Source organism: Odontesthes bonariensis, chromosome 2 (assembly GCF_027942865.1).
Source record: "Odontesthes bonariensis isolate fOdoBon6 chromosome 2, fOdoBon6.hap1, whole genome shotgun sequence".
Taxonomy (NCBI): Eukaryota; Metazoa; Chordata; class Actinopteri; order Atheriniformes; family Atherinopsidae; genus Odontesthes; species Odontesthes bonariensis.
Window position 1 is genome coordinate 25,264,189 of NC_134507.1, and position 123,895 is coordinate 25,388,083.

General features: G+C 40.3%; 5 protein-coding genes, 1 long non-coding RNA gene and 1 other non-coding gene across 13 annotated transcripts; 4 read left to right on the plus strand and 3 right to left on the minus strand.

Moving 5' to 3' along the window:
• Positions 1-8,467: 8,467 nt before the first annotated feature.
• On the plus strand, positions 8,468-10,864 carry ciao2b (cytosolic iron-sulfur assembly component 2B). The gene is made up of 5 exons (XM_075485270.1): positions 8,468-8,691; positions 9,208-9,287; positions 9,910-10,035; positions 10,183-10,228; positions 10,348-10,864. Exons 1-5 carry the CDS (start codon positions 8,565-8,567, stop codon positions 10,446-10,448), a joined length of 480 nt encoding a protein of 159 aa, XP_075341385.1. The 5' UTR covers positions 8,468-8,564; the 3' UTR covers positions 10,449-10,864.
• Positions 10,865-16,616: 5,752 nt separating this feature from the next.
• On the plus strand, positions 16,617-40,545 carry wipf1b (WAS/WASL interacting protein family, member 1b). 5 transcript variants are annotated; one of them, XM_075480479.1, is made up of 10 exons: positions 16,617-16,773; positions 23,724-23,831; positions 33,381-33,483; positions 33,757-33,886; positions 34,682-34,846; positions 34,936-35,653; positions 36,069-36,169; positions 36,335-36,559; positions 37,044-37,157; positions 38,968-40,545. In XM_075480479.1, the coding sequence occupies exons 3-10, from the start codon at positions 33,424-33,426 to the stop codon at positions 39,018-39,020; spliced, it is 1,566 nt and encodes a 521-aa protein (XP_075336594.1). In that variant the 5' UTR covers positions 16,617-16,773; positions 23,724-23,831; positions 33,381-33,423; the 3' UTR covers positions 39,021-40,545. The 5 variants fall into 5 exon arrangements, with proteins under 5 accessions (XP_075336594.1, XP_075336603.1, XP_075336598.1 ...); XM_075480488.1 differs by lacking the exon at positions 16,617-16,773 and adding an exon at positions 20,023-20,040; XM_075480483.1 differs by lacking the exon at positions 16,617-16,773 and adding an exon at positions 24,451-24,565 and having other exon boundaries at positions 23,590-23,831.
• A 977-nt stretch (positions 40,546-41,522) lies between these two features.
• trnas-cga (transfer RNA serine (anticodon CGA)) lies at positions 41,523-41,604 on the plus strand. The gene has a single exon. It is a non-coding gene; the product is annotated as a tRNA-Ser (tRNA).
• A 1,553-nt stretch (positions 41,605-43,157) lies between these two features.
• gpr155b (G protein-coupled receptor 155b) lies at positions 43,158-53,020 on the plus strand. Of its 2 annotated transcripts, none has more exons than XM_075480506.1 (20): positions 43,158-43,267; positions 43,746-43,953; positions 44,049-44,196; positions 44,304-44,433; positions 44,521-44,699; positions 44,800-44,952; positions 45,041-45,108; positions 45,603-45,774; positions 46,466-46,621; positions 47,073-47,156; positions 47,253-47,376; positions 47,465-47,549; positions 47,678-47,765; positions 47,986-48,205; positions 48,348-48,425; positions 48,753-48,907; positions 49,180-49,275; positions 49,387-49,451; positions 49,535-49,672; positions 51,387-53,020. In XM_075480506.1, the coding sequence occupies exons 2-20, from the start codon at positions 43,796-43,798 to the stop codon at positions 51,916-51,918; spliced, it is 2,829 nt and encodes a 942-aa protein (XP_075336621.1). In that variant the 5' UTR covers positions 43,158-43,267; positions 43,746-43,795; the 3' UTR covers positions 51,919-53,020. The 2 variants fall into 2 exon arrangements, with proteins under 2 accessions (XP_075336621.1, XP_075336628.1); XM_075480513.1 differs by having other exon boundaries at positions 51,329-51,472.
• Positions 53,021-53,466: 446 nt separating this feature from the next.
• LOC142397177 (transmembrane protein 41A-B-like) lies at positions 53,467-62,054 on the minus strand. The gene is made up of 5 exons (XM_075480522.1): positions 61,543-62,054; positions 57,638-57,788; positions 57,369-57,530; positions 56,939-57,077; positions 53,467-56,846 (listed from the first exon to the last, which is right to left on the minus strand). The coding sequence occupies exons 1-5, from the start codon at positions 61,680-61,682 to the stop codon at positions 56,611-56,613; spliced, it is 828 nt and encodes a 275-aa protein (XP_075336637.1). The 5' UTR covers positions 61,683-62,054; the 3' UTR covers positions 53,467-56,610.
• Positions 62,055-63,239: 1,185 nt separating this feature from the next.
• On the minus strand, positions 63,240-64,217 carry LOC142400416 (uncharacterized). Its single transcript, XR_012772930.1, has 4 exons — positions 64,128-64,217; positions 63,970-64,057; positions 63,801-63,900; positions 63,240-63,358 (listed from the first exon to the last, which is right to left on the minus strand). It is a non-coding gene; the product is annotated as an uncharacterized LOC142400416 (long non-coding RNA).
• Positions 64,218-66,675: 2,458 nt separating this feature from the next.
• bean1 (brain expressed, associated with NEDD4, 1) lies at positions 66,676-116,616 on the minus strand. Of its 2 annotated transcripts, none has more exons than XM_075480539.1 (5): positions 116,138-116,616; positions 109,007-109,111; positions 80,490-80,693; positions 80,049-80,190; positions 66,676-71,264 (listed from the first exon to the last, which is right to left on the minus strand). In XM_075480539.1, the coding sequence occupies exons 2-5, from the start codon at positions 109,029-109,031 to the stop codon at positions 70,874-70,876; spliced, it is 762 nt and encodes a 253-aa protein (XP_075336654.1). In that variant the 5' UTR covers positions 109,032-109,111; positions 116,138-116,616; the 3' UTR covers positions 66,676-70,873. The 2 variants fall into 2 exon arrangements, with proteins under 2 accessions (XP_075336654.1, XP_075336647.1); XM_075480532.1 differs by having other exon boundaries at positions 109,007-109,114.
• Positions 116,617-123,895: the final 7,279 nt, after the last annotated feature.

Genomic DNA, 123,895 nt, shown 5'->3' on the forward strand with positions numbered 1-123,895 from the left:
CATACAATGGCTTCTTGTGTTCTATCTCACACTTTCTAATTAGCTTACCAGAGGGCTCACAGGGGCACTCGCATGAAAACAGATATTTGTGTCCCATCCGGCTACATTAATATGGTATCTGGTTATTTAAATCTAACTGGAAAAATAACCAAATAAGGATACTATTTCAGATCTATGCTTGTACAAAGCAGCCAGGAGGCTACTTCAAACGTGTTTGACTGTTTTGGTTATGACTGAGTTATTTAAAGCTTGGTCCATGATAAATACAAAGTTATTTTATCAAATGCAGCTTTATTTCATGAGTTTTGGCTCATCTTCCCATGTTAATTAAAAATATATATATATATTGCAAAACTGTGTGAAGATATTAAGAAAGTATATATGCAGTGTTGTCACAGACAGTTAAAGTGTTTTTAGCTTGTTGTGTGAAAATAATTTCTTAGGAGATGGCAACAGCAGCAGTCAACCAGAGAGTGATGGTGCCAAAGTTATTCACAGGACTTTTGTAAGTTTTCTGATATATGCTTACATTTGCTTGCTTACAATGGTCAGAAACAGATAAGTCAGAATGCGTTAAGGAGGTCATTGCTACTTAATTTAATGGTCCTTCTACCGAGAACTAAAGTCAGCTATTTTGGATAAGTCTCAGCCAGATCTCTGCTTTGTGGGGCAGCTTTGAGATGGTGAGAGAATTTAATGTAAGTTGTTGTTTTTAACTGAATCAGTCACTCAGGTTTCCAAAGAGCTGGTTTCCTCTGAGCCCTGCACATGTACAGCCATGCACAGGATTTGTTTTTGTCATGCCGGAGAGGCCAAAAAAAAAGAAAAAGAAAGGTCATATGATGATGTTCTCCCAAACCATGATTTCTGACCACTATGCATCACTTTAAGACCATCAGGCACTACATCAAGCGAGTGCTGCTCAGGGCTGCATAAAGTCTGAAGCATTTCCTAATGTTTAAAAAAAAAAAGGCCCGTGCACGTCTGGATCTGGTTCTCTAATCAAAACGGCATCTTTGGAGCTGCCTGGGAGGGGGTGATTTTGCACAGACTGATTCGATTCAAGGAAGAAATGTAAAGTGGGAAAAAAAGGAATTTTTTTTCTTCCTCTGGATAAAGCCTCAGTCCAGAGTGTGTTTTTAGTGACTGTAAGGGGGTGAATGGGATTGACACCGCTGCAGCCTAAGAGTCTTAGACTAATTGGTTTTAGAGAGTTGAATTCTGGAGACAGCGCGATAACAAGCTGTGATCAACAGTATTGACGGAGCAGTGTGAGGGTTAAGGTGCAATGTAAGTCACCGATAACCCAATGCTAACATGTCACCACATCCAGTGTGGTTTTTTCTTCGTAGAACTGAGCGATACGAATCTAAAGTGAAATATGTATTAAAGCTGAAAATTAAGAACTGTTTTCCTTGACTGTTTTGAAGCTGATGTGAGGTCAATATTACACTAACGCTTCACAAGAGAATTGCTATGTTATTGACACATGTGGTGAAACACTGATGAGCTTATTTTGTGCTTCGATCTGAGGGAGAATCAATATGAAATCCTCCTTTCTCAACACTTTCATGTGTCACCACTTCGTCTGCCACTGGAACCCCCTCTCCCTCATCTCTGGAGAGTATTTTTTTGCTCATCCATCTCAGCTGACTCTTTTTTTAAAATAGACAGAATTATGGCATCTGATGCTCTTGTCTTTTTGGAAACTCTTTTCCTCAGCCGTCATTTCACTCAAAATTACCCAAATGACATACAAAAACTTGTCAAACCCCATTCATTTTTATCACTTCATTAAATTTCACACTATGACAGTGGATTCAATTCTGTCTCTTCAATTTGTTGACAATACTCTCTTTCTAGAACTTGACTGGAGTCCACCTGTGCCTATTTGAATGCATTGGACATATGAAGAAGGACACACACCAACCAATATGAGAGCTTTACATCTAACACTGTCTAAAATTGTCTTTATGTCTAAGACTATACGTCTCAAAACTTGTGTGAAGTCACAGAGCTGTGGACAGATAGGACATTTCTGGAGTTTTTCAAGTGCCCCAAAGCACAGCAGCTTCTATCGGTCCAAAATGGAAGAAACTGAGCAGGACCCGTAACAAAAGCCTTCAGTCATACCGGTAACCAACAAGCCAGTGGTCACTATGAATAAGATCCTATGTGGAGATAAAAGAACCTTGGAGCTCTCCACCAATCAGGCCTTTCTTATCCAGGAGCAGTACCCAAGTTATAAATGATAGAAATGATGCGTTATAGCGTAAAACTCACCCAAAAGTCCGACATACAGAATTCTAAACACTTGCAAGAGAAAAAAGCTCTTTATTGTTACTACAAAAAAAATGCAATTCAAAAGCAGACCTTCTCAGTTTTGTGAATCCTTCGCAAAAGAGCAGTCAGTCTGCGAAAACACATGGGAGCAGAGCCAGAGCAGAGCTGAGGCACTGATCTATATGTCCAACATCTGAAATACTCCCACAGGAAAAATAAAACCAGCTCATCATCTGTTGATGCCAGTCGGAGCTTGAGCGTCAACTGATGCTGCTCTGTATGGAAAACTTTGTATCTGTATCATCGAAGTGCCTTGAGATGGTATTTGTTATGATATGAACAAACTGAATTGAATTGAATTTTATCTACATAATGTTCATGACACTTTAAACACCACCCAACTGGATGTTTTTGGACTGTTAGATTGAAACGTGTTGTCCTTTTGGTGTAGTTTGACTGGAAGACAATAGCTTGGCAGCCATAAAGGAATATTGTTTGCCTCGGTTTGCTAGTTGCCACTTTCTACACGCTAATGACCCATTGACCCAGTAGCTATCCCTCTGAGTCGTTTCCTTCAAAAGATTAATGACTGGCTTCCCATTGGTCTTCAGAGGGATAAAAAGTCAGCTTCTATTTGTACCCTACTCTGCTCCATAAATATGGATAGATAGTTGCTATCACTGCAGAGTGGATATCTGTGGTATAAACTACTCCATCAGAACAAACTACATTAAAGGGATAGTTCGCCTCTTTTGACATGAAGCTGTATGACATCCCATACTAGCAATATCATTTATTAAATTTGACTTACCCCCCTGCTGCGTCCTGTGAGCCGAGTTCCGGATTCGTTTTGGCGTTGACGAAAGTAGTCCGGCTAGTTGGCTGGGGCTTAAAAAATAACTGAAGTCTGGAGTCCCTGGAGAGAGTTATAGAGATGACATACAAACTGTGCACAGAGGCTCCAAATACCCAGCAGATTCCAACTTTTGAACTGTAAGCAAATAACAAGCTGAGTTGTTCTTCTATACTTTCTTTTGCCTCAAGGACTTCACCCCTGACTGCTAAATAAGCACAGTCCCACAGTGTTTTTGATCTTGCTTTTCTTTTCATGGCAAAATGTGTAAGTTGCATTTGCAGTTGCATTCACAAACTATGTTCACTAACAACGATTTGCTGAGCATATGCAGTGATTCCTTTATGTTTTTGATGCATTTTTAAGCCTGATGGCCTGAAGATTTAAAACCACAAACAATTGAATTGAAATGCTTAAAGAAAGTAATACTCATGTAAATTAGGAAATGAATATGTACACTTGAAACTTGTTTCTTTGTTGATGTAGATTCTTGGTCATCCAGGTCATTGTAATCCTATGAGTTTATCCAAGCTCTTAGGGTTGAGTTTCTTTGAGCTTCATTGTGACCTCCGTGTCTCTGGGTCACACACTGAACCTGTAGTTGCTTCCAATGGCTTGGCAGTTCTGCTTCCACTGGTGTGTAGTTGGGTGCCTTAATACACATATATGTGCATTGCATCGGTGCTATAGAAGCAGCAGTAAATGTATGGATGTATGGATAGCATGGTTCCCAGTTAACATGAACAATGTATTTAAATTGCAGTTTATTTTAAAAGACTGTAATATGATAAAGCGTGGATGGCTGCTTGCTGGTCGAGTAGGATGACCACCCTCCCAGAGTCTGGTTCTGATGGAGCTTTCTTTCTGTGAAAAGAGAGTTTTTTCGTTCCACTGTCGCCTCGTGCACACTCAGGACAAGGGATTGGATCAAAGAGAAGTTTCGGTGCATTCTGTTGGTTTCCTTAGCTAGGCTACTTAGGCTAAAATTGGCTTTGTTTGTATGGATTGGACTATTTTGGAATCTTATTAATTGGATTTGATTGGATTACAAGGAATTGGATTCTAATTAGCTTGAATTGGATTGTATCTTTGAAGTGCCTTGGGATGACATTGTTGTAATTGTTGTAAGATGGATGGCTGGGTAATATGATGATAAAAAACTAAAACTTCAGAGTCATTATTGTAATTTAGATCCTATCAAAGAGGCTTTTAAAGTAGGGGCTGTGTGTTCAGTGAATGAATTGAATAGACATATCATATTGATTACTTCATAAGATAGTAAAAGACTAATTAGAAACATTAGTTTTTAGAAAATGTTCACACATTTCCATTTAGAAACGATAAACTGTAAACAAATGATCAAATCTTTGGTTATGTTAGCTCATTTTCTGAGATGTTGCTTTCATATTGTATTATGTAACTGAACTAATGCCAATCAAATTTATGAAAGATGAAAAATGTAATCGTTTTGTTAGCATTAAAGCTTTTTAAAAATGTGTTGATGGCATCAAATTCAATATTTATCTTTTAAAATGCTATAAATATTGCATGTCTTCAAATTGAATGTGTTTCTATTATTCTAAGGATGTGGTAATTACGAATCACTGCATTCTGTTTTTGTGACCTTTTACTCAACATTCCAAAAACTTTTTGGGGGGAGTTTTCCACAAATGGGCAAAGCTGACTTTAATTAGCTCAATGAGCTGATGAACATAAATGTTGTTAATGAGCCGCTGCACCTTCCTTTTCCCTGTAGCCAATTACTGTTGATCACTCTCAATGAGATGAGTGCACATCTCTAATTTGATCGGCCACAAACATTGTCCCTGCACAATCTAATCTGTAGCATTTCATTAACTCACTGTCATTCATCATTGACCTTTTTTTCCCTCAGATCTTTTGTTGCTCTGCCTCAGAAACTCTTGAGTCTCTACTCCCAACAGTTTCTCACCACAGGAGCTCTCTTGAGAGCTAACTTGCTTTGTGAAAAACCTTCCAAGATCTACTCTCAACTTTTAAATCATTGAAATACCTCATAATCCTTGGTATTTTGTAACAAATATGGCACAGGTCAAACTCTTTGTGGTCAAAAGCTTTATAAATACTGCTTCTGAACTCATTTTTAATGCGTTTTTAATGAGTTTTAACTTTTTATTTAGTTACCAAAGTAACTGAATAGAACTTTATAATAAGATAACTTGAGATAAAGGCTTAGACTTTGAAAAGTGTCTGATATCTGCACACAAGCCCAATCATCACATGAGATGGCCATGTCAGACTATGATGGGAGTCGCGGACATTATCAAAACTAGCTCCTCCAAATCCAGCTACTCAAAGGTGATATGAAAGGTTTTCAGACGCTAATTGAATACAAAATAAATCTGCCGTATCTCCATACTCCTTTGAAGCCTTATCTTTGTGAATAAATGTTAAAATGTCACACTGTGGTTTGGGAAACAATGTCTCCATAAGCCTGTATATTGCTGACCGTTGCTGCTATCGACATTGCAGGTTGTGCACTTGCTATCAGCAGCTTTGCAGTCTCATTAAAAGCACATCAGGTGTGCTGCTCTGGGCTCAGCAGTGGCTTAAGCTGACGATGATCTGCTTCTGTATGAATATGGGACCCAGCATTGACCGAAAGACTAGAAGCAAGCAAGAAATAATCATGTGATACACACAGTGCAGTTCAGCTGCAAGTCTGTCACAAATGGAGGTAGTCCAGTTAAAACTGATTTAAAAGGAGTGTGACAGTATAAAAAACACTGTTAATTTTAGACAGTTGTTTTGACATCAGACGGGATTTTATGTCTTTCACAGTAGTGACACAGAGGGTTTTTCTGTCTCATTTCTCCACAAAAATGTTCACATTTTTTGGATTACAGATCAATTCTGCTATATCACATGAAATTTGCTGTTTTCTTTTTTTTAAAAAGTTGATCACTTGAAGAGCTTATTTTGAGATACATGTAATAGATTTTTCCTACCAGCTTCAGCGGCTCATGAAGATTTAGATTATATACAGTATATTTGTTTTTTTCTCTTTATTTTTTTCCTGGTGATGCTGTAATGTCTGAGTATTAAAAGAAGATTCTTTCTCACTAAACAACTTTGACACAGGTTATAAATAAATGAGCCTCCAGTAGAATGATGTCTTATAAAGCCGTTTATTGCTATCTGAAGGGTAGAATAGTGAATTTCAAGGCTGGATATTCAAATTTTTACAATTAGGAAAGTATTTTGGCCTTTACCTCTGCTGCTGCCCTAATACCTGACATTTTTTATTAGAAAGTATCAGGCAGGTGTTTGAAATCATATGCAGCCTCATTATGCACAGTTTTTCCAAAAGGTGAGGGTATGTTGAAGTGAGGCTTTTCATATCGACCGGTCTCCTATATTTCTACTGACTTCAGCAGCTCATTAAGATTCAGTCCTGACGAGATCAGCAACCTTTCCAGATAAGAAACTAATTGGGGGGACAGACTAGAGCCAGTTGGGGTACATTTTGTTTGTTCTTTGTCAGAAGTTGGAGAAACCCCCCCCCCCCCCCACACTAATTTCAGTCACGATTATGGTGAAAGCTGGTCTAAACGCAGCACTGAGGAGGAGGAGGAGGTGAAGACCGGTCCCTGAGGCTTTTGATTATAAACTCACTGAAAACACCAATTAAACAAACTGAGAATCAGATAACATGCAGCCTACGGGGAAAAAGAGTAACGTGAAAAAAAGGATACAACGGGGACCAACTGAAAACTGGGAGTAGATATACTGAGGGAAATAATTAGAAATGCACAGCAGGTGAGGCAATCAGCAAATGAAACGAGGCGTAGCAGGGAAGCTGCAAACCAATGGAAGTGAACAAATGATCAGGATCTATCCAAAACAAAAAAGGAAGTAACTCATGCATCGGAAAGACTGACAACAATCCAAGGGTCACGGCAATTTCTTTAAAAACAAAAACTAAGATAAAAGTAAAAGTACTGATTCATCTCATATATTCAAGTAAAAATTAAAAAAGTACCAGCTCTGAAATGTACTTCAATTATAAAAGTGAAAAGTAACCCTTTAAAGGACAATTCCGTCAATTATTTCAGTGCAAACCTTATCATTATTCAATTTGACCTTTCTCACTACAAATACAATAAAGAACAATCAAGAACTTAAGAATTTCACTCGTCCTAATAATGACCCCTGATGAGGAATATGCTGCACAATGCTGTGGTGGTTAGCACTGTCCGCAAAAGGGTCCTGGTTCAAATCTCATCTGACCTTTCTGTGGGAAGTTTGCATGTTCTCCCCATGTTATACGTTGGTTCTCTCTGGGTATATATATATATATATATATATATATATACATACATACATATATGAATTCATCTGATTACAGTGCTCTTGTTGCTTTTTGCTGTAATAATCAATGTCCAGCATACACGCTGCTCCTCTGATTGATAAAGTATCAGGTGATCAGGTGATATTTTCCTTTAAACAAATGTCAAATGTTTGAGCACACACCTGAAAAGGGAAGCCCTGAGGTGTTATTGCACCAGTTATCTCTGAGTGTAGATGTAGGTTTTGTCAAGCAGATAACACAGAGAAAGCTCTTCTGTGCTGAACCTGCAATCAGCCAAACAGAAGGAGACAGCCCAAGTGTAATCATACAGTGTGTGGTCTGAATTAGTTTGTTGTTTTGTTTTGCCATCATATATGGTTCCTGGTGGTTGATTGTGAACCTGTAGTGGTGCACAGGTGAAGTAAACATGAAATATGGTATTTTCCTTGCAACAAATATTTGGCAGAAACACAACACATACTTTATCTTTGCAGATCTCATTCGTATTCAAGTTTTACAGAAACAATTCTCTACAGGAACATTTGCTGAAAATTAAAAGTGAAGTACTGTATATCTGTCATTCATCTGTATTCAGTTTACTGGACTAAATCATAAATATGTTCCTCTATCCGCTTTGGTAATAGCAACAGTTTGCTCAGAGGAGCTTTGACCTAGATCTGAGTCTAACTGAGGGTGATATGTACAAAATTAGAGCAAAAGTTTAGATGTTTTTCAGCTGACTGAAACCCTGTTGATGGAACAAACCAGTAACGATGACAGTTAAGGGCTAAAATGAGAAGTACCTGCCATCTACAGGGCAAACGAGGAGTTACAGCTCAGTATGTAAAGGGACACATTACTTTAGGTCTCAAATTGTCTTAAATTAAAAGGATACACACAGCAGAAGACAAGACTCATTTTGACCTCCTCGTTTTGTTCTGCGGAAATTATTTTTGGTGTACTGTTCCTTTAAAACTTTCTTTTGGCTGCTGCCGCTTTCCGTTATTCCAGGAAGTGCGTTGGATGCAATGGTGTCACAGCACGACTAGGAGACATTTAGAAGTTTTCTGTAAATCAAGGACTTGAATATCGTCTGAAATGTCTGGTGGGGCCCAGCTGGAGAATGCGAACCCGGTCATCTTCCAGCGGACGGGGGACAGGCTGCTTATCGGGTCCGAGCAGGACGAAGACGTCCACGACCCCATCGACGACAGAGAAATATTTGATATCCTGTTTAAGAATAATCCAGTTCTTAGTCAATTTTTTTTCGCTGACGTCTAAACCTAACGTACATTGTTAAAACGGTAAACTGACATATCTCTGGCTGATTAATTTCCATCGACGTGTATTTTTTTTTTTGTCTTAACCGGAGCACGTGATCCAGTTATAGTTAAGTTTGATCAATCAGCATTTTGAGAACAGCCACTTTCAATCTAATTTATCCCTGCTTTACATCTTATGGAAATGTTAGTAAACTTATGAGTTGCTCTACCAATTACAAAATGAGTAATTTAATCATTTGATAACAGTAAATTTGATAAAATAGCCATTAAATCTAATTGTCTGCCCATAATGGAGAGCCATTACACAAATACATCACATATACTGCTGTTACTGTGTGCTTGTGGTTATTTATTGTAGATGGAAAATAATTGCATGAATGTCGTACATATTGCCCATAACAGATAGCATCACGCCTACTATATGATGTTGATTTCTTGTATTCTTTAACTTGTGTTACATCTGATCCGATCCATCAACGATCCAGAGCATCCTCTGTCTCTGGAGGATCTCAATGTGGTGGAACAAGTTCGAGTCAAGGTACGGTTTTACTTCCAGCTGGGTTTGAACTTGGCTTCATGCAGGTGTTCATGCATTGACAAGAGAAGTTATTTTACTTTTTATAACAAAAAGAAGGAGAAAAACAAAAACTGCTTGCCTTTAAAATATGTCATTTGGAGCCAGCACCGAGCAGCCAACGTGGGCATCACATCTGACATCAGATGACGCTCTTTATTGTACGGTCTGTGGTAAGGACCCCTTCATGCTGGTAAAACAGCTCTTAACTTGTCAGGGCGCAGATCCTGGAGCCAAATTGATTCGGGGTGTTTTGGATACCAGATCCACAGAGGATGCAGGTTAATACTGGATGTTAACAGGGTTAGACTGACATCTACCTGGATACCAGGAACATGGAATTGCTACCAGATGCTGAAAGCTTTCTTTCAATATATGACTTGATATTCACTCACCAGCCTTCTTCAACAGAATAAGCATTATTTACTTTGTGTCATTGCTTTATATGAGGGTTACAGTCTTAAAACCATTTACCTGAGTGTGAACAGCTTATTCAAAGATATTTCCAAGGAATTTTAAGGCATAAATATATTCAGAAGTTTTTTTTTTTTTAAAAGTCTCTCTCTATGCGTTTGTCTTTGCTCAGGTTAATGATGCAGAGAGCACCGTGGGCATCGAGTTCACACCGACAATCCCCCACTGCAGCATGGCAACGCTGATTGGTTTATCAATCAAAGTGAAACTTCTGCGCTCCCTGCCAGACAGGTTTAAAGTATGTTTGCGCCTGTTCACCTCCCTGTGGATTTTAGTTAATTAGAACAGTATATTGTACGGTGTGAAATTTATTTGTCAGTGTTTTGTTTTTTCATCTCTGGCCTAAAAGCATTTTTGCTTTGTTTTGTTTTTTGTTTCCACTCAGATTGACGTTCACATCACTCCTGGGAGTCATGCCTCGGAGGAAGCAGGTAAATAACAAAGAGACTGCTGAGATTTCTGACTCTGCATTTCACGTGTGCATTGTTTTGAATTGGAGACGACTGTACAACATAGAAATGTTTTCTGGTTTGTTTTGCTTCATGTGCAGTGAACAAACAGCTGGCAGACAAGGAAAGAGTGGCTGCAGCTCTGGAGAACTCATCCCTGCTGGAGGTGGTCAACCAGTGCTTGTCCAGCAGGGGTGTCTGAGCACCTTTGCTTTCAGCACTCATCCAACAATTGTTGGTGCAGAACTAAACGGCGAGACATTTGTTTCTCTGGCTTTCAAGTCTTGAGATGTTTCTCCCAAGCCACATGCCCTTCCATCTTTAATCTGTGTGAAAAGAGCAGAAAGTGGTGAGCAAAGAAGCAGCAAACACAGTCAGGATCATGAGAAGAGTAAAGGTAAACCAAATGAAAAGAAAACAGGATGAGTGTCGACTCTTCAGCCAATCGAGCGAGTGGAGAAACTCTTCAGTCTCTTCAGTTTTATAAGCAATTATATAAAATCTGCTTTGTTATATTTGTTCATGTTTTTAACGGCAACATATTCAGTCTGCAGCATAATTTCTAACATATATAATTCTTTGAAAACTTTAATAAAAATTGTACAGATCATAAATAAATGGATTTATTTGACAATGTTGTTTTTTTGTGCATTGTTAAAATAATGCCGTCATTTAACTTGTTTGCTGGAGGAACATTTCAGTTGTGAACTGAGATGTTCCCTCTTATTAGCCGCTTTCGGACTGTAGGAACCTTTGGCAGTTCTAATAACCTTTTAATCTGCGGGGCCGTTTTCTCCCGTGTTCGGACATACAGGAACTCGGGGCTTTCTCCCTCAGTTCCTATAACTATTTAGCTCCTTCTCCGAGGTCGGGTCTTTTCATAGTTCTATAGAACGAATCTGACGGAGGTGTTTGGTGGTCGGTAGCTACGCCCCATGTCATGCTATCACGGCTGAAATGTTTACTCATAGGAAACGGACACAACCTGCGGGTGTTTAATAAGTTAAAATTACACTGGTCTCATTTGTCTGCAGCGCTTTGCTCTCCTTTCTTCCTTCATGAAATGAAAAAGTATCGTCTCCTGACTCTCTGTGTGCTCTTCCAGCCTCGATATTAGACGCCTGATGTGATTGTCCATGATTAATATCACCATCATGCAGACAATGAACACAGTGGCCTCCCCACTCTCCATATTAGCTTCTTTGTGGTGTTTTTTCTTCTCTCCTTCTTTCTGTTTTGTTTTGTTTTTGAATGTAGCGCTAACGGCTAACGGCTAACACGTCACTGACGCAGACGGCTGCGCGCGCGTTCAGTCCCCATCAGGTCCCGACTCATGTGCGAATGCAGACTAAAACAGAAGGACAGTTATCAGAACGAAATTCGAGTAGGACAGTTCTGATAACTAGTACGTTCCTATAACTACTCTGTCCGAAAGCGGCTATTGTGGGTCTCCACATCGCACAGCAGAGGATCATGTGCTTGTGTCCACATTTGGTTTGAACTATCAGTCAGGACTTGAGTTTGTTTTGGAGGTGAAATTAAGACTTTTTTTGTATATTTTTAGTATTATGTTCGTACAACCCCTTTTAAAAATGAAGGAATCAGCTTTTTTATTTTGTAGAAGAAGAAAAAAATGACAAAACGTGCATCCATCCATCGCCATCCGCTTATTTGAGGTTGGTTCGTGGAAGGAAACCCAGAGATTCTCCTGCTCTCCATTCCCAGGCAAGAAGAAATATTTAATCCTTTCAGTGAGTTCTGGGTCTGCGGAGGTGCCACCCTAACCAGATACCCGAGCCACCTCAGCTGACTCCTTTCACTGCGAAAGCAATTTGAATTATTAGCTGAACATTTTGTAAAACATCCCTTTTTTCCTGTTTCACCTGGCTGATTGACAGGAAATGTGGCCCAAACAAGAGACCTGAGGGAGGAAACAATGGGGAGGATTATAAAACTCCTTCAAGAACGTAGTTCAACAGCAAATGCAGCAAAAAGCGCTGGCTGCTCCCAGTCAGCTGTGTCTAAAATCTGGAGCAAAAACATACAAAGGGAAACAAAGATCAACCAAGAGGGACGTCAAACTACGGGAGTCCATGTTTGTGACCAAAATATAAGAAACTGACCGAAGGAAATGAGGTTTCTATCCAGAAAAGCCAAACATAAACTATCATTAATGCCTAAAGAAAAGAAAACAAGGTTACAGTGGAAAGTCCAGTCATAGGCTGTGGGTCAAAGGGATATTCAGTGGTGAATCACAGTCTGCTCTGGACATGCAGGAGATGCTGGAACTGTAGTTTGGTGCAGGTTCAATCAAAGATGAAGATAACTGCCTGAAGAAAACAAGCAGATTTCCACAGTCCTTGATGACATGGGGTTGATATGAGGTACAGAACCAGTGGAGATGGCACAACAAATTATTAACAGTGATTTATTTTTATTTTTTTTATTAAACACGTTGCATAAAGAAAAAAGCTGAATGGACATCCTCCAAGTGTGGCCATTCCTTCATTTTTTGCCAGAGGTTGTACTCACAATAAGCAGTGGTAGTCAAATTATATACTTGCCTTTTCCACTTCAGCAGCAATGTACCGTTAAGGTTTTCCATGTTGCCATCTGTACTGTCTTTCATTTTCAGACTTTTCAAAAAGTCTTTCATTACCTTCTTCAACTCTTCACCATTTTATTTGGTAAAAGTTCTCACCAGTACTGACTTAGAGAAAGGACGTATAGGGCTGAAATATCGAGTAAGGGTTTGTTTCCAGCAGTCGGCACAATCTACAATCTTTGCTGTTTTCAACTAAAACTTATCTTGTCTACATTTATCCACCAGGAGGCGCTATCTGTCCATGTTAAGTCAGGTATCGGAGTAAAGTTTTTGTTCATCGGATGTGGGGAGGCAGTCTGGCAGAACAAACCCAGCTCTGATCATTCCAACATGCTTTTCCACATGTGGACAAGCATGGAATGACCTACCAAGCGCTACCAGAACAGGGGCGTCCCTGTCTACCTTCAAGAAACTCTAGAAGACGCAGCTCTTCAGAGAGCATCTCCTACCCCAGCACTTACCCTGTACTTCCCTACCCCCTCCACTGCACTTCTATTTCTGTACTTCCCTCTATACCTGAACTCTATTTCTACACTGTCACCTCTGACAGAGCCTGACTCGTGGTTTTCCCTCTGTGGAGCTTATTGTTAGCTTTGATGTTAGCTGTGACATATCCTCAAATGTAAGTTGCTTTGGATAAAAGCACCAGCCAAATGCATAAACATGTTCACTGAACAGTTTCCCGTTAAGTGTAATTCAGCCAGACAAACTAACAGTCCAGTAATACTGCCACATATCGTGTTTAACTCGGTAATATGATTGGATGAGTCACATAGATGTAGCTTAAGCTCATATTGGGACGCAGTAATAACTGTCGAAAAACCGTCTTCTAAAAAAATGCTGACTTGAAAATGATATCAACTAGCATTCAGGGTCAATGCATTTCTTTTGATTTGGTTTGTATCTAAGAAGCCCATTATGGAATACCACAGTTGTTGGTTGGTTTCTGTTCTCTTTATGTCTCTGGTGCTAAACATGTTAGTTAAAATAGCAAAGTCACACATAAACACGGACAACAACAGGATTTGGTAAAGTCTGACACCCCCGGGGAGGTGTTGTTATTGTAAGAAGTCTGTGGTTTCGCTACAGACGAGAATCGATGGAAACCCAGCTAATCATATGGCAGGTGTAACAGATGCTTTTATTTTTCAGGTAAATATGAAAGATTTGGATTAGAAGCACAGAAAGATGAGTAAAATATTACTACTGTAGTGTCCATAAGGAGGCAGGGCCTTATCCAAACAGGCCACAGTGGGGTCCCACAAGGACCCATTGTAGGTCCGCTCCTGTTTTCTCTCTATATGTTGCCTCTGGGTTCTATATTCAAAAAGCATGGCATTTCCTACCACTGCTTTGAAGATCATGTTCAGATTTACGTCCCTTTAAAATCTGAAGGCAATTCTATAACTAAACTGCTGAATTGTCTAAAGGATTTAAAAGTGTGGATGGCGTCAAACTTTCTAAATCTTAATAAGAAAACTGAAATGATTAGATTTGGTCATTCAGAGCAACTAAATTATGCTGTTAGCGTTCTTGGTCCGTTGACTTCTTACAGTCGACCTCACGCTAAAAAACTGATTGACAGCAGATCAGCTCAGTGGTTAAAAGTGTAAAAAGCCAAACCCTACCTGCCTAGAAAAGATGTGGAGAAAGTCAACCATTTGCTCATTACATCCTGGTTGGACGATTGCAGTTCCCTTTATTATGATTTAGATCAGTCACCTACAGCTTGCTCAGAACACAGCTGCTCATATGTTATCTGGGAGAAGACATGCTTGCTGCTCTTCACTGGCTTCCTGTTAGTTTTCAGATCCAGTTTAAGATTCTGTTACTTGTTTTTAAAGCTTTAAATGATATGGCTCCATTATACTGTATATGTCAGAGCTGCTACACCAACATGTTCCAGTTAGAACTCTGAGGTCCACAACCCAGCTTCTTCTGGAGGTCCCATATTCCAGCCTCAAATCCAGGGCTGACGGAGCCTTTTTGGTGGCTTCTCCCAGATCGTGGAACAGTCTGCCTCTTCGTATCAGAAATGTCCCTCTATTAATCCCTATTAAATTCTATTCTAATCCCCCCACACTGTCAGCGGCTGGCTGCTCAACACTTCTCTGCGACGTCCTGCTTAACTTCTCAACACTGGCCTATTTTCAAGCCTCATCGCTCCTGGAAAAACACATCTTTCAATTATGCCTGCTCCATGCAACTCCACCTCCGCCCCCCATCCCACAGTAGCTCTTCTTCTATGGTGCTTTAAGTTTTTTCATGTCTTTTCTACCCTGCTTTTATAGCTGGCTGTCACATATCAGACGTGTCCGTCAAATGGATGAGGAAAGATTAATTACAGAGGCAGAAAAAAAAACTGGAGCAAGACAACAAAAACTCCTGTTATTAAATATTGCTCCTCAGGTAAGTTTAAGTAGCACGTACCCACACAGAAGTTTAAACTAATGACTAGTGGGTTAGGGTTAGGGTTATGAGTGATTGTGCCCCCCTCTATCTTTAACAAAGAAAGACGAAACTTCCCCATATTTACTGGAGTAATGACTCCTGTAAAATTAAAGTACATTAAGTTTTATTGTAAATTTTACAGCCAGAAAAGCCGTACTAGTATACTGTGCTATAATATACACTGGTATAGTACTCGTACTCCTGGTTAACCTTTGTGTAAAAAAAGTCTGCATGATCTGACCTACCTGTAAAATAAAACACTTAATGTTTGAACATACACCGTCTTAAAGAAAGCAGACACTTTCTGACAAAGGAAAAATACTGAGTAATGCACAATAATCTGATTTATGTGCAATAATCTGTGTAATGTGCAAGATGAAACATGTTACGTTTGAAAACAGCATCATAGATAAAAGATACATGTGATGTCAAACCGTTTAGGTGGTGAGGTTTTGTATCAGGACAAGCGTTTAACAAATGTGAGTATAGTGTTTGATGTCATCACAGGCCAACATTTTCATACTGTTAAATGATCATGAGAACAGTAGTTCTGTAGGAGGGAAAATAGCTTACAAAGCAGTTCTCAGCGCGTACAGGGGATACTCTGGCTACCTTGGCAGGACACCGGCACAGCTGCATTTGCTGAAACCAGAGCCATTACTAAAGAGAGTTTAGTAAATGGTAACGGGCATAAGAGTGAAAACTAATCAAAGACTGCAACTATTTGTAGCTGCAAATATAGTCTCAGAAGACTGTACAAAGGAATAATCAGATAAATGAATGATAATGAAAACACAAAATTAATGTTAGGTCGGCTTTTCTTATATTTTGTTTTCGTGGACAACAGTAATTAATTGAATTTGTCAAATTGACGGTTATAACTTATGACCCACAAATAGCATTAGGTATTCAAAGGGGATTTACAGGGTTTGACAAAAATATTGGTGAAGATGAATACAATGAACCACGCGAAACACATAATTTGTAACACGAAAGGGAGAAAGAAATACGCTACACCAAACAAACTTGGCTCTTCAGCTAGCAAGCTAATAGCTAGCTAGCGCCAACGGCTGCTGTCAGAAAGGAACACGTTAGCGGTGCATTGCTGCAACCATCAGAGAACTTCCACTATTGACGTTATGAACACAGAGGGGCGTTTAACTATGGCTGCCATTATCCCAAACTTAAGGTACTAAAAGTTAAAATTCTGCCATGACCTATGTTTTATATGGAATTATGTTTTATCCTATTAATCCCGAGTGTAGAACCCGCACTGACACGTTCAGAAATCTTTGCTCAACCCTGTGTACACAGCGCTCTGGGTGTGGCCAGTTAGCTGGCCTGTCTGAGTGCCCACCACTTCTCCTCTACACACTTCAGGATTGGCTGCACGGCTCCTCAACGCCAACCGCAGTTTATTTACGGTCGATGGAAGATTTTTAGCCGTGCACAACATTTCAAACTTCTAGAGGTAGGCTAAGAAAACGTTACCTTGAGTTTGGTCTGTTTGGATTTGTGTGCGGGTGTGGAACATCGGAAAGCGGAAACCGTGAGACCCGAGTTCGGTTTACAAGCAGAAAGAAGTTGTCAACTGCCAGAAAGGCAGCTGGGAATGATTTCGGCAGTGATGGCGAGTGAAATGGGTTGTTTATTTCATCGTCTAAAGAATTTAGTCGGGTACAGGCGTCTTACAAACATAGATTGACAGGTTTTTTTTTTTGGCCTGTTTGTTCTCTTTTCCCACCCACAAATAACTGTAAATGTGCAGTTTTTCTTTTTTAAAATCTCCTCTTGTGTTATTTAAGACTTCGTCACGTACATGTGTTTTGAATTGGCGTGCTTTCTGCAGGACTGGCCTGCACGGTTTTTCTCATTTTTGAGATTTATCCTCTTAAAGCTATTTTATTTATTTTTTTTTTTTTTTCTGGTGCAGTCCTGCTGGATGCACGCACACATGCACGAAGAACAAAATGCCCCTAAATGTAGCTGCACAGACTGCGTTTTGTAGGCTACAGAGTGTAGCCTACAGTGGTTGTGGAGGAGAGTGTGCGCACAACCTGTTGGACAGAAGGCCGTTTGGTTGCATGCAGTGAGTTACTCTTCATGCACCAAAGGCTTGAGACAGTTCTGTAGAAGTTTTATAGAGTGGTTTGTTGTGAAATGTGGACTTCAGAGTAATGACATATTGGTGACAATTTCACAGGGAACAACTGCTTCCTCCACAGTTACTTAAAGCTCTTGTGCTTTTTGACATTTTGGAAATTTTCAGTATTTTTTTTTTTAATTGGACTTCTCTGTTTCTGCATCTCTGTGTTGCTACAGTGACTATTTTTGATATTGCGCAATCTGATATTTATTGTAGATCCTTCTTTTGTTTGATGGTGGTTTGTTGTCGAAAATTGATTTTATTACTAGAATTTAATTTAAATTGAGCTGGGAGGAAGCGGCAACATTACTCTGAGGGCTGGGTAACTAGTTAACTGGGCAACTAAGTCTCTTACAGGGCAAACTGACTCAGTTTAGGTTTATATGTTCAATGAATTGAGGCTATTTTCAATGTAGCTAATCCGAAGAATGTACCGTCGATGGACAGAAGTAGAGATGTTGAAGTTTGCCACAACATTAAGATGACTTTGGTGCACCTGCAGTAGTTCTGATCACTATGACTCCATTCAGGCTACAGCTGTGATGGATTGGGTTGGGTAACATAGACTTGTGTGGAGTGTCTTTAATGATGATGGCAAGCTATGTGGCCATCCTCATCTTTTTGTTTTTGGCTTTTTTTACGGTCAGAAATGACCATATTTGGACAAGATGATGGAAGTGGAAAGTGAGATTTGAAACCTCAGTTGACAAAAATAAGATTCCTATTGACTTTTGAGATAAGTTGATGTTGGTGTTGCTTTGAGTCAACGTGTCATCTTGACAACCAGAAGATTTTTTTTATGCTCGGGACATTAAGCATAGTCCAAAGCACGAACCAGCAGTTCACCGGCATCCCCATTTTTCAAATGCTCATGAGACCGGTGAATGTATTCAGAAGGGATCAAACTTCCAAAAGTCACTAATGTTTATACACTGAAAGGCAAAGTCGTTAAAGGAACAGTGTAACAGTTACTGAACGGGATTACTGTATTAGTCTGGTCAAAACCAGGCTTTTAAAATGTTCCTAAACATGCTAATCCCACTTAAATCACATTAAATCAAAGTTCCCACAGCTGGACCAGCACATCAGATGATGCAGTTAGGTTTTGAGTCACTCCTGCATGTAGGCTATGTGCTCATCTTGATTCAAATCATCACTTATTGCATCTTTTTGTAAAAAAAAAAAAAAAAAAAAAGTGTGTTAATACAGCCAAATTTCCCATGAAGCTGCTTCTCAAAACAGCATTTCACAAACTGATGGGTGACGTCAGTTTCTTTGATAACTTCTTATTTACAGCCTGACTCAATCAAGAGCCTTTGAGGTTCTCTGTCAGCACAGTTTGCCAAAGTATAAATGTTTTATTCTAGCCCTGGGATGGGTCTGGCGACCTGTCCAGGGTGTACCCTGCCTCTCACCCAATGGCAACTGGAATAGACTCAATTCAATTCAATTCAGTTTATTTATATAGCGCCAAAGTACAACAAATGTCATCTCAAGGCACTTAAATAGTATAGTCCAATTCAAGCCAATTGTAGTTCAATTCGTTGTAGTCATAATTATTTTCAAAATAATCCAATTCTCCAGCCCCCCCCGCGACCCCGAATTGGAGTAAGCGGGTCTAGAAAATGGATCTTTGGATCTTTCTTCTTATTCTGTTGATGTTTCCTTCACATTTGAGTTTTACAACGAACCTTGACTGGAGCTCATCAGGCGTCACATGTTACCTTTTTATGATGCAGTTATCTGTAGATGTACACTGTGCACGTCTTTCTTCATTTTTGGATTAAAATAGTTCCTTTGGAAAGCTACTAGTCCAGTTATCATTGCGCCAGTCAGATTACGGTGAGGTTTCATCAAAAATGTTTTGGTCATTGCACAACAGCGAAAAGCCTTGTGAATGTGCTCACGTTGCCTCGCGTTGCCTCCGGTTGTGTTCGAATTCATGTGCTTTGTCACTGAACTCGTTTTGGCTCATTGCAGCTCTGAGGTCTTGGCATTCCTCAGGAGCACAGGAGTGGGGTGACTCCAGCGTTGGTTAGGAAGTGAGGGGCTCGGTGGCTTTCAGTCATATCCCCCCTGCTCTTTCATTTATTCAGACTTGTCTTAAACAGACATGATTTTTGCTGTGAATATTGAGCAGCTCTAACACGAACTGAATTGGAATACTGTTCTGGATCACATTTGTGGTTTTGTGGTCTTGCATTTCGTGTCATCCATGTGGGTATAAGTAGAAACATATTGCATTACTCTGCTCTCCTTTTGTGCTCAGTTTCCTGTGTAAAGCATGTGATTTTGACATCACTCTGTGCATCTAACGCTGAAACTCATGACCATGTGCCTCATGTGTGGTTGGTGTCCAGCAGCCAGGCTATAGTCAGGAAGTGCCACAGTGTAAACTTGCAGCACTTGATTAGCATTCATGCTGCAGTCTCCATCCTTCAGTCTCTTTTAGACAGACTGGCAACAGTTAATGAGTCATATGCAATCTGGTGTCTGATTACAGAGCATCTAAAGTGACCAAATTGCCTGTAGGCGAGCTGGACTAATGTGCATGTGACTGTGACGTCAGGGGCAATCCCTGGAACCAGAGAAGTAAGTAAAAACGCTCAAATCTGCTGGGCATCAAAGGGTCAGTTTAGGCTTGCTTCAAAAGCGACTCCATCCCCTTTAATAGCATGTTAAATGAACAATTTTACAGCTGAAATAGATGCATTTAAAGTCCAAGGAGAGATGGTTTTGATCTCATGAGATAATGTCTTTCAGCTGTAGGGGTACTGAGCTTTACCTTTTTTTTTTAAAAAACATTTTATATCCAGGCTTAAGTTATGCATAATTAGTGGTGTGATCACTGTGAATCCATGTGTTACCCAGTTTACTCATCATTTTATCAGGCTCTCAGAGCCATACTTTACACTTCTCTTTTAACTTCCAAAACCGAAGACGATGAGAACCAAATGACAAATTTACAACTTCAAACAGCAACCCACAAACCAATGAAGGAAGTCACAGAGGCTACATTAATCTTCATTTACAGTACATTAAGTAAGTTAGAAGGTTAAAGTTATATTCCTTCTCTATTTTCAGCTCAACTCTTCTTTCTCAGCAGGTAAATATTAACTTTTGAACTTGATAATCTCACTTTACTTAACAGAGATGTTATCAGTGGAGACACCGCAAGGTCATTGCTAATGTCAACCAGTTTCAAAGCAAAGGGGAAAAACAGAGAGCACTTCCTCCACAATGCCACTGCCTTAGTGTGTATACCCCTGGATCCTATCCCAGGTACAATTGGGTGAGAGGCAGGGCACTCCCTGGACAGGTTGCTAGTCTATCACAGGGCCACACAGAGACAAACAACCTCACACACACTCACTCACTCCTACAGTCAATTTAGAATCCCCAGTTAATCTAACGTGCATGTTTTTGGATGATGGGAGGAAGTACCTGGAGGAGAACCCATGCATACACGAGGACAACATGCACACTTCACACAGAAAGGCCCCAGCCAAAGTTCGAGCCGGGACACTGAGAGGCGATGGTGCTAACCGCTACATCACCGTGCAGCCACTAAAACGTTCCAACCCTAGTTTTGTTTTCCACATAAAAAGCAAAGTCAAATTTCCATTTATTTGGAACATAATGAGAATGGAATGAAGTTCCCCGACAAACTCTTTGCCTGAAAATAAACGTGGAATTCTTCCTTTAGTGTTCAAAAACTGGTTAAAAGAATGCAATTTGCCTCAGCATAGTCACATATTTTGTAATCAGAAGCCTGGGAACACTGAATTTGAATTCAGTGGCATTAAAGCTAGCTTCTTACTTGCTGTTCAGATAAATATAGTTTAGTTTTCAAGTTGTTCCTCGAGTTTTTCTTGCAGTTAACTTTTCTGTAGTTTCAGCCTGAACTGCTGATGTTGCATTCACAGAACATTGCATCAGTATGTACTACAAAAAAATCCAAATGCAGGCATTCACAGTCTAAAAGCTGGTTCATTTCTGTACACATTACTAGTTACATTTAGAAAATTGCCTGCTGTATGATTTTTATTGTCCTGCCCACAAACCTATGCCGCTTTGAAGATCAAAAGAGTTGTTTTACATGCTAAAAACAAAAAGACACTTCAATGCATTTGAGGAAAGAGTCCAGATTTCTGAGGAATTACCTTGTGTTCGAACCATTTTATAAAGGGATACGAAGGAATGTTTGACTTTGATATTTGTAAGTTTACCCCAAATCAGTTTTCAGTTCCTACATCGACTGAAAAGGCCCTTCACGAGTGGAGTTGGCACCTTTTCTCTACACATTTGTTTTGTATGAAGTTGAGGTGCAGATTTAGAAGCGTTAGCATTTTGTTCTTGATGTATTAGCCAGTCGCAGTGTGGGGAACACTGGCCTTTTTATATCGCAGGCTGAAGTTTGAGCTCAGACACATTTTTCCTCTCCGTGGAGACTGGAATCTGGTAAAGAAAAACAGCTGAGTACACTGGGGAAAGCCATGGTGGCTCTGCTGCTGAAGTCGGCTTTAAAGGGTAGACGAGTCGGGAGTATGAGAGCACAGCCGATGGTGGGTTGGCAGACTGCCTCTGACTGTGTTGCGAGGCAGGAAGTGTGACACGGAGAGCACAGGAAGCGACTGCTGCGAAGCTACGCTAACCTTTTTGTACAGCAGCCGTATGAGCTGGGATCAATTTACTTTCTGTTGGAGAATAACTCGACTCTGTCCTAAAAACCTAGAAAGGGTAAATGGACCGGACTGATTCTGCACAAGCAGGTTTATTGATGTTCAGCATGCAGCTAAAGACTGAGAAGTGCAGCCCAGAACAAAATTGAACCCTGGTTTCCAGTCAATTAGCAGGTTGCAGTGTCTGCAACAGAACAAAAGCAGTGGCAGAGTCACAAGTACTGATCATAAGCAGTTTAACATACCTGGGCTTCACTTGACTCTATCTCAGTATCATTTGTCATTTTGATGACCAGGTAGTGACATTTCTCCCATTTTTTTTCTGATTTTCTACAAAACAAGGAATCAGTTAAAAAGGAAAATAATCATGTGAGCGCGTATTGGTGGAAATGCAAAACCCAAACTTTAAGCTGTTGTCTGCCAGAAGTTCAGCTCTTCATTAACTTTTCTTTAAACCGATCGCCTTTACGTGCATTCTTGGACGTTGTAGGAGCTATTTGTAGAGTTAGTTTTTGATTTTTGGTACTAGTTGTAAATTTAATTAGCTAATTATGAGTAACTTTATTTGATTAATTTCAGTTCTTTATTTAGATTAGATTTTTTTTGCTAATATTCTTTGTTAGTTATTTGTTTAGACTATTTTGCTAATTGGGTCACACTGGGCACCTGAGGCTATTTATGTAGGTAGGCACCTGGAGTACCAGCATGCACCGGGGTGGGCCAATGGTTTTTACCAGGGAAAGGGAGAGAGCAGTAGGTTTTCTTTGTTCTTTTGTTCGTTTTATTGTTTGGAAATAAATAATCAGAATAAACCCTAGAATTCATTTTTGGACATTCATCTTCTTTTGCCTGCGTTAAACCACATCCCCATGGTGCATCAGTGGTCTTTTGATTTTGTTTGGTTTAAGTTTAATTTGTTTTTTATGGACAAATGGCCACTACAGACGTGATACCCATATCTGCTGTTACAGCCATTTCCCCGAGAGGCCGTCTTTAGATGATACTCTACTCTGTGTTATATCATGGATTTTTCTTAAATGTCTAGTCTCAGGCCACACAGAGGAAGTAGTGTTTCACAATAATGTCTTTGTGCATCATGCACAACCAACAATATCGCTGACTTTTTGAGCAGATGGTCCTTTAGTTTGTGAAATCACAAAGATGACATGTTGCTGCTCAGCCCAGTGGGCGGAGATCGTCTGATATTAAAAACTACAACTGACTGTAACCCACATGGAATTATTCACAAATTACTGCAAAAGTTGCATCAAACTTTGTGGCCAATTATTGATTTTTCTGTCACTTAGAGATGTATTTGTTGATTTATATTGTCAGTGTTTTATAGACCTGCTTTTGCAGAGTTCTTAAGTGGAGACTCTTTTTACTCCTCCCCCTCCGTCAGGTGGGGAACTGAAAAAGTGGATGTGGTGAATACCATATATAAAGCCTGTGTATGGTGAAGTGGGACTTCTCTGAATGTGTGTGTGTGTTGTGAGTTTAGAGGAAGAGGAATCGAGAAGTTTTACCAGCACTGAATGTTTTTTTTAAAGATTTTTTAGATGCTGCTAACCTTCTGCTTTTTTCCGTTTTCAGCTGCATGTGGCTGCTGTTCACATTTTGCATTTTTATGAGGAATGAACTAAGGTGCTTCTTCTACTGCCTTCTGAACATACTGCTAATTCTTCTATGGACTCAGATTGAGTAAGTAGACTTGTTTTTATTTTCTTCCACCATTAGATGTAGCAGGGATGTCTTTTGTCTAAATAGGCCTCATGCTGGTATCTTTTGAAGTAATATAGTTGCAGTAATGTAGTTGTGTGTAACTTATCTGGTAGACTAATGTGTGTATATATATATATATATTGCTGTAATCTAAAGAATTCAGTCTACTCCAATTCAGAGCCAAGTGGGTATCTGGAACATTTGTTTTCTATATGTTTTCTTTAATTTAACTGTAAAACAAAGTGAGAAATTTGAACACATGTTGATGAGTAGTTTGATATTAGTCTGGATGGTAAGACCAACATTACTCAGCCCAGATACAGTACATTTGCTCTGGCTTTAAAGCATTATAACTTGGGCAGTTATTAATTAATAATTTGTTCTACGGACACGTATGAAATAAAAATAAAAACTAAATATTCCGTGCTCGTGCTCACAGGTCTTCACGCTGACACCTTCAGCTCTTGCTTGTTGTGGGGTCTCTGTCTGCATGGTTACATGCACAGTTAATTGAGCTACATTTACATCCTGACTGGGCCATTTAACTGGACAACCATCCTTGTAGCTGTTAACATTCTCCTGAATGTTGTACTTTTAGGAGAATCGAGTTATTAACCGACGCATGTCTGCTGCCACGAAGCTGTGAACTGCGCGAGGAAACGTTTTAGAAATTCTGCTGCTTCGAACTTCCTCTGTGGGAGATCATTGATAGTGTAAGTAGAGCTGAATTCACTGCACAGACGTTGTTTAACTTATTTGAAGAGTGATTTATAATGAAGGCTGCAGGTATCAAATAAAGATTTTATTAGAGCAGAGCGACAGCCCGAAAATGCTTTAAGAGGTGGCAAGTTGACACGTGGTCTTTATGGGGCTGATTTTCAATCAACAATTCTGACACTTTAAAACTTCTGACTTTGGACTTATGTGTTAACGCGCATTTTAAAGGTCCAGTTTTGGCCAAACTGATACAATGATTATGTTTTTATCTTGTCAGTCTGGCCTGAATCAAGAATCTTTATTGTCACTATTCAGGCATGATGGAATTTAGTTCAGGAGCTCTTGGTTTGGGATACACAAAAAGATATAAGGCACACAGTAAAAAGATATCTAAGTTATACAAATTTTTTTTTTAAATAGTAAAAGTTAAAGTAAAAAGTTGTGTGGATGTGTGGGGGTATGGGGTGATGGATTTTACAGCTCTGTGTCTCAGTCTGTTGGTGTGGGTTTTGATACCCCTGTACCCGCTCACCAAGCTGGGGATTATCTGAGTCAGTAAAGAATATTCCACCTGTTTATCTGACCACCCTTTTCGGCTTTAAACATTCGTACGTTCAGGATTGTTGTCCTGCTGAACACAGAAATGTTATCGGGAGAGCTTTACGCATCTGGGTGCACAGAAAAGTCCTGTTGCCTCTGTAAGCTGCGGCAGAAAAATAGGCCATGTTGTCAATCCAGTATTGAAGCCAGTTCCCTCGTTTTATTTTGTGTCTCCACTGCAGGAATAGTTTCCGACTGTTATTCATTCATTGGTTTTTATTTAGATTCTTAATAGAGTAGTGGCTTCCACAACACGGGGGGAACCATCTGTAACTGTATGGTGATGAGTCCAGTTTGGAACCCAATGTGTCTAAAAAATTTTTTAAAAAAGAGTAAAGAAAAACTAAACAACAGTTCTGAAGTTGGCCTCTAAAACACACTCGTATTCAAGCCGTGAGAGAATCACCAATGTGGTTTACAGATGTATGTCTGCTGCTTTGGGCCAACAAAGGGGTTTTACTGCATGATGCAAAGGAAAATGTGTTCCTCAGTTCATCAGGTTGTGTTCTTTCTTTCCTAAATCCACATTCTTTTTTTTTTTAAAGTCTCCGTGTTGGATATTTGCTTTTGTTTGGGGTCCTGATCTTAAGTGTGTCCACTTGCTCCATCATTTCTTTCTTTCCCATCCTCACAGAAGGCTCTTTATCAGCTTTCAGTAAACCCTCAGCCACGTGTTATCTCTTTTAAAGTCTATTAGCAAAGAACACGCACTGGCCTTGCAGTCTAAAGCTCGTCTTAAAAGGACAAGATTCCGTAGAGCGTTCTGCTAGTGTTTAAACAAACCTGCTCAGATTAACTTTCATGCAGCATCCCTTCTTTCACATTCATTCGGAATCAATAATGAAGTATCAAGAATAAGTTTTAAGGAAAGTTTTGAGGAAAAAGGGGAAAAAAATGGTAATTGTGGTTATATTGCACATGCTTTGTGATTTGATATACGATGGCTTTCTGTCTGTTTAAAACTTTGTGCTGAAACAGATACTTTATTTGAATGTATGGAAGTCATAAGTATTACTCCACCTTCAATTTGATCCTTTCCACACTTTTCAAATAAAGACTAAAGCTGCTGAGTTGAGGACTAAAATGAAAGAAGTGGAGCCTCATCTGTTTCCATATTTAGCTTGTGTGCGTGTGCGTGTGTGTGTGTGTGTGTGTGTGTGTGTGCGCACAAGTGCATCTGAACACAGCACAGGATGTTAGCTTAGCCACTCAGCAGTGTTTCTGCACAACCTCGCACACATTTATTACTACCCTGGACTGCATTCAGTATGTATGAATTCACCTTCTTTCTGAGCTCAGTTTGACCCGTTTTGGTAAACAAAAGCTCTGTAGTTTTTCTTTGGTTTCCAGCGAAGACATGCATGTGTTTTTTTGTGCATGTGTATATTTGTAAAGCTAATAGTTTTTAATTTAACAAGGTGTGCTTGGTTGTCTTGTGGCTTATGGTGCCTCATTGTTATTGTTAATTTCTGAGTCCTGAGAGTTGAAGTTGAATAATGATGAAAAAACATCCCAAATTATTTCTATAATTAACTTCTTACTGTGTTTGTGTGTGTTTAAAGCTTACCTCAGGGATTGGTTAAAGTACGATAATGTGTCTTTCATCTTCAGATAGAAAATAGAAGCGATTAGAATTAGATTATGAGACTTTTACTTTTGCTGGATCGTTGTATTGTTCACATAATACAGCTACGGGGGTGACCCACTATAAGGTTTTTTTTTGTCCGACTGAAGACTTGGCCAGAGTTAGTTCCAGCTGTCATGCAGATGTTTTTCACTTGTTACAAAAGTCTCTTATTCTAACCATGAAGAGAAATGGCATATTCTCTTCTTTCTCTCTCGAGTCCGTCATCGACATGAACAGACCGTAGCAGACTGTCCCCTGATCTCGTGTCGTGTGCCGTCATTGGCCGCAGCTCGCCTACGACAACTTTTTGAAAGTATCATACCCGAGGATGTCTTCACAAGCCTCACAAATCAGAAACGTTGATCCTGTGATCTGATCGAACAACTCGTTTGCCTCAGTTCTGGGCCATCTATCTGCAACCTCCAGCAGTTTTCTGTCATGTGAAAATCAAACTTGAAATCTTGTGCTGTTAACTCGGCTTTAGGAACAAGACGTGCCAAAAGTGGCCTGGATGTGCATGGATAGTTTTCACTTGAGGTAAAGGTTAAAAAACCCAAACCGCGCTTCCTTTTCTACAGTTTGCATTACGAGCCCACGTGTGCATGGCAGCCCTCTCTGCAGGGAGGTGTTTGGAGACAGAGCTGAGGTGTAGCAGCGGAAGGATCTGCAAGTTGTATTTATTCAAATTCTTAAGCTAACCTCTTCTCAAGGTTACCCAGTTCTGCTTTAAAAAGTAACCAAAATGTAATACTTTGCTTTTAAGGGACATTCAGTGGTCTCTGAAAGTCTTTGAGTCGACTTTATGAGTTCATCTTTGAGCCTCAGCACATATTCAGCCCCTGAATGTATTCATATGTGATGTTAAGGAAGGAGCAGGTCGCTGTCATCGTTAGACGTGTTTACATGATGCTAGGAAAAAGCGAATTATTGCGTTGGTCAACAACGGTGGTCTAGTTAATTCGCTATAAAGAGGAGCTATAATCATAGGTCGACACAGCTGTGCATGTAACCGTACTGAGTATCTGTGTCATGGTTGTATAAAATATACATTTTGTGTGTTTGGAAGGTGTACATGCAGCTCTTATGAGGTTTTAGAGCACAGGAGATTCAGTGACAGGATGAAGAAGGCTTTTTATGGCCATTTGTAAACTGAAACACATGTGAGCCTTCTTCATTGTGTCTGTGTGTGTGTGTGTGTCAGGAGACATTGTGAATGCTTTATTAGGCTGTGTGTGAGGAAGAGATAGAGGGAAGTTTTGTAGTCTATTTAAAATTTCAACACAAAAGCGGATGTTTCTGCATTGTCTCAGAGCTTTTTCTGCATCGTCTGTCAATCCGACTCTCATTTTTCTCTCTGAAATGATAAGATTTTAAAGTAGCATGTTGTTAAAATGCCATCCATCAGCTGTGTAAAAGCAGGGAGGGGCTTTCCGCCACAGGCCTCCGTCCTTGCAGCCTATGAGTCCCAACTGCTCGTCTTTCATCTGCACTTGAGTCAGTATTATTTCGTCAGTGCTACAGGAAATGAGTCAACATGCTAGCTTTGGCATCCTGAGCAGAGCTGTGAAAGCAGCAGAGTCACATCCACACAAATTATAACCAACAAAGAAAGACTTGATGGCCTTCAGTGTAGGCCTTTCTTTTATGACCATCCTTCTCTTCAAGTTCAGCATGATCTGCTATTTTTTTTTTTTTTAGAAGGTCAGTATGGCCTTCTAATATTAGCCACTCATAGGAAGAGGCCAAACAGAAGCACGTAGCTGTTTGCACAGTGGTTATATACAGTATGTGTGTATTTGGCTTCTCTAAATTTGCAGCCAGATGTTTTCTCCTGTACAGTTTTCCTTTATTTATTTATTTATTTATTTTGATCAAATTGTATATAGATCCTGATGATGTGTTCTCCAATTTCCGAACTTGAGGCTTTACCATTTACAAACCAGTGGGTGACGTCACTGTTGCTATGTCCATCTTTTAGCATCCATCCTTAGGTAAACCGTGGACAGGTCTCCAGTCCAGCTGAGGGCTAACACAGAGATACAGACAACCGTGCATGCTCACGCTTACGCATATATAAAGATAGGTTTTCTAATTGACCTAACGTGCATGTGAGAGGAAACCGACGTAGGCTGGGGAAGAATATGTAAACCCTGTGCCACATAAGGGGTCGTATCAGCGCCACAGATTCTGTGAAAAATGGTGTATTTCCAAAAAAAAGTCTTTAAAAATGGAGCCTTGATAGGATTCTTGTTTGCCAGGCAGCCTGCCGTGCTTATGCAATCATATGAGAAACTGAAATTATTTTTAGACTATGAGACAATTTGCTGTGTAGCTCAGTCATCAATTTGGGATGTAACATCGAAAGTCCTCCAAAAAAAGCCCGAACCCTTTAAGCATTTTATATGAAGCAGAAGTTCTATCTCTGGATATGGCTCCCAGCTGTTCCCATCAGACCCTCCTTGTGCTCTGCATCAGTGCTGAGAGATGTTTTGAATTAGCTGCTAACCCGCACTGTATGATGCTAACAGTACTTGTAAGTATGTCAGCGAACCTGTGTGGTGTTATTTAGCAAGTTGTGGCCGTCCTCTGCTGTAATTTAAGGTCACAACAAATGGTTTGAAAGTAAAACTGATAGTTCCACATCTGTGAAGCTGCAGCAAATATTTTTAGAAACTCTGGTTGTCTGAAATATCCAGAAAAAGATGCTGAAATGACCACCTTGCAAGTCAGAGTTCTGAAATGGGGCGTTTTTCTAAATAGATTTTTTTTGATGCCAGAAAGAAGCTGCTGTCCTGAAACTTCTTCGTGGCATTTTTGTTTGTGTTTTAAGTCTTTGGCTGATTTGAATGTGAGCACAGAATTTGTGAGGAAGGAATCACAGCCTCAGGTTTCCATGAATTCCAACTTCCCCTCGACATCATTGTGCTTCTTAGAACTTCTAATTTAGTGTCTGGTCATGCTGACATTCCCATGAATTCAGCTTCCATGTTGAGGCACATGTACTGTACATGTTGTCCTGTTCGTGCTCTGTGAGCTTATATTCTGTCGCATAAGAGATGAATGCAAACGGCTTGACTTGAACAAGAAATTAACAGTGGATATTTGTGTGTTGTGCCACAGAGTTGGTTTTTAGAAATAGTGTTTTTTTTGGTTTGAAGTCATCTCCATTCGGATGAATTTTCAGGAGACATTTTGCCCTTGCAGGTGTGTTTGATTTATCCCACATTCAAGGTTCCTTGTGCTCCTCTTTTGTTTTGATGAAACGGGAGATTCAGAGTTCCTCGAGGAAGCGAAGGCAACACATTGCCTGCAGTGGAAAGTCTCACCTGTGTCTAAGTGAGTTGTTTAAGGAGGAAAGCCCTGCAGGAATGAGGGAGCTTTGATGAGCTTGTAAACGGGTAAACGTCAAGATTGTGGAGAAAAATGAAAGAGAGCAAAGCTGAAGGAGGGAGGAAGAGGTGATAAGCTCATGCATTAGGGTGTGAGGCACAGTCGAGAGAAAGAAAATGAGAATATTAAAGTGATGCGTAGCTGTGATGTTGAGGTGTCAAAGTCATCCTGGCAGCCGGATGGCTGCGGTGCTGGAGGCGCGTGGTGACTTCCTGTTTGTTGCTGCATGCAGGAAGTCAGAGGCCCCTCGAGGATGGTCTGAAGTGTGTGTGACTTTAAAAGAAATGAGAGGCAGAGCCATGTGAGTATTTTTATGATCTTGAACGTGGGGGATTTCAGTGTGAATTTGAATCTGCGTTTGTGTCTGTAATGTGCAATTTTAACTGTGATTAATGGCGGCTCACCCCACCTGACCTCTATGATCTTGGTGCACTTGATTCTTGTTAGCATTGATTATACAGGTGGGATTAATCCTATGAAACTGATATAATGGGTATATTTGTAGGCATTATTTGTCCTGCGATGACTAATGTGTCTGCAGAGTTCTGATGATTACAGCTAAAAAAAGAAAAGATCACATTCCTCCAGTTTTAGAATTTCCTGTAAAGTTTGGAAGTCCTATTCAAATGGCCCAAGTCTGTCGGGAAGGTCTTACTTTTCAGACTGTGCTTAACACGTAACTCTTGAAAAGAGCTTTTACTTAACCAATGATCCTTTGTGTAATACTTGTCTTAGGCTACGGCTACACGAAAACGAAACGAGGTTTTTTTTGAAAACGGGTACGAAAATTCTTGCGACCACACGGAAACGCGCTGCTGTAAAGACTCAGGTCCAGACGAAAACGATGAAACGATGCAGTACACACGCCACTGTGTCACGCCACGCTGAGACAATAGAGAAGTGTTAAAATTGGCTCACAGCGTCAACGTTTGACTGACGCAAAAACGTTTTAGCTGTAACAATGGAAACGAAACGAGGCCGTTTTCAAACTTTCCCACTCTGGAACCCGTTTTCAAAAACTATCGTTTTGGGGTAGTGGGAACGCCGGCTCCGTGTGGCCGCGACAGCGAAACGATAAGAAAAAGTATCGTTTACAGTGAAAAACGTTTTCGTGTAGCCGCAGCCTTAAGATGCCTGCTGTTTTGTGTATTTGAACCCTTTTTATGTTCTTTTTGCTTCTGTTTTATCACAAACGATCGGTTAAACTTTGTGTCCATGTAAAACTGCTGACGCTTCTGCTCTCTATCTAAATGAATATTTGATCAGTAAAAGCTCCCCTTCACTGCTGTTTTATTTAGCACAGTGCTGAAAGCTGGTGAGATTGATATGAATTGTGATGGCAAACGACATGTTCTCATGAGGAACTCGGTAAGGACTTTATTGTGGCGCTGTGGCTTCTCATCTGACAAACAGCAGTGACACTGGAGACTGTATGAAGCAAAAGATCATGTTTTATTTGAGTCGACATCAGCTACTCTGTTAGTGTTGGTAAATGAGACCTTTATTAGTTCTTTTACAACACTGACTGTTCGACAAACAAACATTTAATAAAGTGATGCTTTTAGCTGCCACGTTTCACACAACCAGGAGAACTTTGACCCCTGATATTGTTTGATTTATTGCGTTAAAACAGTGACAGTGTAAAGACTTCTGTATCACACGCTGCATAGTTTTCTGTCAAGTCCTACACGAATCTCATCTTTGGCCACTTTTACAGACATGTGAATCCAACTGTGACAAGTGGCCGGTGTCTGAATGACTAAGCGGTGAAATTTAACAGATTGATGCAGCCGTTCAATGCATCTCATGCCCGTAAAGAGCTTTAAGAGGCAGGTTAAAGTGGCAACGTGTACTAGCTTTGACGGTAAGTGTTGCATCCATTTAGCCGATGCATGTTCTGGTGTTTGTTAGATTCCTTTAAAGTTGGGGATCCATACAGTTTGGATCAGGAAGTATAGTGTATGGCTCTTGTGTCATTCATCTCCAGCTTAGAGATGAACTTTATAACACTTTTGAGGAACAATTATCCATTTTAACGGATATTATTGACACGCGTAGGTTAGGGATACTGTCCTAAAGTTGCACTAATGGCAGAAATGAATGATAATATTTTGAACTGTGTTGTTATTTGTGTAGAATTGCATGGAATGAATAAATGCAGCAACAGTTCCACATAGCAGTGACGCAGAATGGATCTTTCTTTGCATGTTTTCAGGTTTCATGGAACTTGACATTCAAGTTCCTGCTTGACGAGATATTTATAATCTGTGATTTATGACCAGTAATTCATCACATGCCACACAAGCTACTGTATGTTTGCTTAACTCTCAGTTCCTCCATACATAACCTACCTGGTGTGATAATCATGTATTGTTTAAACACAGCCAGAAAAGTGTGGAAGATATTAGAAAATTTAAATAATAAAAGATGAAATAACTGGGAGGATGCATATATGCCGTATTTACCAGTTATTGCACTTTTTTAGTCCAGATTCCCTTTCACATCAGTCAAAGCCAAATTTAAACCTTATGAACTGAAGATGAGTAATTATTATGGAACTGAAACTAAAAGTTGCGTTCCCTAAATTTCAGCCATCTTTGCAGTTGTTGAGCACAATGAACTCTCTTCATGCTGATGCCACCAGAGATGAATGTGACAACTGTATAGAAGATAACCCTCCAAAGTGTCACTCTGTATTCTGTAAATATATTCTCAAACTCTCCAACATGTTTAAGGAAATTAAACAAACTGCTGCGACCACTGCTTCTTGAGAACGGGAGCTTTGTTTCTTCTTATTTACTTACTTATCACTGTCGCTGCAGCACAGTGGGATGCAAACATCTAACTGCCAGTAGATGCAGCTTTTAATTATGCTTTTGTTGCTACCTTCCTTCAGTAAATAGTCATCATATTTATTGCTTTTCAGAAAATTTAAGTGTGAGAATCCCAGCTCATCTCTGTAGAACAAAGATTTAAATGAAAAATGTCCGTTTGGTAGCATCCTGGTTGCATAGTCTGTGATGGAGGTGAAAGTAACACCAGGGGAGTCATAATGCAGAGTTTTGATTGATCTTTGGGTTATAGTGGCACCCCGTCACTGCCTGAAGGGCCCCAGTGTCCAGTTTAACGTGGCGAAAACATCTTTTACTACCGGCTTGCTGTTTCATTATGTGCACGTGTGATCTGTCCTCCAGGGTGCAGCATTCAGTCCGAGTCAAGTAAAGAAGAGAGCAGAAGATGCCAGCCCCGCCTCCCCCACCACCCCCAGGGCCCCCCCCTCCTCCCACATTTAACGTTGTAAGTCATCCTGAAGTCATGATTCTGATCTAAAGTTCTGATCGCTCCTCTTTACCCTGGTCGTCAGAGACATCTTGTGGATAAAATATGCCATAACGCCTCCACTGCTGTTTGAGTGGTTGGAAAGAAAACATGCAGGTTTTTCTCCACTCACCGCCTGCTAACTTTACCTCAGAATCGTATCTGCCCGAGTCTAACTTTGTTTATTCATTTATTTTGGAGCTTTAATAATTCTTTCAGTAAAGGTATGTGGACTCTGTGTTTGTGTTTCAGGCCAACACAGAAAAGCCATCTCTGAACCGTACAGAACAGCATGGAAGAAATGCTCTTTTGTCTGATATCTCTAAAGGTGCCCGACTAAAGAAAACTGTGACAAATGACCGCAGTGGACCCGTATTTGAAAGTAAGTTTGCGTTGTATGGTTTTACTTACAAGTATGTCTGTCAATAAAGAAAAATGCTGAGATTTTTCAACATGGACCTTCTTATTCAATTCATAATTACAATGATGCGAGGCAGTCTCAAAGTGCTCATGGTTGCAGCAGACATCCTCAGATTGTCTGACAGCATTATGTAAATGCATCCAGCCTGTGTTTTATCATTCCTATCGCTGCCTGTTATTTGGATGCATGTTATGATTACAAAAGGATTCTTAATTTATGTCCACATGTCCTGGCTGAAAATTTAGCTGGTTTTGACGATCTCGGTTATCGGTCCTGTTCATTCGGGCCGGAGTACACAGAAGAGGAGGAAAGGGAGAGGACAAAACACAAGGAGGGGTTAAACTTGCTCTCAGTCTGCAGCTCGTTTATCCCCTCTTGGAACAACATGTTTATTTAGTTAAGAGGTGCTTTGGTGTAGTATTTCTTTTCCTTTTTGAAATTCAAGCTGTTCACTGTAAACTGTAAATTGTAGAGACAGGAGGGTTTACATTATTTTGTAGCCCCGTTAGTCACCACTTCAGCATTGTGGTGCCCCAGGTTGAACTGCACAAAACGCAAATGTGTGTTTGATTTTGACAAAGCTACCTTTTGTTTTCCAGCTAAATAAATAGGAGTACAAGTGAAACTTACTTGAGTCAGAACTTACTCAGTCACATGTCCAGGTGAAACACAGCAGAGGAAAAGGGAGGTTTTGCAGCACACACCCAGAGAAGAAAGCTTCTGGAGATTAAGTTGGTATTTTTTCTTTCTCCTCAGAACCCAAAGGAGGAGGAGGTGGTGGTGGTGGTGGAGGAGGAGGAGGTGGTGGTGGTGGTGGTGGAGGGGGAGGGGGAGGTGGTATTGGTGGTGGCGGTGGTTTAGGAGGTCTGTTTGCGGGCGGGATGCCAAAACTGAGGTCTTCAGGAAACAGAGACTCCACTGGTAAGAAGTGAAATTACAATCCAGGGAACTCATTATACAGTATGAGCTCAAATTTCATTTTTCTTTTTCTTTTTTTTCGTCTGTCCCAGACTCAGGACCCAGTCGAGGAGCTATCCTCCCCCCAGCAGGCCGCCCGGCTGGGCCCAGCCCTTTTGGTGGTGGTGGCGTCTCCTCTGGCCCACCTAAATTCCCGGGTGGCCCTACAGGAACCCGTAACAATGCTCCTGATCTTCCTCGGGGCCGCCCAAACTTTTCATCGAGACAAGACACTCCAGGAGCCCCTCCGCCTGTACCCAACACACCGAGACCCCTCCAGAACTTCCAGTCTCGGGGGGGCCCGCCATCACTCCCTGGAGGACCCAGACCCGGCCCTGCCTGTGCACCTCCACCACCCAGCGCTCCACCAGGGAGGCACGGATCTCTCCCTCCCCCACCAGGCGGCTCACCAGCCGGACCTCGACCAGGCTTCTCTGCGCCCCCTCCTCCACCTCCGAACAGCAGTAGAGCCCCCTTACCTCCAGCTCCAGGAGGGAGGCCTCCGCTTCCTGACGACCGACCACCCCCACCACCAGCCCCCTCAGGAGGCCAACGGCCATCCATGCCCCGTGACTTGCCCCCTCCTCCCCCTTCTGTCAATTCCAAACCACCTCCCTCCTCCACTTCCTCGTCCAGTCGTTCCCCAGCTGGTGGAGGTGTGCCACCTCTGCCACCAGGGCGACCAGGCCCTCCCCCCATCCCACCCAGCCCGGCTGGGGTGGGTGACCACAACACACCTCGTCTGCCCCAGAGAAACAGCTCGCTCAACAGGTACTGATGGAAACTGGCTGCTTGATGGCTATGAGAAACTAATCCGTTCGCATCTAATAGCTCTTTTTCACACGCCATGCAAAATTCTTCTTGTGGCTTTTAATTGAGTTGTTGGAACTTTAAGCCAAATTAAGCTCTCGTTTTTCAATTTCCTTAACTCACCTCGATCTGATTTTCACTGTGAACTTACCAGTTGTAACCACTGCATGTGCTGAGCACATAGATACCAGTGTTTGCTCCTGAAGTTGTTATGCCTCAACTGTTCAGGCAGGTGTCAGGTTATTCGCCTTGAAAAAATATCTGTTGTTTTATCGTTGTTTTAAAAACATCTATAGACTTAATCTCTTTAGTCTCCATTTAAGATTATTTTGTGTGAAACTGATGTATAGACTGAGATTCAGTTTTTCTTCGCTAGCCATGCTCCAGCACCGCCACATGGTCGATCAGGACCTCTTCCTCCTCCACCAAATGAGAGACCACCATCTTTTGGAAGGAACCAATCATCAGCGCGCACGGGTGAATAGTCTTCATTGATTGTCTGAATGATGGATTACTGCGGCTTATAAACCATAGATGAGAAATGTCGAGGATGCCGTTTTTAAACATTCGTATAAGGAGTCAAAGATGTGGTATTTAGTGTCATGAAATCCCTAAACAATTTTTTTATTTCTCCATCCAAAGGCCCTCTTCCTCCCCCACCTCCTTCAGGTCGTAACGTGGGTGGAGGTAGCATAAGGTCATCGTCTGCAGCTCCTCCTGTGGGCAGGCCAGGCCCAGAGCCTCCGCGCGGTGGGCCTGGGGGGCGACCTCCCCTGCCTCCGGACAGGCCGGGGCCAGGAGGGGCCCTTCCTCCTCCGCCACCCATGGGGAACGGTTTCCAAAACTCTCACCACAACCAGATACAAGGCGAGTAAATCCCTCAAAGTTAGGATGAAATTTGAGTTCTGGAAAAATTGAATTGGAATTAATACGATTATTTCTAGAGAGAAAGATAAAATGCCACAGGAGGCTTTACACTACAGGCATATGATACAAACTCCTCGGAGAGGAGAACCCAGAGAATTCTTTGTCTGAATGAACTTTGCTAATCTAAAAGAAATGAACCCGCTGCCCTCAGTGTTGTTTTTACCACATGGCTCAGCTAAAGCAGAGAAACCCACTGGCCTCCATTTCTGTTGTTTTTATCCTTCCAACTTAGGAAGTAAGTTTGTTTTGGAGGACAGTGGGTACAAGGAGTAATGGGGGGGCTTTAGAAGTCCTGCCTTCAAAAAAAAAAAGATCACATTTCCTGTGCCTCAACTAAAATCCATTCCCTAACATTTCTGTTATGTCATGCATTATGTGAGTGGATACAGAAACCACTCAAACCATGATTTCTTTCCTTGAACAGATGAGTGGGAGAGTCGGTTCATTTTTCACCCAGTGTCAGACTTTCCTCCACCTGAGCCCTACGTTCCCTTCCAAAAAACCTACCCCAGCAAGATCTCCAAGACAGACGGCAGGGGTGAGTCACTCATGTACCCACACACAAAGTACACATAATCCAGATGAATTACAATAATACTGAGATCACTGCAGAGGCATTAAGGGTTTATTGGCTGTTATCTCGTTGAGACAAGCTTAAAGAAACAACAGCAAATGTTTAAAGTTGGCTTACAACTATGTTCCAATAAGTTTGTCATTGACATTTGATGAATGTTTAAATCGAATCTGTGACCTGCCTTTCTAGTCCCGACTTCCAGGTGCACGAGTCGGATGTTTTGCCAGTTCTATAAATCAAGGCGCTAACTGGGGAAAAGCTTAAAGAACCACCAAAAATGTGCCTCCAAAACATTTTAATCAGTCACAGCTGTGCTCACATATGACATGGGTTTGCACAGTGGATTCTGTACTAAAATTTCATCCTACTTACGGTTTATATTACAAAAGTTTAGATAAAGTAATATATGTTTATACAAACCTATCTGTGCGCAACTAGAATGTCGATTTGGGGTCTTCATCGCCTTAATTTTACTGACAGATCCCTCACTGAAGTTCAACCTGGGATCCAGACATTTATATGCTTCCAGGCTTTGTGTGGTCCACAGATTAGTTGAATGTTCACAAAGATCCCAGTTGAGACCAACGCTCCCAGTCCTTCAAGTAGCGGCCATTTTGAATGTTTTGCCACTCAGGGGTCGTCGATTCAAACACCATATGTTTGTCTAAATTAAACTGTAGGTGCACACCATCTAAAGCCTGGCTTAACCCATTGACGCCGGATGTTGCTTAGCGCAACATTGTTCATTTATCATTATTTTCAAGATGCATGCAGCATGTAATGCACAATAATTGGTTCAAATACACATGAGGTGGGTGTTTTCAATTAGCCTGTTCTGCAATAGTGCGTTTGTAGCTAATTTGACAGCTCGGCTACAATGGCTGCGGTTAACGAGACATACTGTGACAGCGATGGAAGTGATGTGGAGTTGGCGCGGCCACACACCACCCAACTCGAAGTGGAGCCCCGTGTCAAAGCAGGAGATGAAATCTTTCATCGGTCTCTGCCTAACTTTTGGAATAATCAAACTACCAACTCGCCGGGATTACTGGAGGCAGAGCAAGTGGCTGTATCAGACAAATGTAGCCCGAGTGATGGCACGAGATCGTTTCGACATGATGTAATTATTTATTCTTGCGCTGCATTCTGACGACTTCTCATTCTTATTTGAGTGGCGTTGCCCTTATGTCAAAAAAAAGAGAGCCAGGTGCGAATTACTGCAGTATGACAACTATGATGTTTTAGAAGTCGTGTCACTGAAGTTTACAGTATAACTGCACAATGCAAGATATATTGCAGGTTTTTTTTTTTATCATTCATTATTATTGCTGATATTATGATTATGATTTAGTTATAGTATAGTAACAGTATAGTAATAGTAGTATAATAAATAGCAGCATTGGGTATTATCCTGAATCATAAAGCAAAACTACATGAACCAAATGTCCAACATTGATTTAAAAAAAAAAAGTAATACAATCCAGCCAGCGAAAATTTTTTAAATTTTTCTTAGGTGTTTTCAATGAATTGTTTTTAGTTCAAAAAACCCTCAGGCATTGGGGACCTTTTCTAAAAACTGGCTTAGGCATTGAGCAGCCTTTTTTGCAGGTGCTTTAGGCGCCAATGGGTTAAGATGACACTTGATTGTAAAACTTTGTTGGAAAATGGTCCAAAATTGACAAAGTGCCACTTTTTTTAAACAAAATTTGAAACAAAATCTGTTTTATAAAAGTTCTGAAAACTCTAACTCCAATGTTGCTTTGCTTTATTTTAGGTCCTGGTAAAAAGGAAAGAGGCGCTCCTCCTCTTCCTCCTGTACCCAGGTGAAGAAAAGATGGCAGCCATTTGCAGCGACCCCTCTGTGTCCCTACGTGTCTTTTTTTTCCTCTTTGTTACGCTCGCTGTGCTTTGACCGGCAGCGCGTCATCCACGTGGCAACTGTAAAATGAACCTGAAGTGCAGCTGACAAGATGCAAGAATGGATTCACAATATTGAGTTTACATCACGTGCCTCTGCAGCAGGAGAACGGCACAGTTAAAACACCAAAGCTTGTTTATACTCCGGTACGCTGTGTTTTGAAGAAAATAAGCTTTTTCAGGATTATTTTATATACCATTCTGTTTCTAGAGGATGCGTTCAGGTGGTATTTGTTAGACATGCACATGAACCCTGTCTTTCTAATGCACATTAGCTTCATTCCATTAACGTTATGTCTTAGCTAACCCCGATTGCTTGCTTAAATACCATATTTTATCAGCCAGCTACACTCTTAAAGAAGAAAATAACAACAGGTAGCACTTTCCAAGACAACCTAAACTTTGGTCAAAACTAATTCAGCTTCTCACAGCAATATTGCCATAGTGCAGGAGTACAGGCCTTATGCAGGAGCTATAAGCTACGTTTTTATCGTGCCTTTTCCATTCTGATTGTAACTGAGCTTACTCAAGAGTGGATGAGAGAGATGCCTTTTGTTACCTAAATGCCATTTTTGCTCTTCCTTATTTCGGATTGCCTCTGTTGTGAGTGTAAAGTCAAAGGCATTGATGGTCAGAACACCTGGAATGATAATGTAGCAAGTCCTTTAAGATGCAGAGACAGACCTTTAACCAAAATATATATGTATGGCCACAACTTCCAGCCTCCGCTGCACGAAACATCAGGGAAATGTGGCTGTTTGATTTGCTAAAGCCAAATGTGCCTTCACAGCCTGAATGTAGATGTTCATCTGTGTGTTTCTGTCGGAACCACCGAACGGTACGTTTTGTGAGACAGTTACATGTGATGTGAGCAAGCATGTCGTTAACGCTTCTGATGTTTTAAAAGACGTTGTGGGGGGGGGTTGATGGCAGTGTCAATGAACAACTGAGCTGCTGTTAAAGCTCTCTTGGCTTGAAATAAAGGGCCTTTATTGTATGTATGTGTATGATTTTTAATCAAGTGATATTGAAGGACGGTATTATTTTAAGTTATGTTTTGAAACTGCAGTATTCCGATTTTGCTTTCCACAGTACTGCTTTGAATGATCTTTTGTATACGTGATGCGTGATTGTCATGCGTTTGTGTCCAGGAAACATTTTCTTTAAGACAATCGTACGGAAGAAAAACTATTTCTGTCAAAAAATAAAATGCTTTAAGTTGCTTTACTTAAAAAATGCCTTGGGTTGAAATGGGCTGCTTTTATTTGTCTGTATTTTAATGTGCCTGTTAAATGAACATGTGATGACAGACAAGGACACAGTGAATTATAGTCTCAACAATCGAATGAAGTGACTTGTTTTTGTATTATCAGATAAAACATATGAATCATTTACATTTTTGTGCAATAAAGTGGGCAATTAATTGATACAATAATATGTCTGTTCCTGGTCTATTTTACATGATTTGGGTGAAATTTGATTTAATGTTCAATATTATTTTCTCTCCAGTAAAAACCCACAAGCATCACTTATCTCTTAGTCAACTTTCAGAAAAATCAAGCTCTATCTGACTTTATATGCTGCCTAAGTGTTAGTTATATGTCTCCTGATCTACTGAAATGCTTCTTAAGCAGGTCAACCTGCTTCCTCAGTCAAACTTCTGCAGATGGCCCAGAATGTGGCAGCCTGTCTGGTGTTTGATTAACCAAAAAGGACGTGTCACTCCACTGGCTACCCATGTCTGCTCAAATCCTATTTGAATCACTGATACTTGCCTACGGAGTTATTCGAGCTCAGTTCATCAGGATTCTGTTTCTAATGGAGCATCATCTGGTAAAGCCTTCTCTATGCAGAGAGGCCGTCTCAGACCAAACTTACAGTGGTTCTGTGATGGTGGAATAAGCAAACACTATCGGAGCAGAGGTGTTCCTAGACTCGCCTATTCAGAGAATATCTCCTCTATTAATATACCTAACCCACACTACACACTTCTGAACCTGTTTATAAACTGTCATGTAAGTAGACTCAATGACCAAGCCAAGCTTTCTGATACTTATTCACCTCCTGCATGAGTCTGGAGGACCTGAGCAGTTCCTTCAGCAGTAGACTGATGGAGCACAACTGCTTCATCCTGTTTACCATCACTGTTCAACACTAGCATAATTTAACTCAGCTAAAGGCAATGTACAGTATAATTGATCATTTAAATCTATTCATTCAAGCCAGCAATGTGCAGTTCTGTACTTTAGCAATATACAATTTCCCCGAGGCGGGAATAATAAAGCTTATTCATCTAATTGGTAATCCATGTTTTGGATAAAAATCTCATTCTATTTTCATAGAAAACTAGTTTGTCCCCCAGTGATCAACTATTTTCCTGCAGGCCTTTCCTGCACAACTAGAGATAATTGAGCTGTGATGGCCGAGTGGTTAAGGCGTTGGATTCGAAATCCAATGGGGAACCCCCGCGCATGTCCAAATCCTGCTCACAGCGTTGACAACTCAATCTTGGTTGATATGATGAAGGAAATGACATCATCAGTACTGTTGTATTGCAATTATTGCAACTCATATTATCAAGCATCTTTAGCTTGTGATTCCTGCAGATTAAGTCACATAGGTCTAGCTATATAGTTACTCTAGATGGTATTTCCTTGGCTTCTAGTTCTACAATGAGGAACCTTGGAGTTATTTTTGACCAGAACTTATCATTTGACTTGCATATAAAACAGGTTTCTAGGACTGCTTTCTTTCATCTTCGTAATATTGTTAAAATCAGGAACATCTTGTCTCAGAGTGATGCAGAAAAACTAGTCCATGCATTTGTTACTTCAAGATTGGACTACTGTAATTCTTTATTATTGGGCTGTCCCACATATTCTCTGAAAAGCCTTCAGTTGATCCAAAATGCTGCAGCCAGAGTTCTGATGAGAACTAACAGCAGAGATCATATTTCTCCAGTTTTAGCTTCTCTTCATTGGCTCCCTGTTAAATTCAGAATAGAATTTAAGATTCTTCTCCTTACATATAAAGCTCTTAATTACTGAGCTCCATCATATCTTAAAGATCTCATTGTAAGATGTTTTCCTAAGAGAGCACTTCGCTTGCAAACTGCAGGTTTACTTGAGGTTCCCAGAGTTTCTAAAAGTAGAATGGGAGGCAGAGCCTTCAGTTATCAGGCCCCTCTATTGTGGAATAAGCTGCCAGTAAATGTCCGGGAAGCAGACACCCTTTCCACTTTTAATACCAGGCTTAAAACTTTCCTTTTTGATAAAGCTTATGGTTAGGGATGGCTCAGGTGATCCTGAAACATCCCATAGTTAAGCTGCTATAGGCCCAGACTGCTGGGGGGGGGGCTCATCTGTCACATCTTTCCTCACTTTACTGTCTTTTTCCCCTGTTTAATTTCTCAAATGATATTATGTACATGTGACATTATTGTGGTCGTTAACTCGTGTTTCCCTGTTCCAACAGGTATCCTTTGAATGGTGTTACAGTGTTCCCCCCCTCTTTTCTGTCTTCTCAAACCCCAGCTGGTCGAGGCGGATGGCCTCCCTTCCTGAGTCTGGTTCTGCCAGAGGTTTCTTCCTGTTAAAAGGGAGTCGTTCCTCTCCACAGTCGCCTCAGGCACGCTCAGGACGGGAGATTGGACTGAAGACAAGTTTCGGTGCAATCTGTTGGTTTCCTTAGCTAGGAAATTGTTTTTGAATTGGCTCTATATGAATGAATTGGATTATTTTATAAATAATTGTGATTACAATGAATTGAATTCCAATTGGCTTGAATTGGAGTTTATTATTTAAGTGCCTTGAGATTACATTTGTTGTATTTGGCGCTATATAAATAAAAATGAATTGAATTGAATAGGTTAAAAGGTACATTAAATGTACAATAATGAACATTTGTGTCCAAAATATTCATTTAGTTCCCCAAATATGACGCTGCGCCTAACTAATCCAATCATAATTGCTGTAGGAATAATTTGTCAGCAATGATTGGCTGATTTGCCTGTCAGTCATTTTTCAGGGCGTTTCGGTCGTCGCAGCTGTCACGTTAGGACTATCCCTCATCCTAGACGGCAAAAAACAAGAGCGTGGTAAACAAGCGACATTGGCGTATTTTTGTTTTGGGTAATAATGGACGAATGATATATAGAGGTAAGAAGAGTTACTGTTAGATAATATACTCAGGTCAGTAATGCTGGGTGCAGCATACCGCGCCCGTTAATTTGTTTTTAGCCCGCCGCAATGCTAGCTTCAACGGTCAGCTGACAATGACAATCGAGTCGTCGTGGAAAGCGGGTTACTCTGTAAACAGTTTGATGTTTCATTACAAGGGTTTTAGTTTCCTACATTGTCAACACTCCATGTCTTTGAATGAAACAGGCTGACCTGACCGTGCTAACAGAGCTAATGCTAATACAGATGCGTAACTAGAGATTCAAGGCAACCTGCGCCACCTGCTTCGCTCCCGTTTAGATGTTAGAATATTCTTTTGGGATTTCATCCAAGGGAGAGATATTGCGTTTGCACATAATTTCCACATCAGTTGCTCACTCTCATTCTTTGTATATGCATGTTGCCCGTTTTGACTCATCCCTGCCTGTTGTTATTCCATAAACGTGCCTTACTGCAGAGTGCTGATACTCATCACCTGACCCCACTGAGTCCCATCCCATCATCACCATGGACACTGCCAGCAGCTACGTGTTGATCCACGGGAAGAACATCTCCAATAACATCCCGGCGGGCTCTGCAGCGGGGCCCCACATGTCCATCGATAAGCTGTTCCCAGCTCTCCTTGAATGCTTTGGCATCATACTGTGTGGTTATATAGCCGGCAGGTGAGTGTGTGCCCAAACAGCAACATGCAGGAGTTTTGCCTGGGGCTGAAGTTAAAGCTTTAACCCAGATGCTTTCCTTCTGTTTCTCCTTATAGGGCTGATATAATCACAGGGAGTCAGGCTAAGGGTTTGGGGAACTTTGTGTCAAAGTTTGCTCTTCCAGCGCTGCTCTTTAAAAACATGGTGCTCTTAGACTTTGGAGACGTCATATGGGCGTTTCTCTGGAGTGTCCTGATTGCCAAGGTTTGTGGCTTAGTTGTCACTCTATTACCATATGTGTATATTTTTCTATTTGATTGAGCAAGTAGGTGAGATGTATATGACTTGCCGTTATCCCATCTTGTTTTTAGGTGACAGTATTTGTGCTGGTATGTGTGTTGACACTGATAGTGGCCAGTCCAGACAGCAGATACGGCAAAGCTGGTCTGTATGCCATCTTTGCTACTCAGAGTAATGACTTTGCTTTGGGATATCCAATAGGTAAGACGGACAAAACTCTGACTTTCTAAGTTATCAGCTGAGAAATCTCCTCTAACGTTTTGTGTTTCACTGTCTCCTTTATTCTAGTCGATGCTTTGTATCGAAGCACATATCCAGAATACCTCCAGTACATATACCTGGTTGCCCCCGTATCCCTAATGCTTCTCAATCCCATCGGATTTGCTCTCTGTGAAGTGCAGCAGTGGAAGCAGGCCAGCCAGACACAGCGCAGTAGTCTCGGCATCCTGGGAGTTGTAGTTTTACAGGTATATCAAGGTGTTTATAACATGTCTATTCAACAATGACAAGTCTGTTTGTATATTTATCTTTTACGAATGTTCTTTTCTATGATTTTTATCTCTCAAGGTGTTGAAGAACCCGATAGTGTTCATGGTGATAGTGGGAATCATCTCCCACTTTGCCCTGGGCCAGCAGATTCCTGCCGTGCTGTCGGAGTTCATAGACGGACTTGCCAACTCTTTTGGAGGGGCAGCGTTGTTCTACCTTGGCCTCACTATGGTGAGCTGTAACCTCATGTTCACTTGGAAGCCCCAAAAAATGAAGGGTGACGCCAGCGTTAAAACAAATGTCTGTTTCTGTGTGGCAGGTGGGCCAGCTTAGAAAACTAACCAGGGACACGGGAGTGGCTTTGATAATCCTAATCACAGCCAAACTGTAAGTGAGACTTGGATATATGAGCATGTGCCTGTGTGTGATAGAGGTTTGGGGTGGTTGTCATAATTAGTCAGGGTGTTGGACTGGGTCATATTGAGTTCATTTCACCGTAGTTTTATTTATATAGTGCCAAATATAAGTCACCATATGGGACATAAAGAGATAACAACATGAAAACGTTACTATATAAGAATCTTGCCCTTTCAGAAGTTCAGCTGTGTTTTAAGCATTTAGCCCATCTCAGCACTCTAGCCTCAGAGATTCTCAGTGATTTACCTCTAAGATAGTCCTTCTCTGAAATATTTCGATCAGCACGGTTATGGATCAGGTCATGGATCGCATTTTGTCGGACCAGTAGCTACATCTAAATATTGAAATGCTATTTTAGTTTAAACTCTTTGGGATGTTAGAGCATCTAAAACCAACTTACAAAAGTTGATGTGTTGAATCATTTTGGTATTTTAGAGTAAAACTGCTTCTCATTCTCCTTCCAGCCTGGTGATGCCGCTGGTCTGCAAAGACTTGGTTGACATTTTGGATGTTGGAGTGAACAGCACAAGTCCCAACCACACAAGTTTGTCAAACTTTGCTTTTCTATACGGAGTCTTCCCAACTGCGCCGAGTGTGGCCATCTATGCTGGACATTATAACATGGAGTTAGAGGTGGTGAGTTCTGCAAATGTTCTGATCCTCCTTTAAACATTTCACATCGCAGACATTGCTTTTCTCTGGACCGTCACATGGGACACACAGCTACAAAGCAAAGAAAATTGAAATGTTCTGGCAGTTATTTGCCCTTCAGTTGTTATAACAATACTAAGTAATGCCTCTCACACTTAGCTGTTATGCTGCAAACAAGTGGAACAAACTGCCAGTGAAGATTAAACTTTCACCAAATGTAGACATTTTTAAATCCGAGTTAAAAACATTTCTTTTCTCATGTGTCTATGCATGAAATCTGCAACATATCTTTTAATTTATCTGGACTGTTGCTTGTTTTTAAATTCATTTAAATTATTTTATTTGTTTCTCTTTATATTCTTTTATGTATTTTTAGTGCTTCTTCCACTCCCTGCTGCAATGCTTTTATTTTATGTAAAGCACTTTGAATTGTTTTGTACATGAAATGTGCTATATAAATAAATTTGATTTGATTTTTTATTTGATTTGACTCTGCTCAGTCTTAAACAGTTTTTAAACTTAAAAACAGAAGCACCTTCAACATCAACTTTTCTGTTTCTGTACTTATATTAACTCAACTTTAATTTCGTCAAAAGTATGAAATTTTTGTTTCATCGTGAAAATGTAGAAACAATGTAAATATTTAAGTGGCTTTATGCTTTCTGTCCTTCTTTAGGTAACTTCAGGGATGGTGATCGGTACATTTTTGTCTGCACCGATCATGTATGTGTCAGCCTGGTTATTGACAATCCCTTTAATGGATCCAACCCCCCTCGTGACAGAGCTTGAAAACGTTAGCTTCAATATCAGCATTGTCAGCCTCATAGCGTTGGTAAGTGTTTTTGTCACATGTTTGTCACATGTTTGTCACAAGCCCGGTGTGTTTAAAACCCCTCACTGGTCCAGCCAGTGTAAGAGGGAGTAATGCTGAAGTGCTCACATTTTCAGAAAAGAGCTCATTCCGTTTCCCCCTTTTGGATGTCCACTGCAGTTATTATAATTTTCTCCTCCTCAAGCTTTGATTCGGGTTATGAAACTGCTTCTTTTCCTGTGTTACAACCACAAGCAACCTAGTCTGTGCCACCACCCTCTCCCAGTATAGGTTTATTTGCCTCCAACAGGTCATTGGAAACATGTCTGATTCACTTTAATTTTTGTGGTTCTTTCTAAAAGTTCGCTTCCGATTAGCTCAGCTAGAAATATGAAATATGTGCGTTATGGATTCCCTGATATAAACTTCCAGTTTGTCGTCTTACACCTCACACACCTCCGTCTGCTCTCAGGTGTGGACCATAGCAGTGATGTTGCTCAGCAGAAAATTTACCAGACTTCCTCACCTCTTTTTGTTAAATCTTTTCCTGGCTCAGGTCAGTAGTTCCTTTTAAATATATGTTATACAGCATGTGATGTTCAGGTAATGTTAACTGAGCTCTCCCATAACCCTCTGTGCTTTTACTCTACAGTTCTTAGTGTGCGTCAGCATGATCCTGTGGAACTTCTTGGTGAAACAAGAGGATAATCTCATCGGCAAAATTCTCACCTTCACTTTGTTGTACGGGTCTCTGTACAGCACTTACATTTGGGCAGGTAAACATATTTCTTGTGAGGAACTCAAGCGAGCCACATAAGTTTTTGTGAAGCATAGAAACAAAGTATTAAAATAATTTCTTTTCAGGTTTAATACCCCTCTGTTTGGCTCTGACGAACAGAGATAATCTGCTGAGACTCCGACCGGGAGTCTTCATGACTTTGGGTTGGGGGTAGGTTGCACACACACAAATATGCACACGATTGAGGTTAATTATATTCTTTATACAATAGAAGTAACAATAGATTTGTTGATTGCATATGAATTTGTTTGGCCTGGACTTTGTTTCTGCTTATTCAGGATTCCCTTCCTGATGGTTGGATGTCTTCTGATCGCAGGAGAGAGGACGGACACCATCGACTCTGCTTTCTTCTATGGCCGAGCTCAGGTTGGAACAACTCCACACGACACAAAATGTCTCCCTTTGCTCGAGTCTGTTAACTTCATATTCGGGTTTGATATTATTTGGATTGGAATCACAGTGAAATTTGGGAAAAAATGAACCTCAATGACCTGTGTTTTTTTTTTTAGGGTTAGCAATACCCTGAAATCCCAGAATACATTCCTTTCACCAGGTTTAATTCATATTCCTTTCCCTGCTGATCCAGATAATCAGCTCTGCAGTGGTTCTTGCAGTAAGCCTGGCCCTCGGTGCAATATCCCTGATGGGTCTCAGCCAGGGAGACAGGGAACAGAGTGGCTACCAGGCCCTGAGCAGAGCTGCTGTAATAGGCATCAATGATGAGCAGAGGGCTGCTGGTGACCTGGACGATCAGCAGCAACAGCAAACACAGCTGGCAAATTCTCCCGTCTGCAGTGTAAACTCAGGTAGCTCTGTTCCACATGTCTGTTGTCGATTGGAATATGTTGAGAAGTCTGTGATGTAGTACACTACGACTCTAACCAGTTAATACTCAGCAGGTAACGTACAGGAAAATGTTTGAACCCTTTCTGTTGTGCTGTTGTGCAGAACTCCTCGGCTTCTCTCCTCTCGAGGCTATTCCAGACATGATAGCCAGCACACAGAGGGAGTACACAAACGGCACAGGTAAAAAACAAAGATGTATCTTCATGTTATTTTTTAACTGGGAGTAGAGAGATTCAAAATTCATTCTGAAAAGTGAAATAAAATCCTTTCTGTTTATTTTTATTCTCATATGTCAGAAACTAAACCGAGATATAGTTTTAGCTTTTTTTTAAATTGTTCATTTTGTGCATTTTCTGTCAGTACAGTTAATGTTAGCTAATCCAACACATAAGCCACTGTGGTCTGAATAATTAAATGTAAATTTGGATTAATTTGACACATTCAGCATCAACAGAACATTTCCAGTTGTGACGTTGTGCGATTTGTAATTCTGCGTTTCCTCTCCAGGCCACAGCGGGGCGCTGTTTGACGGGCAGCAGCCAAGTTCTTCCACCTCAGAGCAGCCACTGAACCTGCCTCCACCGGGCCTTCAAACTACAGATGATAAGCAGACTGTGAGACACGTTCTGCTCAGTCTGCTGCTCATAGTCAGCCTGCTGGCGGTAAGGGTCAAAGAAGTCTGTGTGAAAAAATACGAGTGTGAGTTTACTGAGGTGATAGAAGGTGGACAGTCAAATATACACATTTTTGTATCTAGATATTTTTACTTTAAAAAGTATTAATTGAATAAAAGAAGCAAATCTGCCTCATGGTTGTTTGAATGTAAATGAAATAGAGCTTATAAGCCACATGTTACGGTAATGCAGACTTATTTAAGTGGTGGCTCCAGCTTCTCGTTGTGTGTTGCATTACATGATGTCTGTACCGTTCATAGAACCTGTCCAGCTGTCTGTGGTGGTTGTTCAACAAAGATCCAGGAAGACTTTACCTTGAACTGCAGTTCTTCTGTGCTGTGGCAAACTACGGACAGGTATTATCCGTTTGTCTCGGTGCACGTGCATGTGTGCACAAGTTGTTTCAAATGAAAACATTCAACTCTCATTCCGTCCTTTAAAACAGAAAATCTTCATTTTCATCCCAGGGTTTCTTGTCTTTTGGGATTTTTGGTCTGGACAGACACCTTATCATCTTGCCGTTCAAGAAAAGGTAAGCTGAGACCTCAGAACTCATCCGTCGTGGTTTTTAAACTAATTTGGGATCTAAATCCATTTTTTTTCTTTCTTTTTAAGGATCCTCAGTCTGTGGCAGGGCAGGAACAGTGGGGATCTGAGTCCATCAGGTGTACCAGAGGAGGTCAGACTCACCTGTACTCAGTTTGTCCGCTACCACAAAGACCAGTGTGTACAAGACATAGTACACACACGCAGGTATGAGTAATAGTAAAGCACATGTGAACATGATTTCACTCAAATTCTTTACATAACATGTAGTTGTTTTAAAAATAGGAGTTAAACCTGTGGAAAGACTTTCTGAAGCCTTTGATTCTGTTTTTTTTTCTTTGAACCTGCATGATGACTTCTTATCCTGTTAACTTCCACATTATGACTGTTCACTCATTGGGGTAACATGGCACTGAAAGGATCAGATAATTGGTTAAATTACAATAAGACTGAGTTATTAAAGGCGGGGTAGGGGATCTTTTTCTGGAACATTTTTTTACATATTACTTGAAATACTCTTCACACCCCCATTGCAACCAATTAATTAAAAGTTTTGACACAAATATGAAAAGTTTTAGTGGCCTCTAGAACGTACAATCTAGGAAAAACAGTATCCAATCATACTGAACGGACCGTTCACAATGATTGGATTCTGATGCCGTCTATCAAACCGCAATCTGCTCCTCCCTCCCCCTCCCCCTCCTTCCCCCTCCTTCCCCCTGTGCGCGTACCCTGCTCCGTGAACGAAGCTTGGCAGGAAGCTAAACTAGAGCCAGCTTGGCTAGCACCTAGCATTATTAAACGTATAGTTATCATATACTAAATACTAAATACGGCAACGATCGATGCTTGCTGTCAGAACAGCGCTCGTGCACCTTCGTGCTCGTGCGCGTTCATGTACTCTAGAGGTGTGCCTTCGGGGGAAAAGTGAAGAAAAGGATTGGGACTTTTTACCTGTGTATTTTCAAGATGCAGCTTCGCTGGACTCAAAATCCAGGATCTCCTACCCTACCTTTAAGTGCATGTAGACACCTTAATCTGACAAGAAATTTGGATCGAATTGAGTTACTCGCGATTGGATTAAGACCCCGAGATAACTCGGTTGAAAGTCAAAATAAACCTGCTTGCAGACGGTGAAGCACATGGTGAATTAGACTTTGCGTTCTGCGCATGCTCGAAATTATTTCCCGGTGTCGGTAACTGGAAGTCAAAGGAGACGATATTACTGTTGTTGTCGCCGTCGGAAAGAAACAAACAACGCGATGGAGAATGCGCTGTTGTGCATCGAGTTTGTGCAACAAGCAGCTCATCACAGACCAAATGTAGAGGGACGTAGCTTCATCTTGCTCTTCGTTCGCCATTTTCTCGAATGCCTGAGTTTGTTGTTGTTGTTGGTGGTGAAGAGGTCAACAGGAAGTGTCTCTATTAGCAATAGTTGAAATGGGTACAGCGCCACCTATCATACCGGGGTATGACATGCTTTGTGCCTATGATTCGATTCATTCACCGACATATATCCAAGGATAATTACCCTTGCTCAACTCATTTTATTGTAATTTAGCCAATTATCTGATCCTTTCAGAGCCATGTAACCCCACTGAGTGTTAGCCATAAGATTTATTTAGACTGTTGTTTATACGTGTAGATGCTGAATATGAATTCTAGCCACACCACTACAAACACTTATGCTGAATTTTTCAGCCTTGGGTGCTGCTCTTTGCTTTTCTTCTAACACATTTCTGCTGTTCCTTGCAGTTTTCTCTGATTAATGAATCCTTTCTTTGCTTTCTCTTTCCTTTACCTCGACCCGCTTCTCTTTGCATGGCTGTTTCATCCTTCCTCTCCTCACCATCACCACCATAGTGGCTCAGGGGAGAGTGTGAACGCGTCGACAGGTGAATCCTTCCTCTGATTTGCACAGGTTTAGAAGTGGACAAGAGGAGAATGGAGTTGGACACTTCCCCTTCCATCCCCAGTACCTACTTACAAATCAGGATCCTCAGGAGCAACTAGACCACGAGTCACAGAATCTGCACCAAACTACCCGTCCAGCTGAATCCAGTGGCCAAAGTTTACATCAATCCCAACCCAAGCCAGAGCCAGAGGATGAACACCAAGCGTACGTCCCGACCCTTAATGCACAGGAGGAGCATAGCTCCCAACCACAGTCTGACCAAGCTCACAATCCTGCCAATCCTCATCACCTACACCAGCATGATCGTGCTCCAAGCCCACCCCAGTCCCATCTTGAAAACCTGTTTCAAGGTAGCGACCTGGTTGGCTGGCTGGTGGAACGAGGCCTGTGCGCCGGACGAGCCGAGGCCCTACGTTACGGCGTTCGCCTTCAGCAGGGCGGAGTGCTCCATCATCTGACAGGCCAGCGCCGCTTTGAGGACGACCCCGCTCTGCTATACCACTTTACACCGGGGGAGAGATGGTCCCAGAGCGTTTGAGAGGAAGTGAAGAGGAGGTGGGGGTGAACTACCAACTACCATGGCTGGGTGCCAAAGCAGAAGTGCCTTATGGTGCACGTTTTACAGCAGCCACTGAACACTGACTGGATAATCTGAGAGATCCACAGATTCGTTATTTTTGGGAGACAGTTGTGGCAGTTTTGCACCATGAAGTTGATCTGAAACATGGCATGATGTTATGCTCCTTGCTGTCGTGTCCGACTGCTTGTCCACTCAAGCGTCCCCGTGTGGGGCAAATCAGAAAATGAGCTAAGCCCACTGAGAGGCTGTATTTAAAGGTGGAGTGAGAAAGAGAAAAAAAAAAAACGTGACAGAATGAAGGTCGGTGTTGTGGAGCTGTTTAAAACCTAAAAGAAAGAAACAGCCTGCAGGTACTTGAACTCTCCAAACTCTGGACCAAGTACCTTTTTTTTTTTTTTTTTTTCTTCTTAAACCATTATCTCTGTTTCCCGCAGTCCAACGTGTGACACTCACACACAAAAAGGATTCTTCATGACTATTCCTGTACATACATGTTTTTAAAGGAAAGGTTGCCATCCATTAGCCTCGTCCCCAAGTATTCTGAGACATTTGTGTCCCGGTGGTGTGAGGACGAATGGAGCCCGTGCCATTCTTGCCGTTAGTGTTTTCACCCTGAAACAGCCCGTTACTCCGGTGTTTAGTTTTGCACGTTGTGTCTTTGAACCACTCTCGTCTCTACTGACTACTTGCATGCCTCAGCAGCACAGACGTCTGCTCAGCACTGAACCATTTGCACTGACTGAACAACTTCGTTCCTCACGGGTTGGAATTTATGCAACTCTGGATGTTTCCGTTGCGACGAAGATGCCTATCGTTGCATCTTGTAATTATGTCGCCTCTGTCGGTTTGATGCAGTTTTTAATCAAATGGAATCATTTAAACAGTATAAAATGAGCCTAAAAAAAAAAATCTGATGCCTTTCTAACTAGATCTAGCTTAATTAGTTGGGAAAACTAAAGCATGTAGTTACTGTGACAGAACAAATATATCCACTTGAATTTTTTTACACATGTTGAGACCAAATTATTGCGCTGGTCTTTTTTTAATGTTTTTTTTTTTTGTCATATCTACAGAAATCAACACATCTGTTTACAGCTGCTATTTGCCTGTTAGGTTGCTGCTGAGTTGAAATATCCTATAATGTTTACAGTAAGTTGGCAAGGTTGTAGAAAGCGGACAAATGGACGGTGATATATGCACATACAGTTTACCAGAGAAGGGACAAAGACCTCACTAAAGTTACACTGACGCTGACTGTGAATGTTTGTGCTGTGAGGCTGCTTCAGAGTAAACCGGATTTCTTTTAACCTCGTGCAGATATTCATCGTTCTCCAAGCTAAATCTGTGTGCGCTTGTTGACCCCTGACCTTTCATCAGAAGCATAATGTCCAAAGAGTCACAGGCCTCCTATAGATTTCCAGGTTCATGTACAATATTTCCATCTTTTTGTCTTCTGCAATGTGACTCCAGGCCAGATTAAGCATTTCACAACATCAGGTCCATGTGTTCAATGAGTTGATGCACATTTTATTTGTTTTTGTCATTTGTGCCTCCCTCAATTAATGTGAAGATGTGTGTGTGTGTGTGTGTTTGCATGAACAAAATTGTCTGAGATTCTTTGTTTCCTGATTAAAGCTGTAACATGAATAAAATACTACTTGTATCCAAAATTCTGCATTTCACTTCCCCGGCTACTGATTCAGATTGTAAAACTATCCCAGGGAAGCACAAATAAACAGCATCGGTTTAATTACATAAAACACAAAGAGAAAACGGCATTAAGGGCGATATCATAGATTTCGAAAAATGCCATGAAAGATGGAAGTATTCCCCCTTTTTTTATGATCACAGAAGAGGACAAAAAGCGGGTTAAAACTGAAGGCTACATAACTTTAAGACTGTCTTTAAGACAAAAGCTACACTGTGCTGTTAAAAAAGTCTTTCTAACTCAGCGACTAACCTGTAGATAAAAACATTCAGTGCATTAAACAAGTTTGTGTTGCGTTAGTTCGACTGACATCATTCGGAACTGCACTGAAAGAAAACTACGTTCAAACAACGGGAGAAAAAAAACACAACTTCAGGTTTAAGAAAAGCTCTTGGCTGCATCTCAGTTAATAAAAAACATACAATTTAAGACTATTCTCTACAGACTTGTAGTGCAACACCACCCCTGCTCATAAGCTTCATATTAACAGGAGCACACAATGTGATCCTCTCATGACTGTCTGCATTTTAAAAAATAAAAAAAGTAAGTCGATCCCAGCGGGAAAGAAGAAATTTTACCTTTTCTCCTGCACGGATGCCTAAAATGACACTCACTGACTCATGGTGATGATGTTTTTAACTACAAATGTCTCTCAGCTTCTGAGGCCGAGCAAAATCCCTCCGAGGCTGATGGTGTCGCTGTTCTTCTAAAACTTTAACTGTAAAAACTATCCATTTATATCTTAGCACAACTCAATAAACTCAAAAAACACATGTAAATGGGTTAAGAAAAGCTAGAAATGATGCAGGTTGTCTCTATTGACGTCATGAGAAGATCACACCTGATTGGCGCTCCTGCGAAAACAGCTGCAGCCACTTTAAGACATGTGTAAGCGCTTTGGATAAAGAACAGACGCTCAAATTCGAGACATTTAAACTTCTCCATTAAGTCTCTGGAGACGCAGTGACTGCAGTTAGTGAGTAAACATGAGCACCGAGAATTAATTACCACCACGGTGCAGCTGGTCACTGTACACAGCAGAATACTGACATCCAGATAAATAAATAATGTGTGCACACAAAAACACACAAAGCAGTTTCATTAAAGGAAGCATGTGCAGTGACAATGTGCAAACCTCATGTATCCTTCTGCTCACATGCTCATAATTAACATTAACATGAAATATTCTCATTAATATGACTGATTTTTCCCTCCTGATATGGTTTCTCATTCTTGATTTCATAATGTATGTTCATAATTATGTAATTGCTACACAAAACTGTAGCCATGTGTGATGGTCAAGTGATCTTCTGGCTCAGTTTTTTTTGCCATTATGGTGTTCTTAAAGGGATAAAGGGATTTTGACATAAAGCTATGACATCCCATACTGGAAATATAATTTATGAACATTTACCCCCTGCGTCCTGTGAGCCGAGTTCCAGCCTCGTTTTGGCGTTGATGAAAGTAGTCCGGCTAGTTGGCTGGGGCCACAAAAATAAAGCGTTTTGCTTCTCAAAACAATGTGCGTTCAGAAGAGTAATACATTTGCATCACAAAATCGTTCATCCAGAAAAAGTCAGACCTCACAATCGCTTGGCGCTATTTTCTCTCCCTTCATATCACTGCGGGCTGTGTAGACCGTGCAGACCGAAGGACTACCTTTGTCAACGAGGCTGGAACTCGGCTCACAGGACGCAGCGGGGGGTAAGAAAATGTTCATAAATAATATTGCTAGTATGGGATGTCATACAGCTTCATGTCAAAAGAGGCGAACTATCCCTTTAAGCTGCGTTAGAAACCGGGTTTGTTGTGGCTTTAAATGACAGAGTTGATCTCTTTGTGGAAATCAGGCTTGGCATTTACAAAATGAACATAAATCCAGTGAAAAGAGTGTGAGATGTGAGTGGGTTTATGCATCTGGCCCCTGGTTTGTGGCTCTGAATTACTCAATTCTTTCACAGAAATGAGTTTTAATTCATTAAGACCTGATGCAACATACCAGTTCCCATGTTTAGAAGGTGACTCGAGGCGTAGTGGGATGAAAATCTGATTACTTAGCACAGTGGCAGCATCATGAACCCTCATCATTAATTGTAAAAGCAAACCCTGAACAGCAGTCAGTGCAAAGAGTAAAAAGGAAATGATAAAAACAATATAACAGAACTCTTTGAGGCGCCATATCTAAAATACAAAACTCAAGAAGTAACTGACAGAGAAGGAAGTAAGAATGTGACTGACTGTTAGATTAGATCCACAGTCCCACTAGTGGAGATTTTTGCTTGTTCTAGTTTAGAGGAACTAATTTAAAAAAAGGGTTTCATAAATAATTCTGTAGTGTTAAACACTGCAGCTGAAACAACAACAAAACTCATCACATGTTCTGTTCGATAACCAATCTGGTCAAAGAAAATTTGCAGTTGTGATGAGAAAGTCAGAAACATTTTCACATTTTCCAACATTTCCAGATAAAAATGAGGAATCAATTAACCAAACAATCTGTAGATTAACAGCTAATGCAAATAAATCATCAGCCTTATCAAACATTAAACACCCTTTTTGTTTTTAAAATGGTACAAGGTCAATCCATTAATCCCAAGGCTGTTAGCTGTATTGCTTTTATACATATTTCTGGTCAATCGGACACAACCAGCTTTTGCAGGTATTTCCTCAGGTATGTCCATCTAAGAAAAGCTCCCTGAAACTTTAGCTGTGTGTGTTACTATTGTGAAATCTTTAGGGAAATTGTACTAAAACATGATGTAACATGATCAGAGGACAAGTTCAGAACAGATCATACCCTGAGAACGATGAGCCTGTAGCGTGACACAAATCACACGGCTGGCGTAGATAAAAGGTCACATGCCAACAAGCGGAGGTTTTTTTTCCCCTCTGCCTCAGTTCCTCTGCCATGAACTTCCATGAAGTCCGTTCTCACCCCACCATCATCGTCTCTTCCTGTCCTGCTTGGTGTCAGCCTGGCTTGTGCCGTTGCTGTCCATGCCGTCCACCTTGAGGTGAGCTTTGCTGTAGCGTGTGATCATCGCTCCGGGTAAGAGAGCCACGAGGGCGATGGCCAGGAGCTGAGCGAGCGTCCCCCAGGAGAAGATGTCATCCAGAGAGGAGATCTGCGAGAGGATGGCGCCCGTGCGGACGCAGATGAAGTTGTAGGGGATCAAACCTAAAAGGAGAGAGCTTGGTGTTCAAAGTTTGAATTCGTCGGTGTTTTCTATCGTTTTTCATACATGCTCTGCTGTATGTGTGCGAGCTCACCTATTAACACAGAGAAGAAGAAAATGGAAATCGGGATGTTTAAGACAGGACAGGTGATGTTAAGGAACCAGTTTGGAGTCATAGGAAAGAAACGGAGGAAAAGGAGGAAGAAGAATAAGCTGCTACGATTTTCCTCCACCTGACGGAGCAAGGGAGAAAAAAAAAAAGGAAGAGAAGGAACGAAGGACGACAGAAAAGAGAGAAAATAAAAAATGGATGAGTGGAAACTAATTTAAATTTAGGAGAAGAGAGCACATGAAAGATTTGGAGCTTCCCTATTTAGCATTTATTGCTTGTATTTATATGGCATTTAATGACAGGATATAACACAAATCAATGTTGATGTAAGCAGATAAAAAACTGCACCAATAAAAGGAGAAAATTATTAATCAACATCCTTGTTTTACAAGTGCTGCAAAAACAGGCCTACCTTCCTCTGCAGCAAGGCCACTTTCTCCGGGAAGAAGTGAACGACATACTGCTTCCCAAACACGGAGGACAGCAGGAAGCAGATGGTGGAGCCTGAAGTGGCGAGCAGGCAGGCCAACACCAGACCCTCCCAAGGCCCGAAAATCGCACCAGCTAACATGTTCTGTGGAAGGGGGGGGGTAAGGGTATCCAGAAGAAATAACAAAGTCAGAAAAAAGAGTTTTTAAGCATTGATCAGGATCATTTCATTAGCTTCTGTGCGAGTCTCACCAGGAAGGAGGAGCCGGGTATGGCGAAAGACTGCTTATACAGGTAGGCGCTGCAGAACAGCAGCAGAACGTAGCCGTGATTTTCTCTTTTATAAAACTTGAGCATCTCTGCGAGCTCACGCAGAGAATCCAAGTCCGATGGGAACTTCAGGCTGGATAGAAATAAACACGAGACCGCAGTTCAGTACGTGCTGTGGTGAACATCAGATCTTTAAGGCTGTTAGATACATCACGAACGAGCCGTTTCATGCACAACAAACCCAAGAAACTGCTTAACTCATCGGGCAGTGAGTGTTGTGCTAACCTGTCTTCGGGTCAGGACTCTGACCCGCTCTAAATTGGAGCCAGTTTCCTCTAGGATCGATTTTAAAAATTTTGGTTTTAACTTTCAGACTTTTGCATTGTTCAGGCTCCACATTACATCAGTGACCGGATCCAGTCTTACACCCGAGCTCGGGATCTGAAGTCTGTGGATCAGAATCCACTGATGGCGCCACGCACTCGTTTCCGGACCAGAGGAGACCGATCCCTCCAGGCTGGTGCTCCCAGGCTTTGGAACGATCTTCCGCTCTCTCTCGTTCGCTGGAGTCTGTTGACGCCTTCAAAAGGCAACTGAAGACCTTTTTATTTGTTCAGGTTTTTGCTTAATTGTCTTAGGGCTGCTATGATTGTCACCGAGTTGCCTTTTAAACTTATACTTGTATGTAGGGGTGGGACGATATGCTTTGGTCACGATTCGATTGTATCACGATTCTAAGGTGCCGATCCGATTTGTATCATGATTCTACAAGTATTGTGATTCGATATAATCAGTAATTGCAATTTTCTTCCTCCATAAAAAACAAACAAGTTGAATCATACACTTCTAGAATGAATGTCAATCCCGTAAACAATGCACATCAGTCTGTGTCAGTCAGTCCAGCAGCTGACATTTATTTCAACTGAGACAAAAAGAGGCATTTTTTAAAGTTTACAGTTACAAAATGAATTGGAATGTCCACACAGCACAAATGTGGGCTAGTTTTAACATACTGTAACCTAATGTGATAAATTGATTAAGTTTTTCTGGACACGGATATGACGTGATATAATCGATTCAGGGGAGAAAAATCGATTTTTAAAATCATCCCATAAAAAAAAAAAAAAATCACGATACATACATGAATCGATTTTTTCGCCCAACATCAGTCTACAACATGTGGTTTGTGTGCACGAAACACTCCACATACTGTGCAAACACATTGATTATCTTTATGCGTTCCGCAGCATTTTCTGTCCTCTGACACCCTGACACAGAGCGCCAGCACCTCCCAACTTAAGGGCTGATGACTCTCACCCTATTGGTCACTTTTTTAGCCAAATGTGACATCAACAAAGCCCCATAACTCTTTGTACTGGTGCTTAATATGCAGTCTTTATCCTAAACTGTTGGTGCCACTCCTGAGAAAATGACACTGCAGCAGTAACACAGGAAGAGGTGGTACAGGACCCGAATCATTCATACAAAAACATCATTTTTACTCTTAATATCTGAAATAGTTGTAACGTAACGGGTTTTAATGGATGGGTCATGCAGATGCCTGAAGAGACGAACCGGCTCGCACACTTTTCCCTGCAGCTCTTCCTCTTTTTCAAAGGCGGCGCTTGGGAGAAACTTTTTTAAAAACAATCGTGAGGTGTGCTAAACTGTGATAAAAAAAACTTTTAGAATAGAAACAAACAGAAATAAAGGTTATCTTTCGTGTCTGTGTGTGCGCAGAGCCGAGTGGAAGAGTAACTGGATCCATTTGATTGAAGGACAGAAATAGTGTCGCTGCCTGTAGACTTGAGCAGAGGGTAGAAAGTGATTCTCCAAACTCACACAGAGCCCAAAATCTCCCCCCCCCCTTGAAACTCAAGATGCCGGCTTCCTGAGCCACCTGCTTTGACATTCAGTGTTTCTCGTTTCTACTGGTCAGCGGACACATATTCTGCTCCGTCACTGGTCAGTGGGTCGATGATGCCCGAGCACCCAGACACATGAAACTGCATGGATGTATGTACAGTATTCAAAGAGGGTTGTGTCATAGTAGGCACTTTTAATTTTGCTTACATGTAACCCCATGAGAAACATTCTGTTTCACACACACACACACACACACACACACACACTCATAAGTATTCACCCATAGGTCAAGATTAAATAACGTTGACCTGTGTCACTCTCCCAGTTGTCTCAGGTTTAATGGCGTCTACAACAGTTATTAGTTAGTGACTTCAGCCGTAACTGAGTATTAAATTCATTATGAACCACCAGCCTGCTGATGCAGCCTGTCCACCAACACGCAGAAACACACAAGACTGGGCCGGGATCGGTTTATTTCCTGTGCCCACTCACAACGTGTTTAATTGACTTTATGCATGCCGTGGGTGCACACAGCAGAACGAATATGTAACTGTAACATGAGTAATATCAATTTACTCGGTGCAAACACACACACACACACACACACACACACACACACACACACACACACACACAGATGCTGTGCTTGGCATCAGAGTGTCTAGGTCAGTGTTATTCTATCATCCCCCAGCAACTTGACTTTCTGTCTGTTTCCAGATTCAAACCTATATCACACACAGACGCATTTAAACACACCGGGGTTCACACACTTTCTCAGGGGGTCATGTAATCAGTCTGATATGTACTTGAGGGGACTGAAAAAGGAGGTTTTACCATCAAACAAAGCATTTTTGAGGGCTATATTGACAGGATTTATTTTCAGTAGCAGCAACATTGCAGATTTAATTCATTAAAAATGATCGACATGCATTGGAAAAAAAATAGGGCTCTATTTATTTAATAACATCAATTATATTAATATGAATGACTTAAATGTGATTTGAGAGATAAAATGCTGAACTCGATATAAAAGGAGAAGATAAACACAGGTTATGACTCACTGTAGCACTGACTTCTGGACTTTTAAAAGAGATGTGAGTTGGTTATAAAATAATCTTATGCATACAATTATGTCAGTAAAATGTCTTATCAGGCTCATTTTTACCACCTTTCACCACTACGGGACTAAAAGCTGTCAGATGGGAGAAAATCTACAGATCAGCCATTTGAACATGACCACCTGCTGTTAGTCGCCAAAACAGCTTTGACCAGTTAAGGTGTGGAGAAAAAACATCTGAGGGCGTCCTGGAGCGTCTGGTACCAGGGATGTAAGCAATAGATGTTCAAAGTGCTTATGTGAAGCACTTTGAATTGTTTTGTACATGAAATGTGCTATACAAATACATTTGATTTGATTTGATTTGAATAGATCCTTTCAGCCCTATGGATGGGGCTTACGTTTATCAAATGCCATCAGATCAAATCAAGATTGGTATATGGGGTGTTTGGTGGTTAGATGAACACCTCCGAGTTTTTGTTGGTTCTTTGAGCACTTTGTAAGCAACTAAAACGCCCCAATCTGTGATGACAGCTCATAACAATACACTGATTCAGTACAGGGGGTGTCGCTATATGCCCACTACTAGAATAACCAGTTATCATTTCAGTTTGAGTTTAAACACAGCTGTCAAAGAGGCCATACTTCCTGCTGCTCATTTAAATTTTTAATCTGATATCAAATTAATGTTGGTCAGTAAAAACAAACACTTTGAGATTAAATGCTCATGTCGCTAACAGTCTACATAAAGAGGATTTTTACCTGCTGGTGGATGATCATGTATCATCCACATCTGATATGCAGCATCCTTGACAATGTGTTCTGATACTTTGAGAACTTTTACATTAAAGTACACCTATTGATTATACCACTAGTATGGATTACAATAGGAATAACTTTGGTCCTAATAATGTCAAGTAATATCTTTCCATGCCAATGTTAGAATCTGTATTTTCTCTATTACCTGTAGCCTTGGTCTTCCTCAGCCTCCCCCCCAGAGGCCGCCTGGAGCCGCTTCGGTCCCGGGGGAAGGTGCGTCGACAGCAGGTAGAGGTAGACACTTGCCGCCGCCAAGATGGCCCCTAGTCCCGCTATGGCGCGCATGTTGCTCCTGAAAGAGACTTGTTGTTCACCGGTGGCTTTCGCTGAAAACTCGGGCTAAATTTAAGCGCCGGGGAAGACCGCCGTGAGGATAAAGTTGACGTGTTGTGGTTCAGTTGGACGGCACCGAGGAAAGGGGGTGTCGTTTACCGAGAAGCAGGCTGCAGATGACGGAAGACATTCTGACCGGGGTTCGGCAGACGGATCATATGGCAGCCTGGTGACTAACAACTTTCTTCGGAGTGATGGAAAAGTCCCTCAAAACATTTAGTGCGACTGTATCAGATAGCTACAGAAACTACCGGTGTTTTATTGCGCTTCGCGTTCGGGTTTTTCCTGAAGCTGACACTTCAAACATCTTTGTCAACAATTTACCCGCAAATAGATACTGAGCCCGGCGAGTTTGTTTGTTTTTGTGCGGCATGGGTGTGCAATGACGCGCTCAGCCCACTAGAGGGCGGCGTGCTAAAGCTCACGTGGAGTTCACAGGCTTCAGATGATTTAATGTTTGTATTTATAGATCAAAGTAGAAGATAATAAGATCTTAAAATTGCTTTTAATGTTTAACCTCAGTCTAATGTGTTTTTAGTGTACTATTTTATATTGTTTTGCTGATTTTATGTTGTTTTTATGTAAAGTGTCGCTTTGAAATAAAATGTTGTATTATTATTATATAAAACGCAGGTACCAAGAAGTATTATTAGGTAGCAATCAGAGCGAAAAGAGCAACATATTTCTGGTTTACTGTACATGTGGGCTCCCTACAGTGAAAAGGTTTTGTTTTGACTTTCATGTTTTACTGCTCCCTTTATTTTTTATTCGACATATTTCTCTTACTTCAATGTCAGTGTTATTTCACATGCGAGCCTGACAAAAAAAATGGCTTCAACTTAAAATGAGATTTGAGCCTCCTTCACAAGTGTGTGAGCCTGTCAGTGCTGATGCTGCTTGGTATGACCTGCCGGCAGATGGTTTCAGGTGTGTCTCATTAAGCTTTAGAAATCTGGCTTGCTGCACCTGTGAAGTAACCCACTTATAGTTTGCAGGTGTAATTGTGCACCAAGCAAAAGTTGACTGAAACACATACAGCTTTGTACATTTCTTTAAAGTCGGTACGGTCGTGCGACATGTCAGATTGAAAATGTTTAAAAAACAAAACAAAGCTGATGTCGTTTACTTTTTGTTGCCATCTGTTTTTTCTCTGTCCTGAGCAGCTTTCATTAAAAATGAAAAATGTAATTACTTTTATTTCTGATCACTGAATCCAGACTTATATTGTAGTTTTTGATGGAAAACGTTGTGGCAGATTAGCGGGATGAAGGGTATTGTTTTATGCAACATTCTCAGGATTGTTTCACCACTTTCATGTTCATGAAACAATGATTAAAATGTCTGGGGTTTTTTTGTATTAGATTAAGGACCTAATAAACTATGGATAAAATGTAGAAGAAACAATCAGACTAATCCAAGTTCAAGAGCAGTTTAAAAAAAAAAAAAATCCTGTCTCTCTTTTTAAAACTTTTCTTTTTCACACTTAACACAACAACAACAACAGGAAGGTGTGTTTGATTGCTTTCTTAATTTATTCAACATGCTTTGATTTACACAGTATGAGACATATTTAAAGTACGCTTTTAAAAGCGTTTCCCTTTCCTCTCCCGCCTCACTCTCATGTCTTCCTGCAATAAAGAAAATAATATGAGTTATAAACTGTATAAACACGTCATTTAATCACAGCACAACCACGACACACTTGCAAAAAGGTTTCCACTGTTCCTCTGAACCCTGAAATAAATGTTAAGTGCTGAGGAGACGGGTGCCATAAATGTTTTATCAAGTAAATGGCATTGACTGGATGTGCATTTTCATATTAGATAAGGTTTAAAGAGATCAGGAGCATCTAAAGAATAAAGTTTAAGTTAAGATAGACTGTCAAAATTAGTGTCCACAGCTTAAAATAGCACCAATTTGTTGAAGAATCGGGTTTTATTCCTTCATCTGTCTGACATTCTCATCTGAAAGCACTTCTATAGCTTTTGTATACAAAGTGAAAGTTAAATAATATGATTACTGGGTTAAGTAACATTTTCAATTCACACCCAAACAAATGAAGATATTCACCTTTCAGACTCTCTGAGCCTCTCAGGTGTAACTGGTCCTCCGTTCTTTACTTCATCCCTCAGCAGATCTGCGAGGGCTACATCCTCTGGGATAACTAAGGCTGGAGCACACGAGCTGTCAGAAATGAATCTTCCACTGATGTTTTACCTTCGCGTGAGTAGAAACATACCTTCTGAGTCCTCATCAGGGCCAGTGGTGGTCGCCTGAACTCCGACAATGAGAGCGAGGAGCAGGAACAAAATCTGAGCTTTCATTTTCTACCAGAGAACACGGAGAATCAGAGTCCTGATCATTTATATCAAAGAAAACATTTAAGATATAACCCACCTTAGATATTGAACTCCAAAGCTGCAGGTCTGTAAGGCACTTTGGTGTCTCTGAGTTATGATTTGCATACAAACAGCACCAGTCAAACAGGTCCTCAGTTGGGCGTGTACATATTTAAAGAATCTCGACAATCTGCCCGAGTCAGTTTTAGAAAAAAAAACTGCTCCAAAAATAAATCACTGACTCTTTGGAATCAAAAGCAGAGAGCTTGGATCACATCTCTAAGCTGCTCAAACTGATTTGTGGGTTAACTGAATGGATTGTGTTTGACAGCACAGTCAACACGAGGGGAAAGAACAACAGTGGTGCTGAAGCTGAGCTTTAGTTTGAAGGGTTTTTACATACAAATCAAACAAAGACTGTTGACTCACAGCCATTTGTAAACACTCAATTCTGCAGGGAAGTTTGTGAACCTTTTCAAAGTTTTAACATAATTCGATTATGCACGTCGATCTCCTGCTCAAAACATTTCATTTAACAAGCTCACTGATGGAAAACTTCAGCAGAAATACCGAGACATCTCAGTCAAGCCAGGATTCGGTCGTCTGGATTCATCAAAATAAAAGTGAAAAAGATGAAAAAGAGGAAAAGTCAGACTGCCATTTGAATGTTGTTCAGCTGATGGTGCAGACACATAAACACACTGCTTAGGTCAGACCACTAAAATACACCTGAAATATATCTTAAATTAAAAGAGCGACTGCTTGTTCTGCTTTTTCAAGGTGGTTACACACATTTTTAGCCATTTAAACTTGTTTTGAAATCTTGTTTATTAGCCCTGCTAATTTCTTCAGTCATCAGTGATTTTACATACAACTACAACTAATTTCTTCCAAAGAAATTGTCGTTATGAACAAATATTATGGCTCTTATAACTTGCTTTCAAGGTTTTTAATGATGTTCTTTCTTCTTCTAATTTTCCTGGTCCATATTGTTGGAATGTAAAATATGACACACACTTTTAGGCCCAAGTAAAGTAAAAATGCACAGAAGTGGATTTCAGTGAGAATTAGCGCTGGAGTTACAAGTTTACTTCAGTGCAAAGCCTCTGGATGAGACATCACAGAACTGATAACACCGCTAATTATTGTCTTTAACGCACCTGTGATTTCTTAAATTCAGAATTTGCACAAAGGAAATAAAGGACAATCACTGTGAAGTAAATGTTCTGAAGTATTTTGCGCCCACAGAATTTCTTTAAGCTCGCTTCTCCTCTCCGTCTGTAATTGCAAAAGGAGTTCCTGGTGTGCAAAGGTCGGGCTCCAGCTGTCAACCATCTCCAATCAAGCCACCACTTCACCCAGATTGTAGATGAACCTACAAGTCAGTCACACTCCAGATATATGCTTGACTTGTGTTTAGTTCTGTCACTAATCCTGAGTTTTGTGTCACAGAAGCCTTAGAGATCATGTCACCACCATTTCTGCTAAATTAGACCATTAACTGCCACTCTGTTCAGGAAGCATCGCAGGATAAATGCCCTGAAACCACAGATTGCTCTGGGGTTGTTGGCCGATTGCTGATGATTTTCTCAAATGAAAAAAATCAAACTGAATCTGAGTCGGTGGCTGCTTTTGTGTTCAGATGACGGACGCATTATAAACTCATCTCCGAACGTGATCGAATGAGAACGTCTGTGCAGAACATTTGCATGTAGTAAAATAAAAGCTCTGCAGGTTTGTGTGCAAATCTGTCACACTCATAATTGCTCTTTCCTTCTCTTTTCAGTTTGTCCAAAATAAATTAACAGTGTTAACAATGAGATTTAGACGTTTAATCTACACAGAAGTGAGTGTAGGGTAGAGACTCACTTTTCCTTTTAAATGGTACGCTCATGTTTGCGCAGACGTTGTGCCTTCACATTCTGTGACAGTTACACTGGTTTACTCTTTGTTTTTGACAGCCTGTTTCACAGCATCTACTGAGCTTTAACTCTTTTTAATGGTATAATCTGACTTTGGATGCCAGTGTCACCCTTGTTGAAACTACATTACAGTATTAATGGTGCATGTTGAAGAAGAGTTTAAGATATATACATTAACACCACAAATATTAAAACACATAAATCTGGAAGATAAGGAACTTCTTAAATGAATAATTTTTCATTCAGTTGTAGTGGCTCTGTGGTAATGTGCACTTTGGTATCCCTACAAAACCAGTACTTATTCATTTGCCGCCTTTTTGTTGTAGAGGTTCAGTGCATGCAGAACATTCTGCTTGTCAAGAGCTTTTCTTTAAAGGTCCATCATGTAGGATGTGACACCACTGAGCAGTAACCAGCTGAATACCCCCAAACTATGGCAGCCACAGTATAAAGCATATAGTAAACAGTATATAGCTTAATTGCACATGTTATGATAAATTAGTGTCTCATATGTAGTAATATGACATTCAACCATCCAGTTGACCCACAATATATACAGTGAGTAAAAAACACATCTTAAAATAAACCAGAATTAAACCTTTCACAGAGTATCCTGTAGATTAGTTCAGATTTATTCACTCCTCTCTACAGAATACAATCTTTAACAAAACCTCTAATGCACAACATAATGAAACACCATTAAGGGTTGATATTATAGGAGATGAATAAAGAAAGAGAGAAGCATAAATAGGTGTGATACATGTGTAACACATCTGCATACTGTTTACTTTACTTATTGATCGGTGGCAAAAAGTAATGATTTACAAACAAGTGCTTGACTGACGCATCAGAAAGACACCAAGAAACCAGTCCCATGTTCTCATTAAGTGTTTAAAACGAACCAATACTGACAACCTTTTACGTTTTGACTTTGCTCTATTCTAAGAAAGCATCGACACACTCTTCGTTTTATACAAGCACAGCGCGTTAGTGGCGTGTGATTTTTCTATCTAATTCAGTGTGAAGGTCAGACCGTTTTCAAAGGTTATTTTGGAACAGGTGAGTAAAAAGCTCTGCAGCACCCTCTGGTGGGAAATGTTCAAACTTTCTTTACAAAGCTCCACGCTTGTGAATGTCATGAAAAAAGAACGTTATGTGTCACGTGCAGTACATACAACATGTACATGTAAATGTATGACGATTGGCTTAAAAGTAATGTGCTGATCATTGTTCATATTCTAATTGTGTTCTCAGGTTTAATATATCAGGACATCTGTTCTTAATCAGGGCTGAGAAGTAACTAAGTAAAACCTCAGATGAAAAACAACACATATTACACTGTATCATTGATTATTTAACAGAAACCAACTTAAAGCCCCCCCCCCCTCGATGATTCAAGGGCTCATAGAATCATGTTCAGCAGCAGAAACCTGAAGTGAACATTTTCTGTGTGATGTTATCAGGAATCTCGGCCCACTCTTCTAACCACTGTTGCTTCAGCTCATTGATGTTTGCAGCATTGGTTTCTGCACAGCTCTCTGAAGGTCCCACCACAGCATCTCAGTCAGGCTGAGGTCTGGACTCTGACTGGACCATTGCGACACCTTGATTCTTCTCTTTTTCACACATTCTGCTGTAGATCTGCTGCTGTGTTTGGGATCTTTGTCCTGTTGATGAGCCAGTTTCAGCCCAGCTTTAGCTGTCGGACAGACAGCCTCACATCTGACTCCAGAACACTTTGGTATCCAGAGGAGTTCATGGTGGACTCAATGGCTGCACGGTGCCCAGGTCCTGTGGCTGCAGAACGAGCCCAGATCATCAGCCCTCCACCACCGTGCTTGACAGCTGGTGTGAGCTGTTTGTGCTGATATGCTGTGTTTGGTTTCCTCCAAACGTGCTGCTGTGCATTATGAGCAAACATCTCCACTTTGGTCTGGTCTGTCCAAAGGACATTGTTCCAGAAGTCTTGTGGTTTGTTCAGATGCAGCTTTGCAAACCTAGGGCTGTGCTGCCATGTTCTTTTTAGAGAGAAGAGGCTTTCTCCTGCAACCCTTCCAAACAAGCCATACCTGTTCAGTCTGTTTCTAACTGTGCTGTCATGAACTTTAACCTTTAAACATGCTAACTGAGGCCTACAGAGTCTGAGATGGAGCTCCTGGTGTTTTTTAAGTTTCTCTGAGCATTGCATGCTCTGACCTTGGGGTGACCTTGCTGGGACGTCCACTCCTGGGAAGATTGAGAACTGTCTTGTATGTTTTCCACTTGTCTCTTTCACTTTCACTTCACTTGTATCTTTGCTTATTTGGAAATGACCTCGTAACTTTTCGCAGATTGATGAGCAGCCACAATTGTTTTATTTGCTGATGTCTTTCCTCATTGGCACAACGTTACGATACACTTGAATGCTTCAGACCAGAAAATTGCCAAAACTGCTTCGATAGAGATGTCACACCTGAGTATGATCAAAACATCCCAACACCACATTCATTTGATACATACTCTCTTAGTTCCTATGGAAGCAGTAAGTGGACTTAGTTTAAATAAATAATGACACAGTGTAATTAGTCATGTCATGTGTTTATGTGCATCTGAGGTTGTATTTACAAAATATTAACACCTGGAGATTTATGTCCTGATACATACAACAGAAGGTGTGCTTTCTTTTTCACTTAACTATACATTGAAACTAATTAGAGAGACCAAGAATGGTCTAAGCCTAAAGAAGAAAGAGCTGAAAACTCGGGATGTGAGTTTTGTTTAAATTGATTTTTTCCTCTTAGAAATGTTGTCTTCAGGAGGCGTTCTTCCAAACCACATCAGTATACCAAACGTAACCACCAGACATTTATCAGCAGAAAGCACTGGATTAGTTTCACAGAGATAATTATGGCTACAATGTTCAAGCTAACAGTCGGGGGGGATTCTAGGCACATCTTTAAAACATTAAACAGTGTCACACAATCGCACAATGACCATTTTCCAAATTAAGATACAAAAGGTTGCAGTTCTAAAATTACAAACATCTATAGTGTTATTAAAGCTCAGTCTCAAATGACTTCCTGCTTCAATAACCGGTGATAAATGACGTCTACAGGTCTTAGTGTCTCCAGGATAACCGAGGTTTCCTCCTCACAACACAAGCATCGCGTCTTAGCTTCTGACTGTGTAAGAATGTGGTAAATGCTGAAAATACAGAATTCTGAGGTGATACACGAGGAGGTTATAATACAGGTAACGACAGAGAACAGTGGACCGATCTGATGTAGACCTGCTGTCTGGTTTTGCTTCTGTTCTGTCAGACACGGATCCAACACCACAGATTTACATCTTTTTCTATTCTTGCGGCATGCGAGCAGGGTTGTAACAAGAAATATTTTGGTCAGACAGAAACACATGCATGTCAAATTGTTTACCATAAATGTTTAAGTTTGTTTGGAAACCGTTTGCTTTGATATGAGACAGCACGATCCATTTGTCAGAACTGGCTGAGTTATCATCAACAAACTAAAAAAATAAGAATTTTCCTTTTGCTTGCCTGCCACCTCGCTGCTCCTCGTATTTACAGCAGATGTTGGGGTTGAATAAGGCATTCAAAAACTCCAGGCTGAGGCTGTTTGGGAAATGACACAATGAAAGCGACACATGCAAAATATTTTGTTATGATGTAAATAAAGCAGACTTCATGCTTTTAGATGTGAAAGTGAAATCTTTGGGTTTGGACTCATCGCGATGGGGGATCAACAACTAAAATGTTTGTTTTTTTTTCACCATCTGTCATCGCCTATAAGCAACAACTTATCTTAGCTTCACTCTCTTGTTCCGCCTGCAGTCGAATGCTTCAGTTCAACAAACACAAAACACTTGTTTCCAAGATTCATGCATCATGGAAAACGATGAAATTTAATTCTGTCATGAGGTGGAAGCATTCATTTCTGAGGGAACACTGCGTTAAAGTCTACAGTTTTATGTGTAATGTCTCTGTTGCATCCACCAAATCTCATAAGGAGGAAAGCTCCGAGCTACATTTTGCTGCTGGTGTCTAGTTTCAGCATTGATATTAAAACCAGAGCCCTTGATCGGAAGAGTTATGGCAAACACTGAATGAGTTGAGGCCCTCCCCTGTGAAGACACAAGATACACGCCGCGTGAAATTAATTCTATTTTATCATAATAACATCATAGTGCTGTGCTCAGAGGTTGAACAAACATACCTGGGAAGAATAGTGATTTGATCATTCTTCTTCCAATTGTTTCGGTCGTAGTGGTCACTACTATCTAATTACAGTCTTTCTTCTAATAACTAAGAAACTACCACCACACTGGAAGCTAGTGAACAGGACACTGCTCTAATGCTTACACCCTATAGAGACTGTGAATAAGTGGTGTGTTTGTAGTTTAAGGTACTACGACAGCAAATTAAAAAAACAAACAAAAAAAAAACGAGTATATGCTCGTTGATAATCTAAACTACACAATTAAAAAAATACGTGGATGCTCACTCTTCATTCGGTGGATTAAAGTCTGCACACGACAAATATTTCTTAGATCAGTCCTAATTCAAGAGGCAATAACATCAAAAACATGGAAAAAAAACCTTAGCGAGACCATTTTACGGATGAGTCTTTGTCCAAGGCAGCATCGCTGGGGCGATAAACCTTTTAATGAGGGAAGCTGTCATTCCAGAAACGTAACAGTACATTGCTCTAACTGTCTTGGCAGCGTTGCAGTCCAGAGTGCCATTTGTGCCTGAAAAGGTGTTTGCATGATGTGTGGAAGATGTGTACGTCTCATTAATGTCCATCGCTTGGTGCCACAGCTGCTCCTGACAGCCAGTTTTCCCCACATCTAATTGTTACTTTAATTCAAAAACAAATGAATGGTCCTATGATATCTGGTTTGCTGGCAGTCGCTGGGAGTTTCCATCATCTCCCCGCTCTGATTGGTGTTTGTAAAGGTCACATGGCATAAGAGGGAGGGGTTGCCCCTGTTCAGCCAGCACTGACTCATAGGGCGGCGCTGCCTCCAGCGGAAAGGAGATGGATGCAATGTGTTCATGCTCCTGCTCCTGTAGTCCCAGGGGGTAGTGAGAGGGGGAGAGCCAGGTAGCGCTGGCTGAGGTCGCTCCACAGTATGAAGAAGCATCTGGATGGGTGTGGGTGGGCTGCTCCTCCGGCTCCGCTCGGCCCTGACAGGGGTCCAATAAAGAGTAAGGAGGTGGGTCATCCGTGGGTATGTAGATCTGAGCCGAACCTGGGCCAACGCACTCATCATAGCTGGAGAGATGAAGACAAAAGTGACATCATTAGCACTGTTGGCATGACGATGGCAAGCCAGTCACTTCTAAAATTGGTCGGAAATAAGCAAATAGCTGTTGGGATTTAGTGTAACGTGTGCTAACAATTCTAACATGCATGAATGTAGATATCTGCTCTGAGCTCCTTTATCCTCCAACACAGCCTGAACCCTCTCAGACGAGCTTTCTGTGCTTTCTTTAAGGAGTCTTCAGGCATAGTTCTCCAGGCTTCTTGAAGGACATCCCAAGCTCTTCTTTGGATGTGGGCTGCCTTTTGTTCCGTTCTCTGCCAACATGATCCCACACTGCTTCAGTAATGTTGAGATCCGGGCTCTGGGGAGGATTCATCCCTCCATCAGATGGTTCTTTACTAAGTTATGTTTTGACACAGCACAGGTTCATCCCTTGAGTTAGGTGACTTTTAAATTTGTAAAATTATGCAAAGGTCGGGTTTAACTGTCATAATATCCGACACACTCCTCTGAAAATGGTCAGGTACAAGGACTGGACTGAAAATGAGTGAAAAAGCAGCCAGTGCCCAAAGAAAAACTGTGAGAGACCCTCAGAAAGCCCGGAGAACTGTTGTTCAAGATCACTTTAGAAGAAAGGGTTTTTGATATATCTAAAAATGTTTGTTCATTCAGGCAATTCTGGCTGTGAAAGACTCCATAATTTAATTTACATACACAACACAACAAACACACAATGTGAGGTGTGACTTCCAACGGTGTATGGACGAAAAAAAAAAAAAGACAAAAGAAATACAACTGTAAAGCAGCTGTTAAAGATAATATACAAATCTTATTAAGCTTTTTGGAAAGAAACATCCTGTTAATGAGCTTGAAATCCTGACTGTAAATGCTTAGTTGTTTGCTTTGTAATAACCTGCTAAAACAATGAACAGTTTCGTCAGCTGACTTTTGGATTTTTGATAAATTGCCTTAGAATGGGTGTGGCTTTGCTTTAGAGCTTTAAGGCTCCACTCCAATGTCTCCAATTTAGTTAGCTGGTCACCAAAGCATAAACGTATAGTATCACAGAACTCTCCAGAAGACTCTTGTTTCTATTTGGAGGAACCTTGAGAATCACGTCAAAGGTAAAAGCCCAAAGTTATCTATCTTTACCAGATAAAACAGCTAAATAGTGGTGATTCCTTAGCTTTTGCCAGGGGCTGCATGACCGGTGACAGAGGCGGTAAGAAAGCAAGCCAAAAAGCAGCTTAACAAACTGCACTGCATCTGCTTCGATTGGCCAAATCACCCAATTGTTTTGTTTGGCACTCAGCCTCTGATGGTGAGCAGCCACATGTGGAGCAGCTTTTATTCAAAACTGACAGAAAGAACAGAGGTTTTTTAGTGTTTTTTTTTCCAGAAGATTTGTAAAAGCAAAAAAACAAGTTCACAGTTACTACCAGCAAATGAGAATATGTCTGATATAATTCGCTGCCTTAATTCATTTCTGACATTTCTCTGAATCAAGTTCACCTCATGTAAACTCTCGCAGCTGCACTGAAAGTAAAGTTCACCACCCATGAGTGAATTACACATAAATTGAAATATGTATTACTTGAAAATGCCACTTTTCACTATCCACATGTGATCTAACCAAGCAGGAGTCAATGTTTACAGAACCACGAACGAACTTTGCCTTCGCTATTTTGAGTCCCAAAAAGCGTCTCTGATCAGAGACAGAGAGAGGAACACAGACACCGTGAAAGAATAGAATAACACTAGATAGAACATGAAATCATAACTGCATGTTGAGGATGGGGCGACAGGAAGCAGTAATTCAGTGTAACTCAATCAGCACTGGTTAATCATATCAGAGTGCTCTTACTGTGCTGCAAGCATGTTTGCACGAGAGACTTTCTTTGTTTTTTCTATTTTCTTTCTTACATCTTTGTTGATTTGTCATTTTTGTTTGTAAAACAGCTATTGTACACAGGACCCACTGCTCTTTACTTCCCCAAACTTGTGCACTTGTACCGTACGCTTATTACACCGTAACATTATCCTGAACCATAAATAATTCATCCCTAGCCCTACAGGACCTTGCTGATAACATTTTGTCTTATTAAGTTCAGCTTTAGGTCACTATGAGGACTACATGTGGACCAAAGCATACTTTAAAACAACGAGCCCACACATGCTCACATGCTCGAGAAGACAGAAACTGCTCTGTTACCCTGTCGATCTATCCAGACATTGAAAACGGAAAAAATGAAAGCACTACAAATTAGAGTTTTTTTTTTTTTTAGTGCTCACTTAATTACATACTTTCACAAGTTAGTTATGGTTGTTTTTTTGTCTAAACAACAATCTTTTTTTTTTAACAGTGACTGCTGTGTTCTTCTCAAATTGATTGATTGATTTTTTTTTTAAATTTAAAAAAAAATAAAAAAATGTAATTTATTTATTTGTTTATTTAGTCATTTATTATTATTATTAGTTAGTAGTAGTATTTTTTTTTTACTAGAATTGGTTTTATTATTGTTGTTGTTAATACAATCATTGTAAATATTTAAAAAAAATGTTGAGCTACTTGACTAATTTGAATTTCCCCCATTGGGGGATGAATAAAGTATTTTTCTATTCTATTCTATCACCTGCTGGTAATTGGAAGATTCTTTTTTCCTGTTCAAAGAACAGATAGCTGGGATATATAGCCCCACGGAGTAATAGCAGCTTTTTCTAATTTCTTTCAAACAAAAGAAAACCCATCTCAGATTTAGCTAATTGTTTAATCTTCTTCTTAAATTTTCTTAAAATTCTGCTTCTCTGAATGAGCTTAACTGTGCTTACTATACTTAAAAGTTGTCAAATGATCTTATAACGTTATAAATAAAACAAATACGTCTATTTTAGAAAAGATAATGGCTCATTTTCTGTTGATATACTGACTTCAAGAAGTCCCTCTTACATTAAATTATTATTATTTTTTTTAAAAATGACCTTGATTGTTTGTGAAAACAAGGCATATTGAGGTGAAAATTGCAGCCAGTGGAAAGTTTGTGCCAGCCACGACAAGGTGTAAACACACACTGTAAACCCCTGTGTCTTTAGTCTCTCAGGGGTAATATGCTCCTTAGCTCCCACTGTGGATTTCTGCTGGGTGTGTCTGCATAAACCTCGCACTACAAAATGAACGTGGAGTTTAACACATTTGTGCGTTCTGCTATCGTGTGTGTTTACTTGGTGTTGCCAGAGTAAAAATAATTTGCACCCCCTGAGATGCAGGATTCTGTTGATCTACCTGGTGTGTTTTTGTCTCCTGCATCACGTAAATCAGCCACAAAACTGTGATAACACCGCTAATATCAATCATTTAAGGATGTTATTGCCTAGTTTTTCTTGTCTCCCTTTCTTTTTCTTGCTTTTACACTCTTTTTATGTCCTTGTTTTCTTCTTTTCACATCAAGATGTGCCCTCCAGCCCAAATTCTGGCAGATCAGCTTAATTTTCTAAGCATGGGCCATTTTTGGGAGTAAAACCAGATCCTTTGTTGTTATTGCTTTAAGTGTCCTGACATAAACTCAACCGATCATATTAGAAATGTGTTTATGTATTTGGTAGAGTGCCTGTACTGTAGGTTTTCTTTTAACAAGACTGTGAGCTTTTAAGGAAAAAAGTTTGTTTAAACCTTTTAAAAGATTCGTAAGATTCGTAAGCTGCCTATGATGCAGCTCTCTAGAAAACTATTGCCTACAATCTTTCTCTTGCAAGCACAACATTTTTTTTTCCATCTTTTGAAATACATTTTCTTTTTTATAACAAGCCAGAGATGTCATTTCTGGTATCTGAAATTCAGATGTGCACCTATCAGTAGAAAGGGAGGCGCTCTGGCGTGCATTCATGCAGTGGTTGGGACGCTCAGCAGAGCTAAACACCAGACAACTCTAGCTACAGCTGACAGCATAAGGTCAGCGTGTGTCGGTGTGAGTGCGGGTATTTATGGCTGCACATTATAGTTGGCATGGCTCTGCTCTTTAGCACTTTGAGAGGTACTTGCCTGTGGAGGAAGAGAACCAGATAAGTAGTGCACTGAAATTAAATGTGTGGTTGTGTGAGGGATGATTTGATTTTACACATTTTAAAGGATACTGCTGAATATTGGAGTATGTTGCCCAAGAATACTTTGACTTGTAGGCTGGAGAAGTTGGGATCAAACCCCCCACCGCTCTTATCTCCTGAGCTACAGCTGCCATGATGTGCCAGCATAAAGCAACTACAGGTGAAATATTTAACAGAATATTACTGCCTCCTGGAAATTGTATTCTAGATCATTACTTTGTCCATCTGCAGGACTGATTCCTGTAATCTGTTCCCACAGTTTATGCTAAACTAGAAAAATGTATCTAGAAATAAGAGCAAAGAAGGATTTTACACTTTCTGCAAAATAACTTGAAATGAAAGGAATTGATCTCAGTTGATGAATTTTAAAGAACTAATGCACATTGGCCTTATTTAACTTTTACACTCGTAACTATCAGTAAATTTCATGCACAGTATTATCATACATTTGTTTGTCTGTAACCTTTTCAATGAGACTTTCTTAGGTCTGAGAAGTGCACTGTCTCTGGAAAATAATTTATAAGACTAATGTAAATCAATGTGTGTCTGATATAAACAGTGCAGTGGTTTCAATCATATTTCAGTTTAGTTTATTCTGGTAACTCTCAGTTTGTGAGTTTTTAAGCAAACAAACTGTCCAGCACCAAATGGCAGAGAGACACAATCAGTGTAGTTGAGTTACAGTGGCTTCCTAGAGGAAAATTATACAAGCACAAACACAAGGCTTAAGTAACTAAAAAGATGCCATTATTACAGACCGTATGTAAGAGTTGGGCTTGAACTGTTATGTCTAACACCCCTACTTTCAGAAAAAATGAAAAACACACACACATAGGTTACAAAAAAGCAATTATTCCTACTTTAAAGGAGCAGTATGTATGAGTTAGTGACATATACAGACAAAGTTTTACTTTAAACCAAATAAAAACAACTCTATAGACCCAGTGTGCTTAACATTGATGAAGAAAATAAGAAAGAAAAGGGAGTGTGTGCATGTGTGCACACATACCGAAGCTTGCCCAGCTTCTCCCTAAGAGGAAGCAGAAGCTTTCAGTCTCCACAGGTAACCTGCTGATCCGTGAGAGTGAGTCACTCTGAGGTGAGAGTGTGCGTCTTTTTACGAGTGCAGGTGATCGTGTGTGTGTTTCAATCGGAAGCGTTAATGTTCACAGTCTCAGTAGGTAAGCTGTTGATCTGAGTTCTCTGAGTTTCCCTCAACCATCTGTGGCCCATACTCTCAAGCGCACACACAAATGCGCTCGCACACACACACACACACACACACACACACACACACACACACACACACACACACACACACACACACACACGCGCACCCTGCAGGAGCATCACATGACTGCCAGCTACCAGCTTGTCGACAGTATACCGAACAACAACTTGGTAGCATTATGGTAAACAAAATGCATGACTTGAATGTATGTATCTGCACATTTGTGTGTTTGTGTGTTGGCTGCTGTCCCATCATGCTGGCCAATAAGTCCGGCTCTCACACAGGCAGTCCAGAACACTCTGGTACCCTGCCAGAGTGCTGACGTAGTTTGCAAGCTTCCCTTTTTCCTTTCTTTTATCTCATTGCCATAACGCTGGTTTCTTTCGCTCTCACGTCTCTGCTAATTGAGCTGAAACAAGTACAAACTGTGTATTCAGTATTTTTTCATTGACTGGAAACATCGGAAATCCCATTGCAGCTAAAATGACATATGCCATCATTCCTGGCCCACATTAGACTCTGCAGCAGCAAGCATCATTTAAACACTACTAAACCCTACCGATACCAGGTGCATGCCTTCACAGATGATGTATTTGTCCAGCAGGGTAATGCATTTGTCTGTGTTGCAAGATAACACCAAGAACATAACAGAAGTTTCAGGTTAGTTCCCAGATCACAGCCGCAGCAGGGACTCTCTACTTCAGATTCGACATGATGAATGTTTGCCCAAAAACCTGCGAGTACTACGCAACGGCATTGAATCAGCAGGAATCAAGATCCATATGGAACATTTCTAAGACTGCGCTGAGTCTGCTGAAACCTCAGAGAATATAAGCTGTAGGTACAATGGTGTGGTGAGTGAAGAGAGAAAATCCATATTAGTTCAAGCCTTGTTCAGTTTCTTCCAGGCTCAGATGTAATATTTTGGATTAAGAGTGAATGTTTAAGGCTGTACAAAGAGGAAGAGGAGGCCCACACACACTGCAGGGTAGGGATTTATGTGAATTATTAAAGTTGCCAATTAGACCAGCTGACATTTAGATCAAAAACACCATGACACTGGCTTTTAGCAAGCTCTTTCTTTCTCTCCCTCTACCACATACACACAGAAGGTGCACAAATAATCATTTCAACATCCCTCTAAAGGGCACAAGAGGTAGCAGTGCTCCCTAATAAGTGAATTACCACAGAAGATGGGTCAAACTGAGTGGACTGAGAACAGTGGGGGATGTTGAATGAATGGTCAGTTGCATTTTATGTTTGACATTTGACATAATTGGCCAAAGAGATATGGTCTGCTTTTATATTTCCCCATGCCGTAGCTCATAGTGAATGGCTCAAGGCTGAATTTGAACTTGTTTTCCTAATATTATACCTCAAGGTTTGCCAAAAAGAAGCAATTGAACAGATCCAACAATAAGAATGTTTACAAAGCACAGAAAAAAAGCAAATTACTGGACTTTTAAAATGCATGTAAACACGTTAGTCTGACCAAAATCATATGAAATGGAACTTCTTATGGTCTAATACACTCAGATAATGCTGTTGGGGATCGAATCACTCCTGTCTACGCTCAACAAGATTTAAGTGGGCCAATGCGCTCAATATAACCTCCAGACTTCCATTTTTTTTGCATCTTTTTGTAAAAATAGTAAAATGTAAGTACATACTAACACAGCCAAATTCACAATAAAGTGAATTGGGTCAGAAAATCAGCCCATTAAGACAACTTGTGGTCACTTTGGTCTAATCCTGATTTTATAAGCACGGCATCATCTGACAAAATCATCAGTGAATTCAGCTGCACTTATACAATGATCCACCACAGAGAAAGGTAGAAGCAGCAGAATGTCGTGAGCATTTGCTAACACAGTACACATTCTTTAGTTATGGCTCAATTTCGCTCCAGTTCATTTATAGTGGTTCAAGAACGGAGGTCCGGTTAAAAGGCCAAGCCTAGCTGTAACTATAGCTGGACTCAACTGTGCATGTAACTGTACTTATTGTTGGCTCTGTGACCCATTTTGACCACGAAGTAGAAATTCATCTTGCAAGAAGGCAACCATTCCTCAAACCCCTTTCCCTTGGGACACAAACTAATAACTCCCTGTGAGATTGGTCTTCATTCCCAAGTCAAAAAGCTGCAGTTGTTGCAGATAATTATCATCTCCAGCTCAAATCTGCAGTGAAACACAGGTGGACACGATAAAAGGACTGGCATGGTGGGGGCATCCACAAGACATCTTTGGCCACCTAAATAACATTTTCCCATTACACTACTGGAGGATGTTTGCAGTATATAGGCAGACTCCATACACACACATGAAGCATCTGCATTCTACATTGGCACTTAAAGGTGGGGTCTGAGATCTTGGAAAAACGGTTCCTGCAAGCTATATGTTTGAAAATACACAACCTTGCCTCTCCCTTCAGCCCACCCCTCGAAACCACGCCTTCAAAACACAAGAACGAGTCACGAGTCTGTGAACGCGCAGGGGGGAGGGGTGAGGGGGGCTGACGGTTGATTGGCGTGTCAGAATCCAACAGAAGTAACTCTCATCATTACTTCTATTGGTCAGACATTTCCTCTTGCTACACCCTCTACAATGGACTAAAAGATTTAGTTTTTTTTCCAAACATTCTATTTTAGTGGGTGCAATGAGGTCGTGAGGAGGTTTTCAGACAATATGATAAAAAATGCTCCAGAAAACATCACAGACCCCACCTTTAAGGCTCATGGGAACTTGAAAATGGCACCATCCCAATGAAAATAAAGAGACTAACTTCCTTTAAACTCAAGTGCCATTGAGGTTCTCATGTGAATTTGTGGTTTTTAGACAGTAGAAAATGTAGATTTGATGATGTGTGACGTTGAACTTTAGTCATGAACTCATCCTCACTCATGATCACCTGCACCTCAACCTAGTGTTGTGCATTTGTGCACGCATTCTGTTTTCTTCCACTAGTACTACTACTACTACTTCTTTATTTATAAAGCACTTTAAAACAACAAAGTGCTGTTCTGACGAAAATCAATAAACATGCAAAATATGGAATATGGGTGAGGCAGCTCAAAGAGGTAAGATGGGGCAAGACTATGTAAACTTTTAAAAACAAATAAAAGAATCTTAAAATGAACCCTAAAATGCACAGGCAGCCAGTGGAGAGAAGCCAGGATAGGGGTGATGTGCTTCTGTTAATAGTAAGTGACCTCTGTCACCCTGCAGCATACACATCAGAATAGAAAATGGGAAAAGAAGAATTCAGCTCATTGTAGCTAGTTTATAAATGCAAAATGAGCTGTAAAAAGGGCATGAAATGATGTTTAGCACAAAGATGGTGTAAATAAGAAAAAAAGACAAAAGGATTTCACCTACCACCTCCCTTGAATTGGAATAATTAACAGTTACTCATGATCAATGCAGCCAAACTTCTATTACCATGGCCTAACCGTAGGACTTACCGTGGCGGTGAGTCGGGGTACAGGTTATTGATCTGTGACAGATTCTCTCTGTACGAGTCGAAGTCTAAACCAGGAGGAAAGTCCTCTAAGCAGCTGGACCTCAGTTCCCCTGCTGAACCTCCATAAGAAAAACCGTCTGGTCCTGGGGAGACAGAGACATGAGGCTAATTTTGTGACATGAATAAAGTTTCAATCATAATCGTAGATTGTGATGTTTATGTAGACACAATATAGAGTTTCTCATTGCACACCCCAGATTATCAATACTACTGTATTCCAATGGCAGCTATTCCTTTGTAAACTTTAGTCTGTGATGAAAAGGGGAAGATACATCGAGTGGTACAATGTACCTTCCAGTAGCATCTCTTAGTCAGACACTTTATTATTATTACAGCTGTGTCAGGGTCCATCAGAAAATCAATAGATATGTCAGGGACTGACCATAGCTTGCTCGAAGGTGTGGGTTTCTGAGTCGACTGTCTTTGCGCAGGCTGCCAACGATGATGGTGATGCAGGAGAGGAAGAGGACCAGACCTATAACAATCCCGGCGACCACCAGCGGAGACACCAGGAGCGATGCCTCCCCTCCTGACTCCCTCTCACTTCGACAGTCTGGGTACTCCCCATGGCTCTGGTTGGAGCTCACTGCAGGGAGACAGACAGAGATGGAGAAGGTCAGGTCTGAGTGTGTGTGAACAGAAACATCCGGAGTTTCAAAACAACTGGCGGGGTGTAATCTAAGAGAGACGCTACGCATTTAGAGAATGAATGTCGTATTAAGATGGAAGGAAATTTGTATAACTTTAATAATGAAATTAAATAAATTAGTTTTTTTTTGTGTACTAGAAACAATGTTTTGTACATTTCAAGTCCAAAAAACCTTGGCAGACTGATGCATCTCACTTCAGCCATGCCATCAGCACAAATTATTATGGTATCATGGGTACTTGAGGAGTTTCTATTCTTTTAAACCACCAGGAAAGCTGAAGAATGATGTGAGTAAGAATAAGTTGGGAGCTACTGCTTTGAGCTGTAATAGAGCTCACTCCTTAAAGAAACTTCCGTTTATATCTATCATATTATTTAATATATGATCATATAATAAATCATTCCCTATTTCAGCCATGCTTTCCAAATAAACCAAACTTTAAGCTTTATGTAAGTTAAAGGCATGGTTGGTAATCCTGTTCAGAAACACATTTTGTAATACTGGGTGAAATGGTCCGTCTGTCCTGAGAGAAATCTATACAAGATGTATTTAGAAAAAGGGACGAAAATAATCAGACCTCTGTGGCAGCTGCAGGACTGAGAAAAAGCTGACCAATCCGAGATCAGCGTCCCGCTGATCTCGGATTGGAGCGCCTACAAAAACCAATCAGATGCCTCTGCTTTCTGCCTACGCCCCCCTCTGTCGGCTCCCTGCTCCGTGTGCGCATGCGGTTCTACCGGCTTTGGATGAAGCACTGACGGAATGGGGAGGGGGGGGTGGAGCTTAGAGGAGGGGACACTTTCGAATCTTGCTAGCTCTCTTGCTAGCTCTCTAGGATTACCTACCATAGCTTTAATTTAGTCTGTTCATTTCGACTACAGGTGTTTTTTAATGAGAGCGCTGAGATCAAAGTGAATAATTGTGGCCGATTTTTGCTTTGTTGTTTACCCATGAATAATTCTGTAATAAATAAAGGCTTTTATACACCAAACTGACATGAAAAACCAGTGGTCAGAAAACCCTGCTGTGTCTCCTCATGTTGCCAGTGTTAAAAAAGACCAAATACACCTGAACAAGAAGACATAAGAGTGTGTTCTTTGTGTTTTTCTGTAAGGTTTTACAGAGCCGGCATGAATCATGATCACCAGTTAGTCCTTAGTTTTGTTACTTCAGGTGTTAATCCAAGGAGCTTGAATAAAGGCATCTGGACTTTGTTTCCTGAATCCTGACAACAAACATGAAGAGACTATGTGTGACATGTTAAAGTAAGGCAAAGTAAACTTTATTAGTTCAGCTGTTTGCAGATGAATGGGTGTGATAATATTTATTTCTGTTCAACCTTGAACAAAATTCAATCCTCATTTGCTGTGGCCGCCACATTTTTTCTTATTCAACTTGCCAGGTCCTGTAGGTTTATTCTACAATCCTGCAGAACTTCTTTCATGGTTTTAGGTTTCAGATGTTAGGGACTGCAGGGGCCATACAATCTGTTGCAAGACTCCTTGTTCTTCTAGATGCTGGAGACCCTTCTCTCAACCTTAGATCGTATAATAACTGGTCCTAATTTTTATGTCAATGATTCCAGTCTTCCATTAACAGAAGTGCACCGGGGGATCGTGTTGCATAACTGTTGTCTTGCCATGCACACATGCCTCCTTTTTCTTTCTCCTTCCCCTCCTCTAACCCCCTCTTTCCAGCTCACGCTCCCTGAGGACTTATTCCATTTCAGTGTGTGACAGATAATTAGAGTTAGAGCCTACACACAGTCATAATTATCATTAGATTACAGAACAATCCTGCTCCTCTCTGTTTCTGTTTAATGTCTCATCTGTCTTTTAGCACTGCCTGTCCACCCTCTTCCTGTTTGTCTGGCTACTCCTATTTCTGTCTTACTGCCAGTTTCTTTCAAACGGTGACTGTACACATTCAGTTAAGGTGAGGGAAGAGATTTCTATATGGTATACATTCTTCTTCTTTATTTGCTGTTGCATTTAACAGTCGTTATATATCTAATTTTACTAGTTCAATGCCTGCTCAATACAATGAATGAATTCAGTTTAAGTAATTGTTTAGTTGTGGACCTTTTTGGGTCATATTTCATTTGTTTAATTACCTGGATCTTGTCTGTTCTTGACATAGTTTTAGGACAATATGACCGTTTTTCCATAACAGATGAGAGTCCTTTATAGCATCAACAGTAATCATGACTGTTGTCAGTCAGCAGCAAAGCAGGAAGCAGTGCAGCCTCCATCTCAAACTCTTATCTCTGGTGGATCACCACCTTGTTGTAACAAGGGGCTGGCATTTTTTATGATCGGGTAACTGATTCAAAGCAGACTGAACCTGGTCTGTCACGCTGAGGTTGGGCACAAGGCTAAAAACCCTGTCCTGTAAAAAGTGGGATCATTCAGGCAGTTGACACCGTTTACCCTGTCAGATACAGCTGTTCTGCATCTTTTGGATAAACACGAGGCGTCCTTTGGCATTGGTGCCCGACGCCGGCCACAGACACATGGTGTCGTGTTACAATGTCAAGAGAGTCAGCATCAGCAACATGAGACCAGAAGCTGGAACCCCCTTTGGCCCCAAAGTTAGGTTTAGTCAACACAATGTCCCTCTTATTTCTAAAGAAAAGATTGTTTAAAATCAGAGGTGGGTAGTAACGAGTTACATTTACTTGAGTAAGTTTTTGAAAAAAATATACTTCTAGGAGTAGTTTTAAATCTCTATACTTTTTACTTTTACTTGAGTAGATTTGTGCAGAAGAAACTGTCCTCTTACTCCGCTACATTAGGCTACAATGAGCTGGTTACTTTCCTTCTTACCTCTTTGGTATTCTACGCCTCATTATTTTTATCCCCCGCGTACGCCTCATTTTAATGTTTTATTCTTACAGAGAGAGAGACTCTACCACCTGACTGGGTTTCACCAATCAAACATAGCCGTGCAGTCTGGTCACGTGACCATACTAAATCTCAGCGGCGGGACGGGTTAGCTTTACAGTTTACAGTCGTAGCAAACAAAAAAAGAAACAGATGAAAAATGTCAGAATCAACGGTGGGAAATGCAGACACAGACGAGGCCTCATACTGAAAGCATGTTTACCTTCCAAAGTGAGAAACAGCAGCTACATTATGTGTCTTCTGTGTCAACCAAAACAAACGCACATTTCAGCAGAAACTCAACATCTAACTTGAGGAAACATGTAGTGGTAAGTTTCCTAAATTCGTTTTTTTCCCCGTGGATAGGTGAATGTTTGTTTTTTAGGTTACATATGGGTTCCATACGTTTTAAACATTTTCTAAGTCTCTTTTATTTTTTATTGAAGTACTTGAATTTACCTGGATTATTTTAATTTAAGCTATTTTGTAATTAATTAATTCATTTTAATTTATTTCATCAATTGGATGAACTCCAATTTGCCTAAAGATGATTATTTAGTATTTTTGTCTGTCTGATTGAATGCTTGTGTTAACAAATAAATCAGACGTTTCTCAACAGTTACTCCGTACTTGAGCACTTTTTTACTCTTACTCAAGTAATTATTTGGATGACTACTTTTTACTTTTACTTGAGTAATATTATTCTGAAGTAACAGTACTTTTATTTGAGTACAATTTTTGGCTACTCTACCCACCTCTGTTTAAAATTCACTGCTTCGTAGTGCAGATACTTGGATAATGACATGAAAATACATTTTCTACGTTTACCTTTGTTGTGTTTTAGTTTCAATGTTGTCTGATTTCTCGGATTTGTTTCATGTTCTGTTCAAATCTCCGTAAAGATATATGAGGTTTTATTATGTTAATGCTTCCTTGACTTACTCATGTCTATGTTCAGTAAGTTTTTGTCGTTAACTTTTCTTTGTGCTCTGCATTCTTGGTCCAGACTTCCTTTGTTCATACCTGTTAGTTTTGCTTCCAGCCCCTGAGTTACACCAGGCTCCTGTCACTGAGTGCGCCACCTGCTCTGCATTACATCATTACCTCCCTCAGTATATCACCTCTTGTTTTCCTTTCTTCTGTGCAGCATCCTTGTCATCGTTTGATGCCTCGTCTTGTTGATTAATTTATCTCTAGTTTGAATTTCTGTGCTTGTTTCTTCATCTTCAGCTCAGGTGTTAAACGTTAGAATTTAGTTGCCAATATATATTTCCAAAGTCCATTGAACTGATTATTGTAAAAGACCAATTTCAACTTTGAATAATCCAAACATGATACTCAAGGTCTGCTTTACTTTGATAAAATTAGGTCACAAACACCTGAATATGAAGCAGGTATGCTTTATTTAGCAAATAAGTGGAATTTGAAGATATGTTGGCAGCTTTGTGGATTCTTAGTTCAAATAAAAGCAGTTACACAATCAAATAATCAGGAAATTGCAGCTCACAAAGTTTATAGCGCTATCATTTACATTACTCTTATGATCTGTTAATCTACAGAGAAGGCTTCAATAAAGAGCTTTTTCTTTTTACCAAACTAATTGCATCGTCCTGGACAAATATAATCTATTTCCAGACTGACCCAGAGGAAGATGTCCACATGACTGAAACAAACACCTCCCGTTTCTTTTCTCTTTAGATCACCGGATGTAAAGCAGGAGGAACAATGAAAATGTTTTACACTCGCAATATAATTTTTCATTTCTGTTTCTGTGCTCATCCATTGCTCACTTTTCGTCTCTTTCTCTCCTGAATGGCAGCATTTGTAATTCACTTGTCTATAGTAATTTGGTTTCACACAGATTCCCCAGACGAGTAAAATGTTCTCTCACCCAAACGATTCCTACCAGACCTCTTTACTCTCAGTAACGTCTCCTCTCTTGCAGACGTCTTCATCTTTACTTTCCTCTCCTAACAGGATTTTCTCTTCATTTCGCTTCTCATCTCTTCCGTATATACTCTATTTTCTGCCTTTATCCCCAGAGAGGAGTCACATGGAAATTTATAAAGGTATAGATTTCAATTCACATGGACTTCACTCTCTTTGTAACACTATGACGCACACAGGACTGAGAGAAAGATATGATAAATGTAAATTATATAGATTTGGATAGATTTGAACTGCTGTGTATGTCAGACTTAATTTCTTTGCTCTAGTCACAAAGATTTATTTGATGTAACATCCACAGCTATACCTGCGTGGGGTGTACCCTGCTTTTTGCCCGATGACAGCAGCCATATGCTCGAGCCACCCCCCACGACTGAACTGGACAAACTGGACGTAGAAAATGGATAGATGGATCTACAGCAATTTTGATTCATTTTGAGTGACGATTAAAGGGATAGTCCGCCTCTTTTGAGAAAAGCCGGACTACCTTCGTCAACACCAAAACGAGGCTGGAACTCGGCTCACAGGACTCAGCAGGGGGTAAGAAAATGTTCATAAATGATGTTACTAATATGGGATGTCATACAGCTTCATGTCAAAAGAGGCGAACTATCCCTTTAATTTGCTCATGTTTAGTCTAAGAAAACACATGCTGCAGTGGGTCCTAAGATGTCATAAGTCCCTCATAGATGAGTCACTCTTGTTTTTTCCTGTATTAAGAAACCAGCTTTTGTACCACGTGTTAAATTTTCACGAGATTTTAAGCAAAGTGAAGGTTACACGTGGATGAAAACACTAACCTCACTTTTGATAAGAACCCAAATTTTTTTCCCATTCTACTTTTACAACTTTGTGTAACATAGCCTTTTTAAAGTATGTCCTCTGAAAACAAGAGCTGATGTGATGAACTACCCTCATTGTAATCTTACATCACATCATATCATTTCAGTGACATTTATGTCTTATAACGTGCAAATATACCATATATATTATCCCTGTTTGAAATATCAGTAAGTAATGCACTTCAGATCTGTTTCCTGTTACAGTGTTAATACCTGTGCATCCACTCCATCAACATAAAGCTTTAGTAGTGACAATAAACTGCAATCAGTGCACACATGGGATATGATCCATGTACGACAGCTGGTTCGCTCCATCTGCTCTGCATTATGCCAGTGGTGCTAACTCTCTGCATCTTTGGTAAGACAGCATTCACGCTAATCTGAGGTTTCATTTCTATGTCTTATAAACCATGTGTGTATTGACATTACTGGTAAATAAAAAAAATAATGTGATGCTGTCTAATGGCATTGGTTTTAAGCTGTGTGTCAATATTGTGCCGTTTACACTGTTCACCTCGGCTTTTACTCTGATAAATGACATGGCAAATGGTCAGAGTTCAGGTGAGCAGGGAGTCAGGCAGTCATCCACTGACACTTCGAAAAGTAATATATGTCAGCTGATTTGGTGTGTTATACTATTTCATAAGAGCAGCCTGCTCATAGACAAAGAATGAATGCGCTCATAGCGGGTGGCTGGGTGAATTTTATAGCCATTTTTAACAATCGTTTCTCTTAAGTGTGATTTAAGGGATCCAAAGAGGAGAAGAGGGGAAAAAGGCAACCACACAATAATTTTGAGTTGGTTGGTCAGACACTGAGGGAGACAGAGAAAGATAAAGGGAGTGGTGCTTGTAATAAAAGGTGATAGTGATATATTTCGAAAGCCTGAAGGGATTGGACCCAGCTGCAGAAGGAAAGCAGAAAATAAAGAGAGAAATGTGTCGGTGTGTGTGTGCACTAGAGATTCTTGGTAGTCTAAAAGGGAAAAATATTAGCCCTACCAGACCTATCCCATTAGATAAATCAGTATAGAGGAACAGAGTGAGTTATCAAGCGCTCTATAAATCCTCACAACAGCATTCAGCATAAGAAGATGAACTAAATCTTCTGTGTTCAACTATTTTTTACCTCACTGAAATTGTTCTTTGTCAAGAACAATGTGCGTAAAACAAAGGAAAACCAATAAGGTGAGCGACAAAACCCGATCCAACCTCTAGCTGATCCAAGATGCTGCAGCCAGAGTTCTGATGAGAACTAACAGGAGATCATATTTCTCCAGTTTTAGCTTCTCTTCATTGGCTCCCTGTTAAATTCATACATATAAAGCTCTTAATGACCAAGCTCCATCATGCCATAAAGATCTCATCGTGCAATATTTTACCAACAGAGCACTTTGCTCTCAGACTGCTGGTTTATTTGTGGTTCCCAGTGTTTCTAAAAGTAGAGCCTTCAGTTATCAGGCCCCTCTCTGTGGAACGAGCTGCCAGTTTGGGTTTAGATTAAGATTTAAACTTTCCTTTCTGATAAAGCTTATAGTTAGGGATGGCTCAGGTGACCCTGAAACATCCCTTAGTTATGCTGCTATAGGCCTAGACTGCTGGGAGGCCTCCCATAAAACACATTTCCTTCACTTTTTTCTGTGTACATATAACTCAAAGAAACCCACTGAAACCAAAACTTCCAGAAAAACAAGCTGAAAACTTACTTGCAGCACAAAGAAATTGTATTGCAACTCTTCATCTTGTTTGCATGAGAAACACAGTCACCAATGGGATACTGTTGTGCCTGAGATGGTTTATGTTCATGCATAATGAAACAGCAAAAATGGGAATTCACTTTGACAACTTGTCACTAAAGTTTACAGTTGAACCTGCCTCACACAGTACACAGCTGGGTTATAAAAAGGCAGTTCACAGGCCTTAAGCTGGCTGTTGATCTGAAACCTATCTACTGCTTTTGAACAAACAAAAGCTGAAGTTACCTTTATTTTCTGCCATTATTTTAAACAGTTAGATGGTGTTTTAATGAAACAAGATGAAATCTTTGACCTGTGCTTAGCCATGGTACGGACTTATGTTTTCAGCACTGTCTGTGACTTATAACAAGAGACCTTGACTCTTGTATATTGAACTAACAGATGTGTCTGCATACATCTCCTATTGTAAGGAGGTAATTATCCCCCAAAATCCATTTCCATTCATTCCAATAATAAACCTTGGGTCAAATAATTGGTCAAAAACATAACCAACCATAGAAAAATCAGCTTTAATCGGGGGGACATGATGTAGCATAATAATGGAACTCTGTACACAGGTGATAAAATAACTGAAGCCTGCAAAGTATAAATTTAAAGACGAAGTGGAGCACCGAGAGTTCACACCCTGCATCGGAGGGTTTGGAGAAACATGCCAAAATCCTGCAGTTTCTTTGAAAGGGAGAACCGACCTGGGTCTCTCGGATTAGCTTCTGGTTTTTAAATAATCGTGTGATGATCTGTTTTTAACAAAAATGATGATTTCAATCCGGCATTGAATCAGAAGTCCACGATTTTTAGACTTTTCTGAGGTGTCAAAGAAAAAAAAAGTCCTGGCCGTGATGGTTTTGGAGATCAGGCTGGCAGACATTTATAGTTTTATCTTCTGGTTTTTAACTGTTCCTCTGCCTAAGAGCAAAACCCCAAAGACACTCATCGATTTCAGGCCAGAATCACTCACTTTTCTTGTGATGAATTCATTTGAAGAACTACTGAAGGACGCACTTTTGAAGACTTCACTGTTCAGGATTGGAGTTAGTTAGACCCTCTCCAGTTTGCTTACAGGTTGGGTAGAGACGTGGGTGATGCTGCTGCAGGGGATGCTTTAAGAAGAGGTCAATGCCCTTTTCCTTTTCCCTTTTATTGACTTCTCCTCTGCTTTTACCTGCATCAATGTTTCAGCAGGAAGGTTAAAGAGCATTTATAGCTCTGACACTGGCATGATTTGCTGTCACATTTGTTGAGGGTGAAGGATTTTTAACTGGATGTATTTTTATCTTCTACTGGAAGGCTGCAACCGCTCTCATTTTTATTTGTTTTACACACAAATGAATGCCAAAGCCGATGTGACATCAGGCATCACATGGTCAAATTTAATGACGGTTATTGCGTCCCTCCGCAGCAGCGATGACTTTGAACATGGTCCTGTAGCGATTGATTCTTTTCTAGTAAAAACTTTTGATTTTTGAAAGCGTCACAGTTTCAATGTTGACACCACTTTTAGGAAAATGTTTTCTTTTATCTGCTTGCATGGGTCATTTTCTGTAAAACAGAAAAAAGGATAAAGATGCGCAGCAAAATTGCAGGAACAAGACCTCAATGACCCGTTTAAAGTCAGGTCTTTGAAAAAAAAAAAAAACAGATCTATCTCAACTGACTCACACCATGCCTTGAGGTGTGAGTCTGTCTTACTTCCATCAGGGAGCATACGCTCACCGGCCACTTTATTAGGTACACCTTGCTAGTAAAAGGTTGGACCCCCTTTTGCCTTCAGAACTGCCTTAATTCTTCCTGGCATACTTTCAACAAGGTGTTGGAAACATTCCTCAGAGATTCTGGTCCATATTGACATGACAGTATTACGCAGTTGCTGCAGATTTGTCGGCTGCACATCTATGATGCCAATCTCCCGTTCCACCACATCCCAAAGGTGCTCTGTTGGATTGAGATCTGGTGACTGTGGAGGCAACTGGAGTACAGTGAACTCATTGTGATGTTCAAGAAACCAGTTTGAGATTATTTGAGCTTTGTGACATGATGCATTATCCTGCTGGATGTAGCCATCAGAGGATGGGTACACTGTAGTCATAAAGGGATGGATATATCTGTTAACGCGTTAAACGTGTTAATCTTTTGTAAAAAGGGTCAATTCCAGTTGAACAAATTAACCTGGTACCCGTAACCACGGGAAATTTAATTTCTGGTCCGTTTACACGTTAGCAGAAATGTAATTTCCAGGCAAGCTTTTCCAGTCTTCTATTGTCCAGTTTTGGTGAGCCTGTGCGAATTGTAGTCTCAGTTTCCTGTTGTTGGCTGACAGGAGGGGCACCTGGTGTGGTCCTCTGCTGCTGTAGCCCATCTTCTTCAAGGTTCCACGTGTTGTGCGTTCAGAGATGGTATTCTGCGTTCCTTGGTTGGAAAGAGTGCCTATTTGAGTTACTGCTGCCTTCCTATCACCATTCTCTTCTGACTTCTCACATCAACAAGGCATTTTCGTTCACACAACTGCCAACCACTGGATGTTTTCTCTTTTTTGGACAATTATTTGTAAACGCTAGAGATGGTTGTGGGTGAAAATCCCAGCAGATCAGCAGTTTCTGAAATACTCAGACCAGCCCGCCTGGCACCAACAACCCTGCCACGTTCAAAGTCCCTTAAAGTCCCTTCCTTCCCCATTCTGATGCTCGGTTTGAACTTTGTTGAACAGCAAGTTGTCTTGAACACCTCTACATGGCTAAATGCATTGAGTTGCTGCCATGCGATTGGCTCATTAGCTGTTTGTGTTAACAAGCAATTGAACAGGTGTTCCTAAAAAGTTGCCGGTGAGTGTATATTTAGCCACAATGTAGAATAAAATCTGCTCTAAAAGTCTATTATTCCTGTTGTCTTCAGCCCTTTAAATGACAACATTTAAGTACATTTAGGTGTACTTGTTCATATTATATATTATTGCTAGCTGCAAACCAGTTTGCCCTGGAATACTAAAGACACCTGGAACCTTGATCCTTCACCATAGATGCAGCTGTGCTTCAGTTTTTCAGGAACTGATCATCTTTTTATTACCTATAGAACGTCTATATATGAACCTCATTAATATCTTAATATTTATAACTGTGTAGAAGTGTGTGCAGAACATTTTCTTTCCTGATCTTTTACTCTGCATGTGTATGCAAATATTTTAGTACTCCCCTAATCAAGTTACATATTTGTTGCTTTAGAAAGCAAAAAATCCATATGTTAATGCAGTCCCTGCAGCACACAGACTAATAGTATTGCTCAGCAATGTCTTTTTTCTTATTTGTGTTAGAAATATTGATTTGTTTCACCTTTGTCGGAAGGAGATTACAATGACTGAGTCAGTAGAATTATATCTGCTGGAGTTCAACACAGTGGCAATGTGTCATCCTATAACCTTTTTTTAAGATTTTTAGTGTAAAGTCCAAATCAAGCTTATATGTGATTATGGGTGCTTTATAGGTGACGTAAAATCATGTTCAGGATTTTTGCAATAAGTCCTTGTAAGTGATGAAATTTTCAGACAAAGTATTTGTTTTAAAGCTTCAAAATCTGTAGTGCATGTGTGTGTCAGTCAGAGTGGTGTGTGTGCTAAGGTGGGTAGGGGTCACTGACTCATTTATTTTTGGGTGTCATGCTATTCAGGTTAAGAGCATGTGGTATTGACTGCTGCTGGATATGCTGCATCACTTTATACATTAGCTGCATACATTATACAAAAGCATCAAGAAGGCACTCAAATTCAATCTGACAGCTTGTCGTTATGAGTTACAACCACATTCATTTCAGCTTGAAAAATAACATAACCCTGGCTGACTGTACAACGCCAGAATTCATCGCAAAGGAAGATGGATGTTTGAGAAAAATTACAACAAACCGATCTCAAGCCAACAACGTCGTGAACGCCAGCTTTCCGTGCAAGTGTCAGAGGAATTAAAGGACTCCACCGCAGGTTTTTCCACATGCTGCAATTTAACAAATCACTCAGATTCTTCTACCAAAAATGTTCAAAAGTATGCAGCAGTATGTATCATTTTGAATGAATTAAACTGTTTTGCACAAGATAAAGGTAGAAAATAAAAGAGGGCGTTTACAGTTGCTTATGTTGTTGAGTCATGATTAATTCCTGAAACACACACACGAAGGCGGATTTTTCGTGGAACAGAGCGACTGGGCAGGAACATGCATTTATCATATTTATCTATCTCTTCAGACCTTTTCCTCATCTCTCTAACAAATGTGCATTTCTCCTTCCATCCTTTCTTTCCTCCATCTCTTTACGATCTCTTTGGTCCAAGCACACACAAATTGGTCGACATCAATTTCTTTTTAGGCTCTGTTTTACGACCATCTTAGTCATGAAGAATTTCATCGGTGACAGAGTGACCAGAGCTCGATTCTCTACATGGACTCCTACATACAAATGATAAAATATTTAAAAATAGAATTATTAGACATATTTGGATGGTTTTAGTAGCAAACCACCATGCACAGTGACATGCTATGGATCTTTATTTAAAGATAAAGAAAACTTCAATCCTCATCAACTACACTGGTAGAATAAGGAGTTTCATCATATGTGTCTTATAGATGTTTACTGTATGCAAATTATAGTACAATATGAAGTAGTAAGTATAAGTATTGGCTCTAAGCTGATACAAATCTGTCTGTTTCCCATATTATGTTCACTTTAGTTCGCTGATGTTATCCGTTATTGTTTTTTTGTTCCATGTTTTTTTGGTTTAGTTTTTCTTAGACATGTTGGTTTAGTCTCTGTTCTGTGTTTTGACTCCCGTTCAGTTCTGATATCTAATTTTTTAGCTCTATTCTTTGTGTATACTGTTTAAGTCTTCAGTCCTCTTTATTAGATCCTCTTGTGGGAGTTTGTATTCTCCTTGTGTACGTTTTAGTTTCTAGCTTTTGCTTCCTCACTCCCTATTTCTGTGTGTATTTGTGTCGATTTTTACTTGAGTCTGTATTCCTTTTGTGTTCTGTTTAGTCTCTAATTGTTTTCAGTCTTTGGTTTTGGTTAAGTTTCCCCCCCGACACCGGCCATCGTCTCCAGGTGTCCTGGATGTTAATCACTCACCTGCTGTCACTCTGCTCATTAACCCACCTGTACATATGTGGCTCTCCAGTTCTTTCTGTATTTACCAGTCAGATGTTATCTCAACCCCATGATTTATTTTTTTTTGTTCCTGCAGCTTCTTCGTGGTTATCTTTTTGTTCACTGAGCACTTTAGTTTGATTTTGGGTTACCTGTTTCTGCAGTACCCTTGGCTTGATTAAATAAAGATTTCTTTAGGTCATCATTAGTTTGCCCCCAGCCTGTCTGCATTTGAATTCACTATCATCACTTCTGCCATGGATCACAACGCCGCATCATATGTGTGCAGGATGGATAACTGAATTAGAGCTCACAGTATTTACTGACCTTCAGTAACCCAATTGTTGTCTCCCCTGTCACTCGCCAAGCAATGGTTCTATATCTTATATATATATATTTCTTAAAACCTGAATCCTAGGGAGAGTTGGAAAATGTTTAAGATAAAAAAGAGACAGAAAGTAGGTTTTTATTTTCTTTGTTTTCATATCTTAGGCAAAGTAAGTCTATGAAATGATTTTGTGAAGATCACTGATCAGTCTATCAAGCGTTGGAGTCTTCCTATTGGTTGTTGCTCTTTCAAAATGTTTAAACACAACACTAAAGATGGGAAGGCTTAAATAATGAAATGTGTTTCCACTCTCTGTAAGAGTGGAAACACAAGCAAACCACACAAGCCTTTGGCAAAAATCCAGAACTTACAGTAACTTACAGATAGAGATTTAACAGACCTCATCTCTCCTGATTACAGAGACACTGTTCTAGCAAACTAGTCCTGAATTTAAACCTTATGATCTGCAAGACAAAAATGATCACAACAAGTACAGAAAAGCCAGTTTGTGGGAACAGCAGATGTTCCAGATGCTGCCGTTACTGGAGAGTGTTGTGCTTCAATCAGAGTGTGAGTTGCAGGCTTGTTTTGCTTGTTTTTAGCACTCCACTGGTGATTTTCTAACAGAGCAAAACTAATGTCGACAGGCACACTTTTTTGACTGTTATTAGGCTTCTTAGTCTGCCGACCGTGTTTCACTCTCCTCAGGGTGATACCAGCCAGCTGAAGCAGTTACACTACCAAATTGTCAAAAGTGATAAGAGACCAAAGCCTGACTCCGGCTTTAGTAGATGTTTGGATTCATCCCTTGACTTAGCCATTAAAAAAAAAATTGAAAAGGAGAAATTGGGTGTTCTAAAGGTTGTGAAGAGAGGCAAAAAAGCTCAGGTGAAAAGAATCAGTGGGCTGGAGGGTGAAGCAGTGAGAGTGTGAAACATAACTTTCAAGGTGACAAACAATCACAAGTAGCAGTATAACATTGGGTGATGAGTCTGGTAACTGGTCCATTCAGGAATGTCACATTAACAGCATGTTGCCAAGCAAGGTCAAATCAAGTCACAGAATTTGAAGATGAGAGATTAAACCAGAGCTTAAAGTATTCACGGCATGACCTCTCTGTACAATAAAGCACCCATTCATCAAATGCTTTTAAGCAGCGAATATCCCATCCCTGCTGGGAATGCTGATAAGGAATGGGAATCTCCAATTTAGGTCAAGTCCAATCCAATTTAAATAATACCATATGTGAGGTTTCAGGGGTCTTGATTTATCTTTTGACCTTCCCTCACCAAATATTTTTATTTGCAGAATTAAAACATGTAAAACATTGATGCCACACAGCAAAAGGAATAAAAAAAAACTTTCGTTTATCTTTTTTTAAATAAGACTAACAGTGAGGTATTATCAGCAACATGCATTTAACATTTAAAATCAAATCAAAATCAAATCAAATTTATTTATATAGCACATTTCATGTACAAAACAATTCAAAGTGCTTGACATAAAATAAAAGCATTGCAGCAGGGAGTGGAAGAAGCATTAAAAATACATAAAAGATTATAAAGAGAAACAAATAAAATAATTTAAATGAATTTAAAAACAAGCAACAGTCCAGATAAGTTCAAAGATATCGAGCAGATTTCATGCATAGACACATGAGAAAAGAAATGTTTTTAACCTGGATTTAAAAATGTCTCCATTTGGTGAGAGTTTAATCTCCACTGGCAGTTTGTTCCACTTGTTTGCAGCATAACAGCAAAATGCTGCTTCTCCATGTTTGGTCTGGACTCTGGACTGGACCAGCTGACCTGAGTCCTTGGATCTAAGAGCTCTGCTAGGTTTATATTCCCAGAACATATCACAGATGTATTTTGGGCCTAAACCGTTCTAGTTTGCTAGAACAGTGTCTCTATGATCAGGAGAGATGAGATCTGTTAAATCTCTATCTGTAAGTTACTGTAAGTTCTGGATTTTTACCTAACATTTGCAAATGAAGCACATTATTCTCGTATAACACTGGATAACAATGCACCACATTTGTATATTTTGTCAGCAAAAACAATCCAGTGATGTAATCTGAGCCCAAATATCTTAATGAAGTTTTCGGTCTTAATAGATCTGATAAGCGTTACCAGACTGATAAATAGCGTAGATAGAAGCAGATGCACATTTCCATGCAGAGTTGAATAATGTGGGATTGTGTGGGATGTTTAGATTGCTCACCAGCAAATCTGCAGAAAATCAAGAAGTGAGTCTTCAGGACTTCTCACTGCAGATGATGACCATGCCCGTATTAAACTGACCGTACGCAGTTCAGATGTACGCAAGATTTTGACCAAGTTTTCTTCTTGTTGTTTAAAGCTAGCTAATGCACAACATTTATACCATTTGATATTGAAAAATTTTCAACCCTTTTACACATAACAATCAGTATCTTTACTGATAGACCAGGATGCTCATTATGATTCATTAACATCAGTGCAAGTGTCTGACCACACAGCTGGGCTTTAAAGGCAATTAGCCTGAGTGATATCGAAAACATCTCCAGCTCAGCATGCAGCCATTTCTCAAAGGTTAGTGTTAGATTGGATCAGCTCTGTTCTCTGATTGGACCGAGCCTAAACTAACCACCAATCAAAGCAAAGCATTCTTTGTGCCGCTTCCCCTCGGCTGATACGATCCAGCCTCGGCCCTTTTCAAGCAGAGAAACTGTGGTGGCTGCTGCTGAAATTGTGAAAACTTTAAATAAAAATGGCTTGTTCAGAGGTAAGCTGTGAAAGTATGTATGAATATTACGTTGTGGTTCTGCCAATGAAATTTCCTTAAATTTAATTAAAATTGTAACTTTAAGGGGCTTTTAAAATATTTTCAAGCAGTGCCCAGTTGTCCTGCACTGGTTACTTACTCCTGTATACCCTAAATTCTTGCTTTGCTAATTGAATTAAGGACCGAATCACATTTTTTGCCCCATGTGTATTGCATATTTTTGTACATTTGATGGATTTGAAATGATGTGATTAAACTTTTCTGGAGAGTTTCTATGCCCATCTTTACATGACTGACTGCTGAGATTTGAATTTGTCTCTCCGGAGTCATGAATGAAGTTTCAACCCATTTTCCATGACAGACTGATACCCTGCACACCGTGACTGAGCCTGACCCACGCTGGATTTGCATCAACAAACACAGGCACTAATTAACCTACCAGCTGGTGTTGTTATTGTTTCACAGCAATATGAATATATCAATAGCTATTTTGGAAAAAAAGATAATATTCGGCTAAAATGAATTGCATGGAGGATGCAATGAGTTTTACCCTCTCAGATATGATATGAGTTAGTTGGAGGGTTACTTTGAATAGGAGGCATCTCTAAAGGTTTTTAATGACTGTGCAACTCGAACAAAACAATAAGGTTAGAACTGTCCTTCTGCCAGTGAGAGTAAACAAGCATGATTACCTACATGCTTTGTAGAGTGTCAGAAACTAAAGCACTAAACCATGGGGCCAGAAATATTCCACAGCTGGCAGATACCTTTTCCTTCTTGTTTGACACGTGAGCAGTTTTGACACTAAAAATATCCCTTTCGGTAAGAGTCGAGTTAAACACGACTGTTTCGATTGAATATGCAGGAGTGAGTTAAAGCAAGTGTACCTGTAAGTACAGGAAGCTGGGCTTTCTTTTTCTGCTGTAATGAAACAAAATAATATTTTGACTTATTTTTTGCTGCGTCACTCAAAGGATGCACAGATGCAGTTAATATTTCATATCACTGACTGCTGATGAGCCCTGATCCTAATAGGAAACTCTTTGACACAGCCCGGTTTTATTTGTAGGGTTTGTGGATGTGGCTGTGAAATGAAATGAGAAATATGATCTCCTCACTTGTGTAGCGAGCTGGAAAAGCCTTAACCTTCTGACAGGCAAGTCAAAGGACAATAGGAGGCACGAGGAGGACATCTCCCTGACACGCACATCCTTCTGTCCCTCGGTCCCACTCTCCTGCTGCTAACCTCTCTTCTCTGTCCCTGATCCTTCCTGTTGTTGTATCGAACGAATGCCAGGAGGGCTTTAGTGTTGAAGGACATAGAACACTGGCCATTAAAGCATCATGATCTATTATCACTGGAGCAAGAAAACAGGAAGGAAGACTTACTATGAACATGGCAGTAAAAACCTTCTCACTCATGCCCCTTTATGTCAATTTAAACACCTCTTCTGAGTTTGACCCCCTCCTCTAGTGTATTCTTAATTTCTGCAAAAGACTGCAGCGGAGGAAGCCGGTTTATCTTCACTAAAACAACAATAGATCAAAGTGTTTGTCTTATTTTCCCTGCAGACCTGTGTCTTAACATCGCCTGTCTAGGATATTAATGCTATTCTGAACAACTGCTGATGTTCGTGAACGCTCTCTGCAATGCCGACCAGTGTCTCCAAACGCTAACCAATATTTATGAGCTGCAATAGAAACAGGCCCTAAACACACTGTCTCTAGTGGGATCTATAAAGGCCAGCTGGTGATATCAAAACACCTGAAAATGCTAATGAACGTAACGCACTGCAGCGTTCACTGACTGAGATGCGCCTACATGTTGAGGCTCAGTTTTCTTCTTTTATTGTTCTCCCTTTTTAATTATGCAGGCTACACACTATACTGGCTCCACACTTTTAAACATGGTGGTCACAACATTTCAGTTGGTCCGTTTGGTCCTCATAACCCTGCCCGCACTGGAACGTAAGCGGTTCTTTGCTCTGGCCCTGCAAAGGCTTGGCTCTGAACTAGTACTGTAACCACTTTACTGGAGACACTTCCCAAGCAGGCAGAGATGTCTTCTTCTTTAGAAAGTAACTTCACTCCACTGACAGAAATAATTGCCCTCTAAAGGTACGAAAAAATTCAAATCTGTTTAGATGAAATAAGAAACGTGTTCTGCTTGACCTCATAACCAAACCAAAACATGTGTCACTGGGTGCATGGATGCAGCAAGGTGACATGCCCAACCACTTGAGGTACTGTGCACACATTTTTAGGGGCTGGAGAAGCTTCAGGCTTAAAATATAAGACCTTCATTCAAATCTACTTCTTTCAGTTGCCCCCCATTTTCGTGTCTTATTGTATGCTTGTGCACTGTCCAAATTTGAAATAAACAATACAGTCTTTGGATAAAGTAGGTGGATGGTTTTTGAGTAAGGCCCTGCTGCTCCTTACAGTGGTATTTAGCCAAGGTTTCAAGCCAAAACAATGTAGTGCTTTCCCTTTGTAAAGCTCTAGGGTTTCTTTCAGATGTGAAGTGATCCCCGGGAGCAATCTGGCATGGATTTGGCAAAAAAAACAACATGATTTTAATCCAAGTGCACGAAACCAAATCACATTAATATACTAAAGAAAGCAACATTTCTGTGCTTCTTTTCACTCATTGCAGTGATATTGGCTGTGTACTAGAGAATAACCGCTGCAATAACCACTGTTCATACTGTACAGCTTTTTACATAATAAGCAAGATAAGATGAGGATCATTTAGTAAGTAGAAACAGGTTTGAACACTAATACACAAAGTGATTAAATCCTTTCCTCTCTTAGACCTTTTCACAAAAGTAAGGTCCGACAACTACAGCTTCTCAAGCACCAAGCCTGTAACAAGGGACAGCTTTACACTATATCATGCAGACATCAATTTTCTGATAATTATGACTTTCAAAGATAGCTGTGCCTCGAATCCAGCATCTCAGCTTAAATTTCTATATATGCACCTGTGTCCTTTGTTCCCATCAATGCCAACTGGTGCCAGAGCCAATAAAAACCGGTGACTACTACAATATCCTTTAGAGTGGTACCGCATGCCAATTGAACCCATTCCCACACGAAAGCCAGATATTAGCGGGTGTAAGTGGATTTTTTGCAGTCTTTAAATGTGGTTGTGATCATTTCACATTGAGTTGTATTTGAAATATATTCCTCTTGTTTTTAGGCTTATGTATAGGCGTGTTAACTGCAGGCCAGCCACTGTTGAGCTTGTACACAAATGAGGCCAGAAAAATCGCAGGGGAATCGAGGCAACAAAAACGGAAAAGATATACAAATGTTTCCCTTTAACACAGTAATCTCAAGACGGATCAAACATTTTAGAAAGTAATTCTGAATTCTTCAAATGCAGAAGTGTTTGTCATTTCTTTCTGCAAGGTCTGTGGAAGCATTGCACAAATTGGCCTGATGGTGCTTTGAACTTGACAGCTTGTTAAGATGATTGACAGTTGCAGTGGTATGAACTGAATGATGAAGGGTGGGGCGAGGCTTCTGCACTTTGCTGACTCCAACGAAAATGTAAAACAAGTTCATGGCTATGCAGCCACATAGGCTGCTACGTAATCAACAGCAGCCATTTGATGACTTTGATTAGTATTTAACTTCCATAGATTTATTACATCAAATTAATAGTGTAACTGTTATTAAAGGTTACCATATTAATGCCAAGAAATGGGACTTAATGTGTAAAATGTATTGAAATTAAACCCATTCTTACCCTTGCAGAATTAATTTGACTCTAATTTGAGACAAATATGAGTCTAAACTTCAAAACTTTTTGGCAGAGCACCGTGTTTGGATGTAACAGCTGACTATCAAAGATAGATTACATCAACGTCCATCCAGTGGGCTTCTGGGATCTCCTAAAATCAAACCCACAAGGCCCACTGGGCTCACTCTACAATGTGGGTTAACCAGTTATAAAATCACCACGCTGCAGTGGTGTTTCAAGCACTCCAGTGTTTTCATTCTTAAAACAGACTAGAACTCACTCACATGCTTATTAATATGAAATTAGACTGTATTGAGATGAGGTTGAATGTGGGCCACAACACATCACGGTGTGTGTGTGTGAATATGGGTCAGAATACATCATACTTCCCCTTAATCTCTCTCCTTCCCTCCCATGTGGGATAGTTGGCAGAGAGACAGATTATCACACCCTGCTGGCCCATATTCTTACTTTCCCCTTGTTTAATCATCCAGCCCTTTTTATTTCGTTCATCTCCTTATGCCCCTTGTTTTTGTCGTGATCACTTGCTCGTGTCGTTTATCACTGCAAACAACTACTGACGCACCAATAAGACCTAATTCGGAGGACATTAACACTCAGAAATTATGTGAAAAATGTGGTTTTTAAATCGGTGGATTTAGTTTTTCGATGCAGCGTTTATCCAAATAGTCTAAAAATTTGGTATCTGCTTTGCCAGCATTTAATCAATAAAGATAAGATGGTCTTGTCTTTTTATTTTTTTCATTTGTTTATGTTTCATTCAGCTTTTTTTGGGAATCAGTTTGGGGTTCACACTTTGCACGTGAGTTTGTTTGTTTCATAAATCATTTCCAGGCTTGGGATTGTGCTTTTTTTCCTTATATTTTATCTGAGAGGTAAATTACAGCACAACAGGAGTCTAATCAAACACCAAATTTACCCCTCAAAGGGCCTCATGGTCCCTTCAGAATGTGACACCCAGTATCCTCACAGGTAGGTAGATACGGAACCCTTAAAGGTGGAAAAAGAGCCTCATCTTTGGCCTCAGTTCCTTGTGCTACAAAGCAGACACACTTGCATCACGAGTACGAACAATTAGATCCTCAAAAGAATCCTGCTGCAGGTAAATAAAAAAAAAGTATTAACATCATCCTCTATGCCTTCAGTAAATGGTTTAAATACATAATCAGTTGAAATCTACATGTAGTTTGCATTTAGATCACAACATACCAGTGAACGAGGAGCACATATTCTTATCAGATTTCTAAGGCTACGTGCCCACGACAACGCTCTGAAGCATAAACGCAGATGTCCGTTTTTTTCCTCCACAATTTATCTGCGTTCTCACGAGCGCTTGGGGGTGGATATCTGTCTATCCATGGGAACAGGGAAAACGTATAAAACTCATAGTTTGCTGATGTAGTATGCACGCCCCGGACATAGGTGGCAGTAGCAACAATACCTTTGGTATTGTTATATGAGTTATATTGTTATATACATTAATAAATATGAGAAATGCCTGTTTTGTGGCTACTTCCTCCGCGTCAGTTGGAAGAAAATGGCGAAGCGCAGCAGCAACAGTACGCCTTCAAACTTTGTTTGGACAGATGATGAGGTCCAGTTGCTCCTGAACACGACACTGAACTACAAAGCCAGGAAGGCAGTGGATAATGTGGATTGGGAGAGTGTCCAAAATAAATATAGTGAGATATGAGAGTCGTTCATAGAGAACTACCCACTTAACGTGTGCAAAAAACGCACTTCTGCGTTTTGAACTGTTCCTATGGCGACGAGAGGTTGGATCGTTTTCAAGATCTCCACTCTGGAGGGCGTTTGCGTTTTCTCCGTTTTGAACTCCTAAAAACGCCGTCGCCGTGTGCAAGATAGGCACATCTGTCGAAATGTTCTGCGTTTATCTGTCGTTACCGTTGTCGTGGGCACGTAGCCTAAATCTCAATCACTGAGAATCTCTAGATGTGCACAAGCCTGATTTCCATTCAAGATTTTATTTGCCATGACACTCTTAATTATTTTCATATGTAATAAAAACTGTTTGCATGAGAAATTATTGGTAATTCAAACAGCGGTGAAAAAGAAGTTGTTTGATGAGTTTCCAAATCCTAAATTTGGAAACTCATCAGAGGAGTGGAGAAAAGTTGTTTTATTTGTTTGGTTTTTTTTTTCAGCTCAAAAATTACGAACAAAACCGCAACTGCTGAGTGGAACAAATAGTTATGGAGGCTATCAGTTACAGTCAGAGCAAAGGAGCCTTGCAGAGTAATAAAGCAACAGTCAGACTAAAACAACAACAACGACACCAAAGCAGCTATCCTTACGACTCCCAGCTGCAGCTTTTTATGGCGCCATATCTCACAGAGAACAATAATGAAAGGCCTGATAAAATAAAGCTCACACACATTTATCCTTAATGGAACCTGTAAAAGCTACATTGCACATATTGATATAGAAGTATGAGTGTAAACAAATTTTTAAAAAGCAAAATGAAAAGTTAAAACATAGTCTGTGTTGTTTCCCCTTTGTCTGTATGTTAATTTCCAACTTCATGATATGTGGTATAAAGTCTGACCTGCTATGACAAAAGTGTGTTTGTGCATGATCTGAATAGTAAATAAACAGATAATCTTATTCATACAATAATTTGTTCATAGTGTAAATACTTGCAGTTGTTTTAATGAACAGGTGCACTGGAGGCCTAGATTTACTAGAAGTCCTTTGGTCTGGTTGTGTCAACGCACAGAACTACAGAGAAAGTCTGTATGAATAAATGATGTCTAAAAATGTGTGTTTCTATTCCCTTTTTAGGCAAATCTGCATCACACAAATGTGGGATGGCTCTAACACATCTGTGGATTGAACCAGACTGAAAATAAATCCTGCCGATGACTGCAGCGTATCCTTCTGTGATTGGTCAGTCATCTCTGTAAATCCGGCTTTGATTGCGCCGTAAAGACTGTATACTTTTGCACATGATTGGTCTGTGATAAAAACAACTCTGATTGGTGAACGAGCCTTACAGGGAACATCTTAAATCCTGCTATGATTGGGAAATAAAGACTGCAGGAAATAGGCTACCATTGTTTGATCCATCGACACACACGATCACCATAAAGCTTGATTCTCTTCTTTCTCACCTATGAAAAAAACTGGGCATCAGTGTTTCTGAATGTTCAGAAATTCCAAGGAACAGAATAGCTTCCCCATAACTGTCCACTATGAAGCTATAATATCGAGAAAAAGATCATATTTATAGTTTCTATGACTTCTTGCACTTGTGCATCACACAAAATATCTTAGTTCAATGTTTGTTTTCTGTTGGCGTGTTATTGGATGTTAAACCAACAGACCGTGGACAAATAATGACTTCTGAATTTAGTTTTACAATGTTGTAGTCACAACATATAATCTGATTTTGATGAACCAGACAAAAGAAATGCATTGTCAGCACCATTTAACTGACAATCACATCTCCCCATTAGGTTACTATGAAACATAATCTTTTGCTTCAAAACACATTTGCTGATTAATTGCATATAAACATAATCTCTCTAAAACGGGCTGACAGGGACAAGGCTGAGCTTTACTGCAGTCTTCAAAACATTTTACACAATAAATTCTATAACAACATTATCACTTTGTGGCCTGATTAGACACCTAAAAGCTGTGAAATTGGTCTGTTATTTTAAAATAGAAAAACAATAGAAGTCGAGATCACCGCTGAGAGTTTAACAGGCAGCTACATGCCCAACTGGGCAACCTCAGTGAACAAACACATCACAACTTTACTGAAAATGTAACTTCACCAGGCTTTGAGGGTTCTATGGATTTCTGTGTCAGAGCTTCATGCTGTATATCGCATCTCAGTTTCAAATTGGCAGGTCCCAAACACGCAGCATCAGTATGATTTGTTGAAAATCTTCCTGTTTCGGGCAGTCTACGAGACAATCTGCAGGGGAAGTGTTTCTATCTGTTTTTCTGTCAGGTTGCAGAAGTATGATTACACCCAATCCAGTCAGCGCCTGTGGCACAGGAGTGAATGGAACAGTCACATAAATAAAAGCCAAAGTAGTCATAACATCATATCACAGAAAGCCATTTCAGATGGATGTCTTTTTTCTGAACGAGAGGAATGATCTCTTCTTCTCTGACCCTCCTCAACTCTGACTCTGTCTCTCTTTCAGTGTGTGAATCACTGTCTCGCCCTTTTAAGTCTTTCCTTCTCTCTCAGTCCTTCTCAGAAGTGCTGTGTAGGGGAAACCGATGGGTGAGAAGGGGTGGTGGAGGGGCAGCAAAGGAGATGATGAAATAGATGAGGAAAAGGGAGGAAGAGGTGGTGTTTAATCATGTTAAAACACACACCCTGCTGTGTAGATTTTCCTCCTCAGGGCACTGACACACATGCACCAACCCCTTTATAGATCAGTGATGCTTAATAACAGGAAGCGTGTCTTGAAATGACGCAGTGTTGTGAAGCTCCATCTCAGGATTTTAACAGTTGTGAGACGATGGCTCACGACCAGCCTCTTTCATTATATGTTCCATTAATTCACCAGTTGCAAATAAACTCCATTGACATTTGATTTGATCTTCTTAATCAATTCAAAATTTGTGGAATTCTTTGAATAATCGCTGAACTTCATTAGTGAATTTCAGGTGTTTTTGTTTTGGGCCAGCTCTATAAACCCACATTGTTTATGTTTATTGCAAATGCTTTCTTTCTTATATTACTGTTTTCTAAGGATTTTGATTCATTCATCATCATGAAACCAAAAATATAGATTTCAATCAGAAACCGTTTGAAATTTTGAACCATTTTCACGGATGAACACAAGTGATTTTCAGAAGAACGTGCAGACATTTGGTCCACACTTTGGTGAGATTTTCTGCCTCTCAGGAGGCAAGACATTGGGTTGCCATGGCACCACGTGGGTGCTGGGTTCTCTAAAATCTTCCCAATACAAGTCACTGTGTTAAAGTGTCTTCAGCAAGACAAATATTAAAGAAAAGTTTAAAGATATATTAAAAAGCCTTTAATTTAACAAATTTCAGATCTCTGCCAGTTAAATTCATATTTGCAATGATCTGAAATGAAGCTATGAGTAAAAGCTGATTTTATCAATACAAATTAATTATTTCAAAACTCCCAAGTGTTATGGGTTATAGTAATTAAACTAAATCCAGTCTTATCCTGTCCTTTCCCATCCATCCATCCGTCTCGGTGACATTGAACCATTGACCAATATGTCCATTTTCAAAAGACAGAGCTAATGAACTGAAGAGGACGATGAAGAGTGAATGTACTGAAGTCTGAGGGAGCCAGTGTTAGTCAATATTGGCACCAAAGACATTAGCAAAGACTTTTACCCTCCTTCCTCTTACCATCACCCTTTTCTTATCCTTTTAACTATTCTGATCCACCTTCCTCTCATCTCCTGCCCTCCCACTTAACCTTAAGACTCTCGCCTAAGCACTGATTTCACTTCTTTCTCTTTGAGCTTCATCTTAGATGAATAGATAGGTAGAAAGAAAGGTTTCTTTCATCCCTTCTTTTCACCCTCACATGCACAAACTTGACCACCTGTGGTGTGTATTAATTGTCTGTGGGCTCTGATGGGGGGTTAGCGAGCTGGAACAGCCGTGGTATTTGCTGACCTGCCGGGCCGTGAAATCTCCTTGCACATGCATACGCCTCATATCCGTTTAAATAGATTTAAATAAACGACCTTACACTGTGGCTAGATTGGATGAGAGCACAGGCAGGTGGATGGATGGTCGGTCAAAGACAGATAGGTGGATGGGATAGAGGGTAAAATGCCATTAAATGCAGTTTTTCCTCTTATTTCCATAAAGCATGGGAATGTGATGATTGATGGCTCGGCATTGGGAAGGAAAGGCATTGTGCAGCGCTGATAGATGGATAGATGATGTGTGCAGCGAGGGGGAACAGAAGGAGATTCCATTTCAGATCTTCCCTCATCTGATGCACACACATGCCAGTGCTCTAATATGTAGATAGTGTTTAGCCTTTATCTTCAGCAGTGATATGAGAGGTGGGGCATGAGCACAAATACAGAAAAGAAAACAAACACAACACACACCTAAACCTGAAGGTAGTCACACACAGTAAATGTCAGCTGAAACATTTTTAAGCACCATGTTTCTGCTCCTTTACAGACTGTTGAGCTAATATTAATGATGATAGTGTAGTATTTTTATAGGTTTTAAAACCTATATCGAACAAAGATCTTTACTGACAGATGTGGATGTCTTTGCGGACAGCTGGGGACTGCATGCCCTTCACGAGGATGAAGCAGCAGCAATCCTCGGGCACAAAACTGCAGCCATATACTTGCCATCCTCCTTTACACAGAGGCACTCAAACGCAGTGAGTCTGAAAGCCCAAAGAAAGGAAAACCTGTGTATAAACATAGAAAATGCCAGAAAACTAAGACACACCTTCATTAATTACACCAAACATTTTTAAAAAGCTCGATTTTTGTGTCAAATTAGGCAGCAGTTTTCCTATTTTTCTTGCGTTTGTCCATTAGTTATCTTAATGATGTGGAGTATTAATCTGGGCCACAATTTCTAAAGTTAAGTCAGGACAACCTAGTACCAGAAATAGAAGAATAGAGCATATGTGGAAGTTAGAAATGTGTTAAAAATAAATGTCAGTACCATAAAGCTGATTCTGATTCTGGAAGCCATGCTTATGGGATGTTAATTAGCAGATTCTAACTCAATCTGATTAAACTGGTCAACAGTTACAAAACTAGAGTTGTCATGATCCATGGTGTTCATGACAAGCTTTAGCCAGTAAGAATATGAGCTCAGAGCTGATACTTCTGGCTGACCTGTAAGAAGAATTGTCCAGTTGAGACCTTTTATTACTTTGGTTTTTATTTACTGCTTGGGTAAGTTTAATCAAACCAAGTGTCTTGTTCTGCATCCTGACCTCAGCACAAACCTGACTATAGTATTTCAGTACATGTGAAACCACTGTCAGGGGTACGACTTGTCACTAATCTAGTACCAAGACCAGTTGAGATGAGGATTGGTGTCGTCCTTGGTGCCACCACGTTTTAAAAAAAACAACAATTTGCCTCCACCACGGGATCCTGTACTTAGAGGCTGCAGTCATTTGACTTTGTTTGATCCAGTAAAACTTGACAGCTTTTAATAAAGTGTGGGTTTATTGTTCTGGTCATAAAAGAGCACAATCAGTGGAGAAATTTGGAATTAACTGAAGAGCAGCACTACGTCCAAGATAACTGTAAATAAATGACATGGATGAAATGTGAAGATAAATACTGTAACAATCAATTACAACCAGGCATAACACCCATCTAGGGAGTGCCACATGTAGAGTTGCCATGTCTACATTTGTTAGTTACTAGCCTGCATCTGTATGACAGCCTCCTCTGTAGGAGGGGCTGAAGCACAGCAGAGAGGGACATGTTTCTGGAACATATCCAGCTTCTTCGAAGGAAATATAGTTCTGCAACTGCTGCAACGTTCTTTCCTGATATGTTTTTTTTACATTATTTAGTCTGAAGGACATCAGCACCCTGTCCTCCTTCTAATCTCTTTTGCACTTAGCTTTACACTCCAAAATTTTTTAAACGCATCAAAACATTTTGCAGCATGTGCAGTGTGTTCGAATATGGTGTGCAATTTAAACGCAGGGATGTCACATTGAAATACTGTATTTTTCTATCGCAAGTCTACAAATTGAATCAGACACGACTGGGCTCGGGAAGTGGTCTTTTTGTAGAATTATAGAGGACAGTGTAAAATGTCAACCCGCACAATACACCACATGAAGAAATACCTTGGCATAGAGCCGTCTATCCCAAAGCTTTTTATCTGTCTCCTCACTCTGTTCTTTTATTCATCATTCTATTTCTTTTCCTAGAAGGGAAGCACTGTTGGTGGAGGTCTAAACGCCCTGAAGGGAATGGAGAGATTTCAGGTGCCAAGGGAGAGAAAGAAAGGAATGTGAATAATAGATCAGACAGGGGGGGAAAAAAGTGAAAAGAGTCAGAAGGAAAGAAAGGGGAGACGTTAAGGGTAGGAAAGAGGGAAAGGTGAATAGAGAGAAAAAGAAATAGATATACATAAATGAGGAATCAAAAGGGCAAAAAGTCGGAAAGCAAGTCAAAGTGATTCATGAGAGTGGGAAGGAGGGAGGAAGGAAGGCAGATAATTTTCTTGGAGGGCAACCATGACAGCAAAACACAGCATCTGTCCATCCATCCAGCCATCCATCTGTTCCTCCCTCCTTTCCTGTCTCTTTCCTGCCTCCAGTGTGGTCAGGAGTTCTTGCATAAGACAGCAATTCATCTTTTATTGAGATGAGAAGCTTCTATAAATATGTCTACCTTGTTCTCTAGAGTTCCAAAAAAACTCAACCTGTAGTCTGGCTAAAAATAAGTGGAGGATACCCATAACAACAGCAACAAAGCAACGATACTGTTTGGACTGATTCTTAATGTGTGCACTTAATTTTTAGTTTGTTTAAAATTTTACAACTGTTGGATAAATGCGTAATTAGCAAATGAACAAATCTCTTGTAAGCAGGAATTTTATCCAGTTTTTTTTCTTCAATTATGACCAATATTTCATCTAATGTTCAACAGAAAATTGTTAGAAAAACCTGATGCACATCTTCAGACGAAACTTTTTATCACCACGTTCTAAAGGAGGGACCCACATTCCGGACGTTATTATCATTCAGGATAAATCGTACGCTTCGTCTTGAAGTAATACTCTCTGTAATACAATAGACTAATTAGGGGAAAAAAATGCAAAGAGGAGGAAGAACAAGAGACTTGTCACCTTACCTGAGCAGATCAATTTCATCAGCATGAACCCCCCTTCACAGTGTTTCCTATTGGCGCATCTCAACAGGCAGGAAGCCAACCTGAACTGCTCTCTACCACACAGCGCTGCTGGATATGTGACGACAAAGACAGGGAGAAATAGAGACAAGAGGATCAGCACATTAGTGAGAAGAAAACGAGAAGGAGCAGGCCCAAAGAGAGCAGGCAAAGACAACGAACAACAGGCGGCTTGATGGCGAACGAGAGATATAAATGAAAGAAAGTGAGAGAAGCTGTGTTGTTTCAGAGAGGAAGGGGGAGGGAGGGAGGGAGGGAGGCAGCAGAGACTGATGTGCGAGTCACAACCTCCAAGCCCGGCTGTTTATAAAGCCTCAGGCAATGTGTGTGTGTAAGTGCGTGCAGGTGTGTGCGTGTGTGAGGCAGTCAAGTGGCCGCCCACACCAACCTGTGACTGTATGTGTGTGTGCACGCTTTTGTATGTGCGTTCACTGCTGTTTCCGGAACATGGCCACAGGGTTGAAATGTTCCAATCAATACCTCAGCCACACACGTACACACACACACACACACACACAAACACACAATTAATATTGTTTTACTACAGGGGGGTGATATTTGCCGTTATACTATAACTACTATGACTAAAAATGTCATAAGAAACATGAGTGTTGGTGAAGGAGACGGGCAAAATGACGACACATGGCACTCTTTTTTTTTTAACAAATTCTGGGGACTTTGCTTGAGCATTCTCATTTTTGTGACATTCTGCTTCCACTTCACCGGCATTTCATTGCTTTCTATTACACTACATAGGTTTTACTGGTTTAGTCCATTTTCTGATGAATATTTTTGCACAACAATAACTTAAACACAAGATCTTTTTCAGGATTAACTCACCTTTTTGGCTTCTGACCTCTTACAGAAACCAGTGAGAGTACTCCAAATGACCTTCTAAATGTTCACATTCTGTTAAATAATTGTTTAAATGCTTTAATGTCACAAGTCTGAAATCTGACCTAAGTTTTGTGTATTAGAACTTTTCGTTTTCTTCTTTCCTCTTCAATCAATCATCTCGGGTTTATCTTGTGTATCCAACTGTTCATACGTTAGCTCGCGGTAACTCAATAATCTGCGGCTACAACAGTAAAATGCTGCTCTCACACTAATCAATACTAATCCTAGATTGTATATAGAGATGTACACCTGGGGCCAGATGCATAAAACTGTGTGTAGATTTATGACTAAAACTGTGCGTACGCACAAAAGTGGAATTGCTTTTTCGTTTGGTTTTCTGTTATAAAACTGTATTGAGAAACCATGTGCATAAACCTTATTTCTCCCTCCCATTTTAAGCCACGAATGGTTACAGATACACTACAACTACATAGTCATGATAATGAAAGCAACAGAAAAGATCGAGCACACTTTTGCCTGATACAAAACCAAGACACTCGTCGTCGGTGAGAATCGGTTTTATTTGGTGATCTCAGTTCTGTAATCACGAGCAGACAAAAAACGGGTGAGCAACTCTATAAGTTCAGAGCAAACGACCTTGCAGAGACACAAAAACAGAAATGGTCGAATTATAAAACAGCAACCAAAAGTGCACATCGACAGTGGAGGACTGACAAGTCCTGTTCTATCTGCAACAGATGGATGCACAGTCTGTACAGCAGACAGTCTGTGTGGAGAGGATCAGTAAGGAAACAGATCATCGTATGTTTAAAACAGCCGTTTGGAGGCATATAAGACAATCTTGTGCCAGAAAAATCTGAATGAGCTTTCCCTTTCCTTTTGGTCTCTTTAGGGAGGTCTTCTTGTGTGTTGTCCAACCCTGAACCATAAAAAAAGAACCCATTCGAATGTAGCTAAATTGGAAAAACGAAGTCTTGTGAAACCAAAGAGAGCATCTTACATGTTGATCTTAACAGGTTAGCAGGCTATGGCTTATAAGGCCTGTGTTAAAGAAAAACTAAAAAAACGCTTCATCAGTAAATTACCAGCTCTTAATCATCAACAGGTCCGATTGTTTGGGATTTCACTGCTCCTCGTAGACTGTTTTGGTTATCATTGAAACCTGCTGGTGTTTGTGTATCTGTAACACTCACATTCATTTGCGACCAAGTGCTATTTTGCCAGGTTTTGTAAAGATGCTCCAGGATAATTAGACAAAAGATCTGAATAGTTGATAAGTGTTATCATGATAGGTACAATGAATGGAGCCCTAAATGTGGCACTTTAAAGCACTTTCCATAGACATGCCAACTTTACTGAAAAGTGACTCCCACAGCCTGTTCACTTTATCTGGTGTTATTTTTGCCTAAAAACAACCTTGTTCTAACTTTTCCCGCTGTGCGTTGGTGGTGCTGTTTGCAGTTTACCTTAGGCCAAAGTTTAGTGCTAATGTGTTACTGGGCCTCCTCCATCTTTTATGACGCCCTGTCCTCCCACCACACTCCAGTCAAACAGTCATTCTTAAAACCTTTTTTCTATTACAAAAAGTTTGACTGATGGTCCGGCTCTTTTCTCTCTTTGTAGCCGCAGATGCACCACATGCCAGGTTTTATTGCAGTTATTCCACAGGCTAGCTTGTCTGGTGTTTAATTCGTTTCTACTAATGAGCGTCTTTGTCCTCTTAGTGATCATCCCAAACTGTCTGTAAAGCCCAGTTGGATGCAACGTGGTAACGTTCTTTAAAGAGAAATGAGTTGGATACACAAACTGTCACTGCCAAGTCAAAGCGATGACATGATGTGATTCTCTAATTCTGCTAAATTATTCAAATAGATTGTAATTACTTACTTCCTGTCCACACACGTTGTGTACAGAAGTGTGTGCGTGTGAGTCATGAACCTACAATGCATTCTGCATCGTTGTTACATAACTGTCCCTGCTCACATAGACAGATATTACAGACAACACACTTTGGCAGCTAGACTGAACAATCTTTCTTCTCTTCCACACACACACACACACACACACACACACACAGTGGGCTGTTCTCACCCCGGTACTTGTACAGTTGAGTGTTTCTGTGTCATTGTGAGAGAACAGAACTCACAGGATTAGTGTCATCTCCAATCCAGTATGAAGACGTGAAGCTAACCGAGGAACTGCTACACTAAGAGTTGTATATCAGTTAAATAACGAGACATAAAATACAAGAATTTTTATGAAGATCCAGTATTGTGGTAGCATTTGACCTTGTATGTTGTAACATTTTTGCTTATGTTATCTTTTCATTCTTATATTTGTGAACAAAAGAAGATCCTTTTACTGGATTTGAACACATTTATCATTTGAAATAACTTATTTCAATGTGATAGTCGTTGACCGGAGAAGAATATTCTTGTTATGATATGATTTCTCCACACAGTTGGTTTGCTCGTAGTTGCCAACACAAGACAATTCCCAATTTCTCGAAATCACACATAAATGTCCTCTGAGAGAGTTGGTCATAGATGAAAGGCTTGTAAAAAACCCCAACTGGACAGGCAGAGCAGAAAATGGTGCAAGTACTTTAGATTTAACAGGCAGCCACAGAAACTGTGCTATGACATTAGATTGTGACAAAAAAAATCTTAGGGGGAGTTTGAGGTTAATAACAGCGTGACTTTGCCACAAAGCAGAACCCATACTGTACGCATCGCTTCTAGCTTTGGTGGGAAAACTGCTTCACTCACAGTGCAGGCCTTGTGATTGTCCCCAGATTAGACAAAAGTCAGCAATGATGGAAGAAAATAACAAGATACTGAGAGACAGGGCCAGTTAGAGAAAGAGAAACTGTAGCCACAAGGGCAGTCCATCATTTCTTCATCTTTCTTCCTGGTATTCCCCCCCTGTGATGCTCTCTGATGTCCCTCTTTCCCTCCTCTCATCCATCTCCTCCTTGCTTTCTTTGACAGTCCATTTGGCCCACACAGCTCTGTCATCCATTCAACCTGTCAGTCCTGTCTATGGCACCAATCTCGCAGCAACTCGCGCTTGTTGCCGCGGCAGGCAAGAACTGTGGTTAGAGCATCCACGCCACTGCTAAAACCCCATGAGTTCACTTTCCATAACGGCTTTGTAACCAGTCAGCCACACAGAGAAAATATCTGAGTTCTGGGCCTTGCGGAACAGAGCATTTATCCCTTGTTTTGGGGTTCTAACACAGTGAACTTAACTTTTCAGTTGATGTACTACTAAAAACCTATTATTACCTATTTTTCTCTGTGCTATTTTGTACCAATTCAACAAGTTCTGTAAAATCAGATGATTGTTTTCAAATTTCTTTAAAGTTCACCTTGGTGTCTTGTATTTGCTCTAACAGTCACAGAAAAAGGAAGCTTTGCACAGTGTTGGGCTCAAATATTGAACTCTCCATCGTTTCAATTCTCAAGATTTCTCTCTTGGAAGTGTCAAAGAGAAAAGCCAACACTTCATGTAAAAGCAGGTAAAGAATTCGATTCACTATCACCTGCTGGTCAGCCAGCAGCTGATAAATGGAATGAAGGAACATGTCCATCAGGTTAAGTGTTTAGAAATAACAAAGTCTCAGAAGAGTTTACGAAATTGTCATGAAACCTGTTTCTTAAAGTTGATAAGAAAGGTGTAAATACCCTTAAATAGTAAAAAAAAAAAAAAAAAACAGGTTATGAGCTCCACATAACTGTCAACCGGGAGATCCAAGTTCATCTCCTGTCCAATCTGCTACTTCTCAACTTACTTAAGATGGAAACTTCACTTTTGTTTTTTTAGTTCCTGTTTGGTTAAGTTTAATAATTAAGACTACACGGTTCTGAATGGTTTTTCTGACTCCCTGGGGGACAAGTCTGCATCACCGATCTGCAACAGACAGAAAACATGACGCAGACTAGAATAAGATCTGCCACAAATAATCATTACTCTAAGAGTTGTCGTCACAATATAAAGGCACAATTCTTATCCATAAATACATATATGACAGCTTTTATTTTGTGCCTCTTTCACATCTGATGTTTGACAGGGCTGATATGGCCCATACAATCACTCTTATCAATATAAACCAGACACAGCAAAATACGTTAAACGCGTGGCATTTATATAACACTACAAAAGATTCCAGCAAGCTAATAACGAAATAATCAAAAAATATACGTATAAAATGAATTATGTGAGTTGTGTGTAAATATATTATAGAAAATATACATAGTACTGGTTACAAATGTAGTCTAAGAATAGTCTGATACTGAGTGAGACCAAAATATTAAAAGGCAAAATGCAGTTTGAATCTTAAATGAAAATACAATACATAATGGTATCGTGTTCTAGTAGATCTCCCTTCTTTGTATCTGCAACAAGCCATGACAAATACTATTTATTGTACATTACTTAACCTTAAAGATCACTACTGTGTTGTACTTGTATTTGAAACTGTGAAAAACAGCTCTTTATAACCACATCCAGAGGCCGGTCTTGGTTTTTGTATTTGTCCACAATCACAGTTTAAGTGTCAGCCTAAAGACAAGAGACTTTCTGTAGCATCGACCTTCACAGTTGACTGAAAAGAGGCACCTCTTAGATAACCTTTGGCAAGGCTTTAATACTCTCTGGGGATCTCAGCACTAAGAACTGCTGTCTTGTCTCTGTGAGGCTGTTTCAATCAAGCCACAGGAAGAAAAAAAACCCACATATTAAGACATGAAACAAGTTGTTATATCTCATTTATTATCTATTTTTGTCTGTTCAGCTTGTGTTTTGTTTGCCTGTTGAGATTTTCTCTTGTTTACAGACCTAAATATCATGTATATATTATGTAAATTAATTTCATTAATGGATCACATGCATGCCAACATTTGACCAGAAGTCCTCTGTGTTACTGTTGCTATGTGTGCAGGGTTGTAAGGCTACTGTACTTCACTGCTGAAACAGAGGAATCAAAGTGTGTGGGAGGAAAACTGAGCGAGAGAAAGATACGTCTATGCAAAATCACTATACCACGCCAAGAGGGACCTCCAGCATGATTGTGGCACCAAACAGTAAATTTGCACTTGTAATGTTTAATTACTTCCTACAGTGTGTGTGTTTTAAATATGTTGGATATCTTGCATTTATATTGTATAGATGTGTCACATTGTTAAGCAAAGATTTACCATAGAGGAGACGTCTGCAACTGTTACATGCTCATACTCATTTAGAAATACTGTTTTACTTATTGTGTCACCAAATTCCATATAGTTCCATGGTTACAGTAGAAATGCAACAATTGGTTTCTCATATCATGTAATTACAGTAGAATTTATTGCAAGTAAAAGGAAAAAATCCCCAACTTCTATGTCATGAGGTAGCTTTGAGTGTAAAACAGTGCATCAACACTCAGAATTGTGCAATCATTAAAGCTTTTACATTCCCTTTTCCTACAACCAGCTCTCTCTGAACATTTTTTATCATCTGCAGTTCCATTCTTTGGCTTTGGCTACAATGCAAACTGAGGAAAATCTGAAAACGTTTCCATATACAACTGCCTAGAAGAGCCAATGGCTTCCGATTGTTGAGATGAGGTTTGCAAAGTCAGAGTATGAATAAACCTTCTGATTTTTAAACACCTAGAATTTCTTTATGTTGATTTAGCCACACTAGTTCAAATTTTGTAGACAAACAAACGAAAAAATAAGGCAAAAATTTTGCTTCAAGTTGTCACGGGAGTGTTTTCAACTGTAAGCAATTTGCAGATCATTCAACTGTCTACATCCTTAACTATTCACATAAAGAAAATTAACAAAGGTGCCCAAAATTTTGCATGTTGCAATATGTGCAACTAAAATTGAGAGGGAGCAAAATACTGTCCAAGAAAAACACTCAAGCACAAACGCATATCCTTGCACCTAATCTATATATAGCTTACAGTAGGCTGCATGCAGTTTATTCAGTTTTATTAGTCTCTCTAAGTCTTCTTTTTGGAAATTACATAATATTCCGTGGGAGGCAAACATCGCGAAGAAGATCTCAGCACAAACTAACTCCCAAGTGCTTGAGCTATTGGCTGTAACCAAACCTCTATTAAACTCCATAATAAAACATTACTTGACGTTAGTGGGAGCATGATCAGCAGAGAGGTAATTCACTGAAATGGGGAGGTAGACCGAAAGACAGAGTCGATTAGCTGCTTACCTGCAGAAAAAAATGCAGAAATATGTGTCAGGGATCCTTTCTTCTGCTAATGTTGCCTCACATTACTGACAACAGCAACAACATCCCAGTTTGATCACCAGCACCCACTCTGGCCGTCCTCCCCCTTCTCTCTCCCGGGACTTGGCCCACCTCCTCAGAATAGCGCTTGGTTAAACTCTCGGTGATACCCGTGATTTACCCGCACGATGATCAACACTGAGCAGAGAAGCGCTCCGATCGTCCGAACATCCTTTGCGCGGTCCCGTGCTCAAACATCCTCACCGTCGGCGCTGTCACCTTCCTCCAGTCCTGCAGAGCTTTGCTTGCTTTATTCATCTACGACTACTGCTCTGTAGACATCCTCACCCTTCCCTCTCATCTGCCTTTCTCCCCCGCATCAGCATGATGCTCGTCAGACTCTGTCCTCTGGCTTCCTCGCCGCGTTCCTGTCCCGTGGCTCGGCTCTGCAGCCCAGTAAGTGTGTCATGCCTGGGAAGAGGAGCGCATCATCCAGGGCAGGCATATGCCGTTTATGAGACAGCCAGCCAGGAGACCCCTCAACAAAAGACTGACCTTATAGCACTTTTATATACATTTGGAAAAGGGTTTACTTTGGTGGGAAGCTGCAAATGGGCTATTTATCAGAGTACTACTAAGGGCTAAGTACATTTTTGGTATCTATAGATACTTAAAATGGCAAAAGTTATGATAAAACAATATTCTAATGCCACAAATTGCCACATCACAGGAAAAATTATATTGTGAATATTGCACTATACTGTATCTAATTGATTTTCTTACTGAAAGTGCGCTTTAATGAACATCAGTATGAAAATACAAGGTACACTTATATCTGTCTTTACTAGCTGACATTCTAATTTGAATCCACATTCATATAAGTTACAAAAATATTATGAATAACATTGTAACAATCTATACTCTGAGGTAGAAAGTTGAACATATGTAAAGAATAACATATAATAAATCTTTATTAGCGCCAAAGGAAATTTGCATAAAAAGAAGAGGGCATAATATACCGTTATTAAAAGTGATCATAGATTTGCCTTCAATGATTATTAATGAATTTTGGGGTATTCAGATATCTATTTTTCTTGTGCCATCTGAGCCCAAATGATGCACCACTTTGGCACCTCACAGTCCCCTCTAGTGGTGGCCATGATGATAATGACACTCAATCTGTTTCCACAAATCTCTGCAGAAGCAACAAGCCTAGGCATCTTTGTAAATTCCTCAGTTGAAAAACGGGAAACAAATCGGTTGTTTTATGCACCGCGAGCTTTTGCATTTTTCAACCACTTACAATGGTGAGATGAAATCTTGGCAGATGACATCTTCCAAAAGCTGGTGGCTTGACTCTTTACAGATGAGTAAAAGTTGAAAACCTATAGTCGTAACTAGTGATGCTGTGTTTATATCTGGGAAAGGTGACAATAGAGGAAAAAAGTCTAACTTGGATCTGGATGAAATGGCATTTTTAAGTAAGAAACAGGTGTTTCAAATGAGACCTAATGCAGCAATTCTGAATGGACTGGAAGGCAGCATGATGTTGCATTGCACCTGAACTCAGAATTAAGAATTTATGAGTTCAGATGGTAGTCGGAAAAATAAACTTTTTGATGTACACATCAGTACTTGAACAATATATTCAAAGCTAGGTCTTTGCCCAAAATATCAAAATCTCGTCGTTTTGCCAACAGCAAGCTATAAATGGCTGAAAAAATAATTGTGCATGGACAGTCTCTTTTTCAAGTGTAACCCCTATATGGACATAGATTTTGAAAATTCCTAGATTCCTCGCCGATGCTGAAGAGAAAACTGGCCTTTACAGAGTCCTGACCTTAACTCCTACCAACACCTTTGGGCCTAATTCAACTGTTCGCCGGGCCTTATCACCCAACACAAGTGCCAGACCTCATTGATGCTGCTGTTGCTGGGTTCCTGCAGCTGGGTTTCTGAGATCCTGTTATGCTACCGTGTTACTGCTCCCGGTTATAGGTGTACAGTAATGTTTAACTGTCCTCACACTTGAGATGTTTTAAGGTTTTGCATGTTGAATTCACACATATTATTCAGATTTTCATTCCCAGATCGGTTTGGGTGTGTTTGATTCATATCTCCCTGAATTTCTTTTTCATGCCTCATTCAGCTACCGATTTACCAAAAGTTCAGCACTCAGTGTGAGTATAGAGTCTCTTCTGGGCACAATGTGGATGTCCAGCAGTGTTGAATGAGCTGGAGAATTTTCATAATCTCTACCATCTATTCAGATATTCTCAACCTTCAGACTATTTTAAGCGCGTATCACCTCACAATGTCAACAATAATAGGAATAAAAGCTGTTGTAGTTCACACCTGCAACCACAGTGTGGTGACAGAGTACTTCTATGGTTTTTAAAAAATGTCATTCCAGGTTGGGCTGACTTTTTCTCCCCCCTCGGTTAATGATGATTTAAAGGATAAGACCGGTTTTTTTACATTGGGCCCTTGATTTCACATTATAACATGATGTTCTACTCACCCCTGCTTGTTGTTGGTCATTTGGAGCTGTTCCGAAGATATTCGCGAGGCGTCTGGCTGCTCTCTTGAGATATTCGGCCATGAAACGGTTTCCTATGGGCAAGCTTATACAGGCACAAACTATGCTGTTTATAATTTATTAATTACTCTACACTAGCACTGATAACGTGGAGGTGCGTCGCTTACTTAAAAAAATCCGGGTTACTAATTTTGAATTTTAGCCGAATGAATAAATAGGCAGCAGGTCTGTGGGCTGTCTGTGGCAGTAGCACCACGAGGACGTCAGTAACACCCACTTTACGACAAAAATTCAAAATTACAGTAACCCGGATTTTTTTAAGTAAGCGACGCACCTCCACGTTATCAGTGCTAATGTACAGTAATTAATAAATTATAAACAGCATAGTTTGTGCCTGTATAAGCTTGCCCATAGGAAACCGTTTCATGGCCGAATATCTCAAGAGAGCAGCCAGACGCCTCTCGAATATCTTCGGAACAGCTCCAAATGTTCAACAACAAGCAGGGGTGAGTAGAACATCATGCTATAATGTGAAATCAAGGGCCCAATGTCAAAAAACCGGTCTTATCCTTTAAGCTTTCATGCACTTTGAAAGCATAAAAAAATAGTAATTAACAGTTAAATCAACAATCTAAATGTGACAAACGGGCCTACAGCATTTTCACTCTTGGTGTTATGTTCACTTTTCACTCAAATATCGCAGTGCTTTTATCCTTGTGAGGTTAACATCACATAATGTTTACAACTGTCATGAAATATTATTCACATACTGATCAAGTAATGAGATACATTTGAAATAGGTAAATCATGCATTCAGCTCACGGTAACAATGTTTATGATGAATCTCTCAGCTAATCAGTGTTCATTCTGTGGTAATATGTGTGAAAACTTCCTTTTCCCTCCAAATGAGCTGTTTTAAACTGTCCAAGATGCTTTTGTGGACATGGAAGTGAAATAAAAAAAAGTGAAAAATCAGGCCCACATAGAAATATCCTCCTCCTCACATTGTGAAGTGCTGATCAGGGATGCAAACACCACAATGCCTGTCTTTGTTGAAGTGACCTTTTGTGTACATCTTTATAAAGAAAAAAAACCTGTCTTCTGCACACTAGAAAACATATCCCAGATGATTATTCACAGGACAAGCCTTGTTTATTTTTCCCTTTGTTTTATTTTCTTTAAGCTTAAGCACGGCGTGTCTGTGGTTTCCTGAAATATTTCCTGAGATGTTGGACATGAGTGGTGTCTGCAGCTCTGGCTTTTGAAGCAGCTATTTTGAACTCAGGTTTATTTGTCATTGTGTCAATGGGATGTTTGACGGAGCTCTGCTTTTGTGATGGTTGACTGCAGGGCTCCTTAGACCAGGAATTAGGGCTCAGTCTTTTTCTAGTGGATATCCATACGTGAGGGTAACTGGCATATCCGAGTAATCCTGCTTTGCCATGACTCAACATGGGGAATTACACGCCAAAATCTGGCAATGCCACAGTCAATCCACTTTGCCGCAGCACATGCCTTAGCTTTATTTTTCTTATGACAAAGGCAACAGAGCATCTGCTTAAGAGACCGACAGAGGACAGGACACAATAGCAACCCATATGCAAATACTGACACACATTGTGTGTACGCCAGTGTTTAGTCTGTGGATGTTTGCGTTACACACAATGACATATTTACATGGACATTTCAATACAAACAGTTTCAACAATAGTGACACACTTTCTTATTCATATGATTTTCTCAAAAGATGCTGGCAAGGAGACAAGTTGGCAGGTTGTAGTAACAACATCTGTTTGTCTGTGACAACAGAACACATGCTTTATGTTGAGCTTGACAGGAAGGACTTCAGATTTAGCTGGATTAGGCTTCAAACCCTCAAAAATCCATTTTACGTGAAGCCCTCTGACATTTATTGTGCCTGTAAGATCCCAATGTTTCCAGAGATTTGCTTTAACATATGTCTGGTTTCTTTAGGCACATGTGTATGGAATTATGCAAGTAAGACACAAGACATTTGAGCTTTTGCATGTACCGACGGGATTCATTAAAAAAGGCGATTTTGAATTCCAGCATCTTTATGTGGCATTGTTTTTCCCCCCTTGATCTTTGTTTCCCTCAAAGTTCAGTTTAAATTGCTCCACATGGAGAACATTTCTGGATGCACCCCAGACTTACCATTTTTTATGGCTACGGCATCACATTCAAAATGATTCGAGAACCATTTTCCACATATTTTCCTGGAGTCGTTTGAAATCTTGAGATTTTCCCTACAATCGCAGTTTTGAGGGTTGAACACTGCTTGGGTGCGTAACCAGCATCTGTAATGAATGACCAAAGGGGCTGTGGGGCTTGAAATGATAACAGCACATGAATTGATTCCTTTCCTCACTCGTGATAACATCTGTGTGTTTCTGCCCTCTGGGTTTATTTTGGTAGACCTACATCTGTTAGCTGAAACAGCTAAAGGTTGATATCTCCTCACACACCAACAATCCTGAGCATGAATTCATATGGTATATGCTTACAGATGTGAGATGTTTGCACATAAACGTGATGATGCATTGAAAGCGGGGGAGGACGTTTGAATAAATATCATTGGAAGAAGCTATTTGTCTTCTGAAACAAGTCAGGGAATTATTAGACATGAAAAGAGCCTATGCATGTATCATGCAAAGGGCACATTTAGTGCAGATGTTTTCACACTGTGTACAGGAAGCTTTGCCACCATTTCACTCTTGAGTTTCCTCCAAACACACAATCACAACTTCTTGCAAGAGGACACAGTCTTCTGACTGGATCACATGTTGTAGTCGTGTAAACAGCCACCCAAATCAACTCCTTTTTGCAAGTAAACACAAACCACAGCCCACTTTAAAATTCCGAGGTTCTTTGATCAGGCTTCAAAGGATTATCCACGTCCAGTCTCCATGTAATCATATTCAGGGATACTGCGCACCTCGCTTTAATAGTCTGGTTTTGTTGTCTGAGCGTATCGCAGTGTTTTTTATTTGGCTGCCGGCCGGTCCTGTCCCTTCCCTTCCACAAACTTACCAAAGTTGAGCTGAGAATAAGGAGTAAGACGCAGTCATGAGGATATGGAACTGTGCCTCTCTCTGCCAAATTACGATCTAGCTTCCCTTCCAGTCTCCCTCCTTCCTGCAGACATCTGTCACATCTCCCAGCTATCCTCTGTGCCTGAATAACTGATGACAGAGTGGGTTTGGTGTCTGTGCAGCTCACAGGACTCAGTAAAAGCTATTTAAAAGCATCCATCTTCCTTACAAGGATGTATTAGAGAGTTTTATTGCAGAGGAAATATGAGGAAAAATTACACAAGGTTGAATGGTTAAAAAGGTATTACAACCTGATCTCCATGGTAGATGTTATGCAGAGCAATGCCAGAAACTGTAAAATAGCCACATCATTAATACCACTGACTTATAATGACATGTTCTTCTTATCAAGCAATTTTCTGCCTGAAAACCTTGGATCATGGCATTTATGCAGATGTAGCCATCACACAACCACCCATCTCAAGGTTGTTGGAGACAAAGAAAAACCCCTGTGGTAACAACCCCCAACAGCAGGACACTATTCCCCTGTCAGATCACAAAAGCTACTCAGAAACATCAAAAAAGATGTTGAACATGAGAAAAAGCTAAAGCCATGTCCCAGCCTCTAAAGTCCCAGGTCTGATCAACCATCCAGGGAATATGATGCATCTATCCTGGTCCACGGACGTGGCAACCCAGGGACCTCTTTAGGGTCCGCTGCTTACACCTCCAGAGGTTGCATGTTCATGCCCAGATGAGTCAGAGCTGTATGGCAACACAGAGTGACCTTCACAGCACCGAGCAGCTGTTTTAATGTTGCGGATGATGTCTGTATAAAGTATTTGGGAGGAAAGTGATTGACCTATTTTAGAGTCTCATCTAAATACTTTCTCTGTGGTTTAGATACTGAAATGTTGCTGAAACCACCGAAAGAATAGCATTAGTTCATCATTCAAATGTTAAAAAGCAACCAATGCTTACTGTCCTTGCTCCGAGGCACATATTAGAATAGGGTGAAGTAAGTAAGCAATTAAGTTAGATAAGTCTTTTTCTTATTTTTTCAAAATGAAGGGATGCGTGGAGTCGTGCATTGATCATTGTGTATGACAGACAAGTTAGATACTGGTATGTTTTGGACTTTGTGAATGTACAGTAAATAACGGTAAAATTACAGCACAATGAACAAAGGCTGAACGTGTGCATGCATCTGGTCCTATTTTAAAGCATGATCCATATGCAGGAAATTTGCAAACGCTCCACCCTTGTGGGTGTGCATACATGTGCGTTCTTGTTAAGACATTTTCTGGTTTAATCATTGAACTTGTCAGGACCAGTGGTCCTTATTCGGACCAAAGACTGGTCCGGATCTGGTTCTGCTCACACCGACACTGTGAATAGATGTTAAAGGTTATTTGTAATGGTTAAGGACAAGGTAAGGATTTGGGTTACGCTACACACATTGAATGGAGGTCATGCGTGTGTTTGAGTGCATAGGTGCACCGAGTCTTCTTCATGTCTTGGGAGAAATAACGTCACTTTGGCATTTCCCTCTCATGGGATGTCTGTTTCTCCTGCTCGTTTTTACCCCCTGTGATCTTGAACAATCAATCAGGTCTCATGTGGACATGATCACACATGTGGAGGTCTGACCCTTAAACCCACACCCCCAAACAATAACAAAACTGCATGAACCTTTGGTGAATTTACACTTGGGTCAAAGAGGAGAAAAAACACAGGATATCCTCCAGGTCACATCTGACTGCATGTCAAAGATTAAGGTGTGTTAGATCAGAGCTTTCCTCGCATGGCCTCATCGTTTGTGACATTTGACACAAAGAAACAGAGCTGATCTTAAACTACATGGAAACATAACTTTAAAGTATGCCTTTTTTTTCAGAGATATATCCACACTCAAACTTTCTATGTGAAAATCAGCTTCAAATCATGTTACTGACCTGCAACAGTTCTTGGGTTATATCAGCACTCCACTTTCTCTTTTTATGGGACTGATATGTTTTTACATAAAAACGTATGATGTCATTTTTATCAACCAATCTTTAAAACCAAAATTGCTGAACACGCTTTCATAATCAGTTAACGGACATTTCCTGCCTCATTTACACCTTTGTTATCCTTAATGTTCAAATT

Bases quoted from the DNA above. Each gene is read 5' to 3' on its own strand.
- gpr155b (XM_075480506.1), top strand. From the start codon at position 43,796: ATGGACACTGCCAGCAGCTACGTGTTGATCCACGGGAAGAACATCTCC. The intron at 47,157-47,252 runs GTCAGTAGTTCC...TTTACTCTACAG, and splicing joins TAAATCTTTTCCTGGCTCAG to TTCTTAGTGTGCGTCAGCAT. The intron at 48,426-48,752 runs GTAAAAAACAAA...TTTCCTCTCCAG, and splicing joins GGAGTACACAAACGGCACAG to GCCACAGCGGGGCGCTGTTT.
- bean1 (XM_075480539.1), bottom strand. From the start codon at position 109,031: ATGCTGATGAAATTGATCTGCTCAG. The intron at 80,694-109,006 runs GTAAGGTGACAA...GTCTCCCTGCAG, and splicing joins GATGAAATTGATCTGCTCAG to TGAGCTCCAACCAGAGCCAT. The intron at 80,191-80,489 runs GTCAGTCCCTGA...CTGTCTCCCCAG, and splicing joins ACACCTTCGAGCAAGCTATG to GACCAGACGGTTTTTCTTAT.
- LOC142397177 (XM_075480522.1), bottom strand. From the start codon at position 61,682: ATGCGCGCCATAGCGGGACTAGGGGCCATCTTGGCGGCGGCAAGTGTC. The intron at 57,078-57,368 runs GTAGGCCTGTTT...TTGCTCCGTCAG, and splicing joins TGGCCTTGCTGCAGAGGAAG to GTGGAGGAAAATCGTAGCAG. The intron at 56,847-56,938 runs GTGAGCTCGCAC...CTCTCCTTTTAG, and splicing joins CTTCTTCTCTGTGTTAATAG to GTTTGATCCCCTACAACTTC.
- ciao2b (XM_075485270.1), top strand. From the start codon at position 8,565: ATGTCTGGTGGGGCCCAGCTGGAGAATGCGAACCCGGTCATCTTCCAG. The intron at 8,692-9,207 runs ATATCCTGTTTA...AACTTGTGTTAC, and splicing joins CGACGACAGAGAAATATTTG to ATCTGATCCGATCCATCAAC. The intron at 10,036-10,182 runs GTATGTTTGCGC...GTTTCCACTCAG, and splicing joins CCCTGCCAGACAGGTTTAAA to ATTGACGTTCACATCACTCC.
- wipf1b (XM_075480479.1), top strand. From the start codon at position 33,424: ATGCCAGCCCCGCCTCCCCCACCACCCCCAGGGCCCCCCCCTCCTCCC. The intron at 35,654-36,068 runs GTACTGATGGAA...TTTCTTCGCTAG, and splicing joins AGAAACAGCTCGCTCAACAG to CCATGCTCCAGCACCGCCAC. The intron at 37,158-38,967 runs GTGAGTCACTCA...GCTTTATTTTAG, and splicing joins CTCCAAGACAGACGGCAGGG to GTCCTGGTAAAAAGGAAAGA.